The sequence below is a fragment of the Echeneis naucrates genome, chromosome 22 (assembly GCF_900963305.1).
Source record: "Echeneis naucrates chromosome 22, fEcheNa1.1, whole genome shotgun sequence".
Taxonomy (NCBI): Eukaryota; Metazoa; Chordata; class Actinopteri; order Carangiformes; family Echeneidae; genus Echeneis; species Echeneis naucrates.
In genome coordinates this window covers 14,345,553-14,489,731 of record NC_042532.1, presented here as the reverse complement: position 1 = coordinate 14,489,731, position 144,179 = coordinate 14,345,553, and the positions used below count along the sequence as shown (strand labels likewise).

Sequence of the window (144,179 nt, the reverse complement as noted above, 5' to 3'; positions counted from 1 at the left end):
TAGGTTTGTATGCCTGCTGGCTGTTTAAAAAGCTTCTACTGCGGTCCCAGTAATGCCTTGGCAAACTGCAAACCAGCGCTTGATATTCATGAGGAGATTCTATGGTTCTATATACCAACACGAGTACACAATGTTCTGTCCATGATGGCCTGGTGCCCGGTCACTATGCCTGTGAGTGTGCGTGTGGGTTTTTGCGTTAATGTAAGTTTGAGAGAGCAACTCTGGACACTGCTTTGTTTGCATCACGGCTTGCACAAGAGCAGAGCTTCTGCACAGAGGACATTCCCATTCTCCAGCGTGATGCGCTGCAGGGGAAGACTATGGGGGACAGCTGCTCGCTCTGTTTGGAGGGAGACCAGCTTGTCTCCAGTTGTGCCTCCTAAGGCCATGGGAGAGCTCCCAGACCAGTCTGAGCCAGCGCTGCTCTCACTGGAGACGCACCGCACCACGCAGTTCTTACGTGCCAGTGGACAGAAGACAAGGAAATAATAGAGAGAAAGAAACATCCCAACACAACTTAGACTTTTACGAGGCTTGCATGTTTGGTTGTCATATTAAATAAAAACACGCAATATGGTCGGGCTTTCATGCATTAAAATAAAGTGCAATCACACATACATCTACATGTATCGATACAAATGTACGAATAATGCATTATTTGTCATGATGAAATGAGAATTAACCGGGTACACTGAGCTCCCAGAAACACAGTCTAAAGCATCTTACCCTCATGAAGGTTATAATGTTTGTTTTTTTGGTGAGAGAAGCTGTAGGCGTTTCAATAAATGGTCATTTTACAGGTTGTGTAGCACAAAGGAACGTTTCTATTACTGAGCCGAATGTATCCATTAATATAAATAGATTCCAGATACACCTGTCACTACATCACATGCTGTTCATCAGCACTTCAAACTGCAGCCTCGCTTGGATCAACGCCTCTGTATGACAGTTTCAATCAAACCTGAGCATGATAACCTCCCTCTTGTTCGGCTTCGTTGCTGCAGTGTTGCATTGGGCTGCGTTAGTTTTGACGAATTAACTCGCCACTGAACGTACGGAGACATGATGCAGAAATAACAGCAGTACTACTAAATGAAGCTGGCGTTAGGTCATGTGATTGCCTAATGTTTATTGGATGATGGTGTCATACAGTCAGTGTGAATTAGCTGTGCAATTCAGTACGGATTGATTTAAATATATACCAGTTGCCACAAGTATCTTTATTTTATTAAATTTTTTTATGCTAGTGTGTCAGCATGAATGAATGTCTAAAGATTTCATATTCCTACATGCACCGAACTCTTTGATACTGGTCTTTGCGCTTTCACATCCATATTTACAAAGCAGCCCTAATTGAGTGTACGAAGACGACACAACTACAGAATGCATGAACGGGCATTTTGGGGAAATAGAATGTCAAGGCTGCAAGATGTCCATAAGAGGCAGTTGTGTGGGCAGAAACTGCTATATGAAAATGTTGCCCACACACACACACACAGAGTGGATACTGACATCATGCATACTTAAGTGGATGCATGATAACAATAAAAGAACATATCCATGTGTTGATGATTGCTCCTTAACATGGGCAAATCTCAGAGAAATAAAAATCAATCAGCTCCTTTTCAGGGTAAGCCATTTGTGTCATGAAGTGTATATATAGCAGATTTTTCTTCTTTGTTTTTCAGATTTTCAATGTAGAATTTCTAGAGAGGGCTGAACTGTGTTTTCTATCGTTCTCACATCAACTATCATACAGCTGCCCAGATTCAACTCTGAGTACCAAGGTGACCTGGTGACACCTAAACATTAAGAGTGACCTGTGTAATTCTGCCTTTGGTATTTTCTGATTGAAGTTGTTGTGGACAGAAATTTCCTTGTTTCGGCCCACTGACAGAGGTTTAAGACAGAATTACCAGTAAAGACAGGCAGACCGAGTGAAAAGAAATCAGCTGAGTCCATCCGTTTGCTGCTGGTGTATTGATCCCAGAATACCATTAAGCCATTTCTTTAAGGATTTTACTGCATCAGCACCCTGAATCTGCAGTACCTTCCTTGCCCTCCTTGGCCCCGTGGAGGTCCCCATTGGTCCTATGATCCCTGTAATGATTCTTGACCTGACTGTATCTTTGCAACTCCTCTAATGGTGGTCAAATTGGTGTGGTTTATTGTCATGTCAATTCAATGTTTCTTGGAACCAGTTGCTTAAAAGTGTTGACAAGAGTTATTATTATGTAATATTCACATCTTGTCTTTTTGATTTGACTCCCAATTAATTTTTTTTTTATCTTGCAACATGCAAATCCAGCTTGTGAACTATGATAGGAATTCGTGGCGGTGCTACCTTTGGCTCTAAAGGCAAGTTGGCATGAGAAAGCAGAGAATCATTAGCACAATCAACACTTGCTGCACGCCAAAGCCTGGCAGCTGTGCAACAACTGGCAAATTTACACCATCATCATCAGAGAAAATTATGACAGTCAGATTACGATTGATCTCTTCTGATCGACCGGAATTTCATGCACACATTTCAAGTGGCTTACAGCTAAGACATCTTCTGGCACACGCATTTACAATTTTTGGTGCGTGGGGGGAGGTTTTCTTTGTGTGTCTGTGTGTGTAACTGGACGGCTTGGAAGGAGGGTCTAACACGAGATTTCTCAGTCTAATTAACGCCTTAGCAACACCAAAAGCAGCATACGTTTCTACACAAATCTCCCAGCAGCCTTGTTTTCGTTTGAAACACTCAGCAGCAGCTTAGCATGTGCACATGAAGGCTTATGGGAAATGTGGGTGTAGCGTATGAGTTTGTGTTGATGTGCGTGCATCTTATCATAGGTTATCTTGGGCAAATGCCGAAATGTGACACACTATTGGGAGTATTTGTGGTTCTTAGCTGACAGGCAACTGCACTACCATTTGCATTATATCATCAAGACACACAGAGATCAGAGGCTTCAATTTAAAGTTTTAAGGGTAGCAGGCAGATGTAGGATGCTGATCTCTGTGAGTTTTTATGATGAGTATATGATGGGTTTAAACTTTTGAGTCATCCCTCAGCTGTCTCAAGAGCTGGCACACACGCCGAGTATAAGATGAAAGGCTTGTCTTGAATGATTTAAACAAATAAATTGCATATCTGTTTGGATGCTTCGGAGTCATATTGCCATGTTTTGGTCCTGAGATCGGTGAGATATTCTGTTCCAACTAAGAGAAGTGTCATTAATGACAGCACTCCTTAAATGACATACATTTAGGAACTGAACAAGAAGAAACATTTTTATTTAGGAATTTTACAGAAACCGGCTCTCAAACTCTTCTTCTACAAGACTTTTGAAATGGGATTCAAGAAGCGTGACGAACACAGTAAAACAGCTAAAAACATGTTAATGGGTGTATAGTTGGGCGACTGCATTTTGACCAGTGGTGATGTCATGATGCAGTAATAATTAGTCATGGAGCCGAGCATCGACATGTTGATCAGTGTTGCGCCTGCTGTGATCCAATCACCTGACTGTCTTTAGTTCAACTTTGTGGTAGTTTTTGTGTTCCGCTTTTTGATGTAAAACCAAAATGTCAAAACTGTACTTTCTATCAAAACAGTCACTAAATGTCTTAACTAAGTTTGACTCCAAAATAAATATGTAGATTAGAATGATTAGCATTTGATTTGTTGAAGAGAGCATGATGAAACAGGAATGCAGTGGGGACTGACTGCGTTGTGTCTGTCCTTCTGCCATTCTCCAAATACTGCCTGTAGTGTGTCGTTGACCAGATGAGGAGAATGAATAACATATTGAGTTTTCTCAGGTGGATCTGTTTTGTCATGGTTCACACACAAGTTATATCATTTCTCAGCTTCGCATCAACACCCAAGCGTTCCTTTAGTGAATGACTTTAAAGCTGTGATCTCATACCTTTCTTTGGAGCTCAGCAATATGACATCCATGTTATTCATGGCAAACTGGCATTACATTAGAGTGGGGGGATGGGTGAAGGAGTGGGAGAGCTAAGGAACGGAGAAAACAGAGGTGGAGAGAGAGCGGTAATGAAACTGACAGGACTGAAGAAGGGGGCAGGAAAAAGGGAGGTAGATTCAGTGGCGAGAGGCCAAGGAAAGAAGGGAGGGAAGGAAAGAAGGGGCTACAGACGTACACAGAGAAAATGTGACAGTAATGTGCGGTTCACACAGAGTGCAAAGGTACACCACAGTGAGGTCGGGCAAACCAAGCAGCGGCAGAATCAGTGAGGCCAAAACCACATTGTGTAATCTCACACTTCCAGTGGGATTAAGAAATATTTCAATTCATCTTCAAAATAGTGATAGAAATGCATTTCTTTCATTCTTTTTTTCTCATAGCAGCAGCTTCCTCATCAACTTAAAGGGTAATCTCACGAAATATGCGTTGTCTCCTATTCCCGTGTGCCAGCTGTACTGATTCATATTCATCTCTGTGTGATTGCATTGCAGTGTGGGTTGTTGTAAATGAAGATTTCTATACCACTGCCTCTTTCTTTCCCATCTTCCCAAGCACTCTGTTCTTCTATTCTGTGCCTCCGATATCAGTACAAACCCAGTTGGCTGGTGAACGCTTCTGTGTCCGATTAAGACTTGCCAGCCTCTGATTTTTATTGACTGTGTAATGGTGCAGAACCTAAACATTTATCAGGGTCGATGGGCTGTGTGTGGTACAAGCTATTAGGGAGTGTGGAGGAGGCGAGTGGGTGTGGAAAGTTAGAACAAGCAAATGCAGTCAGAATGAGCCGTCACCTGGAGGGAAATTACAGATGTCAAATGCAGGAAATAGTTTGTTTTCGCTGCAGTGTCTGCTTTGCATTTCTCACAAACTGCTTAACTGTTGATGCAATATGGCGAAAAGCTGGGGCATCTCATACTTCACAGCAGACGTGCATCTTGTAAACAAAAATGAAAGAAATGAAAACAAAGTGGGTGGAAAATGCTGACTTTAACGATAAATAACTGTGTTATCTGATCTATTTTTATTGCATTTTAATAACGTCATCTCGACTAGCGCGCCATCTTAAGCTCAGCTACCTGAATCAAGAGGGGAGAACTACATCCATTTTTTGGGTTTGGGTGCATTGTGTCCTCACACAGGTGCTGGCTGTCCCACAATGAACCTCTGGCTGACAAATCTATGTATAATCCGCTAATGTTCTTAATCCTGGGGTCACATTAAAAAATGGATGAGAATTTAATCTGCTGTCAGGTCTGTCAGGTATATTCTGTCAGTGCCAGCGGTGCTTATTTGCAACCAAATCCTTTTGTATGGACCAATATTGTCTCGCCACCAACCAAACCAGCCAGCCAAATCCCTCAGGGCAGACTGTGTCAAATTCTTTCTGTCCTTTTGTCCTTGTATTGTGAAGATTTCATCAACGTGGGGAAGTTGAAAGACGGAGCACCCGAAGCACAGGTCACAGAGCTTCTCTGAGCAGGAGAGTAGTCGGGTGAAGCTATCGTAGTTAGAGACGCACAGAAAGTTAGAAACTTGGTTACACTGTGAAATTGTGTTTGCTGCTTCCACCCTCACTGGGTGCAAACATCAAGTGGGTTTTGTTTCAATGTCTGCCATATCTGCCCATGCCATGTTAGGCCGTGCATGTCTGCTGCGGTAACCAGGCTAATTTCATTGCTTCTGGCTGAGTGCATCAAAAAGACCCGCATTCGCTGTTTTTCGACTGCTTGCTCTCCCTTTTTCATGCAGTAATCGGTGCAAAAGGCAGATTTAAAGCAGCGTGCCCCTGGAGCCAGACTTTTCTTCTTAGATCTGTAAAAGAGGAGAAATTCTGAGGATGTGCTTTTTTTGAGGGGTTTATTCTCAGGTGAAAGTTGGGGTGAAGTGTTTAATATTCCCTGAGAGACCACACAGCAGACACACTGCAAGAAGATAGAGTGGTGCATTGTGGGAATTTCCCCTTCTATTTGAACAATATCTACACACATATGATGTGTGGACGTGATCGACAAATCCATGAAGCGCTGCTATATCAGATTAAAAGTTTCAACATTTTTCTTTCAAAGTGATTGATTGGGTTGTGTTTTGGATTTCGTTTTTGGCGTCAACTGTCCTCATCCAACGTTTCATTCAAGGGAGTTGTCACTATGATGTAGCGTGGCTGCCATGACTTTTAATAAAAATGTCAGTGCTACAGCACCATCACTCACCATGTGCCAGTCTGGCCTTGTCCCTCAAATAAAAACAAACTCAGGGTATATCATATCTGCAAATCCAAACCACTAAACGCGGCCTTCTTTTTTGTCCGTCTCACGAGCGGTCCCCGTGAATTAATGGATCTTTTTCTGAACCTTTCTGAACTCAGGCCTCCAGCTTAATGATTGTGGAGGGAAATATGTGATACCATACTTCCTGATTTAAAGACATTACAGTATAAAATCTAAATAAAAATAAGTCTTTACTAAAAACCACAAAAAGCAAATGGCGTCATCAATTTGCCTGCTCTCATATCAACGTTTTTTTTTTTTTTTTAAAAAGAAAAATAGTTTAATCTACAGTTTTGCACATAAAATGGATTACATGGACCTTTCTGTGGTAGCGTTCCTCATTCCCTGCTACAACCTAACTTCGCAAAGGGTGAAATGTTTCCCAGATCTAGTATTTTCAGACAAACTCTTTCCAAACTGTGGCCTAAGAAAATGATTTTATGCAAAACACCATTTTAACTCAGCAATGTCGAGTCTGCACAAATTACATTTAGACCCATTATAAATGTCCTTAGCTGATACTGGTGACTTTAATAATCCATCAACTGGAGCAACCAAACCAAGATCATTATATTAGAATGGAATTAAAATCAAATTGAAGGCATTTGTCTTTACCTACATGAAAATCAGATTCATGTTCTCTCTCTGGGTTTATTGTGTAATATTGGTTTACAATCATTTTTCCACTTTTTTTTTTCTGGGTTTAAGGAAGTGGGGAGTTTCGTAAAAACATTTCAAACACTACCAGTGACTGTGTGCGGCGTAAGACTTCTCCACTGTGAATGACGGCGGATAGTGTTATGTTGAAGAGGCCCACAGAGTACACGCCCAGGGAGAAGACCTCTCCTTCAGTGTCAGGGCGTCTCTTTGTTGATTAGTTGCATTAAAGGGGTGGAATTATGGCCCTAAAATTCCTTGCCTTCACCCTGAGCACCTTGAATCACTTGAAATTGGAAGTGTTCCTGCAGTGTTTGCCTTGCAGTCTTAAAATAGCTTGCTTGCAGCCTTGGTGTGTTGTGCTGCAGTTGTCAGGAGGCCAGTTGATGAATGCACACGTCCTTGAGATTACTTAATCACTATAAAAGTAAATTTGCAATTCTGAAACCAAGTTGAATCGCCACTAGTATTTATCATTCTGCCAGCCAAATGCTCCCTATACAGCCTGTAACCTGGCCGTCACGACTACAAAAAATGCAGACACATAGGTGCAGAGTGCTGTCTGCTGAGCAACGCTCACACGATGTTGATGCATGACAGCATGCATAATTGCATTGGAACACACCCCAATAATTTTGCCATTTTGCTGCCGTTTGAAACCAGGTTAAAATAAAACTACCAACGCTGTACTGTAAATGTACAGTAGATACGTCAAAGGTTTCACTCCTTTTCTTTTTCTTATTTGGAAAAGTCGATTTCTACATTTCCCTAATTCCTGTGAGGCTTTGAAGAGAATATTGAACCACAATTATATTTTGGATTTGGAGCCACTGAATCCCCAAAAAAAGGAGGGAGACAAAGGTGCATGAAGGCATCCACTGCACTGCATCAGAGCCGGGTTATAAAACGGTCCTTCTTTAGACTTGGGGAGAAATCTTTGGTCCCCGCTGAGTTGGAGATGGACGTGCCAGTGCCTCTGCGAGTTCGATTCCTCCCGGCTTTGCAGAGTCATCCTGGCAGGGGAATCGCAAAGACACCAGCCATTTCTCCTGATCACCTGGTACAGTCAGCTGAAAATATCTCATCTTTAACTCTCTCTGTCTTTATTCCTTCCTCACTGGCTCACGCCTGTCTCTCTCTGCTCTCACTCTCTCCTTCATCTCCTCTCACCTTCTCTTTTTTTCCTCTCCCCATCTTTTGTTTTCATTTTGACCTTCAAGAGAAGTACACAGCCTTGCCCTCAATTGGAACTGCATTCTGTCATCATTTCTCAAATGCGCGAAGAAGGATGTGCAGGGCACGAGAAAGGGCAGCTGCCTTAGTATTCAGAACCGTGATCTGCTTTTTTTCCCTGCAGAAAGTCTGAGGAAAGTCTGAAGTGTGACCCTTCAGATGAATAACATGTCTGATTTAATGCAAGCCATATAAGCTGAAAGTTCCTTTAGACTGCTCTGTTTTAGAGCACAAGTACTGATGTGTCTTAAGGAAGCAGGATCAGTATTGCAGATTGCAGAGTGATGAGATCTCAAGGTGTGTTCTGCAGTAGGTTTTTTTAGAAGCCAGAGTGGGTGTGGCTAATGTCTTCACTGCACCAAGGCAAAACTTCCACTCAATCTATGCATATCTGTGCGATGGCTTGGTCAACACAAGCTGTAGTCGCAGACGCAAAGTACTGCACCTCACACATTTCTGGTGTACACGAATCCCACTTTTATTTTCCACAGAAAAAAAAAAGGATGTTTATTTTTTTTTCTGATCTGTTTCGGTTACATTTAAAACCATTCTATGAAAAACTGTAGCACCAGAGCAGATTTTCTATCGCCCATTCACTGATAAAAATGTCAATTTGTGCTATTTCTCAGTTTTGATCAGCTTTGATTGGGGACATTTCCTTCTTTGCTTATAAAAAAAAAAGACTAGCACTTCATTTCTTTTTTCAGTCATTTGCAAAATAAAACAGAAAACTGTATATCTTATTATTATTATTATTGTTTTTTTGTCATTTAAATCACAACAAATACATTTAAAGCAAATAAAAAAATTGGGTGGCATTTAGCATAATCCAAGCAGGGAGTCAGCTTCCATGATGATTATTATATATCTATATATTTATATGTATACATATATATTATGTTTATATACAAGTATGGCACTTGATTACACAAAAGCAAGAAAACACTTCACAAATAAAAGCAGTGGGCGCTTTGGTGTGTTAGAAATTAAGGAAGTCACAGACGTTAGCGTTTGCAGCAAATTCACCAGATACTGTTTTGCAAGTCAGCTATAAAGCAATGGAATGGTTACATATGTTAAGGTCAGTGGTGCAACACAGGCAACAAAAATACATAAAAGAAATGAATAGACGGAAGAAAAACATGAATTACGCTGATGTTTTTCCAACTAGGCTGAACCATAGTCGGCAGGGATTTATATATCTATGCATATATAAATCTGGATGGTAGCTTCTGTCCGTTTAATCGCTGTGTATGGTGCCAAAATAAGAAAAAATAAATAAAATAAAAACACAACAGGTGGAACATAAATGTCTTCCAAACACCGTCAGGCCAGTAGGACATTTCGGATATAAGGTCAGGCTCTCCAGTGTTCACCTCTTAGTGCAATTTTTTTTTTGTTGTTGTTGTTGTCGTTGTTGTTTGTTTTGTTTTGCATTTACTCTCTTCAAGTACAGCAGAACAGCCCACACAAAGAGTAAATATGTGAACACGTTAACATGGTCTCCATATAGCATCTTACAGAGTATAAACGTTACTAAAAAGTTGCATCAGTGCAATAATAAATAAGTAAACAAACGTGGAGTCCACGCTTGCCATGAAGTCCTTAAAAGACAAACAAACAAACAAACAAACAAACAAAAAAAAAAAAAATCTGCCCACTCTTTGAAGTCATGACGCGGATTCAGGCGTGCGGAGTTCTCCATCATGTCCATCGTAGTTTTTGATGTTTTGTTTTGTTTTTTGTTGTTGGTTTTTGTTGTTGTTGTTGTTGTTGTAGTTGCTGTTTTTTACACGTTTCCCCACCTTCCTCCTCCACCATCACCATCAACCATCGCGTGCTACACATAAGCAGAGTCACTTGACTGAGTGCGGCCGAAATTGGGCACACTCATCCTGGGTAAGTCCTTATTTCGGATCTCATAAATGGACTTCCGCCGAGCCTGCACGCCTCGCACGGCCGTTTTGATTTTCCTCCAGCCCAAGTGATTGAGTTCGGCCAGGTTCAGTACGACGCAAAAGCCGCTCACCGCGAACATGAAGACCAGGAACACGGTCTTCTCCGTCGGCCTGGAGACGTAGCACTCGACATCTTTGATGCAGGGGTAGCGGTCGCACTCGTACACCGACGGGACGTTGAATCCGTACAAGAAATACTGGCCCACCAAAAAGCCAATCTCCAGCGCGTTTCTGAAAACCACCTGGATGATGTAAAACCTGGAGATGCCCTCCTGCCGCCGCATTTTGGACTTTGTAGTTCTCATGGCCGAATTAGGGATCTCTTTGACTTCCAAACAGTCTGGCTCGGCTTCTTTGGTGGAGTTCTCCGTGTTTTGCAGTACTCCGTTCACAATGGTGTTCTTTATCTTTTTGCTCTCGTCTCGCTTCAGAGAATCTTGATCCTTGTCTAGTGTCAGATAGACGGTCGAGTAGCGCCGCTCCTTCTGCTTGGCCGACTGATGCACCGAGTATGTGATAAAACAGAGACTCGGGGTGCACACCATGATGATCTGAAAAACCCAATATCTAATGTGTGAAATGGGAAATGCCTTGTCGTAGCATGCCTGGTTGCAGCCCGGTTGTAAGGTGTTACAAACAAACATGGTCTGCTCGTCATCATAGACAGTCTCTCCAACTATTGCTACGATTAGAATCCGGAAGATGACCACCACTGTTAGTAGGATCCTAAAAAAAGCAAAGCACACAAAACAAACAATGTGAAAATAAGTGTAAATATGTGTGTGTTAAGTGACACCAGATGTGGTTGGGTTGTGGCTCCGGCGCTCAGGAGCCGATTGTGGTGTGTCGGGTTTTAGGGAGCTGTCCAGTCCTGAACCGAGACGCTCCTGTGGATGCTATGTGCTGCTGCTGCTGCTTACATGTGAGTGTGTGTTTAGAGGTTGGATGGTTGAAAATGGCATGTTGCTTTGGCTGTGTACCTGTGTGAGCATTGTTAATGGAAAGAGGTGATAAGCGCCGACTCTCACCGCCCAAATATGCACAACCACCACCACTCAAACTCACCAACGCACGTTAAAATGGATTAAGTGGATGAATGAATACATGAAATGACAAACGATGTTTCTGTGTTTAGTTTAGGGTGTTTGGACTTTGCAGAACCATCCCGGCTTCTGAAAAAGACAGCTGCCAATTGATTTTTTTTTTTCTTTTTCTTTTTTACTCAGACGTCTCGTTTAGGAAGAGGAAGACAAAAAAGAAGGATCTATGTTGGCACAAGACAGAAAAAATCCACAACACAGACACGAAGGACGAAGGACTGGGCACAATGCTAGAGAAGATCCTCGAGGCACAAGACAGAAACGGGGGACTGGGGACCATGCTAAAGACGATCCTGGAGGCTGCTGCGATTCTTCGGTTGTTCTTGGTTTTTGTTGATCATCTTACCTTCCTATCATAGTAGAGTGCTGCTGGACAGCAGCCTCCAGGAGCCTCTCTAGTATAGTCCATTCCCCCATTTCTGAGCATCCGGAGAAGACGAGGGCACAACAGCACTCTCAAATCCCTCCAAAAAAAAGAAAAAACCGCGTTATTCCCCTTCAAGCTTCTCTCGGTTTCTTGTTGGTTTCAGTCTCCACAGCTTCCGATTTTAGCTAAAAAAGAAAAATTGCATCCATCGGGGGGGATGCTGCTGCCGTCCCCGCTTCTCTCTGTCTCTCTGCGCGCTATCTGCCGGGTTATGTGCTGAGCGCGCAACGCCAGTGAACGTCCTGCTGTGTGTGCCGAGCGCTCCCACGACGTTTCCACACTTTTCCTTGTCATGGGAGTCTGCAGGGCTGATTGCTGTAAGCCCTCCTATTTTCGATCTTCAGATCAGGTTGATGGGCTGCGCGCTGCGTCTGGATGGAGGGAGGTTGGATTTAATGTCTTGCCAGCGTTAATCCGCCTTTAAGTAGTCTGCCCCCTCCCATGCGTCACGTAAGCGCAGACAGGTCGGTGGAGCGGGGCCAGGAGCACCAGAGCTTCTGGGTTCCAAAATGTCAGTTTTGTATGTAAGCATGCGCCATTCGTGTGGACACTCCTGTGGACAGTCGTGTCCACTTTCACTTTATACATGTTGACATGGTTGGCTCCACGTGAGAGACCCCCAGACCTTTGACTATGTTGAACTGCTGCTCAACTCACTGAGCTTGACGAGCACATGTGCACCTGGCCACCTGGGTCAGGGTGAAATGTGGAGATGTACACAGAGGTGTGTCTTCTGCAGCATTATTGTTGAACCAAACTCATTGTCCTGTGGCCTAATGCGGCTTTATAAAAGGAGCTGACCTCCCCTTTTTCTTGGATGCCCAGAGGTGTCCCTCACCACGCCGGGACTGCTGGCCCGGCTGGTGGAGCTGCTGTGTCCACTTGGAGCAAAGATGGTGCTCTGGACGCAGCGACAGAGTGAAAGTGCCATCCCAGTTGTTAATCGCTTTACAAGGCAGCCTGCTTGTCTGCCTGTCTGTCTGTCTGCCTTCCTGTCCCTCTCTCTGTCTGTCTGCCTACCTGTGTGCCTTCCTGTCTTTCCGTCTGTCTGTCTGTCTGTCTGTCTGTCTGTCTGTGTCTGTCTGCCTGCCTTCCTGTCTCTCTCTCTCTCTCTATCTCTCTGTCTGTCTGTCTTCCTGTCTCTCTCTCTCTCTCTCTCTTTGTCTGTGTGGAGGTTTAAAAATAGAAATGTGTGACCCCGCCCTACGTATTGCTGAGATTTGGTGAACTTGTTGCGTTGCATTGTGTGTAACACTAATTTTAGACTGTGTGGCTTTACACCCTTTGAAGTAGTAGTTATTTATGTGATTGTCCTTTTGAACTAAAATCTACCACATTATCATGAATCCACAGCGCATATGAACAAATATGCTCATGCTCCTCCAAATACTTCAGTCCAGCCAATCACAGTGAAGCACTATTATTGTGAACTGTTACTTGATTATCAACTTATAATCACTTGGCATTGTGTACTCTTCAGCATAAGGTGTGTGCTATTTTTATCAGTATCAGCTAAATTTATCCAATAGGTTTCCAGGTAGGCAGTGTCTATATTTGTGTCCAACCTGGGAAACGGGGGATTACCGATCACGTGACAGTGGTGTTTTCAGGCAGTGAAACTTGGCGAGGTTAATTTCTCATGAGGTGGCTTATCCTCCCGCTCACTGTAATCTTTTCTAATTCAAATCTTTAATAACCTTTACTTCTCCATCACGTGACAAGAGGACAGAGCCCCGCCGCTTTGAAAGACAGGGAGGGAAAAGTAGGGTGGGAGGGGAGTTTGTGTGTCTGTGAGGGGGCATGGTAATTCCTAAACCAGCTCCTTGTTATGTCTCCCCCAAAAAGGAAAGCAAAAGTATTCAGTTGAAAGTTCCGATTCTCATTTATTTATAAATCTATATATATATATATCCACATATAAATTGCACTTGAGTGTAAACAAAGAATTTGACAACATACGAATTCTTGCTTTGGAGCTACAAATGTGGTTTTTGTCAGAGAAGGAGTAAATAAGGGTGAAGAAGAGAGTGAGGGTGGGGTGTTGGGGGTGTCAGTCTGGTACTTAGAAGCACTTCCTGTGGACGATGGAGGGGCCGGCCTCATCATACTCCTGCTTGCTGATCCACATCTGCTGGAAGGTGGACAGAGAGGCCAGGATGGAGCCGCCGATCCACACAGAGTACTTCCTCTCAGGGGGGGCGATGATCTAAACACAAGCACAAATGTTGTAATGTGGCGCTCTGCTGCTGGACTGGCTCAGCAGTGAGCCAAAGTTACCTTGATCTTCATGGTGCTGGGGGCCAGAGCGGTGATCTCCTTCTGCATGCGGTCAGCGATGCCGGGGTACATGGTGGTGCCGCCGGACATGACGTTGTTGGCGTACAGGTCCTTGCGGATGTCGATGTCGCACTTCATGATGCTGTTGTATGTTGTTTCGTGAATGCCTGCTGATTCCATGCCTGTTCAGAGGAGAGCTGAAGTTAGTGTCGGCTGGCCAACAGGTGCTGAAGCGGACAGCTCCCCGGAATGGAAGTTGGATGAACTCTGACCTCTAGTTTATGATCCCAATCTCACAGCCGGCCGTGTAATATGAGCAATAGATGCTCCTTTTTCCAGAAAACAATCCACTCACTGTTTATTCTTTTGCCCTTACGCGTTGACCAACAATTCCAACACATACAAGCAGAGGGAGTTTCCAGAACACTTAAAAGCAACAACGCCAACACAAACAAAGAATGGCGCCTTCAAATGAAAGGTATCAAAAGCTTTTCAGAAATGAGGAATTGGGATTATCTAATTTCAAAGCATCTAACTGGTGCTGTGTATGCATTAAGTGGCACATCATGTTTGCAACATGCTTTGGATTTGAGCCTTCGGTGACTTAAGTTACTTTGAATGTGTGACATTTCACTGCGAGGTGCACTGAAATGGAACTAAAACAGTATCAGTGTGAGTAGCTGAGAACGTCTTTAAATTTGCACATGACTCCTGAGTGAGTACAGATATTTTCCACCGTGTCACCAAAAAACTAAACTGTGTACATTTAATGGGATTTGATTACATTGCGTGATTGTTTGGTGTACAGATACAAACACTAACAGAATAATAACAGAAACCTGAAGCCATTTTTAATAACTAAATGTTTAGGACATCTTACAGACGTGTAGTCGCTGTGTGACATTAGTCCCTGGATGTGTGTGCTCGTACTCACTCACCGATGAATGAGGGCTGGAAGAGAGTCTCGGGGCACCGGAAGCGCTCATTGCCGATGGTGATGACCTGACCGTCGGGCAGCTCGTAGCTCTTCTCCAGGGAGGAGGAGGAGGCCGCGGTGCCCATCTCGTTCTCAAAGTCCAGAGCAACGTAGCACAGCTTCTCCTTGATGTCGCGCACGATCTCACGCTCGGCTGGAGGGATTCAAATGCGGCGAAGCGAGTTAAGCGTAACGTGTACAGGCCCACTGTTAAGTATTGTGCGGAGGTGGTTTAACTTTCTGGGGAGGTGCTCACCGGTTGTGACAAAGGAGTATCCACGTTCAGTCAGGATCTTCATCAGGTAATCTGTGAGGTCACGGCCGGCCAAATCCAGACGCATGATGGCGTGAGGAAGAGCGTAGCCCTCATAGATGGGCACGTTGTGGGTCACACCGTCACCGGAGTCCAGGACGATACCTGCAGATCAGTCTGTGAGGAATCAATTCACAACACGAACAAAATGGTTTCCTAGTCTGGTGACTCCCTCTTACCGGTGGTACGGCCGGAGGCGTACAGCGACAGCACGGCCTGGATGGCCACGTACATTGCGGGGACGTTGAAGGTCTCGAACATGATCTGTGTCATCTTCTCCCTGTTGGCCTTTGGGTTCAGGGGGGCCTCTGTCAGCAGGGTGGGGTGCTCCTCCGGGGCCACTCTCAGCTCGTTGTAGAAGGTGTGGTGCCAGATCTTCTCCATGTCGTCCCAGTTGGTGATGATGCCGTGCTCGATGGGGTACTTCAGGGTCAGGATACCTCTTTTGCTCTGAGCCTCGTCGCCGACGTAGGAGTCCTTCTGGCCCATGCCAACCATGACGCCCTGATAACAGGAGGATGTAGTCATTAGTGATGTGTTGGAAGAGCAACAACTAATAATCACTTATCAGCATCGCGACAGTGACATGCAGAACTAAAGTGTTTTTGCTCCGACATTTAGATGCGTAATTTTGGTGCGTAATTACGCACGGGTGATTCCCCCTTCATCTCAAGCAGTAGGATGTTTGTTTGTTTGTTTGTTTGTTTGTTTGTTTGGAGTGAATCTCATCCTCTTAATCAATCTGTGTGTACTTGACCTTACCTGGTGACGGGGGCGACCAACGATGGAGGGGAACACGGCGCGAGGTGCATCGTCGCCGGCGAAGCCAGCCTTCACCAGGCCGGAGCCGTTATCGCACACCAGGGCTGTAGTCTCGTCGTCGTCGCACATGACGTCAGCTCTATAACACGCACGGCTAAATTAGATCCAGTAATGAAATCCCCCTGTCTGCCTTGAGCTGGGTGATGGAAGGGATGGTCTTTTCTTAGACAGACACAACTGTCTGTCCACGTTTGTGGACAAACAAGTCAGGAAACGGGTTAGTCCAAGTTCTGGTTTAAAGCTGAAGCTGAAGCTTCCAGTGATTGATGCCCTCCTACATCCTGGTGCTGTTATGCTTTGTTATGGGGCTGGTTTAGTATTTCAGACATTTTTTTTACGAGTTTCTGGATTTACTGTGCAAAATCCGCATCTTTTAAGTATTTCACAAAAAGCAACTATCCGTAAGCCTCAAAAAACTGATGTTGATGATGACATTGTGTTAGTCAAGATGGAACTGACTATCATTCCCGTTAAAAGCCTGTATCCATTGCCTCGTGATAAATCCACTGGTCGGCTTTATTTAGTTACTCCAGTCAGCCCCTGTAGATACTCACCAGATCAGCACCAGGCGCTGGATCTTGAGTGTGTAAACCAGGGGTGCCCGAGTGTCAAGCCGAGACAATTTATACCGGGAGAAGTGTTACTGAGATGGGGCTGAGCAGTGCGACCCCTTCTCCATGTATGGTAGCCCATTGCCCAATTGACAACAGCCACTCCATGAATGGCATGACAAGGAGAATGGACTCCCAGGCAGACATCTGTGCCTGCAGTCCATGTATGGGGGGCACTGGAGAGGGCAGATGGACAATGACAGGGGTCCTTTTGATCTTTCCCCTCCTCATAAAGCTCTGCAATATTACTGAGGAAGGATTATGCCAGATTTCCATCTATTCTAAAATGGACCTATTCCTTTATTGGTGTAGTATTAACTGCAGCCAACTGACCCAAGCTACATCTGCTGATTGATCAGGCAATATATTTGCACAGATTTTTATTTAACATTTATTATAAATAATTCAGTTTATTACATTTGTCTTGTGTGCGTTTTTCTGTAAATCTCTCAGATCAGACCGGACTGGCGGAGCACAAGTAGCCTGACAGCAACAAATGGAGGGACCACTTGTGTGGCACAGCTGGTATCAGCAGCTGTTTGACTCTAAAGCCCACATTTCAGATTGGTTTCAACAAAGAAGGGGGAAGCCACTGCTGCAGACCAAACATTCCCATTTTAGCTTGTTGTTAAGTGTGTCCTCCCGTCAAGACTACTGAAGTAAATATCATGCGAAGCATTTACACGGAGCGCCCTGCTGGACTCACCATATGGCAAAGTAGAGGATATTTTTGCAGATGCACTCATATATTTAATTTCCATAAAATCAATGAGTCCTCATTTTTATAATGAGCCTCTTTGATGTTATTGATGTGGTGACCATGCAACATGCTTATGCTGCATCCACATATGAAAAATGTTGAAATGTTTAAAATGCATGCTCTCTTGCTTCTGCATTTGCATATTTTACTTTTATTGATCTTAATACAAAATATACAGGAAACTAAAAAGCCTTCAGTAGATGGAAGTTAGACTTGAGCAAACAGGGAGAGAAATACTTTGGCTTAGGTATAATATCAAAGGTTATCCAGGGCAGAGATTTTATTCCCCTTGGCATATTTCTTGCCCACTGTCTGAACACATATTACTTCCTCAAACACCAACCACTGGATTAATGATTATCTCTTTATGTAATAAAAGTCAAAGTAATGCATTCCGTCGTGTAAGAAAGCTTTACAGACACATCAAAAGCAAGTTTGATATAATTTGTTGTTCCCAGCATCAAAACAATGAGGAAAAAGGAACATTTCTTGTTGTGACATGTGCCATATTCTTTCTTTATTCCTGCACTGAGGAAAGAACTAGACATAGAAAATGACATTGCCGGTTTGCTTGGAGCAGACAGCGAGCAAACTCTGAAGGCTGTAAAATAACATTGGCTAAGAGCAGTGGATGGTCCCACCACAAGGAGGACAAGACAAAAGGGCAGAGCAAGCCATGAATCATATGCTGCTGTCACCCGACCCCGAGCCATAACCCTTCACTGTGTGACTCGTTGTTTTGGTCTTATGTAATGAGTGGTAGGCTGTGGTCTGCTTTAAACATCTTTTTGCCCCGGTATTCAAATAATGCTAACATTTTATGACCCAAGTTTTTAGTTTGGTCCCTCTATGGAGAACAGAAAGGGGACAGGAGTTTGCCCTTGTGCCAAATTATTACATTCTTATAAAATGACGTATCCTTGGCTTTCTTTTTTTTTCCAAAGCTTGCTCAGGTATTATGACTGCTATGAGAAGAGCTCGGGATGTATCCGACGGCATTGTAAAACTGTAAAATATTTGTTGTGCTCATTCTCAGAGCACCCGCGGGTGTAATGTTTATGCCACTTCCTAGATTAGACATGGAGACACTATGAGGCTGCTCAAATAGTCCTGTAGTCTGACTTTCACTTTAGCAGTGGCTACTGAGATGAAATCATTGTGGCACGATCACTCCCCTCCTACTCACGACCCCCCAGGAGATCAGCCTCATTACTCAGCTGTGGAGACGAGATAGTAAGGCCAAAACTGTCCAGAACAAAAACATATTGATTTTCTATGGGAATTTCACATCATAAACCGAGTACAAGCCCTTTTAAAGAACCCTGAGGGGGAAGTCATTTGCCTGATGCAGGCAAGGTTTTGTACCTAAATCAATAACATGCACATATATAGGAATGTCCCGTATGCTGGATCATAGTATTTGAGCTGTTCATCAAAAGCTCGCTCAATACAAATGGTCTAAAAGCACTTTGTTCTTTCCAACATGGCGCTTTTATCTGCGCTAAGCGTCAAGGGCCATTTAAAGGTCAGAGCAGAAAGAAGCATATTGCTCAGTGAAAATTGGGTGTCCTTTTTTCTGGCCCATGCGCAGAATACTGAGCAACAAGCTGTTGGCTAATGTTAAAGTTTTCTGCTGAGTACCTCAAAGGAGCACAGAGCTCGGCTGCAGTTATACAACAAACATATGCTCACACTTTCCTAAAAATTACTGTTTTACGTGTGGTCAAGTAGCAAAAGCTCTTTGTTTTAGTTTGTTTTTTGCCACTTCTTAGCTTTCAGCCATCCATCCATTATCTGTACCGCTCGTCCGTGCAAGTTTACAGGCAGGCTGGAGTCAGTATCTGAAAATAGTGCTGCATGGATGCAGATCTCCATACTCAGTCTAGCTCCTCTGTTTCATCAGTATAGAGTCTAAACACGCTGAAATCAGATGGTAAAATACATATCTTCAGCTACAGCCCTGTCCAACACTTAACCTTATTAACCTGTAACTAAAAGCACTGAACTCTCCGGCCTCCAACGCTTACTGAATGTCGCCAGAAACTAAAAACCAGGAACAGCTCTTCCTCCCGAGAAGTGGCACACTGTCAGGCCTGGCAAACCAGCATTTCCTCACACAGACACTTACCAGCATTCTCACTTCACTATGTGTGTGCATGTTTGTGCAAGGGTGAAATTACAGAGCAGTATGTGGTTAATTGAAATGGGAGGGCGATACTTACCCCCACACACCACCACCACCCCCTCCTTCCTCCCAGGTCTGCTTGCAGCCAATAAGAGCAGGCTTTTTCCATAGCCAGTCTCAGACCCCACAGCAAAATTCACCAGCTTGCTCCTCTCTCTGTCACTTTTTTGTGGCCCCTCGGGAAAATATTGTCAGCTTGGCTTCAAGGCGCATCGTCTGTTGTATCCTCCGACAAGACTTTTAGGAGGAAAAACAGAAAGCTGAAATAAAATTGGGCAATTTCAAAACATTTTGGCAAGAACATATTATCTTCAGGATCTTTGGGAGAAGAACTGGGCAGACAAAAAAAGCAATCTAACTAGGTCCCATATGACACACATAAATATTGCAGTTCACATTTGGGCCCTGGCCACTTATTATTATTATTATAATTTTTTTCCAAAGACATTTTGTCTCAGATTAAACGCCATGTTTAAAAGAATGAGTGAAGTCTTTGTCACAGTCTACGTCAGTCAACCATGAGGGGCGGGAAACGGGGTTAAAAAGTTCTTTAGATTGAAAATGAAATATTCATGAATCAAATTTGAATAAGCTACAAAATAGACAGCTACCCAGATTTGTAGGTAGGCTGCTCAGCAAGAGTATTTTGGTAAGTCTTTAAAGGGGTCCCTCAGTATTGAATCCTGAGCTATTTTGGTGGGAGCTGAGAACGCACGGCGCCACTCAGAGCTGATAGGAAAGCACCCAAACGCTTTGCCGAGAAGAAGTTCAGCTAAATTGGCTTTTGCTTTCTGTTAGTGTTGCATTTCTTCAAACTGTTTAATTGAACTGCTACAGCCATAACACATTAGTAATATGGTGCTTCTTATTGCAATGTGCACTCGCCCTGTTATGAAGTTACATCTTCTCTGGCGTCAAAAGAGAAATTTCCCTAAGGGATCTATAAAGTATAGTTTTGCACTGATTAAATAGTGCACTTGTATACCAAAGATGTAGTCAGTTGCTTCTCTGCTGCATCTCCTCATGACCCAGCCTGCGCTTATTTTGAACCAAAACTGTGTTTCATGTTTTAGTGTTCATCTCACCACCAGTTTTAAAAGTGTGCCAAAAGATAAAAGTCAAAAAAGGTGCTTCACTTGGACTTTGCAGCCAAGAGAGACCTTTGCCAAGAACTTACTGTGAAGTTCACTCTCAACTTAGGCCGAAGCCAGCCTTCAGTATTTTTGAAATATTTAAAAGTCATCTAAGGCCACAAACTTTTTTCACCTTTAATGAGTTTTACCTGAGGATAAACATTACAGGCGCAGGGAGAAGCAGGTCATCTACTAGTAAGTAAAAGTATGCACCAAAAAGCGCTGCATTTGAAATCTTACCAAGTATGAAGGCTGAAGTGTGAAAAGCCAGGTACGATTATTATCTCCGACGCATTAATGTGCGCAGCATTCCTGTTGTACTTCATCGAGATGACGTTAAATGCTTTCTGACGCAATGGACAGTTTCATCTGCAAAAACCTCCACATTTATGCACACATTTCTGCTGATAGCTCTGCATATTTCAACCTGTTCTGAATTTAGATTTGCTTTCATCTTGAAGTAAGAATTAGAAATTTTCTGAATTTGTGGAGATATTCTGATATGAGATACCTAAATTACAGATTAAAACACAGTTACCATAAAACTGCATTTATGTGCATTACAGCCTGCTTCTAAATAGAATGTTTTACTTCAGGGCTGAGACAGCTTTCACTGAGACTAAAGGGAGCCTTCCCACTTAACCTTTGGTGCTGTTGCCACTTGACTTAAAGATTATTTTCCCTGCCACTGCACCAGTTACTGTCAAGTCCTATCACTTTTAGTTATATAGCACCAAATCAGAACAACAGAAGTTATCTCAGGACACTTTTAATATAGAGCAGGTCCAGACTCTACAATAGCCAGCGTTCCCCCATGAGCTCCTTAACATGTAAGCACCTGAAGCAGAACTGAGTTCAATGTGGGGAGTCAGTTGTGCAACATCATTTCACAATTAACAGGAAAAAAAAGGCTTCGATGGCAAATTTTTTTTTTCAAGCTCAACTCCCACGAGTAACCTGACTGCTGCCCTTAAAAACAAACTAATCTGTAGTGAGATAAACCAAAATGAGCCCAACAGCAGCAACGAAGCAAAAGGTGACTTAAGGTCAATAAATTAGTGTATGCCAGATGAAAATGGTAATTTACCATGATATTCTTCCAAAATGTTTGGCCGAGCACGGTGATCCTTCCCCGGTTTGTCACGGTAGCTCGGAGCTGGGTTGTACTGGGTTGAGTCAACAACTAGCCTTAAAGAAATGGAATGAAACACAGCATGATGTCCCCAACGGGCAATAAAAAGAAGATCTGTATCAGCACAGAAAACACTGAGGTTCATTTAGGTTGTAACCACTAAACTGCTCGTCGTCTTGTGCAACCTTGCATGAACAGAAACAAACTACACAAAGCTTCCAGCCAGTAGGCGGATTTATTTGAGCCATTAAGGGATATTCCACCTTCACCAGTTTTGAAAATGTGTGTTGTTTTTTAAGAGGTACATACGAATATTGAACATGTTAGTGAGGCATTAGCTGAGGGCATTTTTTGAAACATTTTATGACCCAAACAGTGTATTTGTGTTGTTCTGTAATGTTTACTGGATAATTTTCCTTTTGCATCCTTATGGCAATGAACCCGCTCTTGTCATTATGCATTAGCAATAGAGTGAATTTGACATTAGTACAAAGAAAAGCACCCCAAAAAAGTGCAAAAGGCACACAATCCAATAGTATGAATTATACATAGTACACAGACCCAGTTCCCCTTTATATTCAAAGCTCTTGGCCGAGAACTTTTCACCCTTTCCTCTGGGTGCTGCCTTTCAAAATTCAATAAGTTACTCAGGCATGAGTCCACAATGTCAAAACTTCAGTGCAGCATTCCAGCACTTTGAACCACAGGATCAGGCTTCTTCAGAGCATTTTTTGGTCCAAACTTTTCAGTCTCTGTGTTAGATGTTTGCTTTCAAAGTTCCAGTCTTGGACCTCAAACAAAACTTTAATAACTTAACTTGTAGTTTACTTGTTTAGCTCAAAGCCAGTTGTAGTCTCAAACGGCTTCATAAGAAACACATCATTAGGAAAAAAATAAGATAAAACAAGTGCGTTTGAAGGGTTTTGAGCCACTGGGCCACAGGACGGGAGACACCACCTCAAAGTTTTATAGTTTTTGACAAACCAAGTGCTTTTTGTCTGCCAGAGTTTCACACCCATTTTCTGACTGCTTTTAGATATTCAGTAAACTGCTGACAGAAACACTCAGCAACTTTGTTCAATTATTTTAGTTTGCTCAGTTTTGTTCTTAGTCTGGTGTTTCACAGTTTCTGTCAAAGGACAGCATCACTGGCCTCTGACCGCTCCCTTAAATGTAGCGATGCATAAACAGGGTGATTTTACAAGAGTTCCTCAGTTGGCTGTTTTCAAATCACCTAGCGCGCACATTTTTCATGGCTCGATTCAGGCTGTCCGATAAACTGGTGATATATGTGCTATTTTCTAGCACGTATATCTCCAGCAGAAATAGGTGACAAATAAACTGATCAAAATGCTTCTTCAAATCAACTAAAATAAGGTTATAAATCAATTTAACAATTAGAAGATGGCCACAAATTCGACCGTTGCTCCATTCCTGTCTTGTAAACTTGAACTCCTTCAGGGTGTTTGTTTTGTTTGAACTTTCAAAACATCCATATGGTGCACTGAGAAGATTTTTGGAAGTCAGAGGACAAGGACACATCCACAGCCCTCCACAAAGGCTTCGTTTGTAGTTTGGCACAAACATTTTCTTGGACTTAATGATAAACTGATTGAAGTTTTGTCATCACAAGTTGCTGGGACATTTTAATTCAACCCAATTCAATCCAAATCTGTATTGCAACAAAGTTTTAAACAAATGCTTAATAATTTATACGGATGTAACCTGAAGCTAGTCTGAGTATTGGAGTTGTGCGGCTGTGAGGCTGTGATTGTGTTTTTGTTTTTCGGTTTAAGGTTGTCTCCTTTTATTCCATCTACCTCATGTTGGGATAAGCTCCAAACACCTTGTGGCCCCTTGGGAGGAGAAAGAAAACGTTGAATAAAATTGAAATGCATCTGTTCATAGCTGCAGCTCGATACATTTATCCTTTTACCTCCACTGTTAAGTTTCACACCATGGATTTTCCATCAAATGCTGCACATAATAAATCTGTCAGCAAACAGAGGGCAATTTCAAAGCAGTTTTAATCGCATTATAACTTTCCATACAGTCATTTACAAGTCTGAGCATTTCCATTGTTAAATTGCCTTTTTCATTCTTATCTTCTCCATGCAGTGTCATGATGACTTCAACAGGAAACATAGCCCATGAGCACAAAGCCTATTGCTTTTCTGATGAAGTCCATGGTTGATTACATGTTAACAGAATGAGACATTCTGGACCTTTATATTGAATAAGCTGCTATAAAGTTTCCCACTGCACTGAGCACTGGTCATTTCAGGATGTCTGAAATAAAACCGAGCTGAACTGAACCTGTCTCACTCCTGCCTCTGACCTCTGAGTCGTCTGGTCCTGATCACTCAACACAAAGGCTTGCTGTTCCTCATGTTATTGGCACAGGTACGGCCCAGGTTGGCCCCCTCCAGGAGTAGATCAGAGAGCCTGTCCAGGCCCAGGCAGGTAGTGAGGGGGCTGATGAGGCCATAGAGGCCCCCTAGGGTGATGCCGAGGGGCCAGCCAATGGACAGCAGAACCACCAACCAAAAAATGCACCAGCAGCATGAACCGCAACTGGCCATTCTAGTCTAGAACAAGATCAGAGAAAGAAGATTTCAACATTCAACATTCAGAGGGAATATCAGAATGACTTGCAAAGCCAAATGCCTCGGCTTGAGTTAAGCAGACATGCAGCTGATACTGAAAACGATAAGGCACTGAGGAAATCTGGGGAAAGAGCCCTTCTAATCGTGAATACCAGCGTGTCAGTAACTACAATAGCATCAGTGTGCGACTGCCCTTCTTCAGTGATGGGATTATCAGATTGAAGCATGGCCTGTTGATGATCTGGATGTACTCATCGGGATTAAGCAGTGGCCTTGATGAAGCATGATAAGCTGCCAACCTCAAGCAATAACTACCCGGCCGTCCACTTAGAAGGTGTTGAATACCGGCACTGGCACCTTAGTCAGCCACTAATAGCAGATCAGCACAGATAAAGCATAACTTTGGTAATGAGCATTACTTTATCTGTCATCACTGATACAGAATCCAGCGCTATAATGTGCTACTATTTTCAGCTGTTTAAAAAAAAAAAAAAAAAAAAAAAAAAAAAAAAGGGCCTCCTGCATTATTCGTGATGAAAATTTGCAGATTGGAATAACATGCCATGTGTGAATCTTTTTCTTGTTCCCCGTTTGATATATGTGGAGACTTTTGGTTCCTTGACCTTGAATTTTTCCAAGATAGTCCAATATTGAGATGCACAAAAAGTTAAAATCCACAACCCCCCCCCCAAAAAAAAAAAAAAAAAAAAGGTTACCCTCTTTGTACAGCTGATGGTTTTAGGAGAGTGAAAGTGCTGAATGCTGTCAGACTGATTCCCTGAGCCTGTGCTAGCTTCAAGACGCAACAGTCAGATCCTTGTACCCTGCAGGCACTACTGTCTTTACTCTCATGTTTCTATCTCCTGTTGTGACATTACTGTCATCTAAGTTTGGGGATAAATTAGTCGTTAGTTAAACGTGTAGCATGGCGGATCTTGTGCTTTTGGGAAACACCCTTAATTTAAAAAAAAAAAAAAAAAAACATCATTCACTGGCTTACACCTAATTATTTTAAAGGCACAATAACATTTCACAACCAGGACTTGATTTCTGCCGTTGCCCCAGACCTCACATGCACCACATCCTTCCCTTACATTCTTCCTCTTGCAAATTGTATTTCTTGCTTTTTTTTGTCATTGAATTCGCTGCAAGCCTATTTAAATTATTAATGAGTATCCTTTGATTAGATAGCTTTAATATAGCTCATCTTTATGTGATTAGTCAGCACAAAGAAAACACTAACATCCTGTCTGTGCTAATATACGTTGCAGTTGTACAGATATTCTACACGCATTGATGCCGTTAGTCCCTGAGTTGCATCAGCCCTCAGCAAAGGTTAGAAGTGAGAGCTTTGTAAAGCTGCTATTGACTTAAAGAATACCTGTTTTGTGAGTATAAAAGACATTTTCACCTTCAGCAGAGGATAGGTTCTGATGTGAGGTATCTCCTGAGCTCCTTCTTGTCTGTAGCGTTTCCTTCTGGTGTCCAATTGAAGAGATGTGTCTGAGAAGCAGCTTCTTCCCACCAGTTAGCTCCAATTTACTACAACAATGCACCAGTGGTGATTGAATCATGAGTCCAGCACGAGGAAGACAGAACGTTAACAGGAAGGCTTCACAGAATGAGGGTATTGCACAATGCAGACATTCACGAGTCAAGAAAACATCTGCTTGGTGTCATGGGTTCTTAGAATGCTTAGATAATGTATTGCACGGTAGAAAACCATGCATGTTTGCAAAAAGTCCACATCTAGGTCTGTTCTAGGAACAGTCTTTTAAACAATACAAACCATCATGTGATACAGTGCGTTGGTCACAGATTTATGGGCCCTTAGCCAACTTTTGCTAGTAAACCATAGGTGCAGCCTCAGCTGACAGACGTAATCTCCCTCATCTGACCCCTCATTCTAATCCTTTCCTCAGCAGAAAGAAAGACATAGCCTACTACTCCAAAATACTCCGGTTAAGCTCGACCCAGAATGCCCTGCTCTCACAAGATAGAAAAATAGGCATTACGTGGCTCCACACTTGACTGAGTGGAGAAAATGTGTCTCTCCACATCCATCAACACATGGTTCTCCATCAGGTCTTTAGACCGGCCCAGGCGAGAGCAGATGTGCAGCTGACCTGTTCGCTCAGTTTGCCTGAGGTATGATGTAACAACCAACCTCTGGTGCATGATAATGAATGCATTTCCAGTCTGTGTTTTTGTCTTCAGGGCTCTGGACTGCGTTAACCTCTCCAGTTTGAGTGGATTTATATGAAAATTAACTAGTCTACTTCTAGTTGGAACGAGGAGCTTTTAAATGGCTTTTAATACTCTTAAATACGGTCGCCAAACCTCAACCCTGACTGACCCTGCTGATGTTAACTCTTTTATGGTGCTCTGTGTTGACTACTCCATGCAAAGTTGTGAATGAAAAAGGATTTAAAGCTTGCCATTTGAGTAACTGTGTACATGCAGAGGGCAAGTTGAAATCCCCTAGCATGCACACTGGCCCCTGGGTAAAGTGACTGACCTACAAATGCAGCTTAGTCGCAGCTTGTGGAGCTGGTATAGCCTGAGCCAATCAGATTTGAGTTGTGCTTAAAGCAGAGAAGGGTAACAGATGAATGGATGAAGTATCATGAGAGAGATTTTGACAAAGCTTAAACATGTTGACTATTCACTGTGTTTGTCTGTCAGCAGTTGCGTGTAAGATACCTACAGCGTTTAAGTCCTTAAGCTCCTGTGAATACAGATACCATAAAACGTGTCACAGACAATGAATGTTCCCATTTTTTAATATAAAAGTACTGATGGTTACAAAATCAAATGTTGTAGAAAATGATGTCTTATAATTGGGATCTCCTTTCAGTAGAAAACAAATTCACAATCACCGACTTGACATATTTTTCTCAACGGACAGTCCTCAGTCCCCTCAATAAGACCCTCATCCTGTCCGAAGAGGCTCTACTGCTCTTGATCATCTCCACTGTCCTCTCCATCGCTGTCGCTGTCTCTTCCTGGGTGCTCTGGCATCTTAGCATGGCCCACTTTGTCTTGATTTTCTTCTTTTGCACTGGTGTCCTTAGAGCTTGGCTCTGAGCTTTCCTCTCCTTCTGTGTTTTCTTGCTCCATGGAGGTTTCTTCCTGTGGGTCTTCAGATACAACTGGCTCGCTCTCAACCACAGCATCTGTCTTGGTTTGTTGTGGAGGCTGAGCCAGTTTCTGCTGCTGCTGCTGCTAAGGAGGCGGAAAAAGAAATTATTCGAAATGCTGAGTTTGTGCATGTCCTGATTAATTTTCAATTTTGTGGAGCAAAATATTAAGTGTAGGTGTGTTCTGCTGGGATATATTCCAGATTGAGGGCAATGTACTTTAGGTACTAGCAAAGCAAATGGGCCTCTCTTCCTAATAGTTTTTTGCCTCACTATCATGCCATAATCCTCTTTAAATGAACACAAAAGACAATATATGACACTGAATACACAATTGAGAAGTCACTCAAGCTCCATACTTGATGTACTCCGCTTATGGCATGTTAATTCTCTTCTCTAAATGCTACAGTTCTGCGTTTGACCCATTTATTGTCTCATGAAAGCATTAAAGACACTGAGATGAGCAAGGAGGGAGAGGACATGACAGCTTAATGTAACACAGCAAGGAAGTTACACAGACATTTGTTAGTGTGTCAGTAGAGCGGTACCCATTTTAAATTATCCAGGATCTGAAGACAAGTTGATTTTACCAGGTTAGAGTAGTATATATTATCATCTTTACCTGTCTGTACGCCTGGGAGGTCTGGATCATGTGCATGTACATATTATACACCAGGTTCGCCATCTCTGGCATGTTCTTGATGATTTGGTCTGGCTGTCCTAAAGCATCCCTCTGAAGAGAAGAAACCATTCACAACTGTATTAGTAAGAGAAACATTGTTTTGTATCTATTTTGTTATGTGGAAGGAATACTAATGGGGAAATGTTATCTGTCTTGTTAGCACTCCTTCTTTCAGGCACCACCTGGTAAACTATTGATCTGAGACAAAATGTTCAGGGAAATTACAATTCATCTGCCCACGGCAATCCGCTTGCTATCTGAAATCAAATTTCTCATTTTCTGCCTCCAGCGATCTCTACACACATACTATCAGTCGGAATAGAGGATGCAGAGATTGTAATTTGATCAAATTAGCATGCAGACAGAGTCTTCCTGCCTAAACTGAGCAGTTGGGTGAGCAGAATATTCAATCTGCTGGGCTGTTACCTCCTAAATACAGAGGTGATGCTAACAGAGGCCCTTTGGGCATCATGCCGAAATGAAAGCACTAAAATTCAGTCCTCTAAAGTTTAACGGTGCGATTTTACTGCGGCAAAATTGTCAGTGTATACATCACTGTGTTAATGTGTGCAGTAATTGATTGAATAGACTTCAAATGTTACACTCTGCCCTGCACTGTCTCAAACATCTCTATAGCCGCATGGAGCATGAAGCAATGGTGTACTTTTTTAATATATCAGTGTCAGCACTGTTAACTATCCTGTGACAGTTGTGGTTGAATGTTTGCCAAAAAGAAAAAAAGACTTTTACTCTGTGTCTGTGTGTTAACAGCAGGGATTTACTGACTCCAGATAGAGTTAGGGCTAAGCAGGGGCCACATGTGTGTGCCCAAAAGAGCTGTCCCTTGTGGGGATCAACACTCTAGAGTCAGAGGAAGTGTCACAGACTATGGGGTATTTTAGACACCCCTGTTGCCACACACGCCAGTCATTGAGACACAGTAACCAGACAATAGTTGGCCTGGCGGAATTTGGGAGAGTAGTTTTGCTTTCTGACCTTCGGGGTTTAATTATAGCCAAGCTGGTGTTTCCCATTCCTGCAGCTGGCCCCCACAGAATGCTGCTAATGGATTGGGGCCAAAAGGCAAAGGTGCTTTTAAGACTTGGGACCAGTGAGGATAAGGATGTCATTCAGAATATAGTGGCAGGATTAAACGGGGTCAGGGGACTGTGAGATGGCAACAGCCTTATGGAAATTGAATGTGTGAATGTAAGCATGGTTTATGACTACAAATCTGGAGCTTGGGAACCTTATGATCACCCCCATCCAATGGAATAAAAGTTTATTAGTCTTCAAGACGCAAGTGTGAGGATACATGCTTGTTTACATACTGGCTGTTCCTGGTTGTAGTACTCATGTGGTCTGATATGCAGCTGCAAAGGTCTGGCTGTGAGCTGGTTGAAGGCAGGAGTCAGTTCGAAGCAGTTTTGGAATAACGACACCCTGGCAAAGATGTACAGACCCAGTCTGGCTCGAGACATGGCCACTACCAGACGTCTCACATCCCTGTAGGGAAAAAAAAAAAGACAAAATAAATAAATAAAAATTAAAGAAGTGGCAGAGGTGGGAGAGGAATGTGTGAAATTTTAAGAGGAGAAGAAATTGTGTGTAGGGGAAAGACAAAAACTGAATAAAAAGGGATCAGAGTGGCTGGATCAGGTTAAGTTTGCATGGAAGGGAAACGGCAGCATTTAGTGGGAGGAGAGAGGTTTAGTGTACGATAAGCTGCAGTATGTGAGGGAGACTCTTTTGGAAGTAAAGGGAGAAATAAAGGCATGGGAGGCAAAGGGCAAACACAAAGAGGGAGAGTGCAGGAGAGGGCTGATACTGTTCTCTTGCAGTACAGCGGCATTAAGAGATTAGACACACAAGGAATTTCCTCAAGAATAGAGGAATGCTGCCTGGTCTACCCAAATATATATAAAATGTTTTAGGTATTTGTATGGGCAACCTAATGGAGTTCCGCAAAATATCACCAAATTGCCTATAAATCAACACTATGAGGCACTATGAGATGCATGAATGAATGAGCAAGTGTCATGCTTGTTCAGTCAGCTGTGATGATATTGAAAACAGTCTTAGGTTTGATGTACATGAATTTGGTACACAGCCATGCTTGTACCACTACACAAAAACACACTAGCACATACAGTACTCACTCCGACATGCATGTAATATGGAGTCCACACTAGCACTTCATGAGATTAAAAGCATTAATCCTTGCAATATACATGAGTTCCATGAGTTGTGGAAGAAAAAAGGCTTATGGAAGCCATTGTTAGATGTTATGAGTTTGACCTATGTGAAAATGACTGCAAACTTGAAGTGAGACAGGCTGCATGGTACAAAATTAAACTTGAAAGCACATCTCCACAGAGACTACAACAGTTTCCCACCAATGAGGACAGGGTTCAAATAGAGATTAACCAATCACGACGCATGATAGCCTGTGGACCTGGCACAACTGAGAGACGCCCACCTGGGCTGAGCTGTGACATGGCAGGGCAATGTGGAAGAGTACCGTGTGTGTGTGTGTGTGTGTGTGTGTGTGTACGTGTCAGAGCGTGTCTGGATCTTTGCTTCTCTGTCAAAGAGTGTGGTCCTACATGTGAGCGTGCCTGTGTGTATCAGCAGGGATGCCTCTCCTGTGAGAGGAAGGGTCAGCTCATCATATGGTCAGCTGGGTCCCCTGTGGTCGTCACGGCAGCAGATTGCCATGAGGAGAGATGTAAGAGTAGGATTGTGAGGTAAAAGTCAGTGGTATGCCACAGTGATTCCCAACCCTTACACAAGAATTTCCCATGAATGGTTGCTTTTCCAACCGTTCAACTGCCCATTCAAAAGAGTCAGATAGACCAAGATATGAATGAATATTTAGTAACAGCATAACTGTTAAAAGGTTGATTACCTACAGATTTTCTCATATTTTAACCATGAAGGATGAATGTATAAAATGTACAAAAAGGAATGCCTAAATATACTTGCTCAGTGAGGAGCAAGGGTACACATTCTGGCCACATCTGTAATCCCCTGCCCACCCTAAAAATATTTCAACTAGTCCTTGGGAAATAACAGTGGTTATTGTTCTAGCTTTGACAGAAAAAAATGAAATTCCTAAACCAATTGGTCCCTCGTCATTGAAGAGCAACAACTATAACACATATTGTTACAGGGAAGCATTTGACAGCCTGCCCACATGGTCTGGAGCCGAGGATGTGTGCAAGCCAGGGTGTAATATCCACTCAAGACAAGATCAGATCAGTGACGCGGAGGAGCGTGGGCGCTGCTTCCACGATAAGCTACCACTCTGTGGCCTGCTGCACTCAGCAACATCAAGCCATGGCTTTATCTACGAGATGAAGAAAGGAAAATCAAAAGTGTTTCAGTGTTTCAGGGATGGGGTGTCAAGGGCAGGGACATGTATTTGGCTACAAGTTGTTATTTGCATGGGAGTAGTTCCAATTTGCAGACTGTCCAATGTAAGCATGGATGAATGCACTGGCACTGGCAGTGCGGCAGTGATAAAGCTGTGGGCAGCACAATTCCAACAGTAGCCACTGTACATCACAACCAGAGACCAGTATGGCAGCTTTAAGAACTATGGAAGAGTTCAGTCTCAACTGTCTGGTATTAAAACACGCAGCATATTAAGTGTGAAGAGCTCATCAGGATCTCATGCCAGCTGAGCAGCCAAGGGCCATTTCACTACGAATCAATTCAAGGAAATGAGGTAAGAGGTGGCAGTGAGGAGAATAAGCAGAAGAGAGATAAGGAAAATGAGTTGAAGACTAAAAAGAGAGGCCAACATGAGACTATAGTTAAGCAGATAGCAATGAGACATGGAATGAAAAGCCATAAAACCAACCACTGCAGTTTGGTTAACCATCATGCCTCTTAATTACTGCTGTATGGTTTGTCTTTGATCGGCGTAAAGCTTTGTTTGATATTCTCAACCCAATCATCTGAGCACAATAGCTTCTTTTAACCAGGACAAAAAGTACAGTGAGCTCCTCTCCTGAAGCTCCCTGGATCTCAAATTAAGTTCATACATACATACATACATACTAAGTCAGGCAGTGGTTTTGCTTTTTGTCCTTTGGCAAACTGCAGTCAATAGTTAAACATCACATAGAGAGAACGCCTCCCGAGAGCAGTTGTCTCTGGAGAGTTACATGTACATTTCTGCTGTGTTGCTTCCCTAGAGGATGTGTATCTTAGGTGTATTTGTGTATAAGTGTATTGGTCCTATAATAGCTGCTGAAGGTGTCTACTTTGGGTCAGGTGAATTTTTCTGCTTGGTATGGATTGAAGTTATTACCTCAGGTGCCCCACGGCTTTAGTGCGGACCAGTGAGAGGATGATGTAGTCATTCTGCTGACCCTGAAACCTGTCCACTGTTGTCACCTGCGTGGACACACAAACATATTCATCAGTGAACAAAAAAGGCAGAAATTCACGTAAATATCAAAGATATGCTACCTAAGCAGTGACATTTATTTTGCAAAGTAAAGAAGCGTTTACATTTTAGGTAGGCGCCGGGACTTAGCTGAAATATTTAGAAACATGAGCGAGACCGCTTTCCAGCTTGAATTCCTTTTCTTTTAATCGAGGGGGAAAGATGAGCGACAGTGACCGTATTTTCTTGTTATTGCTGTTATCGCTGTTGGCCACATGGGCTGCCAATTCGCTAATACGGCTTAGAGGGCATTTGCCACAACTAGCCTCTTACCTGGGCGCATAAGACTTGGGGCCAGAATACCGGGGATCCACACTATTTGACTGGATCAGAGATTATTTCAGGAAGACAGAATAGAGGAGAAGCAGTTCTTTGAGGGATTTTTTTTTTCCAAAGGAAATGTGTGCCAGCAAATTTGCTTTCATGTCTTAGTAATCTTGTCTTGTTGAGAAACATACTTATTCTTGTTATGTTATGACAAACAGAACTGTGTTTTGACTTTGTAAGTGCTCTCACACCTCACATAACATGGTCAACATACGGCACATACTTGATTTAATACAGAAAACTGTAAAAACTGACACTACTAAAAACTAGTCACGATGCTCAGTATTACCATATTCCACCGAATACTAGTATCATTATTCCCACTCAGAGTTGGAACCTTTATTGGTTGGTTTGGCTCGAAATTCACCCAGGCAGATCATCAACACAGAAGATATATGAGTGTGTTTCATTTTAATTGAGCTCACTACAACTCCCAAGGTTCATTTCAGTGGGAAACATCCAATCACTTCTCCATAGCAACAGCAGCCAAGGTGTAATGGATATTTTAGAGCTGTCTAAACATCTTTTCAAAATTTCTCAGAAATAAAGCTCAAATTAATAAAAAAACAATGGTCATGTCATTATATTGTGACAAGTTTCAAATTGGGCATTGGGCATATCTTTTCAAGAAAAATTGTAAATACAGACCCAACATCTCCATCTAAATGCTAATGGCAGTGACAATCCTGAGAGCTTTAGCACACTTAAGGTGGGGCAATATGAGTAGAAAAAACAAAACTAGTCTGAAATCTTTTGCTCTTGTGTTGTAATATAGGCTACATCCAGAGAAAAACAAAGACCAGCAGAAAGGGGGTGGCTTTTCCTCTATAGCTCTGCACTCCTGAGGAGTGGATCAATAGGAGATCAGCTACAGTCGAGAAACCTCACAGGCCCACGTTGACAACAGCCGCCCATGAACCACTCATGTTAAATTAATCATCCCGCGGTCATACCCTTTAGGCTAGCATAGCTTTAAGACATCCTGAAACTCCCTTTGCACAAACTTTTGAAAAATCCCTTTTGGGTAATTGCAGAGCTGTGTGTGTGTGTGTGTGTGTGTGTGTGTGTGTGAGAGAGAGAATTTTTGAAAGCAAGTGCAATGGGGCCACTGAAGTAGTACTGATATTTATTTAGACCTCTCTGTTGCTATGTAGACCAGGTGCAGCACCAGGGGCAACAATATGTCAGGTTTACATTAGCATGAGGCGTCGAGGACTGTATGTTCACGTCAAATGTTTAATGTTCAAGTCACATGGTCGTAATAGGAACATGAGCATGAACATATCCACACAATTCTGGAGTGCGCAGTCAAACTCCAGAAAAACCTTTGCTGAAGCAGGCTGCAGCTATGGACTTAAGGGGCAACTTGTTTTGCTGAGGAGAGGGAGTTATTCTTAGTCCACAGACAGTGACAATGAATTCTGGATAGAGATTCTCCCCAAGGCATCGCCATTTGCATGGTGTTTAGTTATTTATTAGAAATCTTCCAGGGAGTGTATTACAGAGGTCATGTCATTGTGGCACAGGCATGTCTATGGACACAAAGAAGCACACACATTTTGTGCTGTGAAGTGCATATTTGTGCTTACACAACCAAACACACGCAGGCTGCTGCTAATAGGAAGTGTCTGTCTAACAACTATTTCCAAGACGACAATGACACCGTGTCTCTCAGCTAATGGTCTACTGTAGATTTCTCCTCACTGACTTACTTTGCTACTCCTTCGGCCCACTTTCCTTTGTCTTTTTCATGTCAATTACATGCTGGAATGAATGCAAGTCCTAAAGTCATATTATTAAGTTTTATATCACTCTAAAGGCCATATTTCAATGTATCCATCCGAAAACGGAGTTGAACACATGCTAGTTCTGGCCATTCAGTAGCATTTGCTTTTCTTCTGTTATGAAGGTTGTTGGACTCAAATGAAGAAGGAAGGCTTCCAGGAAAAAAAAAAAAAAAAAAAGAAAGGTTGTTAGTGTGTGTTCAAGTGTGGTTTTGTTTTATTGTATTTGTGGCGTCTGAAAACTGTGCATTATGGTTTAATAACTATGTAAACTCCATCTCTCTTGGGTTTCACTGCCTCCTATGTTTTAAGGACTGGGTGAGACTTCTAATGACACATGTAATGACTCTTAAAAGTCTTGATTTCAGGTTTTGGTTACTGGCCTGGTTCAATAAATACTATCATAGGGTATGGATTTTGTCCATAAAATTTATAGAGAATTTACTAGAGAACCAACAAGCGCACACACATACACACACACACAGCTGTGTTTGGGATTCATAGAAAGTCATGGCTAGTGTTTTAAGTCTGACTGGTGCTAAGTGCCCCCCTTTCCTTTTCTGTCTAATTAAAATCATGGCAGTAAAGAGTGCTGGCTGTTGACATTTGCTTGGTTTTGGACATGGTGACACATTGTCAGACACACTGTGGACCCAGCACTCAGCACTGTGACCTTTCTACTGCTCAGCATTTTCCCCACAAGAGCCCCTTTCTCTTTTTCACCCCCCACCCCACCTCTGGCTTTCTTTCTTCTCAGCAAATCTTAAGCCTGTCACCTCTGTCACTTTACTAGACATGCATACTGAGTAAGACCATGAGCACACAAAACAATGCTTTGTATCTTAACATTGCAGGACATTTAACATGACCAAGCACAGTTTCTGGATAGTTGTCAAAACAGGAGACATACTTGATGACAGAGCAACAAGGTTGGATTGCAGTGCAAAAATTCAGACAACAACAGAACATTATTAAACATTCCAACCCCGCAGCTGGTAGAATGTAACATTAATCTGCAAACAACTTGTCAAAAACAAGAAAAAAACTAAACAAACAAACAAAAAAGAAAAACTACTAAAACTGATGAGCAGCAGTTTAATTTGAGGAAATCAGACATACACTATCCCGCTGCTATAAAATACTCAGTATGTCACCAAATTCGCATTTATCAATGGCTGAGGTTAGTTGTCTAAAAATGTTAAATCAACTATTTTAGAAGATTCCTACCAATTTGTTGACATGAAGATGCAGTTTTGGTTTTGGATATTTTTCACAGCAAAGAAAATGTAGAAGAATTTCCAATAAAATTAATAAAACTGTATGTAAATGTAACATTGTGTTATTGGCAGGTAATACTACAATTTATTACTACTATTTATTGGCTAGTGTGGAGAACCACTTTGCTTTATGACTAACACTACAACAAGTGTCAAGTTGTGCAACCTTCCAAAATGCCTAAATAATCTATGACATTGTTAGATGTGTGAAAGGCCGGAAGAACATGGGCCAAGGAAAGGTGAGAATGTGAAGGGGAAAAGAAAAAAGAGTGAGGAGAGCATAACCGGAGGCTAGCTGGTAAAAGCATTTAGCAGTATAAACTGAACAAGGATGAGAAACTTTGCCAACGGGTTGCTGACTTAACGCAGTGTAAATGAAGGAAAGCACGAACAGAGATAAGAGTCCAGGAAAATAATGTGGGCTGGATGAAGACATCCCAAGATGGATCCCTAAAGGATGAACATTGAGAGTTTACACCCACTCTTTTAGCACCCAGTCATTTTATATTGTTTTTCCACACACACACACACACACACGCACGCCCAGTATGTACACTATTGTGGACAGAGCACACAGCAGTGTTCTGCTCTATTTGAGTCTTATGACCATGCAGCAGCCTATTGGTCTCATAATTTGATGTAGCTGGTATGAATGCACCCCCGCCCTTTTTTTCCTGCTTCGTCTAAAACTGTAAAAAGCAAAGCAACAATTCAAAACCCCTTATTAATCCTCAGCCCACAAAGAATCAGGTCGATTCAATAAATACGAAATATTATATCGCAGGTATAAAGAACAGCTGGGTTGGAAAATGTTTGGTCAGACATCCAATTCTACATAAATACAGAGAAAAAGGTGGAAGTGCATTTGTGTTAACTGCAGGCAGGAACGGCAAAAGCCTTGCGAGAATTGAGAGCTGTGAATGTTTCTCTCACTGTAAGAGGATAAAAGGTTGCCGATTGATAGCAGCTGACACATGGAGCTGTGAAAAAACTGTGCTTATGTACATGTCATGTGTATTAGGTTTGTCCCGACAAAACCAAGCCGACACATGTATATGAAGTGAAAACATGTCTGCTGGGAACGTGGATTGCTTCCTGACAGTAGAGAAGAACTATGTCACCCTCAAGTGATATGAGCATGTAGTGTTCATGCATGTGGAATCCATTGTGTGATTTGGTTCTAGACAAATACCGAAATGTGTGCATGTCCTTTTGATGCTTTTGGGTGTATTTAAGGCCTTCTTTTTTTTTTTTTTTTTTTTTTCAGACAATACACAAAGCAGTACTTGTAATGTAAAGTTATGCCCCTCAAAACCAAAAAAAACTATTTGACTTAGGTGGTTAGCAGTTAATCAATAAATTACTGTATATCAGCTTAAAAGGAACATAGATATGGCTCCTTTGAAAATAAGCTTCTATAGTATTTCATAAGAAGATACTTTGCTCTTTGAATGCACCTTTTTGGAATTTTTAAGTGCTACATGTGTGACCTTACTTTGTTAGGCTGTCCAAAGAAGGGATTGCCAGCGCAGCGTTGGTTGATGACATCTCTGATCAGGTGTTTTTGCCCATTGTAGGTGGTGAGGATGCTGATGCGATCAGCAGGGTAGCCCAGCAAACGCATGTACATGAAGAGTGCCACAGAGTACTCTGCTTCTGCCAGGTTCTTCATAGGAGAGAGAAAAACAAGAGGCCGAGATGAATATTATTCTAACGATACTATACTGTTCTTAAGTAATGAGACAAGGACAATAAATATATAAAAAAAAAGGCAACAAAGCATTTAATAAAAGCAATTCACCAAACTGATGGAAAAACTACTAATCGCCAAGACTTGAGTCTCTCTTTCCATCAGCACACTCAGGGCTGTCTGACAGCTTGCACTTCTCATTGTCCTCTAACATCTTGCTCAGGCCCTTTCTCCCCTGTCAAGTGTTTAACTTTCCAGCCAGATAAAAGCCCACTCACTCTTGCACGAGTAGCCATCTAATTTGGGCTAGAATCAACTGTCTCACACAGAGATCAACACCACCACCAGTGAGTCAGGGACAATGTTCCATTCTGGGATCTCCTGCATAGAAGCAAGAAGGTAATGGTACATTTTTACAGCGACTTTGATATTCATAAAATTGGGAACTGTGCCACTTGTGTTGTCAAAAAGCCTCTTCTTCCAAGTTTCATTATTCAATCTGGTAGCAAAACTATATAGTACTACCAGTATCACTGCAATTAGATCCTAAAATAATAAATAATAAATGGGGAGGGTTGTGACAGGATGAGCATCCGGCAATAAAAACTGCGGCCAAATCAATCATGTAAGTCACACAGCTGACTTGCTGTGGCAACCCCAAAAAATAATAAAAATAAGAGTTTGCCCTCCAAATGTGACTAAACGTAAAGGTCAATACTGCATACATACTTTCAGCTACTTTACAATTTACAAATTCCTCAGCATGTGCATGTACATTCTGCCTCTCAGGCTATACTCTGCCCTTCAAATGTGACCAAAAAAAAAGTAACACTATGCATTATTCATACAGTTTCAATTAAGCCTGGACTGCAGCCTTGCATCTTTGATAATTTATTCAGTTTCATCAACAGTTTCTGGTCCAGCTGCACTAGAGTCAACAGATCAAAAACAGCAACAGCCTTTGTTCTGCAACCTCTTCTACCTGTCTTCAAAAGGTGGAAATTCATATTTTCAATGACGAAACTATGCTTCTACCAATATTTTATTCAACTTTAGTGATTTCACTTGTCTCTGACATGTTTCATCTCCAGTTATAAGATTATAAATCGGCTGTACATCACAATTCAGCAGTTTTCAGTTGAGCATGTAGGCATTAAAAATAATAGAAGAGTCTGGTTTACATTTTGTAGAAACAAATATCACAAGAACTATTAAAATATGCATGAGTCACATACATAAACAGTAATATCTAAGTAGACATCTGTCTGCCATATCCAGCTTTCTCTACCTCATGTGCATGTTTAACATAAACATGATCAATACCCTGACACCTCAGAGAACTTGGTAACCATAACAACAAGGCAAGACCCAACCTCTGGATCGAGGCTGCATGAAGACAGTGGCTGTGCAGATAAGAAAGAAGAGGGCTGCAGATACAAACACATAAGGGATAATGAAAGGTATAAATCTAGATAACCTCTAAGTAGTCCACCATGCCATTTGCTCTTATTTAATTTAAAATGTAGCTTGTGAAGCACGAATACCTGAGTAAAGCCTTTTCAAAAAGCATCATCTTCTACTACTATGAGCCATTTGACAACTTGGAAAGTAATGCCATCAAGCTGAGAGTCAAAATGGAAAGTTCTTTACCAAATGAGCAAGAAAAGCAGAACAGAACTTTGGAGTATAGAAAGTCCCTGTGCACATACATGTTCGTGTGTAGGACGGGTGTATAGTTGCTGAGTAAATGTAAAAAGCAGCTGGGGGAGTGTTTGTTCAGCTGTGACAGGCATTCAGCCTGCACTGGATACAACTACTCTCCTGTGTCCAATTTATCCCTCCTTTATGAGGAAAGTGAGTGTGTGTACGTCTTTCTATGTTTGTGGGGATAAATTTTGGTTTGAAGCCCAACAACTTTATTTATTCTTTTTTAGGTTTAAGACTTGGTTTTAGGGATGAGGTGAGAATTAGGGTTAATTTAGGATAAGAGGCTGGGGAAATCATTATGTCAAGTGTCCTCCAAGCTAATATAAGGCAAGAATGTGTGTGTGTGTGTTTGTGGAAATTCCCTCAAGGAGCCAGAAAATGTCAAATAGAGTTGAGGCTCATGTGACCTGCTTCCTCGAGAATTGCGCATGGTCTGGATCTAAGAACAATAATTTATGGACATGACCATGCACAATTTTAAATGAATTACTGTCATTTATTCATTGATCATGCATTTTACAAACAAAGTGGCGGTGGTTTTATAAACGTTTTCTGTCACATATTTTAATAAAAAAAAAAAAAAAAAAAAAAAAAAAAACTTTTCTTGGAAACCAATTGGTTTTGGATTCTGGATTCAGTTTTTCAGATTACGGAATAATCAATTTACAGTGACTAGTTTTCTAATTCAAATATTTTGGGATTGTTTGCCAAAGTAAGCTTTTTTTTTCCCCCCAACACACCCCTAAATTACCCACCCCCAGCTCACGCATGTCTTGAGCGTCTCAGCAATGTCATTGTGAAACACAATCTGGTTCCTGGTGTGAAGGACAAACCCACCAGTCTGTGCTGGGTAGCCAGTGTTAGCTGCAGACCAGCCGGGGTTATGAATTTATCTTACGGACTGGTAGCTAAACCATTAAATTTAAATGAACTGCTGTGTAGAAACCAATACAGAGGAAATGGAGAAGAGGGAACTATATGGTTCTCTACTCTGACAGAACTAAGTGTGCATGAGTATGCATGTGTGTAAAGTGGAAACTGCCATACATTTTGTACCATTAACTACTTCTGTTTCAGTGTACAGTTATCCAAACTGAGACAATGCAGACCTGAACCCACACAGAAAACATTTTCACCAAGAGTTCAATTCTAGTTCTTTTTGGGGTTTTCACAATATTCTAATGGTTTCATTTTTCTTGTAATTATGTTCTCTGTGTTTAAATACTGGTTTTATATTCTGCGGTGAGTACAACTGACCTGGTAGAAGTAAGGGTTGGGCTCCGATTCTCCAACCCCATTGAAGTCCTCCACGTTAATTAGTTGGAAGTCAAAAGTCAGGCCAGGGTTGGGTACCTGGAATTCAGGCAGTTCCTGGACATGAGGTAGATTACCAAGGTGTTTGTAGCGCCAGTTGTATAGATTACACAGGCTGAGGGACAAGGACACACTGTTGTTACCACCCATTAAATGAGTCAATCTATGAAATTATCAGTCAAAACTGACTTAAGCGTTTCATTCTGTTTCGACGACCCACCTTGCACGTGCACGACCCTGTGCATCCAGATCTATGGTGGGCACTCCCAGTCGCACAAATCGGGTGAAGAGAGACTGCTCCATGTTGGAATACTTCTGGAATGCCATGTTTTTGATAACAGGGGGCAACTGGTGATGGTCTCCAATCATGATCCAACGCTTCAACCTGCTATAGCCATCCTCTGGGTTCTATAAAGAAGTAAGTGAATGATAAAAAGTGGCAGGAACAACTTAAAAAAACAAACCTTGCATGCTGCGTGAAAGAAGACTTGCTCTCAATGTACAAATGATCAGCTCATTCTCAGCTAACGGGAAAACTTTCCATATTTGCAGATGATCACAGCAATGAAAATGTGATGACTTTAGTCCTTTTTTGAAAACTGAGGTGCATAAATCAAAGGTAATTAAGCACATGAAGCCAGCCTGTACCTTACTCATGACTACGTTGTGGAACCGGATTTCGCTTATTTAATGTGCTTTATTAAGGCTTTGACCTCAGAAAAATGTGGTATACAAAGTTTCATAAGTTAATATGAGGTGAATGTGGGGTAATTAAATGAAAAGGGGAGGAGGAGGAATAAATATTTTAACTATGACTTATATCTGGCAGAGGGCTCTGCCTAAGGCTAACTAGTAAAGGGAGATAAAGCAAGTGGCTTTGGCAAAGCTGTTGGATAGACTGATGTGCTTAATGATCTCATCTGTAAACAGACATCAGCACGCTGATGGACCATTAGGCACAACTACCAAAGGCAAGCACCATTACTATGTTTGGTAATGATCAGCCAGGCCTTAATAGAGAGAGTCAGGTAGTAATCATAGTAAATGATTTCAAGAAGAAGCTAGGAGTTGATTTCAGTCTTCTTCATTAAGCATGCACACGTTAAACTTTTAGTTGGTAAGGAGATGTTTACCTGTAGCAATAGAGGGATGAAGGTCTCGATCTCCAGAATCTGAGCGGCTTCTTCCATCAGAATATTGTCGTACTAATTAAAAGAATCAGCAATTTAAATTAACTTAACTAAAAAAAAAAAAATTGTAAATACAAACTTAACCAGGTTGTCAAATGATTGTGTCAACTGAGATGAAGCTACCTTAAATCCAAGCTCGACCAGGTCATGACGTTTGAGTGCTGCATGTGTGCAGGTCATCGCAATGATTTTGGCTTCCTTCACTAGCAGGTACTTGGAGCGGTCCAGTCCACTCCTCAGCAGCTCAAAGGCCCTAAACTCCTTTCAGGGTAGACAAGACAAAAGGTGAGTGTTTTCTCTTCTCAGAGAAGACAAATCGGACATGTGATTGCACTACATATACTTGGGGTAATTTGCTGTTCAATAATTGCAGCTTGAGGTGCACTTTTGCACATATTTTCTTACATGGTGTATCCTGAAATGGAACATTTACAGCCCACCTTTTACCATACTACGAATTAATTTACTTCAGAAAACTGATATCATGGCAGCGTGAAAGCCATGCTGTAGTGGGGATGTGGGTAAACAGGCAAACTATTTTCAGCTTTGCTACACTAGCTGAGTAGGGGCAGCAAAATGAGAGAAGCAGGGAGGATGGGAGAAATAGACTTGGACAGCACTGGGATATTAATTTTTCATGTGTTACTATTTTAGCATTAATATTAAACCAATCAAAACATGCAATATTGATGGGGTCTATTTTTAACCCCCATGGTTCCAGAGTGGTTGAAGGGTGAAATCAAGATGGTAAGGATTCAGGGACACTGAGGGAAGATGGAAAGAAAGGAAAAGGAGTAATTAGTGGTAAAGATAGTGGGACTGCAGAGGAACAATACTGGATACTGGATATGTGTACAGAGATGAATTTCAGCAGGCACACTGTGTCCCTGTCTATCTGTCTATCGAGCAATAAATTCTTAGGATATTCCTATGACAGCTTAAGCCTAACTGCTCTTACATTTGAAAAGGCACACAGATAAGCAAATTCAGCAGGATGTTGCTTTCCCTTCCGTGCACCACAGACAGCAATACCTCTTAATGGGTGTACAGATTTCACTGCAGCATGGGTGAGGCTGAGGGAGGAGGGAGTGGTACTGTGATGCAGTGATACAGAGGCCTGCCAGATAAATCAAGGTCACCACGCATGTTGGGATATTACCTCCAGCCAATAACTTCTTTATTGCTTTTCAGAGACCTTCTTGGTGTTCCCATAAATCTTAAAAGTTATTGTTATCTCTATAGAAATACTTGATGGGCTGAGGAGGAATAACACATCTTCAGCTGCATGTTTGTGAGTGTGAAAAAGAGTAAAAAAGATAAGCAGTAGCATTCATCATTTTGTTGTGTTGCTTATCTATCCTACAGGGTAAACAAACATGTCTGCAGGTATGCAAGTGCTAATAAGTAGACTGCATAATGATTCTTTGTTTCAACTGAAGCAAGACAGGTGATGACTAAAAAAGTATATGGAAAAGTGGCAGACCTACTCAGAAGCAGATACACCCACAAAGAGAAAGCCAGTGTCTGTCCAATTACTGCTAATTTCACCAATCTATGGCCAGGAAGGCACAGATAACTGTGCAGGAGGGAATATTCAACACCTGGACATACAGCTGCTGGGCAGTCTGTGAGCACCATCAAGTACAGCTGTCTGTGTGTTTGTGTATACTTCTGTACATCTAAGTTTTACCTGTGCATTGTCATAAGTGCATTGAATTTACCTGTACTGACGTGTTCTATAAATAAATTTACCTTCCCTTCATGCACTTAGGTAACCCCTTTACATCCTCCGGTGTTGCTCCGCATTGTGGGAATGTTTACACTGTGTGTCTGTGTGCGACCTTCTTACTTCCAACTGAGTAAATATTTTCTTGATATGACGGTAGCAGCCCTCTGCGATGTCCATGTCCTCTTCATACGACCGGCCCTTGAAAACGGGCTGGGGGGCATTGGAGAAGTACTTATGGAAGGGAAAGCAGGCAGCCACAGCCTCCACCTCCACCTTCTTGCCATGCTTCGGTCTGACTTTGCTCATGTACTCTTCCCAGCGAGATATCACCTGTAATGGAACGAGAGAGCAGATTATTACATTACTATTATTATTATTACAACCTCTGGAGGTCATCTCAATTGTCATTTTGTGTTTAGTTTCAACTGTTGACTATCACACATCCATGTAGCGCTCATTTATTGAGGCTATTCAAATAATATTCATGGAAATGTGAGGACACATATGTTGTGTTAACAGGTGTGCTTGAACTAAACAGTCAACAAAAATGCACTTGGTTGATAGAGGTTTGTTGTTTAACAAAGTGCCTTATGATCAAAATTGGGATTTTGCATGGATCTCCATGCCCTAACGGCGCTTGATGTATTATATTTAGAATTATTTGACCATAGTCACAAATGAGAACAGAGAGCCTCACTCTTACAGAGGTGCCCCCCGCTGAGCACCTAATAAACCAGCTTCAACCAAGCTGCAGGGTACCCTGGCTGTTTTTTCATGCTTGTGGGGAAAAAAAAGAAAGAACAACATTAAGAATGAAATTAATGAGTCTACTAGAGGACTCAACTTAATTGTGTGTTAAGTATCTATCTGTATGGGTTATTAAGACCCATTATGTCTTCATACACTGTTATTGCTGATCACTGAAGTCTCTCAACATCATAAATTTACCATACGAACCACTACTTTGCATTCAAGTCTTTTCACAATTCTGAAGTGGTGGCCAGGTTCAAGTAATTGAAATTATTAAACTCCTCTCAAATAATGTATACGTTGAGAATCTAATCTCAGTGCAGAAACAAATGAATAAAGAACTTCTGCAGTGTGTGTGTGTGTGTGTGTGTGTGTGTGTGTGTGTGTGTGTGAGAAAGTGACAGACAGCACCTAGAGACCCCTGAGTGCAAAAATGGCACCAAGACCACTGTGATAAACTTTGACACTGCAGCTCATGTAACAGCCATGGTATTTGTTATGGCTTTGACCCACCAACCATTTACCGTACGATGTAGTTTAAGAAGTGACCACCTCTAAAACTATGTCACTGGCATCTTTGATCTGTTTATAAATGTCTCACATTACTGTTGTGATGTTATGTGATACTTGAAAGATATTTGTCCCTTTTGGATGAGTAAATGGTTAGAGAAGAAATTGAGCTCCTTGTGACAATGACTAGGACAGTTCTTGTTCCAAAGGTCTATATTGTCTATTTTAGAACTGTTCCAGTGATGCATGAGAATTCAACTAATTGTCTGCATTGGCATTTTCCTGCAGCCTGAGAGGACAGTGATAATTAGGTGACAGGAATATCCAATGAGGATTGAGACTGTTCCTAAGTATTTGCAGTATATGCAAAAACAACAACGAGCCTGGGAAATTGAAACTTCAATATTGTCTGAACTTGATTGGCATGAATATGTCTGAGGTACAGGACAGACTATACAAAAATCTATCCTAATTAATTCAGCAAAAATATCTCTTGGATCCCCTCAACCCCCCTCCCCCTCACTATCCAAAGATACATTTCTGTTCAGTGGATTTGCAGTAGGATGGAGTGGAGTGGATGACTGATAATAATGACTGATAATCTCATCTTGCATTTTATTAATTTATTTCTTCATTACAAAAAGTGTTCATACAAACCTGGTACAGTCTTACCTGGTAGAGGTAGAAGTGTCCAGCAGTCTCACAGGTATAAGAAACATCTCCTGGTACATCCAAGCTCTCCTGTAACCGTGCCACCTCTTTGAGGAGCTCCAGCCTTCTGGCTAGGACATAATTTACCCTGCCATATCTGGAGGCACAGCAAAGCAGAGGTCAACTATTGTTTTAATGTTTGACATTTTTTGTATTAGGGATAAACATAAGTGACAATGCCCATGTAATAATATAGATATTACATGGGCATTGTCATACTGTTGTTGCAAACCCAGATAGAGACTTCAGGCAAAATGTTGCATGTTACAGATAGATAATGCTTCACTATAGGTGCAGCCTCTGATCTCAGGAGCTCTTCTCATGATGGTATCAGATTGTTTACTGTACATCAATTCATTAAACATTGTGACTGTTGAGTTGATTCTATGGAATCATCTCAATAATTTATTTTATTTTGGTTTTGTCTTGAGCTCAAATGACCAGAATTTGATCACTTGAACAAATACAACATTTTATGAAGTAAAATATACAGTAAATGTTGCTCCTGATTAAAGAAGGGAATAACTGTCGCTGTATATACACAGGGTTTGTTTAGGTTCTATCTTGCTTGCTTTCATTGTGCAGCTAAAGGATTCTGCTTAAAAGTAATTAGCAGGTGGCAAAAGGAAAGCAGAAAACCCAGTAATGGGACAGGAAGTGGGAGGGGTCGCAGGATAATACTGGAGGTGAAATCTATTTTTAGACACTGTGATCCTCAGTCAGCAGATGACTCAAAAATGATCACAGGGATCTGCCTGTTTAGCCTGAGTAAAATTAAATGAAAATGAGGGTGACCTTGCCTACTACAATGACAAACCTGCAAGGCATCCATATACTCTTTGAGATTGAAACCCAAAATAGACACCAAGGTGTTAAAAACAGTTTGCTTTTTTTGACATGGTAGTGCTTTAATATGTTTATTATATTGTTTTTTTTTGTTTGTTTACAAAAACTGAAAGTGGAACTTACACACACTAGCAGCAATTATGTTTGAACCTGGAGGAAGACTGACTTTAATGAATCTAAGGCATGCATAGACTGTCATGAACGAAATGTGACCCCCTAGGTTCCACTCTCAAAATCTCATTAAAATAGCACAAAATTCATGGCATTGTTAATTGGTCTTGCTTCAGCTTTCCTTCTGTTTAGGCATTAAGAGGAGAACTGGCTTCCGTTTTTCATCTCATATACAGTGTTAATTAAAACACTCTAGCTCTCTCCTATTGCTAGTGTCAGTGGAGTGGAAGGAGTCTGGAATCTGCATGTTGCAGCCAGCAGGCAGGAAAATATTAAATGCTGGTAGCCAAAGCCTTTTCTTTTATATATATGTTGTTGCATAATTTAAGAAGGTAACTGTCTGCTTCCATGTGCAGACTGCTGTTCTGATACAACACTACTAAAGTCATTTTCTCTCTGAGCAATGGCCTCACACAGGGTGTAGTGAAAGAGTGACCTCTCTCCTCTGGAAGAATTGCTAAGAGATATAGGATGCAGTTTGCCCAGTACCACAGATTAGGTGGTAATTCATGTAGCAGGCAAAAAGCGAACCTGAAATAGTATCAGTAAAAAAACAAAATAATATTTAATAACACTGAGCTATTTAAATCTGAAAGAATTTCCAGTAAAAAAGAGAAAAGGTTCTTGTTGATTCATGTAATAATGATGTTAAATATAGCAGCAGTCATCTAGAACTGTAAATGTTTTGGGTATCGTGAGATAATCTCTTTTTCTCAAGTCTGTCAAGAGTGCTTCAAGTGCACTGCCCCCCTCCAACCTTTTCCCATCTTACTATGTCTCTGTAGTGAGGACTGAGTCATTATCCTTCAAGGCATTACACACATACACAAAGACAGAGCTTACAAAAAAACGTGGGTGAGAGAGTTGGGAACTACTGGAGCTTCCTTAACAGGACTCTAGTGGTTCTTGTCTGAGGCTATTTGTTCTGCACCCTACTGCCAGTGAAGTATAAAGAGCAGCACAATGTATTTTTTGTGCCCATTAGGGTCTAGACAAAGAAACTTCAACAACTAGTGCTAAACTACACGTTGACTTCATTAAAGTACACTCAGTTATTGTCAGCAGATTTAAGAGGGACTCTTCTCTGAACTCATGTCTATTGGTCTTGAAAACCTGAAATGAAATGCATTTATTAATTTAATTCTCTTTTTCATTCATGTATTTGTTAAACTAATTAACTCAACAAATTGTGGTAAATGACTTATTAACTAGATGGTTTCATGTATCCTAATTACTACAGATACTTCAGTCTTCAAGTTCCAGCAAAGTTTAACATTGAAAAATGTTTTGGTCAACATTTAATTATTCCTGCTTTACACTTTTTATGTTGATTTGTTGATGTTATAAATGTTTTTTCAGTTCAAGGCAGTACTTGTAGTCCAGAACAGCAATAAGAAGGTTCAAACATGACAATCAGACATGCATCTTCTCTGAGTGCAAGGCTGCAGGCAGGGATCCTTTACACTGGGGGAAGGACCTAAGGGGCCAACAATACCTAATGAAATGATAAAGTAGGTTCCTGGCCTGGCATATGGGAGTATCGTGTAGCCCTGTCACTGAGTTGGCTCGGACTAATTGTGTATCTGGACAGCTGGGCTATTTTAATGTGCATGCAGTTGTTGTTGGCTAGTATGAAACCATGCTGGGTGTCCTTTGTGGTGCATATATACCGTAAAGCTGTAGCAATGAGTTGAATGCACTTTCTCACGTGGATTTGTGAATCCAAATTGTCTCAATGTTCACGAGTGCTTCCATTTGTTTAGATGCATCTATCTGTGTGTGAGGGTTTTCTCTCCACCTGCCCCTTGCTGTCCTCACCTGCTGAAGTCTTTCTCAGTCTCCAACTCCTCCTCTCCATGGCCCAGACGCAGGAGGTGGCGCTCATCAATGTCTAGAGCCATGATCTTTTCAAACAGCTGGTTCAGAGCCTGGAGGAGAATTAACCATGGTAAACATGATCAAACAAGTTAACCCTTTCTTTGATGTGTGTGTATTGCCATCTATCAACAGTAACTGAAGATAAATTTGTTGTGACTCTCTTTTCAAATAAGTGATTTTAGTTTAATTAAAATGTTATCAATACATAATAACATAATACATATAATTGAAAAGGGGACCTATTGCATAAAAAAAATATTGTGATACTATATCCATTTATACCTCATGTGGATGAGGTTCCTTCTGGCATGCTTCCACTGGTGTAAAACAACAGCCGATTACTTTATGATTAGAATGCAGAAGGGGAAAGACCGGGACACAAGGGAGCTCAGATTTAAATTTTTCCTCCAATGTTTGAATATGACTTCCTCTTGATTAATGGGCAGATCTGAGCACAAGCTGTAAATCTCTAGACAGCGACATAGTTTTTGGACAAAGTGCGAAGAAAACTTTTCAGAGCTCAGAGCTAGTTTGTATATATATGTGTGTGTGTGTGTGTGTGTGTGTGTGTGTGTGTGTGTGTGTTAACCTGATTTGAATGTGTGACTATGAGGGTCCTTTGCTCAGGAAAGTTGTGATAGAGATTTGAGATGATCTGAACAGCAACATCTGTCTTTCCGGTACCCGGTGGTCCTACAACCTGAAGTCACAGAACGAAGTGAAGAATGAATGCCAATAATGAAATTAAAAACACAAAAAGGAAAGAGAGAAGTAGCACAACCAGAAGTGAGGTTAAAGCGCAAAAGGTGCTCCCCCTCCAGACAATCTAGTGGTTGTGACAGCATGGCCATGGGCATGTCAGAACAGGCTAGGCTAGTGCCCCTTCATTAGCCATGCTCAGACGGACCCAACGCAATGTGGTGTTGCCTGGCATGCTAAAACGACCCTGATGACTGCACAGATGGGCAAGGAAAACAGAGGGCTACTAAAAAAGGAAAAGAGCTACAGGAAACACAGACAAATCAAGCTTATCTTTATTCTTATTATTTAAATGCTATTAGTAGTTGAGCACTGTATACAAGTTACTATGTTAATAAGCTTTATATTTACTTAACTGTAGGGAACAGCACATCTAATTTATTAAATAAAAATTCATATTCATGAAACAACTCTCAGGTGAGTAATTTCTGCTAAAAATAGTAAGCACAATTAGATATTCCTGCATAAATGAGTACATAATCAGCTCCTTGCTTTCCCTACATTAAAGCCAAGCTAGGCTGACTGGAAGGTAGTATCTGTGCTAAGGCTGCTAATGACTATGACATATGCTAAGAAGGAAGGTTAGAGGGAGTGAGGAGAGGTGCTAAAGAAGGTATCCATGTGGAGTTGCCTTATGACTCTGCTGATAGTCTGTGTACCCTTTCACTTCAGCTGGCTACATAATAAATAACTCGTGGCCCTGTTGCCAGCTAACAATCAACACAGTGGAACATCACTTTTGTCAAAACAGAGTGTGTTACACCACTCTAGAGATGCATTAGATGGCTGAATGACATAGCTATGGATGTGCATTGGATTTGGATGTATCAATAGCTGTAATCCTATGTCATTTTATGTGAGGTTGAACATCATACTGCAACTGACAATATTTCAGGTATGGACTTTAAATATCAGCAAATATTCTGCTGAAGGAATGCCCCTTGGTATACATCACTAAGATTAATGACTTCAAATCTTTGGCTTTATAACAGGAAGCTGGAACAGTATGCACCAGCAATATCAGCACTCAGCGTTAAGATTCTGTCTTGACTTAAAATACAGCTTGTTCTTTTTACCAACGCCATGATGTTTTGGGCATCACTTATCATTTTGAAGTCACACATCCACAATAACTAGTTGTTAGAGGTTGTTGAATTGTTGTGATTTTTGTCGGATGTATGATCCAAATCTTGCAGATGTTCTTCTGAAAGTTTCAGTTCAACCATAAACCCCATGTGAGTCACTAATTCCAAATTCCAAGTCCTTACCATGGTGAGTCCTGGCTGCATTCCAGCTCGAATGGCTTCAATCTGAGTCGGTGTGAACTGAATTGTATTCCTGTAAGCAATTTACAATGCTGATTAGTCAAAACATCAAATGGCCTTGACAGCAAAAACAGATGCTTTAATACTTTTTTTTTTTTTTTTTTTTTTTTTAAAGAGCCTTCATGCTGCAAGTTTTGTTGTGACATTTTTTAAGTTTTGTATCAGAGTGTCCCTATGGGTATGTCTTTAAATATCAAATTGCAAAATGTAAACACCAACAGATAAAGTTTGATGAAGGGCAATACTTTGTGGTGTTATAATGCAAAAATTAAGATTATATCCTTTTCTATCCACCTTTAATTGCATAAAAAATTTAATCTACTGATGCAGGCTCAACAACCAAAACAGCACCAGAGCATAACACGGTGAGCAAGCCAGAGGAGGTACCATGGAGACGAGCATAGACAAACAAATCAAAATAACCTGGTTCAAAATAGGGTACCTATGATAAGCATTTAACTTTAATCTCTATTTTATATGTCCCGTTTGACACTGGAAAGATGCTTTGGATAGAGGACATTTACTTATGGTGTGCTTCATGTGGGCCTGGGCCTAAAGCCTGGACATTTATACCTAATGATCTGGACAGAGTTATAGTACAGTCATAAGGTGTAAGGTATGATGATTTCATAGTTAAGTATAAACAAACACTGAAAACTTTTAGATCCAAAATCAAATGAGGCTTGTAATGAAAGGACCAGAGAAATGGCCTTGACCTCTCACCTTTTGGGCTGGTTGTACGGATATGGTCCACGGTTGAGGGTGACATATGGCTCAATGACCAGAGTCATATCTTGTCCTTGTTCTTTCACATCTTCATCTGCCTTTCTCTTCTTCCCTTTGTCTGTTTTGCTTGATATTGGAAACTTGATTCTGTGAAAGCAAAAAGAGTGGTTATTAGGAAATAACGCAATATATTCAAGTGGCAAGAAAAATAGCTATGAACACTCAATTTTCACTTGATTAGAGGATTTTGGGCTTTCACCTGAAAGGCGGGACTTGCAGTTCAGGATTCTCCTCTGTGATTTTTATGGTGTGGTCAGGGAAACACGAGCGTAAATGGTCCAAGGACAGGAAGGTGTCATTGAAGTCCAATGCAGAGATCTGATTGGGCATTTTTGAATAGTGAGCACTTCCTGGGTCTCCGTAGCCTAGAATAATGTCATGAAGCCAGTCTGGGACAACACACTCTGTGTTCATCAGGTTTCTGATGGTCTCGAGCACTGCCTGAAAAACATATGTGAGATATCAAACCAAAAGATTCCTTAAAATACCCACAAAACCCCTTTAAAAAAAAAACAAAACAAAAACTGAGTTTTCAGGTGAAATATCTCGCTGGATGAGGCATGTAAGACAACAGACAACCATCCCACAAGAGGTGGTTCAGTGGGAGAAGAATAGATTTGTGGTTGGCTGACAGGACAGCAGGTAATTTGTATGTCTGTCAATTACATTTTAATGAGACTCAAACTGTCTAATACCCTGTGCATCAAACGTTATGTTTGGAAACATGTTTACTTTTATCTGTGTCACACATCAAAGTCAGCAGAGAATGTTTCATGAATATCTTGAATATTAGCTCTTGCACTTTTCAGATTTAACACAAAAGAAAACTTCAAAAACATCGTTCTTTCACTGACAGATACCTCTGTATCTATCTATCTGTATCTATATATATATATATATATATATATATATATATATATATATATATATATATATAAAATAAAAAAAGGATGAGTAAAAAGACTTTTGTTTGACTGAAGAAAATACTGACCAAAATGGAGAAAACTGAAAACACAAGAGAGACAGATTCAGGGAAATCTGGAAAATTTTATGCAATAGAATATGAATAGAATAACGAGCTTACCATATAAACTACAAGAAAGCAAGTTCACCAGTATACTGCACAGTATTGGCTTCAGAATAAGCTAGGGAATTCTTAAATGCTGAAACAGGTAGCAGTGCATTTGAAATGAATATCCACTGAGAAGTGTCTCTAATTGGTATCACTGGGAGAGCCTTGAGTGGGTGGTAATCTCAGAGTTGCCCTGGCCCCAACCTTACAGCTACAATTCCCAAGAGTATAATACGTGCAATACATCACTCAAAGGAGGTGTTGGCGGGACCGGAGCTCAAGGTCTGAAGATAAGGCACTCAAATATATTGTGCAGTGAGGGGTGATCTGTGTGCTTTGGCATGCAGTCCAAACCTTGAAATTATTCTCCTTCGGTTTGCGTCTCATGATGACGTTGAAAGTCTCATATGGGTCTTCAGTGCCACTCTGAATACTGCTGGTCATGTCCTGTTGATACTGGTTCGGGTCAAGCCAAACTCGGAATGTTCGGGCATCTCCTCGCAACTTGGGCTTTGGTTCAGGTCCTGCAACCGAGAGGAGGGGGATACTTATTATAGCAATCAGCTAATTCCAAACTTTAGCTATAAATATAAAAGCAATAAATCTAATATGAAACCAATGCTCCCTTTTAATCACTGCTCTGTAATAAAATTTTTTAAACTGATTTTATTGTCTTTATTTTATTTTTATTGCTATTATTATTATTATTATTAATGTCATGTTTTTAATGCTTTCAAGGTTTTTAATATTACATGTCTTTTGTTTTAACTCTGTAAAGCACTCTGAATTGCTGAATGTATGAGTAGTGATATACAAATAAAGTTGCTTTCCTTTGCCATACCTAATGGAAATTTTCAAAACACTGTCAGAAAGTTTAAAATAAAAAAAACAAAACAAACATAACTGTACGCGAGGACTGTTAAACATAAAATGCTTTGAAAGTAAAACTGTATATAAATTAGCTAATTCGCAATTTCTATTCAATTTTCATTCTATCCTTACATTGCAAAGCAAAATCGTTTAAATAGAGGTCACCTTTGTGTTGCTTGCTATGGTGCTATGATTACTCAAGAATAGGAGTCATGTTTGACTGACAGGCTATGGCTTAAGGCTTGCTCCCATTGGGAGCCTGTGTGGTGTAGCAAGTACAGCTCTCACAGATGTCTAAAAGATTCTTGTATGGAGTTGCAAGGCACAGAGCCGGAGAGTGAAACACAATCTATCTGGCCTGTGATGTCTGTGCCCATGCATGTGTACATATGTCTGAGTTCATATGTCGTGCATGTAGCTATGTAGACATCTTCACGCTGCCTCCTTGCTAAGATAAGTGTGGTGACAGCTTAAGGGTGAAAGCTACACCCTCCACAATGTGGACAGCTGGTATTAAGTGTGTGGGTGGTTAAAACAAGCATGTGCTTTTCCTATTCTACTGTGAGGTATTAAAGGTGGGATTGCATCTATTCATGATTTAAAGGGAGATGCGTTGCATGGTTCCTTTACATCATGTAGACATTGATAACCTATTTTACAGAAATGTTCTGTCTTTGAGAAATACAGATTATATAAGACTCTATCTGACTCTGCTATTAGTTTCTTAATAGTGCACCTCTCAGTTTTTGCCTCTCCACACCTTCACCAAGTGCCCAGAAATTTGTGTTACATCGACCCAGCACCCAGTTAGCCAAAGTACCACTTATCCCAGTTGAGGATTTAAAAGTTTAACCAAGCCAACACCACTAGTGCATGTTCCCTGGAAGGATGTCCATTTAGAAAGCCCTGGTCTCTGCATATTTAATCCAGACAGATGATAGAGGATAGGGGAAAGGGTGCTTCAGTGCATGGACACATGTTCTGGCAGGGGGGACAGGAAAACACTTAGAATAGCAGGGCTGCAGGCGAACTTGGGTAAACCAACCACTCAGAGGGACTACTTTAGGCTTTAGGGAAGAAAACATCACTTTACACAGACATCATGCTACTGCTAAACATATTTTACTTTGCAGAAATATTTAGTTTGTATGAATTCCTTTCATCTGGACAAGCGCAAAACAGATACCCTGAGTCTTAAATTTGATGACAGCATATTTTAAGGCTCTATATACAATAGCCCAAAGACAGTGTTCATGGTGTGCTTAAAACTGTTTTCAAATGGTAGCTCGCGCTGCTGCTGGCAATACCAGGTTTTAGAGATAAGGGTAAATGTCTCCTCTATGACACAAACACTATTGTGCAGTTTTTCAACTGCACATTAGTTTGAGTTTCTGGTTACACAAGCACATGCAGCTCCTCAGTTCCCCTAAAATCCAATAAATGAAGCAGGGGGCAAGGCCTGAAGATCTCAAGTGTTGTTGTCAACCTCAGGTTAATAGAATTATAATGTGAAGGTCTCACCGTGGCTGTCACCATGACAACACCAGCATGACCCTTTCTTGAGGTCCAGTTGGTGAATGATTGTGTATAGGAGATCTGATGGGCGGATCGATGTGACGTGTCATTAATGTGTGTGTGTGTGTGTGTGTGTGTCTGTGTGTCTGTGTGTGTAGGAAGGAGTAAGTAAAACACACCTTCCTCAATGACACGTCCCTTGTCATCCAGCATGCCTTGCACCTCGCAGCCTCTCACATAAACCAGACCAGTCTGTTCCACAAAGGACTGGCGCCGGTCGAAGCGTGTGCCATAGAGCAGCATGGGCCGCACCGTGATCAGAAAGCAAACGTCGTGTTTCCGCAGTCCTACAGGGAAAGAGGATGAAAGAGTGTTTAGATAGAATGAAATAACAAAAAAAGCTTTAGAGAGAGTGAAGGGAAAAAAGAGACAGATAGTTTGAAAGAGAGAGAAAGAGGTGATGGAGAAGTGTTAATAAGACAGAGTAGTAGTGTGGTGGTGTTTGGAGATGCAAGAAAAACTGCCCCGTCAGCATTCGCCTGATCTTTAAAACATGAGGCTCTAATTATACGATAGGGATAGTGCTATGTGATAGAAGAAAGTAATACTTCATACTTCCACTGAATTACAACAAAAAGTAAAAGCATAAAAGTGGGTATAAAAAAGGAGAAAGACATCAATCTGGCATAAACAGACTGACTTTTTAAAGCCAGTGATCACTTCATTATTTCTACAGCATTTGCCACCACTTGGCACTTGAACATATTCTATATCTTTCTCTGGAGAGCTCCAGACAGCCTGCTGAAGGCATTCATTCTCTGTTCCCAGTGAATCAATATCTTTCAAAGTTGACAAGCTCCTTCTGACATTATCTACATCATGCCCATCAGACACAAGGAGAGACAAAGAGGGAAATGATTAGGAAGTAAAACAAAGAGGCTCAGTGGAAGAGGCTTCACAGAAATAGCATGTCTTTGTACAGACATAAGGTGGGCAGAGGTCATGAGTCAAGGCCTCATGGGACGGAACAGAGTGGTGAGAGTAAACTTTATGTTGGCTATTAACTGCTTACTAGGATGGCTGGGGTTAGGCTTAGGGAGAGGTGGATGCAATAATGCAAGTCTTAAAATGTGAGGTTGATGAGTTGGTTTTTTTTTTTTTTTTTGGGGGGGGGGGGTCTGTTGGTGTGACATGTAAAAAATGAGAGACAAATATGAAACGTCCTGAAACCAGTTACAAAGCACTGACAGGGTAAACAACAGATGGACAAATTTTATATTATTACCTTCCCACTCTTGCTTGATGTGACCTTGTATGTTGAGGTTAACGGTGACATCAGCTCGGACACGAGCAGGCCAGCTTTCCCCAATGTTGGGCTTGGCAACCTCAACTATGGAAAAGGAGGTGATCGGCTGAGCCATCCTGGCCCAGCCCCCAAACACCACTCCACCATACTCTGATTGCCTGTGCAGAGGGACAGAAGACGCAATACAAAGTTAGACAAGCATTATGAGTTGGTCTCAACATTGAAAATCACTTGAATTTAGGGCAGCACATGGCACTACTGTTTACTTATTTAGTTTTTCAGGAACAACAGGCAAATGACTACATCACTTGACATAATGGGAACACTTATTATGCAAAGCAATGGCTTTTCAAATGTGGTGTACTAAATGTCAAAGTATTTTAATACGATATTATTAATGTGTCATGCCACAGTCTGAGAGATAGATGGAGGATAAGAATCTTCGCTCACTGAAATAAAGAGTAACTGCTATATCTGAGCCATTAGTGGAAATTTGTTCAACTAAGAAAGTACAGATGCTTATCATTATCAGTGTGCTTGTAACAATCTCATTTCAAACACACACACAAGAATGTGTTCCTTCTATATGATAATATGAGTAAGTGAGCACAAAACTATTATTATTGCCGTAAGCCTTTTAGCACATCCTACTAAGCATGTCACCCCACAAGAAAACATATGTATCGGGCAAATAAATTTCGATTCTGTAGTCAAAGTCTGGATAAAGTTTACAGTAATTTATGCAGACTTACCATGGTTTCATACGCCACACCACATCCTCTATATCCTGTCTGATCTCATAGGTAGACTCTAGACGAAAGAGGTTAAAATTCCTCAACAGGTAATCATGAAGAGTCAAGAACTGGAGGTTTAGCTTTGGCAGTGCCAGGCAGCCTGAGAAGAGAGACACAAACACACAGAGGGAATAATACAAAAATAAGTTATTGTGCACACACAGATATATTTTCTTTGTATTAAGTAAAATGACTAGCCAGTTATGCATAGCTATCTTACACTGGTTGTGCAAGTCTTTGCTGGTAAACTAAGTATTTCTTCAATTTGGGAAAAATAAGAATATTGCATGAATTGTGAGTAGTACGTGAGTCACTGAAGGTGTCCTTGCCTAATAAAGAGGATTCCCTTAGAGAGCTGCCAGTTCAGTCAATTGAGTGCCCTTAGGATAAGGGATAACACAATGTGTGGGTACTTACTTGGGACTCTGAGGGAGCAACCAGACATTCAACCACAATCCACACATGCAACACCCACCTTCGCCTGAGTAGTACTCTGTAGGGACAATGTTCTCATCCCAGATTATCTTCTCTGTAGGATAAAGGGGCATCTGGTTAAGTTGCTCAATCTGAGATATTCGGCGCTCATGACGTGATACCTGGGGGTTGGCGTAAAAGACACAAGAGAGACAATTGGTTTAATGAACGTGGACCCTAGCACCTGCATAACTGACATTTTGTATATTTTCCATTTTTATCTTTCCTGTTCTGGAAAAAGACATACATTCCGTGAATTACTTACTTTGTCAAGGAGGGTGATATCTGCTGCTGAATACAAACCAGCTCATCTGATCCAGAGGAGAAAAAAACCTGAAACTAGCCTAACACTGGCAGCGCTACCTCTCAGAAAGAGCAGGTGTTCCACCTCAAGTATTTATGACTGTGTTCTCTGCAGCATGCATGATTGTTTTGTTACTGTGTGGCAGAGTTGTAGTCCTGTGACCCCTTCCTGATTAACCTACCTAGTCAAAGGTGGTTGTTGGTTGTTTGGGGCAACCTCAGGCACACTTAAATGAGTCCTCTGACATTGTCTCCTACAACAATCTAATCAAATAATTATGAAACAGCTCTTCTACATCCCTATTCAGAGAGGACCTGCGGAGGGTCTGAGTGGGTAATTATGAATAACCACAGGAAAAACCTTCAAAGACCCACTCTGATGAAGAGGTCTTCAGCATATGTGAGTGTGTGTTGGTGAGACTAACTGGACAAGGGACCTACAGATTCCTGGAGGGGTTTTAAAATTGAAAATGGGGAGTACAAGGGATGGGGAGCAGAGAGCACAATCACACCTGCTCCAGCCTTTCATGATATTTAAAAAAGAGAGAGAAGAAAGAAAAAAGGCCCTCTATCTCATCAGCACTGCCTTCAATACATTCTATGTGACACAAATTTTCACAGAGTGCAGTAATTCGATTATAAGGCAGATTCAAGAGGGACAGCAGTGAAGAGGGAATACTATATGCATTCCAAGGTCAAGAGCTTAAATTAATGATTTAAAAATGAAAAACATGAAACCTATTATGCTGTAGCATTGACTGATCAGCTATTGCTTTGAAAAATAACTGCTTGCCAACATTAAAGTATGCTATTACCAAATATACATATTTCCCACTGCCAGTTGACAGCAGTTAATTCCTTTATGCAATGGAGCACTCTCTTTAAAGTCAGTTTAGAAGATCAAGAGCATTAAAGATTGCCAAAATACATATTTTAATTTTGCTTAAGAGAACAACAGCTATATTCAGAACAACTTTTTGTTGTTTGTTATTAAAGTTCACAGTTGCACTGCCTGAACTAGACCACTGTCAATTTTTTTGACCAACAGGATTGCCATTTCAATTTTAAATTCAAGTGCCTGTATAGACAATACAACAAAAGGCCTAACACTGCACTTACCAACAGCTCAAGAAGAACCTCCCTCTCATAGGTGGTGTCTTGCCCTTCAGGCAGCTCTGGCAACAGACATAGGTATGAGGCCACCTGGTGGAGCATATTGGGACTGTTGAGAAAGGTGAGATGAACAAATTGTGAGTCAGCTAGAAAAGTAGCAGTTACACATTCAGCTGCCATAACTCTCCACAACAGGAATGAAAATATCTCAGATCGTGTGTGTGTGTGTGTGTGTGTGTGTGTGTGTGTGTGTATATATATATATCTCACACACACACCTGCATCACCCTCTAAGAAAGTGAATTACCAAATGAGGGTGGCACTAACCCTGTGTGTGTGAAGACTGACAAACCTATCAAATTATTTGTGCCTCGAAGCACTGCAACAGAAAGTAATTCCTCTGTTTGCTTTGACTCTACACTCCTGCTCTGTCAGCATGTGTGTTAAGAGATCGGGGCTCACTGATACGACAGGATTATGAAAATCAAAGCTGAGGTGTGGCTCTCAGCATATAGACCTGTTTTAATCAGGTGGACAAACTGTGACACGGGCAGGGTCTGGTAGACAGTGAAGAAAAGGGCTTGGACAAATTGTGGCAGGACCTGATAGTCACACGTGACACTGACTATATCCGTGCATCTGCATGCATTCTGCTTGTTGTGATGCCACGCTTGGCCAGCCGAGCGGCAATTCTGCCAGTGTTGCAGTTTGGTGGCCGAGTGGATGACCTGGCATAGGTCATGTGGACATTCCTTCCCTTAGCAACAAAATAACAGCAGCAAAACAACTAACTCTGAGTAATGGAGATGACTGGACCAGGCCATGACTGACGGCTGGGCCACTGAGAGGGTAAGATAATGATGTAGACCTAATAAGACTGGTCCAAACTAAGTTTATTCCATAGCCTTACAGCCCTCCCAAGCCTTGTTTAGTTTTTAGCCAATAAACCCATAAAGTCAATTTTGGCATGCGATTTAATAATGTCAAATACCAAAGATATTACCTACTAAGATGAGGGCACCAATATTCAACAAGGTAAACACTTGTGTAAATATAACCACAATGTGTGACAATATCACAGGCCTCACAGGTCTCTTTTTCAAAGTAAACACAAGAAAAGCATACAACTATAACAAATCACTTGGAAAGTACAAGGTTTCAGCTTTCACCTTATTTTTTATTTTCATATCTGGGTAAAAATCCTCAGAATTAGGGACCAAGCTGCATTAAAAAATATATTTGTTAAAACACTTTTTCCAAACAGAGGCTCATTCTGAAGAACTTAATTACACCAGTTACATGATCATTTCCTGTAGCGATTACTCTCTTCAATTGTTTCCTTTCACAAAGAGTTATCATTCAGTCAGGTGTTTGTTTTTGGCCTTAAATGACACTCAGTGTGTTTTATGTAACTGGAAGAAGTAACTGCGTATATAGGACAGACAGGGTTTGTATATGTGTGGGCAGGCTATGCAATAATGCTGCGTTTGTGTGTTTAGGGGACTTAGCGGATAAATTCAGAGCGGCGGGTGACACGCAGCTAAGCCCATGGGTATCGCAGCTGGAATAAACTGGCATTAGCATGAGTTGTTTGGATGAAAAGTGCCTTGTTAAATCTGATTGGCATATTTGGAGTTACCCAGGAGCTTCTTTGGTGACAGTTGTGGAACAGGGAACAATGCAGCTCCTGCAATATTCAAAACCCTAATTCTGGGAAAAAGGAGCAGTGCTTCTAGATATACATGAAATGGTTCAGCTCTGTCTTTACCTGACTCAACTCAGCTCAGCTCGGCTCATAATGCTCTGCCTGACTCAAAGAAACTTAGTATTGGGTTTAAACATCTATAATCCATTACAGAAGTTTAAAAGGGCTGATAGATATGGAACCACTGACTGCAAAGAGGAAATTCATGCTGCTTCAACATAGTACCTCAGGGCAATCATGGCATATGAAGACATTAGATACCGTCCAAACAAACAAGTAATCAGTCACCTAGTATACTTATGATGACTTGCAGACTCTCTAAAAGCTTGCCTAAATTGACCATGATAAGAAATGCCTAGAAAGGTTAGAAACCCTGGCGTAATAAAGTTATAAGAAATAGTAAAATTTCTAATAAATCCATGTCTTTTTATTCTTCTTTAAGCATGGGCACAAGTAAAAAAACAAAAAACAAAAAACAAAACAAAAAAAAAACTAAACCAAACACGGTGGCCAATACATCAAAGTGAGGGTGCTTTATGGCTCTTTGGCAAGCTAATATGATCTGACAAACACAGCTGTTCAAAGGGTTTATTCTCAAGCCACTGCAAATCGATTAAATTAATGAGCCGTGCCTCTCTCTCTGGCTGGTACCAGCTGCCTGTTCAAGATCTTACTAGCTGCCATTTAGCAGTGAAGTCAGGCAGCAACGCTATACGGAAACAATGAACTAATGTTTGTGTGTATACCTGTGCCTTTACTGAGGCTTGGGCAGAAGAACATCCAAACATGGCCCATTTGTTTTCATGAAACTCTTAAAATCTATGCTTTGGGAAAAAAAACTGAAATAATTTTTGTCTTTACACCATGCAGAACACTAACCTCCTGTAGAAGAGTAGAGTAGAAAACAGATTGCTGACATTTGTGTCATTAAATGTGAAGTTAAGTCAAATATGCAGTATAAGCTGACAGCACTCTTGCTAAAGCAGTTTCATTCTTAACGGGTCACTGTAGTTTTACCGACTCCAATCATGCATAACCTCCCAACACCTCCTTCCATTTGTGCACTGATTAACTGCAAGTTCATTTCATGATTCATTTGGGATGTTTTCATTTACCTGAGATGCCCAAAGTGTTTGGTCAAGGATTCTCGTGTGTCCACCGCGGCTACATTTGCCAGAGCAAAGTCGAGCAACTCCGGGAAATGGGAAAAGGCTGCCCTCTGCAAAACAGAAATCAGAGAGTAAAATCATGATGTATGAACACACTGCAAAATATTACCATTGGGCAACTGCTAAGCTTTTTCGACATATCTTAGCGCATCAATATTAAATATCACTGCGAGAGCAGAGCCCTGAAACAGTATAGTAGGTAATATATAAGTCCATACCTGCCCGAACCAGCTAAAATACACCACTACATATTAGGGCTGGGTAGCATGGCTTAAAAATAAAATCTAAAAGCATTTTTAGACCAAACTTGATTTTTAATTTTTTAGATTCATTTCCTTCAAATTCAAATTAATCGATAAAAAAATGATGCATCACCCAGCCCTACTGGCCGTCCCTCTGTACTCTTTTACACATATTTACCTGCAGTGAGGTGATTCTGTCGTAGTGCAGAGTCGTCATCTCTTTCTGCGTCAGGGCGTTTCCTGTCTGGTCATTGATCTCAAAGCCTGCATAAAACTTCAGCATGTCCAGCAGCTGCAGAGGTGACAGCGCAACAGCAACTTACTTCCTAACCTAACCCTTCCACATGAAAATGAAAGCAGGGGCAATCACACCATGCATACGCATACATTTTCTTGTGTTTATGTGTCGCATACCTGGCAGAAAAGGTGTCCCTCCTTTTCTCTGCTAGTGAGGCTGGAGAGGTGGCAGCTGACCACCAAATGAGAGTCATCCAGCACTGTGTTAAACCAACGTCTTGTGGGCAGCAGGGCCTCGACAGACAGAACATGATGATTAAGCACTGGGTTAAATGCTTACAGTTGTGGTTAACTGACCTGAAAGTGAACTCAGCTGATGTAACTAGGAAGCATATTGTAAAAAGCAGGGGAGAAGGAAATGCTGCTTTTGTGCACAGCAGCAAAATAATTAATAATTAAGACGGACAGGATTTGTTAGATTTGAAGCAAAAGTCATCTGATAACTTTCCACCACAGAGAAGAGAATGGAATATACCGACACCTCTCAGGGGTCAAAAGAATCAATTCATCCAACAACAACAACCACAGTTCCGAGAATATGGACCACAATTATCCCTATATCTTATCGATCCATGGTCTTTTCTTGTCTCGAGGTTGTTTTGAAGCATATGATAGAGAGAAGCCCTAAGAAAAACCGGCAGTGAGATGTGAAGACAAAAGGGAAAAACTGGCTCAGTTACCACTATAACCATTCTTTATTATCTTCTTTTAGCCAAAAACAGAGAAACACTGTCAATTACATAACAGGTGCTTTCGTAGGAATATGTCAAAGAAACACTGAACCTATAGAGGATGACTTGTGTCTATTAAAGTGTAAAGGCTTTAAGAGAAGAACAGCCCAGAGAAAGAAATCAGGATCATAAAATAAAACGCAATCTGGAACATTGAAATGCAAACGACATGCAAACCATCCAAACGAAGTATCCATTTTCCTATTCATTTAAAACTGATCTTCAAAAGGCAGCAGGTGCAGCACATGGCAGAGCAGATACCTTTATATCCAACAGCCATCTTTGATCTCAACACAGTCCTGACAGCTAGCATAAAACAGGCATTAAAACAGGGATCCTTTTTCCTGCATTCATTTTCAGGTCGTCATCAGAGACGGGTAAGTATGGATTTCAGGCAACTAAGGCTTTGTAAAAGGATAGTGCTAAAGGACAGGAGATGTCTCAGGAGACAGTCAGCTGGCTGGCCACTAGCCACTGCCAGAAACAGCAAGGCTGGTCTGTAAGCAGAAAATTCCATTATGAAATCTACTGAGCTCCCTTGCAAGTAACAGGAGATCTGCAAAGGCAACAGGAGCAACAATCTTATGTGACATTGTGTCCTTACTTCACATAGCCAGCCACATTGGCAAGGTTTTCTTGAATGAATATATCAAAATATATTTTCAAATATTTCTTTTAATTTAGCAAGTAGATTATTTTTATGAACTATTTGATCAGCCAAAGTTTGATGCAGTAACAATGCAACTTGCATGCAAACCCACAAAATCCTTAACAAACGGCATGCACTTAGTCCCAGACCATGTGGTAAAAAGAGCATTAGTCTTGAAATCCAAACCACTTTCAGCCCAGCGGCACAGGTCAAGCCTGTTTGTGACCGATCTATATATGGGCAAAAAGAAAATGTTTGCACTTTTGGGTAGAGCTGCTCAGTATGCTGCGGTACAAGCACTAAAAGGAAAAACAGCAAAGTGATACAGTAAAATAGTAGAATCTTTATTCTCAATTCATGTTTTTTTTTTTTTTAGATTTAAAAAAACACAAATCACAACACAAAAAACTAAATGTCATTGTGTAGATGCAGTTCTACTTTAAAGCAATTGAAAAACTGCATTACTTGGAGTTCATTCTACAAGGCATTCTTCAAAGTTGTCAGAACGTAAATGAAGAATCGATGATGAAACATCGGTTATTGAATTTAGACCTACATGTTAATGAAAAAGTGTGCAGAAAAAAGCTGAACTGTTGTTCCCTTGAACACAGTGATTATACTTTGATCAAAACGACATACACTACACATTGCCTTACACATTATACCACATGTCAGAACCCATCATGCGGAAAATAACCTTTCCTCCTACTCAAAAACTAATCAAATCCTGCATAGCTTTGCAGACAGCTAAGACAGAGACGCATTGGAAGAAGCTGAGACTGGACATAAATATGAAGGACAAAAGGCAAATGAGTGCTGCAGAAATGGGTGTTTACACCATCAGTACACTGTGATTAAGCAAATATAGTGAAGGCCAACACCCTGCATTCAAATACTTCAATTTTATTTTCACCAAATAAGGTGGTGGAATAGAAAGCTATGTCTTACCTCCAAATCAATCATGAGTTCAAGGAATCGCTCACAATAATGTACTTTGTCCATGGATACAGTCTCTGTGGAAAAAAGATGGAGGAGCATGTGCTGTCAGTGACAAATGTAATATGACAGACCAGCAGATCTGAAAATATGAACATACAAGGCCAAAACAAAATAGACAGGGGTGAGATGTAGCAGTAGAAAGGAGGTTGTGTAGTTATCAACAAGGAAATGAGGACAGCAAACGCATGTGGACAACACTAAGGTGCCATGCTGAGTGTGTGAGTCTCACTGAGAGATACTGCTTTGCCAGCACAGCAGCATGCTGGGACCTCAGTCCTCATTAAGCATGTTGGTGTGCTTGTTTGTGTGTAAATGTGTATGCACTTAAAGTTGAGGAATGTAGCAAGTATTAGAGTGATTTGACTCCTGCTGGTCTTTATACTATAATCTGTCCTGTCAGGTTTGAATTCTATCTAAACACAAAAACAAACATGGTCTGTTTTTAGCATTCAGGTGGAGGGGGGGGGCTCTGTGTCTGCCTGCATTACAACATAATAGACAGCGCCAGTGGCTCCATGACAGCTGGAGCAGATGCTTCTTCGGCAGCTGCACAAGTCAGAAAGAAAGAAAAGGACTGAAATACTGATCAAAATGGGCAATATTGTGTTTCACTCAGTCGATATCTCTACATAAGAGATGTGCTCTCTGACTCTTAGCATTATTTATTAAAAGTAATTTAGCAAAATCCAATGGCCATTGTTTTGGTTGAAGAAATTCCATGTTAATCAGTTGCAAACAAGAACACCATGAGATCCCCAAAGGAAATAAAAGCATTTTTGTTGTTTACCTGAGGGTGGGATTGACACGAGAACTGCAAGAAATTTTTTAATCAGAGCCGAGAGGAAGGTCCTCTCTTTTTTTGCCCTGAGGAGGACACACACAAAAAAGAAAAATCAGGAAGAGCTTAGAAACCCATAGATTACAGCACATGATTATCTAGTCTGTATAAAACTTAACAGGCTAGCAAAGAAAATAAAATTACTGCTCAGCTGCGTCAGCATCCATCTTATCGTATTTCTTCTTTATTAGATTCCAAAACTTCTGCAGCTTTGGAACTTTCTTCAGTTCATGTTGAAGTCTAGACTGCAAACATGACAGAAACAAATTAATGGATTTTATCACAGAATTTGTGTCACAGTGAGGAAGAAATTCTTTTCAATGAAAGTATCACACAAAGTAATTACTTTGTGTGCACTTATAACCACACAAAAAATGTATTAGGGTATTTGGTTGAAGTCTTACTGGTAAGATGCACATCCACATAGGCAGAGATATGAGCTGCTGCACCTGTTCTCTGATCAAATCTACCTCCTGGCAGGAATGTGCACAGAACGAGGGGACAGAGAGAGTGAGAGGGAGGGAGATGTCAAAATATATTGCACATGACAGATTTTTATTACACTTCAGCCCATGATAAAAGTCTGCAACTAAAATATTTAGAGGGCTTTATACGATATCCTCAAAATGCACCAGGTGATCACAGCAGATTTTAAAGTGAGACATCTGCAGTGCTTCCCAGCGGTTTAATGCGGCTGCAGATGGGTGGGTTTTCACCCAAGTTATATTTCCTGGTACACTACCGCCACCTAGTGGATTTTAGAAACACTAGCTTTTTCTCCACTAATGTTATGGTATCCTTCAATTTCTATTCAGTCACAACAACAGATAAAAGCTAGTTTCAATGTTTAAATGTTATTATCAGAATACAAGATGAAACCTTCCATTTAAGTACTAGCATGAATGCCAATATGCTAATTTATTTCAAATGCAGAAGACCAACCCTCCCAGAAATTAGGGAATAATTTCTTTACTCGGTAAGTACAGCTAAAGTAGACATTCAGTAGACGTCAGAATTACAATAAGTTAATTGGTTGTACCAACCAGACTGTTGAAGCAGTGATCCAGGAAGACCAGCAGCACAGTTTGCTCCCTCAGAGTGAGGCCAGCCTCCTCGCCTGCCAACACAGCTTCCATCGCACATTTGAAGAAGAAAGGGAAGTGGGTGGGCTCTTTCTTGAACACCTGATATACACCACACAACACAAATGCAACATTGTTGTAGAAAACACTCAGTTTGAAGGTGATGGTAGAAATCGGGTCTCGCAAGTTTGGTCACCACGTAATCACAAGCGTCATTTGATAAATACTGCATTGTTTTTTGTTTTGTTTTTTTTTACCTCCCAAGCTGGAACATTCTCTCTGAACTTCTCGTTGACAATGCAACAAATGGACATGAGGAAGGCATTGCTAGACACCTCAGGAGTGTAGTTCACCCATAGGTAGTTCTCAAGGTACTGACTGGAGGATAGGAAAATAAATGAGTATACATTCTTTCAAGTCATTACAAATACTAGGAATGAGAGGAAGTGTAAACGTTTTACCTGAACTCAAGCAGCATAATTTTTCTGATGGCAAATCTGAAAACATACACATTAAAAAATATGTGTAAAATAGATAGAGAAATTAGGTGGGGAGCACTTCAAGTTGAAAATGCTACATATTCACTTACTTGGACTGAAGAATCTCTTTTTCATAAACATCTTCCATCACCTAAACAAACAGCAGAGAACTTTACAATTTGAAGGATTTAGACAAACACAGATGATCCCTATCACAATGCTAAGAGCATAATGTGTGGTTGTCCAAGTTTAAGTCACCGAATGGTAAAAACAGCACTTTACAATTTAGTTTTAAGACTAAATGATAAAAAGTTTACAGTTAACAAGTAAACTAACACTGTAATAAACACAGTGCACATAACAGAAACGTTCTCATTAAAGTAGTTCAAACACAGAAATAACTCTAAGACACAGAAACGCATATATCTCACCTTTGGGTCAAATGGCAGTTTATTCTTTGCATGAGGAGCCCAATATTTATTAGCCAACTGAAACAAGACAGAAGTAAGTAAATAGAAGTGGGCATGGCAGCACATACACAGAGACTGAAGATCGTGTGATCCACAGCACACAAACAATTCTAGTTTAAAACAAACAAACAAAAAACTGAAAAACTTGAACTACCTGTGTGACATATTCCGCATTGATTTGCGACACAGAAGGAGCTGCTGCCTTTTTAGCGGGGGTTTCTTTCTCCATCTTGGCCTTTTCGACTGAGAAAAGGAAAGGGAGAGTAACTCAATATTTGGAAAACACTAAATCCGTTCACTGAAACAAAATAAACTACGTGTATGGCTATTTGTACAGAATTTCCGGATTTAAGGGGGAAAAAAAGTCGGGTAAAGAAGCTACAACTAAGTGTTGAACACAGAAAGCAGGCACGTAGGTTGAAAAGTAAAACATTTAATTCACTGAGCTTTATAATACAGAGTAATATAGAGAGTATGATTGTAAATACTGTAAATAATCGTACCCATAAAACATAAACAGTTAAATGTACAGATTAAGTATGTAACGTGTTAGTGACGTTCGCTGTATCACCACATCAGACGAGGAGCTAAGCTAACTAGCTAGTGATACAAAGAGTTGACCGAAATATACATTGATGATATGATTACACACGGTCCCATAACGCATACAAATATATTACAAAATAAATCCACTGACCTTAATTTATTTCATAGCATGAGTGAGGCGCCTTAAGAAAGCTCGTTACGCATGTACACAATCAAAACGCGCTATGTGCGGCTTACTTCCTGACAAAGTGCGTCTCTTTAAGTCTTCCCTTGGTACATGTTACATGTCTTCAGTTCCGGGCCCGTGCCATACTGGAACGAATACGACGAATGTTGTAATTACATAAAACAAGATCAAATGAATTAGATTTGTGAATAGCGGGGACCAAACCAAGAACTGATCGTCGCTGAAAGTTTTTCTTTTTTGAGGATTGTTTTATTTTTCAGCCAGAATGAACTGAGCACAAGTCACAGCAAAGCACCAAATAAAAGATTAATAACAATGTATTATTGTACTTTACATACTTGTACATACAGAACCCTTCAAAGTTTTGGACACAAGCTCCCGTTCAAATGAATAAGAAAGTGTCCAAACTTTTGACAGGTACTGTACATGCACAGACATAATGAAAAAAGAAAAAGAAAATCAATAGTATAACTTGATAATAAATACATTTCATGGTAACATTTGATTATCGGTGAGTGAGCAGTCTGTGTGTTCTGACATGTGATGATTGTGTGAAAGCTTTTCCACAGATGTCACACGTAAATGGCCTCTGACCGGTATGGACCAGATAATGCCTCTTCAGTTTAGAAGGAGAGACAAAAGTTTTACAGCAAACATCACATTGATTCTTTTGGGCTGACCCTGACATCGTAGGCTGGACGTTGATTGAGCAAAGATGTTGCTTTAGATCACCTCTGCTTTCAAAATTTGCAAAGCACTTGTCACACTGAAACACAGTTCGTGGTTCACACCAGTAGCCATCTGTGAAGTCAACCCGGATTCGATCCCCATCCAAAGAACTCGCAGGTTCATCATTGAGCATCTTGTTGCCTTCAAAAATTGCTATAACTCCTCCATGCTGATACGGCATTTCTCCATTTTCTGCATTACCCTCATAATGATGTGACAAAGGTAGAGCTGCCATGTTTTGACTTTCAACAAGCCTATTTATTTCAAAAGCAAGCTCAGAGGGAAACGAATAGCTATGATGGTCTTCATCCCTGTTTATAGTTTGATTGTAATTTTCTTTTTGTTTTTTATCTGATTTGTTATTTTCCTCTGTTAGGCCTACTTCTTGTACTGTCAGCCACTCAGTATCTGTTGCCTCTTTGCAATAAGATAAACCTCCATTGGTGAATGCGTAATAACCAACATTGTCATAATGTGACTCTGCCTGTGCTCTCATTGCATCCACACTGAAATCTGTGCAGTCAGCTAGGATTTCAATGCATTCATCCCGGAGATGGTTGGGATCCCGCCTTTCTCTCTGGCTATCATCTGAGGTCCTAGTGTGTTGTCTGCAACTCTGCTCGTGGATTTTTAGATGACCACGCTGTGTGAAGGTTTTGCCACACAAAGTGCATTTATACGGCCTTATCCCAGAGTGAGTGACCAAGTGCCTTGACAGCTTATATGGAGAAACAAAGTTCTTAGAGCATATTCTGCAAACATGACGTTTCTTTTTCTCACAAGTATTACTTTTTGGCTTTGATTTAAAGACACTGTTCATTTCTGTTATAGGTTTTTCATGGCTGGTACAGATTAATGCTCTTTGTCCTCTACTTCCAGTACCGACCAAAACTGAATGTGTAGTGTCTCTGTTCACAGACATTTGTTGTTGTGGGATGCAAATGGTGATTCTTGGGTAAAGCTGGTGTTGACTATTGATTTTCAGTTTTCTGATGTCCACTTGTTGATTGACTGGTTTGGACGGTTTCCTCTTGCAGTGTGTCCTTCCATGGGTTTTCAGATGTGAGGCCTGCCTAAAAGCTTTCCCACACACAGGACAGTGAAATGGTTTCACGCCTGTGTGTACCATTTCATGCCTTTGTAACTTAGATGCACTTGGAAAAGCCTTTAAACAGTGCAAGCACTTGTGTTTTCCATAGCTTGGATTCTGCATTGGTTTATAAGTCTGTGTCTTTTTAACATTCACTTTGAAAACCTCATTTTTCTTTGAGATAAACGTCAACAATTTGTTCTCCAATTGTCTCTGGTCATTATTCGGAAAGATTTCTTTAGAAGGGTGTTTCACAGACACTACATCTCTACCATTGGGTGTCACAACACCCTGTTTTTGTGATAACATTTCCTGGATCTGGACGTCTGCTGAGGACTTCATATTAAACCAGCTTGTGCGTGAAGGTGGCCGATTGATATACAGAGATCGCTGTTTTTGATATCTTGACCACAGGTGAGTGCGACAATGAACCCTCAAGTGTGTTTTCTGCCGAAATCTCTTTCCACACACTTCACATCCAAAAGGCCTTTGTCCAGTATGAGTCATCATGTGCCTCTGAAGTTTTGATCCAGATGGGAAATATTTTGAACATGTTTGGCACTGATGCATAGAGTTCATTCTCTGCTGTTTAGCAGTTGAATGGCAGGTTTCCTTCTGTTGGGACAGAATCTCTTGAGAGGAAGAGTCATTCAAATTTTCACTCCATGTTTTTGGTTGAACATTGTTCAGTTCCACCGGGTGTGCTGGGTTAATTGTTTCAGAATCGCGCATATTGTCTTGCATGGGAGCAGGACCTCCCAATCCTTTTTGGTTCAGATGAATTGTATGATGGCGTATTAAATTAACTTCCAACCGAAATGATCTGTGACAGATCATACACTGGAATGGTTTAACATCTTTTTGTGTTGCATACCGGAACTCTTCATCTGACATATGACAAATACCCTGACGCTGACTTTCTGCATTGAATGGTTCCGGTTTTACAACTGCATCCAACTTGATTTCAGCCTTATTCAAGGCCTGCACAGTATCTACGCTTATTTTACACTGAAGCTTAAATTCCATGGATGAATCCACAGGATTGTGACAGCTGGTGGATTGTTGAGGTGGTGACTGAGGTTGTTGAATTGAAGTTTGATCGTCAGAACAAAGTCTCTGTCTATTCATTCCATGGCTTGCAGAAACTGAACACTTATTTGCTGTGCTCAGGTGGGATTTCAAGTGTGACTTTTGTCTAAAGGTTTTGCGGCAGATTGTACACAAGTAGGGTTTCTGGCCTGTATGGATAAGAAAATGTCTTTCCAGTTTGGATGGTGAACAAAAGGTTTTGAGACATTTAGGACACTGGTGTTTCAGAGCCAGTTTTCTTGTATTGGAACTGAGTTCTTGTGAGTGAATATCCATCTTTGAACTGGCCTCCTTTGAAAAAGGCTGGCCCCTCTGAATGTGTTTTGGTTTGTAATGCGTCGGTTGATGATTCCAAAGTTGAAGCGGGGTAGTAAATGACTTCAAGCAGATCCTGCAGGTGTGTCCACTGTGGGCTTTGGATACAGATGCGTCCACATTTGCCAAATGAGCTTGATGTGTTTGATCCATACCAACCGAGGTACTGCTTTGGGTCACTGAGCTATTACTTACACATGACTTATTTTTGGGTGAACTTCCAGCATCAGAGAAAGCAAGAACAATATCATGAGGCACTGATTTGCTTTTCCATTCTGGCTGGGCAGCCAACGATGACATCAGAGTGTAATTACCACTGGCACAAGTGCTCATTCCTGCAGCTGGTGTATCGGGTTTTGATTGTTGGATGTTTGTTAAAATGTCATCCAGCTGGGCGCCAGCTGAAGGCTCTGAACGGTGGACCTGCTGCAAGTGTGTTTTTAAATGCCCAGACTGCGTGAAGGCTTTCCCACAGATTTTACAGATGAAGGGCTTCTGGCCGGTATGGATGACATGATGCCTCTGAAGTTTATAGGGCGATGGGAAAGATTTTGGACAAGCAGGGCACTGGTGCATTTTCCAATCATCCGGTAGTCTTCTTATTCGGCCTAAAGCAAAAACACAAGTCATAACGAGTCAAAGAAAAGGACCAAGTCTTATTAATGCAACTGACAAATGAACACAGGACATTATTGCAATAATACGACTATTTAGTTTAACGAACATCTAAATGCTGTGATGTCTTATGCATCTAAAATTTCTTTCTCATTACTGCAATCAGATGGAGCACATTTCACACATTATGAAATTTTTAGTGTCTCATATAAATGACATTACACGCTAATAATACTTGACAAAGGCGTTAACAACATCGCAAAACAATCACACTGAGCATCGAAACTAGCTAACAACTCCTGCTCTGCTGGTGTACAACAAAACAAAACAAAACACTTACTCTGTGCGTTTAGAGCCCCTTTATAACTACCACAGTTATTAACAGCTGACTGTGGACCGTGTTTAGCTTTCTCGCTAACGGAGCGACAATCTCTGACGTCATCCCAGCAACAGGAATGTACGTCCCTCAAAATGTTCGGCGGGAGACAAAGATACTTGGTTCCTATCCGGGGCAGACGTGAGACAGTTATCTATAGGGATCGTTTTGGTGGAGGTTATTCTCATTTGTCGGTCAGAAGGTACACTGGACAAAAGTATCACCAAGAAAACTCATGCTCTAGAATGGGTTTATAGTCCTATAAACTCCTTTTTCTATGGAAACGGTGACTTTGTCGCGACACCTCTGAAGATTTGCCTTTTAGTAGAACATATTAAAGTTGGTATAAGTACCACAGTATACGCATGATTTTAGTTTCCAAATATTCCAAACAACTTAAAATGAACTGTACTCAACCAAATAGTCAATAGCATTGAACATTAAAAGAGTTGGGTCTTTCAAGGTCACAGTCACGCATAGCAAATCAAATTGCATTCGTTCTTTGAATTTATGTTCAAATCCATTCAATTTTATTAATGGAAAAAAGATGGCCAGAAGATTTCTACTTTGACATGTATGGCCCACTCATGTAAGCCATCTGTTTTCCAATTTATTATTTCTTATTCTGTAAATAGATACTATGTACTTCAAAGCACAACAACTTCTGGTCAGGTAGATGTTAAATTTACATGGCAGTCATAGAATTATTATTATTATATAGTTGTTAAAACAGAAGATTAGTTTATTTTGATTACATCCATCTATAAATCCACTGGTCTCTCTCTTCAGCATATTTAAACCAGCTTTATTTTCCTTCAGATAACTTGTCCTGTGAGCTGGTGTTATATAAATAAAATGTACCTGACATAACTCAGTTTATAGTAAGTTCTTTACTGTCATTCAGACCATATTTTATCAGTGCACAGCAAAATGAAATGGAGAGAAAGCATTTTGCTCTGCTGTGCACTTCAAACTATATACTCTCACTGAATGGAGAGCATTGGTCAAATTAATTTTTTTTTATCTGATCAGTTCAAGGAGAGCCAAATGTGGAGTAATTCTAGCTATAAGAAGGCTTGGCTTAACAGATTAATGACTCAGGGTACAAATAAAAATACTGTACAAACTGAATTGAAATCTCAGGTGGTTTCATCACACTGCTTATATTGACCACAAGATGGAGGCAGACACCACTCAATAGCATGAGATTGCTTCTGAGTTGTCAGCTTTACTAAGTTAAGACGGTGTTGGCACCATGAAGACATTTTTTTTTTCGCAATATGTCAGCAGAATCAAACAATACATTACGAAACAAAAGTGTTTTAAAACCAAAAAAATAAACACAGTCATTGGGACAAACCAACCACAGCGTCACAAGGCGTCTTGTGCTGCAAGGTTACTCCTGAGCTAAGCTCCCCTACTGTAGCCCACTGCTATGGGAAAAGAGCTCACACACATCAGCCTGGTTAGCCTAGAGGAGGAAACACAGAGTTAAAGTCCATGTGCAAGGCCACAATGACAAGAGCCGCAGGCTGGTACACTGCACACAAAGGACAATGTTAGCCACAACAGCTAGTTTGTTTGCAGAGTGGTTGCAGGTCAGCTTTGTACAAAAAAAAAAAAAAAAAAAAGTACATTTGACAAAACACATGAGAAAACCAAATGTCACCCTGTCTTTTTTCATTTTGTGAGGAAACACAGTGGAAAGGACACAAAGAAATGTGTCTGCCATGGGCCATCACACTGAGTAATGATGAGGGTGTGCCCATGTTTGGATAAAAACAAGCCTGCTTGAAGACAGCACTAAATGTTTACAGTGTGATCGACAAGTGGTTGTTAGACACAAAATTTCAGCGGAAGAGCTTGTGTGTGTGCGTTACTGAAATGTTGTCTCTTTCTGCTTGTATTTGTATGTATTGTTGCAGTTGAATGCACAGAGAAAAATGCACATGGCATCAAAAGTCAATGAAGAAATTTTTCATGATGAAAATAAATTTGGCACATGCATGAAATTAAAACATAATTCCCCAGGATTTTATGTGTGTCTTCAAAACCACTCCTCAATCTCAGTTGTTTATCTGGGAAGACAGCCAAACATGCACATTCGCTCATCACAGTCAAGTGTACATTACTTTGGATTTGATCTCCTACACAGATTCTCATATTAAATTAACCATGATAATTGACAAATAAAACATTTTCAGAGGATTTTCTTGTTTAGATTTGCATCTTTGTCAAATCTGCAACAGTTAAAGAGCTACATTTATTGAAATTACTGCAATCTAAACATGCGTGAAGTGTAGGTAGATGATAAAAGTTCTTTATGTAGAAAAATGCCCATCTTTTGGTGCTAATTTGACAACTACATCATTAAAAAAAAATCTGAATCTCCCCTCATGGTGGCTATTAAAAAAAAAAAAAAAAAAACAGATAAACATTAACACACTATATTTATGGGGCAATGACTTGCTTGCTCTCATAAATAATTGCTTGTTTGTGTTTTCAACCCACAATGAAAATCCGTAGGCTCCACTGGCTATATCTATTGTTAAATTTTTGATACAACAATCAAAACACTATTGAGGTGGGTGAAGATCAATAACACAGTCCACCCTCCCGCCATCACAAGTGCAAAGATGAGAATAGCGAGAAGTGAAGATGCATTCCAACTCAGATCATCAATACGGTTCATGATCTTTGAGAAAAGAAATGTTCCAGGAGCAATGGTTAATGGTGTTATTTTCTTCCCACGTCGTCACACTGACACCCACCCACCACCAGCACCACCACCGACACACACACTCACAGAACACACACCTGCCCTGCAGCTGTGTGTGGTAGTGTCCCCCTCCTCTATTAACCAGGCTGCCTAAGAATCAATAGAAAACATAAAGAGGCTTAATCTTTTCAGGTGCTTGGTGCTGATTGCCTGTGACACAATAATAACACACCTTGAAACCCATGGACCATGAGCAGGAGAAACTCAGTCACCTCATCCGCACACATTACACACAGCCACAATCCAGTTACACAGTAAATCTATAGGTTTACAACTGAACAGATGGTGGCAGTGGTTGCGCTGGGCCTTTATGAGGGGTCGTAGCTAGCGTGCTAAGAGAAATTCCAACAGAAACAGTGTGATCCAGGAAATATAATTTATTGCCTCATGGAATGAGACACTGCTACTGTCTCCTTTTGTAGACTCGGGTCTCTAGTCTCCTGGTATGCAGCCTTAGGTTACCAAAGTGCTATAAGACTCCTCTCCAAGGCAGAGTAACAGCTGCTGCTGTCTACAATGACAGTGGAGGACACCATGGATTAGTGGCCTAGGTTCTGGGGATACAAAGTAGAATAAAGAAATCCTCAAAACCACAAACAGAGACAGATGTAGCTTTGCATTTCAACAATCAGTCATGATAAACATGTAACATTATTGAGCAGTTACGCAGTGTTTCTTCTCCACATTCCCTGACACCTCGTTGTAAGTCATTATGTGTTGGGCTGTCAGTTGCTCTTCCATGAATGCCCCCCTGAATTCCAGTGCTGTGGATGAATCTGGGTTTCTATAGACTGAGCCAGCAGGACAGGTGGACGATCTGAGAGTCGGGCAAGTCCAGAACTGGAACAAGGGCCACAGAGGGACTGAGCTCTTCTGGTGATCTTCGTAAACTTTCTTCAAGTCCTGACAGGTAAAGATTGGGAAAGGGATGAGGGCAAAAAAGTCGTTAGTTAGGTCAGAACTTTACCTGGAGTTGGACACTAGGTTATCATATAGCTGTCTAGTAGGACTGCCAGAGGAAAGAGGCTGCACTTGACTCTTTCACCAGGGAACTTGGGCCAATTTACAAATTATTGGCATTCTTAAATCCTTGGCAGATTCCAAACCCCCATTCAACTCCCTGAAGTGTAAACATATGGTCAGCAAAGACTGAACAAAAAGCTACAGCTAGCGAGGGGGGGGCTAACCCTGACATGCCCTTTTGGACGACTGAGCAGCTTGTTGGAGGGATCTAGTGGAATGGATCCTTCCCTGGCTCCTGCTGTGCTGTAATGTCAAGAAGCAGCATTGGGACTGCTGCTCAGCTTTACTGGTGCTGAGAGATGTTCTTCAGTGTGTGTGTGTGTGGCTGGACTACAGAGAGTCGTGGACATGTGAGAATTCATTGACTGTCTCAGAGCCTGGTCTTGATGACAGGCTGTCTATTTAGCAGTAGCCTGCTGGGACGTTGGCTCTTCCCTCTTCTTCTCTGTGCACTAATAGGTCACAAGTGTTCCTGCCTTATGGTTTGCTGTCCTCCCTTATTTCTTCGGATTTAACAGCATGTTGGATGGGATTTGGGTGTGGTCCGTGTGATTTTGCATGGTCACTACACACACTACACACAGATCTGGGAAAGCATTTTTTTTTTTTTAAACAATTACTTCAGTTTCTCTAATTTCACAATGACGTCTTCCTAATATAATGTATACCAACAAAATGCAATTGCTAACCAAGTTATCTTGTGTCTCTGTGGACAAATGCAATCTAGTCCTCTTATGATAGCATCCTCTAGTTCTGCAGCAGTACTGTTTGACATCTATGTGAACTTGTAGAGAGAGAGAAATCAGGACATAGAGGTTTCAAGAGCAGTTCAGCACAATTTAATAAGCCTCGCTCCCTTTCATTTTAAGTACACGCAGCATGCCAAACATCCTTACAAAGAGCCCACACACCCTAATTAGCTAATATGTGCTTCAGCTTAAAATGCCCCCACTGAACATAGGCCTTTTTTAGAGGGCATTAAAAGCCTAAATATGTGTTATCAGAGCATGTGGTGCACCCTGGGAAGCAGGATCCTCTGGAGATGGCTAGCTGACAGCTGAATGAGCTAGGGAGATCACAGACAGGATGGTTTTTATTAAGAGAAGAAGCACACCCTTCATCACACCTTGTGCACTGAGCCTTTTTATGTCAGGATGTTTTAATCTTTGTACTTACAGATAGGAAATAATTGTGCTCTCTCTTTGAGTCTCTCTCAGTGCCTGTGTACACAGACATGCCTGCTTATGCATGGATGAGAGACACAAGGGGGGGGTGAAGGTGACTTGAGTGACCAGGCAATTTTATGTGTGTGTTTTTGTTTCGGCTTTTTGAGTTAAAAGCAAGTAATTACGCAGACTGCTTTTCTCAAAACCCCAATAAATTCTTCTAGAAAATCCGACAGAATACCATGAACACTTCCCACCCAATACCCACCCCGCTCTCTGTCTCTGAACCCCCCTTTGGGCTACACAGGGAGCCCCACTGAGAGGCCCAGTGGACAGAGGCTGCGAGATTCAAAAGCCATCGCATTAGCAATGGGATGGAACTAAACCATCTACCCAAGAGGACCAGCCATTATTCTGCTTCACAGCAAACACACAGGGAGCTGAATATGCTGCGGTTAAATCTCTGTGTTTTCAAAACCAAACCATTACTAACGCCCAGCACACCCTTTTATGTTAAACATCAACAGCCATTTATTTTTTGAACTTATTAATATATAAATGCTGTAAACCTAAGTGAATAGAAGAAGGGGTTCCCAGTAAGGCTTGTGGTAAAAAGGAAAGAAAAAAAGAGGATTCCTGTGTGGCATGGTTGATGCCTGCTGGGCTTACAGGGCTTTTAAGCAGTGGCCAAGGCCCAGAGCCAGTGGTTTTTAGTTGTGCTACACTGACTTCCAAACTGGTCAAATTAACCGGTAAACGAGGTGGCAATTAGCAAGTGCTTGCTCATGAAAATTGTTCATTTAGTCCAAAGAGAATGAACAAAGAGGCTGAGGGGCTGTGTGCAGTTCAGCGGAGCCACAAAGAAACAGAAAACGTCTGTAAAGCAGCTATGATCAATACATTCATATTATTATATTAAGCCACATGACTACTTGCATGTGAAAGTCAGTCGTAATGAAGAACTTGGAGAATTGCCTCAGGACCGCAGCTTTCCTCAGCCCAACAGAACTTCATATTGTCTTTTCGCATCCTGCTCTGGTTTTTCCAGCTCACACCTTTATTGCTTTTGTTTACTTTCACTCAAGGCACACATTTCAGGCGCCGCATCCAGCGGGTTTCAGCGCAAATATTTTGAAAAACAGCATTACACTGTTGCCAGATATTTCGCTCACTGATGCGAATGTTGCACCATATCATGTCTATGTATGAAGGTGCAACTGTTGCTGCGACAAAGTTTAGTGTCTAATTTGATTTCATTATGATGAAACATTACAGTTCCCAAGCCTGTCTCTGTTGCCTTCAAGTGACCAAAATCAGCCTATTTCAAATTTAAGTATTGGGGCTAATCTTGTGTGTCATGTCATGGGCATTTATAAGGAAAGAGGTCAAAACGTATTCCATATTCATACTTGCTATGTAAATAATTGATTCTACATAAGACTATGTGAGGATTTGGGTGAGCGAATCCTTCTGTCGTAAGTAACAAGTTGAGACAAGATGTTTAAAGGTTTCATTTTGAACATATGTCATGTCTTTCAGCTATGAATCCTAACGCAAGAAAGTTGAAGGGGGGGGGGGGGGGGGGGTGTTGCAGGGTCACATTTTGCTCCGGTGTCTGTCTGCTCACTGACAGCAGCAGTTGCAAGGTTGTGACTGCTAACGCCAGAGGTGTTACTTTTCTTCCTTAGACTTTTTGGATTCATCACCCAATGAGCAAAGGCTGTGACCCATGAAAACGCCCATGGGCGAGCTTCCAGGCCATGGCTGTGCATGCAGTGTAAGGTAACAGATTTCAGCTCAATGAGTCAGTAAATGGTTTCAGGGAGGCATAATCAAAGACACATACATGTCAAGGGTAAAGATCTCAGTTGATTTTGCTCCAATTAACCAGTGACCCATTAACAATTAATGTTTTCTGTTTAAAAAAAAAAAAAATCATCCTAAGTCATCTAACTCTTCTATTGTGGATAATGACACAATGGATGAATTACAAGCATCATATATCATGAAACAATGCAGAATAACATTTATATAAATAGCTTACAAAACAAATAGCACTGTTTATCTGTCATGCATAACGCATATTCTCAACTGATCAACCTTTTTCTCATTCATCACTGGTAGTAGCCATAATTTTATGTCCTCCAGATGATGAGTTATGTCAAAGCTAAAAATGACAGTAAGATGGCTGGTTTGGCAGGGATTCAAAAATGTTAATTGACTGCTTCAGCGATGACTTGACAACTGAGCCTGTGTGATCGATGTGCTCATCGCCCTTTTCCCTCAGAGAGAACATCTCTCAGGATAAAACAATACCGCTCCACATTTGCCTTGACGAGAACCTAGAATGCTGGGAGCAGTGGATGGCGGCGAATAAAAGTGTAATGATGACAAAAGACTGTGCCAGCTGCTTGGGTTACTGTACACAGTGCAGACACAACAAATGACTTACAATAATTAAACACAGGAAGGAGTGGAGATCCTCTGGAGAGACTGCTTCCGAGAATACTTTATGGAGTTTACTTAACCAGTGTCAGCTCAAACTTTCTTTGAAAAGAGAGCGTAGAACGAGACAGGTTGTCACTTTGTTTTCATTAATACTGTGATGAGAAGCTCAACTTGTGAAAGCGGCATATCTCAGAAGTGTTACCTATAACAAAACAGCTTATTTGGGATAGGTCCTCTTAATGAGTGTAAACATTCAATCATTTTAAAGCCTCGGTGGAGTGTCTTGAGTGTCTTAATATTATGACATACCTTTAATAACCTCCTGTGCCAATGAGTAGCCACACTTGTAAAACACCCGGGCACACAGTGGCACCAGCTCATGATCCATCCTCTTCATGGCTTTCTTGAATGTAACAGCCACTGCTTCTGTGGCATCCTTCACATCGGTATCTTCCAGGTTATCGATGGCACAGCCAGGCACAGCCAAGGAAAGGGAAAGTGAAGCACTACATTGGTCAGCTGACATGACAGTGTGGCACTCTAAGGATCCCCACGCCAACTTTGTAGTTGTGTGAGAGGAAGTCCTTTTGGTGAAATCATCCTGAATTGCAGTTACATGAAGCTCAACAGCTGCACCCCTTGGTAAGGCAGGCACTACAACCACTAATAATGGAGCAGGATTGCTCTCGGGCTCCCACAACAGGTCCTGCAATGCAAACAGATGGTATTCAAATGAAGTGGATGGAAAATTATATACTGTGTTGTGCCACACACTACAATCAAATGTATGGTCCTCCTGCTGAGATGTATGCTGTGCTCTCTGACCTCTCTACCACTCCATCTACATTAAACCTTATTGTAAAGAAAATGCTCAAAATTCGATCACATTGCACTAAGGCAGGCCTTTTTACTTGACAGGCTGACAGGCTATCAATTAACGTGAGATTGTGAGGTGACCTTTGTAATAGTAGTGCACGAACAATTCACAATTCAAGAATCCTTGATACTTAGAGCCACCACAAACACAAATGCATTCATTGTGAGCAACATTTGCTAACATGACAGGTCCTATCTAAGATGACTTCTCACCTCTCTGAAAAGATCATTCACTGCATGTTATGGCAGTTTCTTCATATACATTTAGTGGAAAACTGCCTCAATCTTATCTCTGGAGCCAAAATCTCTTTATTATTTCTCCTCTGGTCTGAGGGCCATTAGCAGTAACAAAATGTCTTGGAGCAGTGCTACAATGTGGCCCTCTAATAATACTTGGCTGTGGCTTGATCTGCTAATGGGAGAGAAATGAGTGTTTTATATAACCATCGTTTCAGTTGGAGTCGATAGGGCAAAAACACTTAACCCCCTTTTCAATTTACTGGATCAATTTTCATCCACTTACACACCACTTTCTAAGTGCAAAATAATAACAGGTTACTTACATTTTATGCTGAAATTCACTCAAAAAAAGAGAGAAATCATTGACAAGAGCAGACGACTGCCTCTTTGTTCTTTCAACAGACGGCCCGCCATGACCCAGTCTGCCAGATTCACCGAAACAGCACTTACCTTCAGATTAAACTTGAGCAAATGCTTAATTGTGTATCAACAGCTAACCTCTTGCATTGGAGTTTGAAAAAAAAATTGAGAAAGGCAAGTGTCCCAAATGAGCACGTGTGCAGGGGTTACGTTAAGATTTCTTTACTCTGCTGATTTTGAAGAGAGCCGAGCATTGCAGTGATCAACAATAACAATCAGAGAGCTCAGAACAATAGCCATGTCAGCACAGACCTCTTAGCATGGCAGACAAAATGACAGCACACATACGTGCCTCATGCTTTGATAAATGTTATATTAGCACTTCTGGCAGAGGGAAGGTATTCTCCTAGAGGGGGGCTGCTCATGCACTTGTCAATAGTGATTGAACATAGAACAGAGAGGGGGAACTGGTAAGAGAAGTGACAGGACAGAGAGTCTTGCTCAGCCAGGCTTAAAGGCCACCCTGCAGGCCCTGGATGCTGAGGTACTGTACCCAACCTACTGTCTACAAGGAGATCAGGGGACCCGCCTCCTAGAGAGGGGATTGCAGGAATACGGTACAGTCCTACCTGACCAGAGATCATTTATTAAATGAATCCTATAAAACACAAACTTTGATATATGGTGGAGCTGAGTGCTCGAGTGGCAAATTAGAAGGCCAGGCAGGTGGCTATGTGTGTGTGGGTAGAAGGCTTCATAATGCTCCTCGCCAAGCACTTAACACGATCCATCTCATGGCATCTCACATCGTTTCAAGGGCATGCAACCATTCCCCCATTGCTTTCTCACTCTCTAAGCAGCAGGTAAATGTATGAAGTTTAGATCTGCTGGTCTCAGCTCTCTGCGCTTATGAGGTGTGACCTGCCTTATGTTTGTTTTCTTTCTCCCCACTTTCATCTCTCTGGCTCGTGTCCGTGCGCCTGGAGAGTGCAGCGGGCTGGAGGGCCGAGAGGCGTGAAAGCTGAACGGTAAACACGGTAATAAGGAAGTGGTGTAAAGGCGGGGAACAGCAGGGAGCTGATGGGACTGCGCTGCTTAGCCAGTTCCCCTACATTTCCTGCCCAGCGGGACGCCTTCAGCATGTGGCTCCATGTCTCAGCACTTACTGTAGTGCTGTCAGTCTGCTACAATATCCCTCCGTCATTCACTATCTTTTCTTAAGATTCCACTCTGAAGCTCATCAGACTGAGTTTGTGTAAATGAAACATACAAGGTCATGTCGGGGGTAGCAAGGTAAAGAAATTCTAAGGATGAGGCCATTATAAAACCATGCCACTGGCCAGTTTTGCTTCAAAAGTCCCAAGTAAGCAGAAGAGGAATAATGCTCAAGGGTTTAAGAAACTTTCCACACTGCTATTACTATTAATTTGACTTTATTAAAATGTCAACAAACGCAATTGTTTAAAAAAAAAAAATCCCAAAAATGACTAGATTTAACCGTAAAAACTAAATATTTTATCTGGTTTAGTAATCATTTTTGGATGTGTTTGTAAAACCTGTTATTGTGACACAAAGGGATATCTGTTTAACATTTATTGACTTATCACATCAGGGTCTCTGTTCATCAAACTCTTTGCACAGCAACTTGCATGCACAAAGACAAGCGGGCTCTTTGTGGTTTAATGCACCGTAAATACAATTTCACACTTGTAGAGACTCTAGTATGCTCCCAATTAACCCTGCACGCTTCTTCATCCACCTGATTAGATAAATTATCAACGCACGACAACAACATGGCGTTCTGGCCTCACACACATGGTGTTTCCATCATAAACACACACTTCACAGGTCTGATGTTTGAAAATAAACTGAAAGGACCACCACTTATATCGATATGAGAGTACGAGGGCTACACAAAGCAGCATTTGAATTTCATTTGTTGACCATAACGACTCATTTCATTTTTAAGCATGTTGAAAATATACGTTTTTTGTTAACTTTCATACGGCAGACTGCAGTAACTAACACCCATAAGAGTATATTGTATAATGCATCATATGTTGGTACACATGTAACATCACATTCTTTTTTTTTTTGCACATTAAATTTTAGTGTGTCTACGTATTGTACGTACGTATTGTTTTGTCTAGTTAACAGCAGTCCACAGCCACAGCTGCTCTTCCCTATCTATCTTCTACTCAGCATATGCATCTGCCGTTTAGGTTGTGGAGAGGGGCAAGCTGAGAGGTCTTACCAAGACGATTTGTCTCACAGGCAAATACAGTGAGAAGTTGTGAGTGAAGAGCTCACCTCTTTAAATAGTTTAAATAAATAAATGAATAACCTCAAGCTGTCCATTAGAGCTTCTTTATCTGGGAGTTAATTGAAAATAAAACACAGTCTTTGGGTAGAAATCCTGCATCATGAGTCAGTTTTGATACTTCTGACATACCACATTGGAACGGCGATGGGTGATATTGTCTGTCTTCAGTGACCTCTGACGCAGGCCTCAAACTGTCACGCCGCCCCAAAAAAAGCTTACCAAGTTATCTGAACAACAAAATTGGCATTCTAAGTCTATATAATACTGCTAGTGCTTTAAAGATTTCGACTTCACTGTGTGCTACAAGAGGGCAAAATGTGTCAACAAGAGCAGATACCATCTTGGCAAAGCTTTAAGAATATGACTTCTGGCATTAATACTGCACATTTAGAATTTCATTCACTGCTATACTGTTTGAGGAATCGACACAAAGTTGACATCCACTCTTCAGTGTTTAACACCACTCACCACCACAGAGCCACATGTTGGAGGTAGGCTTCTGCCTCTTTCCCTTAGGCCCTATTCCCATGGTGAGACAGATTACTGTGGGAGGAGAAAGGCTGCCAGGGGAGACTGTGCCCCTGTTAGACATAGGGAAGCAGGGGTTGGAAGCTGGGGCGGTGGAATGGAGAGAAGGATGGAGGGAGGTGGCAGGAAAGAGGGGTGGAGAGGGGGATAAGCTGCTCTGAGAGTTGAATGGCGCTCCAAAATGGTGTGTGGGGGCAAAGGATTAGGCAGGCTCTGAGGAAGACATCTGCTTCTGTGCCAAGCTCCACATTATCAAAGACACCAGCGTTCCCCACATCATCAACTTTTCATGAGCACACTCACTGATAAATATCAGTCGAAACGGCTTGGGCCTCAAGGGGGAAGAGAGGGGCAAGGAACTTTTCCTTATTTCACGACAACACAAATCTGAAAGGCCTCTGAAAAACTTGGATACCATAAAAAGGGTCTCTTCGTTCACTTATTCATTGAAGCATGGATATCAGTGTGTTTTAATTCATTAAACATGTGTTAACCCTATGTGGGCCTCGCATTGTATTTTAAATATGATCAATATTTCCTCTGCATCTATAATAAAACAGCCAGACACAGCATTATGATTTAACCACTGACATATATCTCTTAATTAGAAATCTCCCTCCACACCAACTGACCTCGCCTTTCTCTGTAGCCTTCAGCATCTTCTCCCAGACAGCTCTGATGATAGGGATGTCTTGATATCTTGTGGTGTAGCAGTGAGCCTGGACAACATGAGCCAGAGTCAAGCTGTTGATCACAGCCGCCAGAACCTTCTCCACGTGGCTGAAGGACATCTGGGCTTGAACTCCTGTGCTGGCCTTCACCAGCTGCATGGTACATGGAACCAAAGCAATTTGGCCGGCACAGAAAACTGACTCATCCACCTGGAGAAACAAATGCAGAAGGAAAACTGTTTGTAATGGTAAAACCAATGGCAGTGGATTTAGCAATTCATTGTAGCTGAGACATTTCACCTAAAACCACAAATGTCAACTTTGTGGTGGTGCTAGATGGCTGGGGGGATTCCCAAAAGTCATTAAGCTACATTTTCTGTAAACACTTGATGCAATAAATCTGTAACACATTTTGTCCACCATTTCTGTCCTTTAGTGGTGCTATACAAACATTAAAATCCCCAAAACTCGTGGAAGTCATCATTTGGGGATTATCAATCACAAAGTAATCTATTTCCGTTTAACTATTTTAGTCTGGGACAAAGTGGTATACAGAGCAACAATGCCTGCAGTTTTCAATAAGGTAAAGGCATGAACCAGTTTACCAACTTAATCTATGGCTGGATACTCCATTCTAGCATTTAAGTATTTGGAGTTGACATTGAACCAAAGTTGAAAAAAAAAAAAGAAAAAACTTATGACAACTACAAAATTCTCCTTCAAGTCCAAAGAACAAAGAAAATCATAATTACCTTTAAGGAATATTCATATAAATATTCACAGATACATCAAAAATGAAAAATTATCACAAGGACAAAAATTGCCCACTGTCAATTTTTCATTTATTCATTTTCAAACTTAATCTCCAGAACTGTCTGAACATAAATGTAAATTGGTTGAATAAAAAACAAAACAAAACAAAAAAATGTTTAATTAGGCAATTATAGACTTGAAAACTGATTTGCTATTCAATCAAGAGAATAGGTGTAAGAAACAAGTAATCAAACTCCTAAATGAGTTCCAATTATTAAAAGAGAAAAGTAGAATATTAGTCATATATTTGAGGAGCAGTGCATTAATTAACAAGTTCCACCTCTCCCATTTTTCAGCATCTTATCACCAACAATTTTCATTTCACAGTTCCAAAAAGAGTGGTACTGCAAGAAAGCCTGCCAATGTATCTCTGTGACACCAGTGTTATTTATGAGCGTAATTAACCATGTGATAATAAGCTCAGTTCTCTGTTAAATACTTCAAGCATTTTGTACAATGGAAGCAGAAGAAAATCTATCTGCTTAATGCAGAGAAACGAGTCGGCATGAGGAGTGGGATTAAGGAGGTCAGGTCTTCGGAGAGAATGTTTGAGGTTGGATGGCATTAGTGCCGGACACTATCTGCTGGTCAATGCAAATAGGAGCTGGTGACATGCTGACAATTGCTGGCCTGCGCAGGGATCCTAGAGCACATGCAAAGATGTCCAGGGAGGATCAAAGTGGCCTAAATTAACCAATACATGACCCGAGAGCAGATATGTTATTGATTGGGAGCAGACATAATGAGGGGCATTGTATTTCACGGTGAGACTACCAAGATTGAAGTGGACCAGAGGTAGCAGCCCCCTTATTGAAACTTCTTCTCCAACTCAATTTAAAGGAACCCTTTATTTCATTGGCTTGCCTGCAAAGACACAGCTTATTCAAAAGAGGAACTGAGGACAGAAAATTCACAATTTTTCAAGTGTATTAAATCTGTCTTTGATGGGACAGTAGCAAAACAAAACGCTAACCACACAATAGTGTAGCTAGAGGGTGGACATGGTGTTGGTTATTTCCATAATCAGATGGGTTTGCCATGATCCCCAGCTCCTGGGTTCACTTGTCATCTGTAATAAATCTTCAGCTTCCATCTCTGCTGCTCCAAATTACTGGCACAGTGTGGGAGACAAGAGACGTAGTGAAGACGAAAAAGAGGAAAACGAGTGAAGGGGGTGGGGGGGGTAAGGGAGGAGATAAGGCCCCCGTTGATTTCAACCAGTCGGATCAATCACCAGATCATTTACCTGCAAGCATGATCTGCCCGCGAGCCCACGCGTCACTATGTCTCCCTCACATAAAAGCCAGATTCCCACACATCAACAACAAATTGTCATTGGCATTCCATTTATGAGCCATCAAATGCCATCATATTAACTCAGACAAAGAAGAGCTCCATCAGGTTGGACGGACGGCTAGAATCTTTTAACAAGCTTGTCCCCATGAAAAGAGCTGGTTCCATTTTGAATTCATAAAGGCTGGCTACCATTTGTCAATTTGAATATCAAAAGGGACTAGCGTGGGGCCCCTTGACTGTTAAAGGGAGACTCCCAGAGCTTCAACCAAGCAGGTGTGTGATGATCAATTATTAAGGATCCCACTCTGGTTACTCTTAGTGGGAGGTGGAATTGGGGATTTGGGGGTTTGCGACTGTGGGGGCACATCTTTCTGTAGTGAACCTGGATGGCGGGGGGAAGACAGTGTAAAAAGGAGAGCGAATACTATTTACATAAAATTAACAGTTCAAAAGAATGAGTTCACACACCAATCAAACTTGTTAATTGACTGTCAATGGTGTGTCCCTGAATATACAACACAACTACATTATTCATCTTAGGCCTTGACAGGGACGACAGTCCAATTTGCATGGGCGTTCTAAACGTGATCAACAACCACAATGCCACATGCATTTTTAATAGCCCGGAGATGGGAACCTTCAATATTCATAAGGGTCAAACAATTGCATATGACATTAAACTTTCTATAACAAGGTAAGTATTTTTCCAATGCTAGCCTTTGCAGCCTAAATAGCCCACAGAGAAAAGGAAAGATTTGCTGTCTTTCAGAGCTCTCAGTGAATCAATACTACATGTCCACGCTGGTTTGTTTCTGCTCTTTTGTTTCTTAATAATATTTGTTGTTCACTGGCATAATCCAAAAAGGTTTTAAGATATTTTGACTTTCATAAACTGACTTTTAAGACTATTTATTTTATCTTTATGTTCTTGATGGGTTTTTGTCAGGAAACAATGGTGTGTAATCACAACAACTATTACAGCTACTGTATATCTCAACATCAATACTTCATATTTCATACTCAATAATAAATCTTATTATTACTTTAGACTTTGAGCACAGCATTTCATTCTAAGAAAAGCTTAAAAAAAAAAAGACTCAGACCGACACTTCAGAGTCAGAATACTTTCTTTGTACACTATCGCTGCCAAACAAGTTTCCAATTAGCTCAACAACAGAAAAGTTGACAATGAACCCTTCTTATTTTTATATCAGCTAAGCTATGTTTTGCCTTGGTGCTTTATTAACCTTTACTTCATGGCCAAGACAACTTAATTTTTCAAATAAATCCAATTGCATGCTAAAAGGTCACTAACCTCAAAAGACATTCTCTCTCCCCCTCTGTGAACTACTGACAGTTACATGTATGTAAATGCACTCAGGAAGCGCCTGTCTATGTCTGGTGCAAAGCATCTAACGGTGTCTCATTTCAGGCTGGTGTGTCTGAGTTGTTTTCTAATTGCAGTTTTTGTCAAAGAGCTCCCAGAGATGACCCGACAGTGCTAGACTATATTCACGTTGGTGTTGGCCCTCTGGGCGCCCATCGTGTTGAGGACGTCTCCAAGTGTCATTAGCGGAGCCTTGGAATGGTACAGATGAGCTGGGCTGAGCCTGGATAAAATGACCTGGTATTGACGAACAGTCAGGTTTTCCTGCATGGTTCCAAGGACAGAGAGAGGTGGAGAACTGCTCCACCGCTCCTATCAGATATGCTAATGGTCACATTTCTCCCCATTGAGCCCTCATGCATAATTTAACCAGGAAAATGATGATACAAAATGTGTAAAATAGGTTAAATTAATATGGTGTAACTTTTCCTTCATGAAAAGGACACATGTAACCAAGCTAAAGGGATAATGGCAGCTCAATATCAGCTACAGGGTGATGGAATTTTATATTTTTATATGTCCAATCATATTAAGCAAATTACCAATTGCCGTTTTACATCAAAATGACATGTAACATATGGTACTGCTCAAATTATTTATGTAGTGCAAAATGGATTGAGACAAAATGTAGAGATTGAAGTCAGCTTTAGATCAGAGCCTGAACTGCCACCTACCACGTAAAGAAGGGGTCAAGGTAGACCAGGTCGCTCCGTCTGTACAGTAGTTGTTGTAAACTTTGTGCCTGAAATCTCACAAAGCCAACTACACAAACAGCCCAGCGGGGGGAAAATTATATTAGAAACTGAAACTATAGTGGAATGCTAACAAGTCAACAGGAGAGACAGCGGAGTGGAGGTGGAGCTCTGATTCTGATCCTCCTGGTGACAGCGTGACTGTTCGTCGCCCGAGTTGTACTGTATATGCAGCATGTCCTACAGTAGACCTAACCGATCTAACTGTCAAACGCTAGATCCAAAGAACACGAACAACAGAACTCAGCTTTTCTGTCTAGTGGCAGTGTAGACTTATCTACTTGCTACACCTTCAATATTAAGTACCAAAATAATGCTGCGTTACCCTGGAATTCATTCAAATTGTAGCTGCTATTGTGCGCTCACAGCAACTTTGTGTACTGCTTGGACCCTGTGTTCTTTTAGTTATACTACATCTCACAGCTCACATACAAGCTGCTTGCAATGTTTGATTTTTGCAGCTTGTTAAGGAATCTCTTCTGACAGTTATCTGGGCAAAGAAAACTACTTCTTCCTCTGTGCTGTGTTTTTGGGTAATGCATCACTGAATTTATATACTGTACAGATTTATCGCTAACAATGTGCAACTCCCAAGAATATCCTACAATTTATCCTCAACACTAAAGCTATTTAAGGACATTGCTATTGATGCAGGAACACACCACAGCAACTCTGAACAAACACAACTTGTTTTTCAGTTAGCTCAGAAGCCCCGAGACAAAATGAGACAAAGTCCTGTCATAAAGTCATCCAAATAAAGATGGCACCAGTCAACAGTTGTGTCTACAGTATCTCAAAGAAAATAATGGATGTTGAGAGAGACCTTGTATAAGGCAATTAACCCAGACATTTTCTCTCTCTCACAAACACACACACAATTAGTCTCTGCAGATACTTCCCAAATCATTCATTCACTCAGTCACTCTCTCTCTCTCTGTCATTTTCCCAGTAAGTCTTAATCACTGACTGAATCACTCTGTCTAAGTCTTCCACTGGTAATTTCTTGGTTCATATGATTGTTCTTTAGGTCATTCACTACATCACTAATTCATTAACTTAGTGAGTTAGATTTTTGTCATTATTTCAGGAAACTCACACAAGCACCGGGACAACATGCAAACGCCACACAGAAAGGCCCCAGGTCCGGGTTTGGGAACTGAACCCGCACCCTTCTGGATGTGGGGCAGCAGCACTAACCACTATGCCGCCGCACTGCCATTTTGTTATTTTATGTTTATATTTATGTTCAGAGATTCCATGGCATCTCAAAGTATCAATTTTTAAGTGCCTGATATTTTAATAAAATGTGCCTCAGGCTATTTTTTCTTAAAAACCTAAAAGGTTTGAAAAGCTTAATAAATAGAGATATAGTTTGAGAGGATGCTTTGAAGCTCTATTAAATGTGTTAAAAAAATAAATTAAATCAGAATTTCAAAGAGTTGATTTGCTGTTAAAACTTTGTGTTTCAGAGTAAAACTGCCAACCACCAATTTATCAAATCACAAAGTTCTACAAAATCACTCAAAAAATGTCAAAAGCATATAAAGCAGTAAAGAGCAAGTGGAGCTGTTTGAGGAAGACACAGTACAACTGGTCAGGACAATATTTTACCATGTACATATTTGGAGAACTGTCTACATTGCCACCAACTTACTAGTGAATATATACTTACATGCTGCTTTTACAGTGCATGTGCAATCTAAAACTTAATTTGATGCATGCACTACCAAATGGGACAAACTTCTTTGACATTTAAGCCCTTGTGGAACATTCTTAATGTATGTGACAAATTTCTGTCCTCAGTCTTTTGGCTCTTTGGTAATGCTTCTCTTTTCTTGACTATTTTGCAAATTGCGCAAGATTGTTTAAAATGTGACGATAAAAAAAAAGAAAAGAAACTGAGGCAGAAGTTTTGTTGAATGTATTTAAGTGCATATATTATTTCTGCATTTTGTTGGGGATTTTATATGCAGCGACTGTTTAATCCTTGTGTGGTGGATGGCAGTTTGTCAGGGATGTGTGCTGTGATTTCATCTTGAACTGGCTTCAAGTCTGTGGGGCTCTTTCAGCATTAGTGCATTCAAAGCAGATCACGTCTGGGAGTGGGAAATGATAAGAGATGGGCTCATGTTGTGCAGCGCCCTGAGGAAATCCTGCCTCTTCTGACACCTCATTTCTACAAATACAAACCTTCCAGGAGAACCACAACCTCTCCCCGCTACAGAATCTCTCCCCATATTAGGCTTCTCATTTAAGGCTTCGTGGGAAGGAGGAGGGAGATATTTGCCTTTTCTATTACTTCCTATTTTTTCCTACTATCTCTATTTTTCTCTTTCTTCCTGTTTGTGCTCCAGTTTGAGCCTAACCCCTGTATGCTCAACTGTCACACAAAATCAGTGTTACTTAAACGGCGACATAAATAGCCGTATGAAGTGCACAAAGAAAGGCAAGTATAGACCATTTTTGAATGCATTCTCTTCGGTCTAAAACTGCACATTTATTCAGAAAACAAAACCATAAGCATATGCTGAAAACAAATGGTTATTATTGAAGACAAATTTAGAAGAATACTCAAGATTACACAACTACAGTGAAGCATAGTCGAGGCAACGTGTGGTCAGTCTGAGCTGGGGACACTTGCCTTTCCCCAACCCCCACCTTCTGTAAGCTTATGTGTATTTTTCTATTGTGCCTGTATGTCTGCCCTCAACATGCCAATTCCCGAGACACTAAACTGCATGGAAGAGTAACACTGCCATGTCAGCTCTGGTCAACTTTATGCTGGACAGGAGCTGCCGCTCAGTACTCTAACCAAGGTCAGGATAGCCTGACTGCTGCATGCTCAGGGACATATCTGAATGCCAAGAGGCATGAGAAATGAAGAAATGCCTTCCTAACACAGTTATTACAATTATTTTTTACAACATCATAACACTAGTATTGATAAAATATGGTATGGTTGTTTGTTCTTGCGTAAATTTGCTCTTACCATGATAATGTAAAAATTAAGAAATAATAATAAAAAAAATACAACAAATACTCAAAGCTGGAGCACTGTGCCACACCAGAGCTGGGCAGTGGATGAAGAGTGATGGAGGGGCATGGTTTTTCATTGCGCTCGGCAAAATGCCCTGCTGCCTTCAACTGTCCCGACCTCATAATTTTTGACAAATTGGTTGTGAGGCTTTTACGACTGATGCACATATCGCAAAAATCATTTCTGCCAAGCTTCCTCTATGACCTGCCCGTGGGACATGACAAGCCCCTCCACGCATCGCTCTATCAAACTGAATCTTTCCAGGACAATGCAAATTATGACAAATTCCATCATCCTGCATTATGCGCTTTCCTGCTAATCTCCCTAATTCGAGACAATCGGGGAGGGTCTCGCTGTTTCAGCTGAGGGGCATGTTGTCTGATTGAATGATGCTGAAACCGCAACATTCAACCCCTGTTCTCTCTCTCTCTTCCCAGCTGTGACCATGTCATCTCTTTTGTCTTTTCATATTTTTCTTTTATTTGAAGCTACATCGCTCAGTCTGGCTGGTAATAGAAGCACTAGCTTAACCTGGGCAAAAAAAAAAATAATAATAATTCAATTTAAATTCAAATTCAAATGCATAAATACAAATTCAACAAAAAGGGCCTTGGTACAGCCATTACAGTGCAACTGTCAGTTGTGGTAGAGTTGAGTCAGTCTGTGGGTGATATGACAGATAGGACTACTGTTTAAAATGTCTACTCTGGGAAAGGCAAAGTGATTGTCTAGTGCAAATCAGCCTGTGACCCAGCAGTATGAAGTTGCAGGTCCACAGACAAGATTATTGCACATCCACATTGAAAACTTCCAGTTAAACGCACTCACCCACACACTCCCACTCACCCTCTCTCTTCATTGCTTGTAACACATAGTTTAGTATTCCCAAATAAAAAATTAATAACAAATAGGAAAAGACAGAATGAGCATGACAGTGAAGAAAATGCAAAGGAGAGCAGAAAGGACATGTAGTTCCGTCTTCTCTCAATAGATGGCAGTATGACTGCATTAAAAGGGCAGCCTACAGTGTCAGCAATCCTGAGGTACCAAGTCCATCCAATCCATGCTAGACAGCATTGAAGTCTCCTTGGATTTAATTTTTCCTTTTTTTGGCAAGTCAAAATGCTTGTATAAAAATCTCAGCACTGAAATTCAGAAGTATGGCTGAGAAAGTAGGAATAAATTATACAAACAATGGAAGAAACTGTTTGGGGATTTTATTTCAAAATCTACTCAAGTGTTGCTCCGTATTCATTTTTATAAATAAACAGACACACACAAGCACACGAGCACACACACAAAAACCCCACTTCATCTGTAGAAAGGGATAATAAAAGACTGATAGTTAAAAAAAGTAAAAATCTTAAAAGAAATATTACCTATCTCAGAGATACTTGCTTATATCTACTTTGGAATTATTGAAAGTGTTATTTTACTGAAAATATCCACCAGGGGTAATAATATTCTCACAATAGCAAACTGGTAAAATACAATATGCTACAAATGTACTGAATCCCAACTGAAAAATATAGCAAATATTAACATTTTTTGTCAGTGCATCAAATTCAACTCAATAAATTTTGACATGTGGAAAATATTGTGTACTCTATATTATATTGCATGAACTCTTACCATGAACATCTCAGTTTCATTACATTACCTGACTCGTGGGGCCTGACATTCCCTACATAATAAATCAATAATATCAATAATAAATATATATTAAAAGTGAACATGCTTATATGTCCTCAGAAAAAAAACAGGAGCCTGTATATTATTCATCTGCAGCAGTTTTTACCTCGGTAAAGTCTGCTTTGATGACAATGGCATTTGAAAAATGAATGACCCAGGATAAAAGTTACTACTCAGAAGAATTGCTTCATGGGAAATTTATGATGGAGCAAGTGGCCAAAAGTAAATGGGACTTAAAAGCTAACTCCTTTCTGATGCATCTGTAGTCAAGTTGGGGAGAAAGATCTCCTCCATAAATGAAGTTCAAATTGGCCTTTTTTCAGTACACACTGTGTAACTCAGAGAAATATAGGCCAACATAATTATTATAGAAACAATCCTTAATAGCTGCTTCTTAAAATACACTATCTGCAGCACAGTGCTGTACATAATGGTTCGTAGGCAAATCTGCTATTACTAACAGCCTCACCATCTGGATTGGTGACAATTACTTCCAAAGCTTTTGCTCACAGATATAATATTATTTACGTGGAATTTTATGCAAACAAAATATCCTGTTTAAGTTGAAAATATGTAAACGTGTTGTTGTTTTTTTTATTTTTGTGTCTATTTTCATAAGTTAAATTCAAATCTTTTGCAACTTTTTTAATTGTTCATGTTTGTCTCCTATTTTGGATTTTTTTTTTTAATATATACTTTTGTGTATTATTTTTTCTGTGACACAACACAACCATGTGCTGGCCCCTGTATTGTTCTGTCTGTATTTGCCACATGTGTATATTTCACAGGGAGCATCTTCCAGACCCTGCTTATCTGTGTGCGCATGTGTGTGTATCGTGTGTGCGTGAGCGTATGTGTAGGCTCTGTCAGCTATGCCCTCTAGTCACTGCAGGGGGAAGCAACACACCCGGGCAGCTCTGAATATAGTGGCTAGTTACCATAGTAATGGGACGGTCATACGTCTCTCCTCTCAGACAGTGATGGGAGTGGACAGGACACGCTGCTATGCTTTTTATCTATGCATTTGCTATTCAGTTATTTCATTCTGCAAATAAAAAGCCAAGCCTACCCACCTCTCCCTTTTTCAGAATTCAAATAGAGGGGTGAAATGGGAAGTAAATAGTTGGATATGGGGTAATAATTCACACATGGGACTACAAATAATTGATGTGTTTTGACTGAGTGTTTGTGATTGCAATTGTAATAGCACAAGAGTCTTGGCAGATATCTGCGGCAGTGGGATCTTTACATGATGCTTTTCAGATGCCTTCTTGATGTCTCTGAACCATTCACCCCTCCACTACCCATCAGCAGTGACAAAGTGAGAAGCAAACAAACACAGTCTCACACACACACACACACACACACACACACTTATTTAGAACGTGGTTAACCAAATTAAAGACCAGTGTCTACCATTTATCAAATAAAATCTTACACATAATCAACAGTCGTTACTGATTACATCAATCTGATCTATCCATAAATTCACAACATAAGACCTGTGTCTCTTGAAGCTTCCCATGTACTTTAACACAGTTAAATGGTAGATGTCCACCATTATGTCACCATTATGTACATGTTCGAACAAAATAATAAAAATATATCTATATGTTTAGCTCCATATCATCTAGTATCTTTGTCTGTACATTTTGTGTACACTTGAATGAGGAAGTAGGATGATGGCTGTGGCGTTCCTGTCTGTGCTACCCATGGCTTGTTGACATGAACCAAGGCAGTCAGGCACCAATAATACATGAAGAGCTGTTCAAAGGCAATTAGGATCAGTTGTCAAGGCCGGGCCCATTAATGAGTGGGAGTGTGGCAGGGGCCGGGGCAGAGGCACAGCGCTTGCATAGGTGACCGCCTGAGAGCCAATGCACTCTGACAGATCCAGTTCTTCCCCTGTCCTCGCCTGGTACAAGCTGATACCAGCCCTTGCCCATGCGGAGCAGCGGCAGCGGCACAGGCTAATGTAACAAAGAATGCACTGACTCTTGAAAATGACTACTGCCATGGCAGGTCAGCCTCTATGCGGTCACAACAGGAGATAAAGGGGGGAAGTGGGGCATGTGGGGAAGGGTTTGAAAGAATATAATTACCTCTGGTGCCATCTACCACTCCCCATAAAACTGCCCCATCATTAGATCAAAAAGTGATCTTATTTGACCTTTAACAAACACAACGTAAAAGTGCCCAGACCAACAGCTCAACCCCTGTCTCTAGATGGAGCTATGACTATGTGTCAATGCAGATATATGTCTTGGTATGTGGAGCTGTACAAGAAGCGGGGGGAGGATTTACCGTTCCCATTTTTGCATACAAGAGTAAGCATATATGTCATGGGTATATACAGGCCAACACTCAGCTGACTCTATTGATGGTATGAAATAATGAGTACACTCAGTTGTCTGCTTTGTTCGTCTTTGTATGCATCTTAATCTATTTGCATGACACTGAATGTGCTTTGAATGCCGTGCATCTGTCCTATCAGTCATGAGAGTGTTACAGTGAGTCACCTGTGACTCATTTTAACAAGCCAACCAGTTTACTCTGTCATACAGCCAATAAGGGTACACAGGTGTGTGTCAGTATTTTCAAGACCTGGCTTCGGGGCATACAGCCAACGTGCCACTTTGGTGAGGTCTTACTGGGTTTAATCAGTGTGTTTTGTGCATGTGCGGTTCAAGTGAAGATATATGACCTCAATGTTTGGGTAGGATGAGGCAGACTGTGGTGATCTTCGGAGACAGGAACAAAATCAATGCTCACAGGAGAAAGAGATTTAAGACTGGCTGTCAGTCAAAACATTTCTGACCATCTCCAGACAAAACCGTACAACTCATTGCAAACAATTCAGGCGTTCAGAAAGAAACCAGCCAGAAAACTCTTTGTGTGCCGTCATCTAAATAAAAGGGAAAAAACCAAATCCATGTTAACATCCTTCGCTGCAGCTAGGAGCAAGTAACTACACGTGTTGAGGAGCACGGTAGTTTTAAGTAGCCTTCAATCTCATGACTGCTCAAACTGCTGAGCCTTCAAGACCTCATTTTTCACCAACTCAATTACTCAACAACTGGTCTCCTCCTGGCCCCTCCCCTTCCACTGTGCCTCATCTCCCCTCCTCCTCGGTTGGAAGTGATCATTTGTTCTTTTATTAAAGTTGATAACATCCCATGCATTGTCTGAGTGTGCATGCAAAAGAGCCGCCCCTACTATTCTAGCCTCCAGCATTTCGTATTATTGGTGCATTATTTCACGCATGCCCTCCTCTTTTATCAAGCGCTTTTGAAGTAATGTTAATAGACTACAAAATTGAGACATTTATGAAGTATGGGCCGTGTTTATGAAAAAATCCATAAAGTATGACAGCAGAGAGGTGAGATAAAAGCAAGGTTTTAATAGATTATGGCAAACAGGGGAGAGGCGTCAGATGCTGACAGGCACCTCCTCCGAGATCCCTCATATTATATGGGATTAATTTTGTTGTATTTGAAATGAAGTTAAATGTCCTAATTAATCTGTTCGTGCTGCATGAATACCTCCCTGAACGCAGATGCACGCACACACACTGTTTTTGGGCTAATTACTCTTCTGTGGTAATTGAGGTAGATATATTCTCTAGATGAGGGCTGAAGAAGTTTGGGAGGTGGGGAGGGAGGTGACGTATTGAAGGGGGTGGGGGAAGAGCCGAATTGTGCAAGTTGGCTCTTTTACAGTAGTGAAACATTCTGGGTGAGAACAACACACCATAAAACTGAAGCACTTAGCTTTATTCCAGCTATTCATCATGAAAAAATTTTGCTTTCTCACTCGCCACACTAGCTCATGTTTAGCTGCCCTGTCAGCCCTTTGAATATTCACCATTAAGGGCTGCACTGGTGGGCCTGCAATCTTCACAAAACATATCATGAACCATTTGTGCTCCCACCATATTTCTAACAGAAAACACTGTTGAGCATTTGTATGTTAATTCTGAAAAACCAAAGGACAACGATGCCTTTAAGCAGTGAGTGTGACCACAATTTCTTTTCTTCAATTAAATTGAGGGATTTTTTATATCTAATCATTCCCGTCTCTACCCTAAGCTGCATTAAAGGTTATCTTTGACACATTGTTGGCTTGTTGGTTAGTTGGTCTTTTTTATGCTTCATGGGTGGGCCAACCACACTATGCCATGTCTGACCTCTGAACTCATCCTGAAGAGGGTCAAACAAAGCTTGGTTTATTGCATTTAGACATTTTGACTCCTATGAGAAGATTATTCAAATTCTTGCACCCGCCTTAGTATGTTCCTCCTGTTGATGTTAATTGACAACGCCACATGCACTTCCCTCTCAGTGCCTCACAGTCCACTTTGACAATTTTCAAAATCCATTGCAAATCCTATTGCGGGCTTGTGCGAGACAGCCTTCCACAATATTGACTGTCACTCACAATTAGGCGAATGAGGCAAGGGGTTAGTGTCACTAGCAACCAGAGGCTAGCACAGTCAGCTCCCCAAACACGGCCTGCAGAATTTGATCAGTGAGTATAATTTCCCAGTAAATATCCCAGGGGTGAGCCACTTACCTTAACATGAAAGAGGAGATGTTTAACAGCCATTCAACTGATAGTCTTTCTGTTCAAAGCTGGTTTGGCTATTGTATTCTTGTCGGAAAATGTGATGGAATGGGCAGCGTTCATTTAAATAGATGCGGAAATTAATCCTTCAATTTGTGACTTGAGTTGCTAACTCTGACTTTAGGAAATGATAGGTCAATGTTTTCCATCTGGCAACTCAAAAGCCTAATTGGTTGTTGAAGTACAAATGGAATATTGCTGGCTAAAGCAACAGACCAATGCTTTTTTCCCCCCGCTGCTTTTATACTAATGCATCAGAATTGTTTAAAAGCTCCTTCGAACAAATAACATACAGGAAATGCAGTAATAACTTTCCTTTCTTTTAAAAGCACCATTACTTGGCTTTTGTTGTAATGAGAGTATTTGTTTCGATATCTTGCAACAAAAACTGGATGTTTGAGGTCATCTCTCATTTTTAATGAGTTGACTGATGCAACAACAGAGTGACATTTCTCATATCTTAATTAGATTATGCAAATTGTGTATAAAACAATGAAAGCTACATTTGCATTAGATCTCTGAGAAATATGACAGCAAAACAAAGCAATTAGTGGCAAGACCTTTGATGTTACCAGACTCATAAATAACATTACTCTACCAAGTAAAACACACCATGGTGAAACACAACCTCCAAAACAAACGTCAATCACGGGATGGAGCAAAACGAAACCGTGTAGAAACAAAGAATAAATTAAATCATTGTTTGTGCCTTTATAGCTTGAGGCTTTTACCTAAACTGGCGGCGTATTATACATTAACATAAAATATACCATAGCCCCACCTGCTTTGACATCATAAAGGTTAACTAATACTTTAAATCAAGGCAAATCTGAATCTGTCAGTCAGCCAGGCCAAGTCGACATTCAGTCAGCTTGCAGTTACAGAGAGCTGAGGTTCAGCAACATGTCAACCCAGAGAAGATAGACGAATGTGTGGATGGAGTTTGATGATCCAGCATCCATCACTTGCCAATCCCTAATGCCATTCTCTTTACCTCCACCACTACCACAATTCATGGTGGAGACACAATGCGGTCTAATCCTAAAGGGCGATAGTGCCACATTCTGTCTGTAACTGTGTGCTTTCTCTCAAACCACTAGACACCTTAAAATTAATACAAGGGTCATTACTGATGGCCATACCAGCAATATGTGCGCTCCACAAAAACTAGGTCTTGACTGATGAACAAAAAAGAAAGTGAACAATTAACCAGAATAAGTTGTCACAAAAACATCTCTGCAACACAAAAATAATTGCATCATATGGACATAATTAAGAATGGAAATTCATCTGCTTTAATCATTAAGATTTAAACACCCCTTCCACATTTACAGCGAGTTCCTGCCTCTAATTACAAATTCTTTTCCAAACACAGCGAAGGCTCAGAGCTCCAGGTTGTTTTGCTTCAGACAGTTGCTGTTCAGTGTCTGCTGTTGCCTGAGCACTATCGCCATGGTGTCACACGGCAGCAGTCACCAAGGAAAATTGTCATCAAGATCATGTCAGCATGGTACTGGTGAGAAGAGGGCTGGTACTGCTTGCTCACAACACGGGGTCATTTTATAAATATGTATTGAAATGAAATTTCTGGCTGTATCAAAGAACTGTCAGTAAATTTCTGATCAAATTAGTTGATGGTAGCTTGGAGGAGGAGCAGATGCACAGCTTTAAGCAGGTGAACTCCTCTTGTTGTTTTCTCACTCTACTTTGGATATGAATGATCATTAGAAGGATTAGAGATTAAACTGTTTTTTACAGATGCAATAGCAAATGCCCACAGCTGACTTCAATTTCATGTCTCAATGAGACTCCATTGGGGAAATCAAACACTGCTGGCATGTTAAAAGCAAACCTGTGCAGTAGGTTACAGCTCAGGAATTCAAATGGCACAAGATCCTCTGAGCTTCAGTGACACACTGGTGAGATATGTCGTCAAGCTCAAAACGAATGGCTAATCCACACATGTTCTCACTCATAGACAGATTTGGCTGGAGGATCAAGGACAGTGTGGAGGAGATGGACACTATCCTTGTTGACAGTACCTTGACAAGTGTAATCCCATACAATACACACTGGATAAACAAAACACCAAGCCAAGCGTGCAACCACGGCCCACACTTCCTCTGCTCTGCCTTTGAATTCCACATTCCTTCTGGTTTTTAAACAATATGAAAGAAGTTCAATTCTTTGCTTTACAAACAAGTGCAAAACTAGAACATACTATCCGCTATAATGAGGCTACATATTTAGATTTACACACACAAGTAGTACTGGAGAACAAACTATCACACAAAACAACCAATCAAAAAGTAAAAACCAGAGAAAACTGCATGTACTGTATGAAATCTGAGACAATATCTTTGTACTAGTCCAGCAAAACCATGTGTCGAACCAGAGATGTCATGTTCCTTGAGTTTTGCTCAGGTGTTTGCTGTAAGCAAAAATCTAGGGACTCACAGGGAGATGTATGAACTAAAAATGCTATTGTCTGATTGCGGATTTACAAGATTCTCAGCTTCATATTGCCTTTTTTTTTTTACTACTAATAATAAGCAAAAATAAGCAATTTGGAGATGTCACCTCAGGCTCTGATAACAATGCAATGTAAATACATGTAGACCACCAAAACCCTAATTGATGAAGACACTCCGATATAGATATTGTGCTATATGGAAAAATATGCTTCTTTTAAACATATACTTTCCTTTCTTTGTGCCATTAATTTCCACCCGTCGGCACCGAAGCTAGCCCCTCTCCCTTTTAGAACCTTAGAGTCTTACCCTGAACGCCTGGCTGTAGGGGCCAATGTTGGCTGGGGCCCAGTGGGACATGCTCTGCACATGCAGGGCCTCTCTCTGGTGGAAGCAGTCTTCCAACAAGGGCTCAGCCCAGTCATGCAGCAGGCAGTCCATCAGCAGCAGGTGACCAGCAGGTAGAGGAGCCTGAACACACACTCTACAAAAAAAAAACAAAAAAACAACAAGGGGACAGAGGGCTATACTAATCACGCAAATTAAAAGTAAAACAACAAAGACTGATACAAACATATGTCCTTGTGTGTGTTTGTATTACCTGGAAGGAGGGTTTATGCCAAAATATTTCTTATAAACTGAGTTGAGTGATCCAAAGTCTTCCATACTGCTCACATACAGGTGAACCAGGACTATGTCCTTAATATTCCAACCTCTGCTGTCCAATTCACCTGGAAGAAGCAACACATTGTAAATGAATACAATGTAAGATATTGTACATTTGACAAACATGGCCTTTCTGTACACTACCAGCCAAAAGTTTGGACTCATTCAATTTCTCATTCAAATGAATAGGAAAGAGTGTCCACACATTTATATTTACTGTATAAACTCATTGTAGTTTAAAACTTCAGGCTTTGCCGACAAATAATAGCTATCTAATAAGCTCACACTGTGATTTGTACACTACTACAGTGGTTTTTAAGAGGTGGATGGATAAATGAACGCTTCATCTGACACCAAAACACAATAAGATTGCTTTAAAGTGGTAATGATGTTTGTCCCCTCTTATAAAACACAGTCAAACAGAGCACATGTTCACATCGCAGGCATTGGATGCAAATGCAGGCTCAAAGCAAAGCCGTTCTCCCTACAATCATTTGAAAGAGCTTCAAGTTTGTTTTTCCTTTGCCAACACCAGCGTCTCAGACTACTTCACCCTCATACAAAGAGGTTGTTCATTAAATATTAACTTGTTTAATATTGTCTCAGCACTGTGAAGACTGTTCAGCCTAGCACCACGATAAACATTAAATATGCTTTTCATCTTTTGCTCCTCTTTCTCCATCAAAAAGGAGAAAGGGGAAAAAAGAAGACAGAGATGCACTGTAAAAGTGTGCACTTTTAAACTTCTGCAGGGCAAACGCGCTAAACCCACCCAATATTTCAATGTGTGTAGAAGAGTGAGTGTGTGTGTGTGTTTGTGTTTAAAAAAGAGGCCTGGTTTGGGTTAAATTAAAATGCTTGTCCTTGTTTGGTGGCCAACTCACTATCGTACTCTTCGAATAGAGGAATAGAAAAGAGGCCTCTGACGCACAGGATTTTGCCTGATGGGTTGACATGCACTTTTAAATAAGGGACGACTTCTCAGGCTCTGTGCGTTCAGCTAAGAAGTTTCCCCCATATGATTCTCTCCATTGGTTTTTGTCATGGCTGAAGTAGAGAATGTAGTAGAGTGAGCCCTGCAGAATCTGTTTCACTTAAATCACCTCTGGACAAAGGAATTCTATATCATCTTCCCTCGATCATATCAAAGATGTAATTTTATTTGGTCTAAGAAAACATGGCATATTAACGGTTGGTTTTCTTGTGTGTGTGTGTGTTGTGCTGTGCTTCAGCAATTTCATAGAGGCAAAAAAAGAATTCTCTCGTAGACTCTTGTGTTTTGGGGTGTAGAGATATTTAAAAGCATGTTGCTTTTAAATACCAATTGTTTTACACCATCATAGGTTTTCACTGCCTTATACTTTATCCTTACTTTGAAGCTGTATGAAAGCTGCTGATGTCTGTCCCTCAATCCCAGAGTCTTGGCTCTGAAAGCCGTGGATGCCAGAGATCCACTGAAAGCCTTTGGAGCTCCTCGGTGAGCAGGATGGCGCCAGATCTGAAGGAAGAGGTGAAATCAAATGATGAAGAAGGGGGTTAACTTATTGCATTCATCCCAACAAATGGTTAGTCTGATGATAATGACTTTCAGGACATGCAAAATAAACACGTATATTTGTCCTCATTTATAACCAAGACAGATACTGTAAGAGAAGCCCCTCGTAGATGGTAGTTGATGTCAAAGGAGAAATGAATTCAGAGAGCGTCACAGATGCACTTCTAAAATGACAGTGCTTGTCAAACAGTCACTCAAAAACACTAGTATCATGATGCTGGCCGTATGACACAGATTCAGTGAGCGTGCACCGTACACAGATATTGGCTGACACACCCAAACGTGAACGCACACAGAGGCACACAAAATACACACTCGCACACGCATGTCTCACAATAAATGAATCTCACCGTGGCCCTGTTGACAACTAAGGTCACATTTTGATGTAAATTCTTGCTGGTTGTCTTCAGCTTGATCAGCATATTCCACCTCCTCAGTCATCTTGTCAATGGCATTCTGGCAAGGACAACTACCATGGGGCAAAGCTCTCGCCACCACATCCTGCAATAAAGCACCACAGGGAATACATCAGGCCAAACGCCCACCAAAGAGCGCACAGCCTTTTGCAAAGACAGACAAAACGCTGTATAATTAGCCAACCTTTTCAAATACCCCACCAAGCGGGCTGTGTTTGTCAGTCTTTCATGACAAGGGCCAAGGCGCACATAACTTCAAGGTGAATGAATATGAAAACAACATGCTAACATATTCGTGGCTCAGGCGAATAGGGAGTGGTGTTTTCTGATACTGTAGATTCAATCACGCTGGCTGTCATTCAAAACACATGACTGGATGGATGAGACACGTTTTGGATTTCACCACTTTTTTTTCTCTCTTTCTTTTTACTTATACCACACTCTGCTTATTCTTTAAATAACAAATCATTACCATTCTCTAAGGCACGCATATTACCTGCCAAATCCTGCTGGGGTGTCACACATTTAAATACATATTTCATGTTTCCTCACCACCCCCCCTCCACCTCACCAAGATTCATTCACCCCCCTCATCTGCTGTCAACTGCATTACACCATATGATAATCAAATTAATTATACTTCAGCCCCTCTCTCCTGGCCAGCATGAAAAATAGCTTGACTAGCATTAACGGAGGGCAAATGATGGTGGTCCATCCCCACCCCCTGAGCCCGGTGCAGTTTCCTCTAGTGCTGGTGTCACCACAGATCTGTCACCCTGACGAGAAGAGCTTCAGAAGGCTGAACCAGGGCAGGTTCTTCCCTGGTTGCCTGCATCCCTCCTCCCTTCCCCACCCCTAGACCCTAGATCTCCCTGCTCTTCCCCCAGAAACCTAGGAGGGGCTGTGGGAGCGTGTGTGTTTGTGCGATGGGGGCGCGAGCAGCAGTGTGGGGAGAGAAAAAAAAATTATTGCTGTAGGGAGTGAAGCTGTAGGGTCATGGAGGTTGTGGGATGGGGGTATGTTTTTTGTCCATTACAGTCCCAGCCCCCACCTAACAGACAGATATATACACACGCACACACAGAAGGCTGCAAACAAATACACACTCTCTTGCACGCATACAAATACAAAAGACATTACTGTGTGATGTGAAAAAAAAAAAAAAAACAAAACAAACACACAGGTCATACTTTTATCTCCAAGACATGTCGATCTACTTATGCTCTCAAGTTGATGCATCAAAAAATGTAAACACTTCTTGTCATCAGAAACACTTCGCTGGTGTCTTATTAATGTAACTAAATTTTCTGCTCATGTCAGGAACCTCACATGTTTCTAAGTGGCATCCTTCCAGTCTGTGAGGCCTCATTCAGCTCCTTCTAATAGACCAAAAGCCATTTCATAATGCCTCTCTACCACCCCTGCCTGTGTCCGCTAAGCCAGCTACCTGAATGCAAAGCGCCTTAATGTGAACAGACATGTTTATTAAGCTGGGCCTAGTTTCAGGCTGCAGTGAATATTGCAGACGTCAAAGTAGGCCATGTGAGGCTAGAGGAGAGAGTACAAGGGATAAAGGGAGAGGCTGAAAGCAAGAGAGTGTGAGGGAGAGATTGGCCCTCCGGAGGGTGAGCTGAACCCTGCCCTACAGTGCTGTGTTTCTCTCCTCGACAAAGTTGTCAGAGACCAAAGGGGTTTTGTTTTTGTATTTGTTTTTCCCTCAGAGTGGTTTTAAAGTATTCAACCCCTCAGCAACTCAAACTTTTGTTGTAAAATTATTGATTCAGCATTGAACAGCATTGATCACTTATTTGTGAAACAAGTTGTGCTCATGGATTCTTTCAGAAGTTTGACTCACACTGTCTTTGTTCTCAGTGTGCATCTTGGTGAAGCGCAAGTAGCCAACCGGAGCAAAGGCATCTGCTGCATGGATCACTGTCTCTGTTGCATCACTGCACAAACACACAAAAATGTCCATATTATCTTGGCAAAGAACAACTTACTAAAATTAATGCAGCCATATGATGTTCAAATACTTCATTTACTCACATAACAATCTTCTTTTTGAAGAGAGGACAATCAAGGGTGAAAGTTTCATATTCACCTCCTTCTCCACAAATATGGACACCATATTTCTGGGAGAGCTAATCAGTAAATAAAACAACTTCAGTTCACTTGGACTCCTGCATTTTGTTTCGATACAATAAAACAGATTGCATTTTTTCATTTTCACATTTTTATATTCTTATTATTAAGTTTATCTTACATATTTTGACATCAGTTTAAGAGGAAAATAGCAAAACCAATCACAGCACTGTGGTAAAATCATTAATCGTACATGAATGTGACAGGTGTGACTGTGGTTGTCTACGAGTAAATCACTGAAAGTGGTGCAATAAGAATATAATCAATCCGAAAGTAAAAGTTCAAGTAAAAGAAACAATAAGGTTTAATCAGGTTTTTGCTCCGAATTCTCGTCTTTCTGTATAATTAACTGCAGTATAAAGCTTTGAATTCAGGTGATGCTCTCTAACACTTTAGACAGCTTTGAACAGGTATCCTGCCTGTATTCAAATGATGCATTGAGAGTTTCAAAAGATGACAGAATATCCACCAGTCTGTGACCTGTTTCAGATAGGACTCCACGTCAGCCAGAGGTTTTCCTAAGTGCTTCTCTGGATCCAGGCCTGGTGTCCACATGGGAAGTATGTACGAAGACGGGAACACACCGTTCCACACAGATGCACGGATGGAAAGGAAGAGAGAAAGAGGTCTGATCAGCAACAGAGACCAGGGATTGAAGATGACAGGCCCTGGGTTTACGGGCAGTCGCACAAACACACACGTAAACCTGCACCCTGGATCTATTTGTTTGACTTTGCAAGTAGTGTACACAGATCTCTCTGGGTAAGGGCAACAGTTTTCAGTTGCTGGCCACAGACCCCCCACACCCCTCACCCATCGTCTCCCCATCTAGTTCCCTTTGAGAACATAAACTCTGGAAAGAGATCTTGTTTATTTACCTTTTCCCTCCCCTTCCCTTGAAATGGTGCATGGAAGTGAGTCACAGGCATGGGAGAGAAAAGAAGGAGGGGAAGAGAATGGTTGAGGAGAGCTTTGTATGCATAGCTAGTAGTGGTACACTCCTATAATACAAGCTGGCCCTCACTTCAAGGAGTCGTTTTTTGGATTTTCTTCATATAAGCAGGAGTAAAGGGTGTACTTAAATTGTGAACATGTTTTTCAGCATGTTGAGCTTAGGAGGGGTTTACTCCTTTGTGACACTAAATCTTGATTTTGTCTGCCAGACGCCTGGTCCTGATGGCACCGCAATGAACTCCATCTCACCCTGTAAACAATTCCTTTCACAAAGAGAGTGGAGCCAACATTTTCCTATTTTACATTCTTCTCTGTTCCAATAAAAAAAAAAAAAAAAAAACAACCAAGAGTGCCAGGTGCTTTCTACAAAGAACGGAACATTAATAACATTACAGGACACGATTGCAAAATGCTAATTTTTTGGCAATGCCAAACCATGTACTTATACAAGTGTCATTGAAGAGATCACTGGCCGTGGACCGCCTGATTCTTCAACATTTTCCATTTTCTCTTTCTGGCCGTGCCTTGTAGTTGATTGACATAATCACTAACAAGTTGCTGATGACCTAGAAAGAGTGATGTACAGTTTTGACAGTAATGCCATCACAATAAGATTTTTTTTTTTTTTTTTGCTGAATCGTCCCTAATAATTTCACAGAAATTCTAATTTAGCTCCTCTATTCTAGGACATCACATGGCCCTGTTCATCAGCACGTTCATGTGTTTAATTAAAGGAACGAAGTTAATCGTAATGTGTGAATCTCTCTTTTCTCATGGCCTGACAGCCTCAAAGGTTAATGTGTCATCGGTGGGCCCCCATGGGGTGCTGCGGAAGGGAGACGAGAGGGAAGAGCAGAGAAGACGGAAAGGAGAGACGTCGCTTCCCATCCCAAATTCATCTTAATCCCAGCTGTGTCTCTCCTCCAGGGCCCCAGCAGTCCAGCACTACAGGGGAGCGGCGAAGGGCCACAGTCGAGGCAGGGAGGGTGGAGGGAGTGAGGAGGGAGAGAATGAGCAGACCCTTATTCTCTTCCCAGGGGATCTGTGGTCTTAATTAGTGTGAGAATATCTAATCTCAACATCCTCTCATCTTAACCCTGCCACAAAGGTAATAAGGAGGGAGGAAAAAAAGCATTAAAATTCAATCCCATTTAAATATCCTCTTTAATTAGTCATGCCTTTTAACAAATTTTAATAATTGGCTCCAAATTGCTAAGGGGGTGCCACGTTTTTTAATATGTTCATTAACTTCCCTGCTCTTAAATTATATATGATACATGATTTCATATTTACAAGGAGGGAAGAGGGTGATGGAAATTCGGGAGGACAGGAGTGAGTGATAATATGACACAAAGATCGCATTAATGTGGAGGCATTTCTCCCAAGACCACTTGTATGAGTGTTTTCTTAATTGATGTTCCAGACTGACTTAAGGTTACTGGAACCATTTGGAAATGAGGATAGGTGGAATGAGCTTTCACTTGTACAATACATGGTTTGAGAAGTCTTTGAGTAGCCACTGGTGTGAGCCTTCAGCAATATAACACCACTCATTTACATGATCTTCACATCTCTGTCTCCTCTGAACCTGTTTTACAACTTGACCTAAACCCAATTACCTAACCTCATTATGCCACATTAAACCCAAATAAGCCAACTAGAAGCCGCCATTAGTCTGCCACCAGAGACAGCAAGACCGCTCTTTGGAGAGAGAGGAGCTTCCCTAAGAGAGACTGAGAGGAATGGCTCTCCTTTAAAAGGGCTTTTTACCTCGTATTATCCCATAAAACTCCAATTAAATTCACTGAACTTTAAAACCAGGGAGTCCAGTAATGAGAGAAAGCATTTTTTAAAAAACCATGTCGACATTACAGAGTTAAAATTAGAGAGGAATAAAAAGTTTACCACGAAACCAGAAGCCATTTAGTCAATTGCATTAGTTTTTATACAAAGGTTTGAAAATCAAGAAATACAGACCTGAATTGAATTTTAGCCACAACATCACATTAAAAGACACAATACATGTAAAACATATAGCAGAGTTTTCAATAGCAAATGAAGTCTGGAAAAAGGCTTTGATTATGCTTAAAAGTCACTTTTTAAATTTCATTCTTGGAGCAAACGGTAAAGCTCTCAGAGAAAACAATACATATTCTCCCAGTGAACTCGACAGAAAATACCACTCTCATGTTAACCCTTAAAGAGGTCAATAGCAATTATTTAGAGGGCAAACTTGTGCACTAATTCTTCATAAAAAAAAAAAGGAATTGACAGGAAGCATGGCCGCATATTAATAGCACTGTTGCCTCACAACAAGAAGGTTGCGGGTTCAGTTCCCGGGCCCTTTCTGTACAGTTTGCATGTTCTCCCCGTGCTTGCATGGGTTTCTTCCGTGTACTCTGGTTTCCTCCCACCATCAAAAAACTACCATGCTCAAGTTAATCTAAATTGTCCGTAGCTCTGAGTGTGAGTGGTTGTTCCTCTCTGTCTCTGTGTTGGCCCTGTGATGGACTGGTGACCTGTCCAGGGTGTATTGCCCTCGCCCAATGTCGGCTGGGATTGGTTCCAGCACCCCTTGCGACCCAGAAACGGATGAGCAGTAGAAGATGAACGAATGAATGAATCATGATTGCCCTCTTCCCACCTTGAACACCTTGATTATTGTAAACCCAAAGCAGTGAGTTACCCATTTAATCGAAACTACTTGTGATTTTGCTTACTGAGTCTAATGCTAAATTAAAAGCCACGAGATTGTAGATACTGTCTGATCCGAGCTGAGTGCAGTATCGCAGACATCCGCAGGTTGTCTTAAAATCTGGCGTGCCGGCTGACAGCTCAGCTTTAATCCCTGCCTTCAGAGAGAAAAGGCAGAGAAAATTGGATTCATGATGTGTAACATTCTAGCCTTAAATGGATGAAATAAGCATCTCCTCCCTCGTAGGTGAGCTGCATCAGCCTTGAAACAACGCTCTCAAAGATTCCTGCCAAAAGAATGGCTGTTCACTATCACCTAATCTTCACGAGAGCGAGAGAGAGAGAGAGATACAGAGCAGAGAGGAAAAAAGAACGGGAAGGAGGCGGTACCGTACATTGGACGATAAGATTAAGGTTATATGTGAAATTTGTCAGGTTCTTATCTGAATTTCAGTGTCTGTGAACAGAATAATAGGCTGCATGAATCGTGCAGCGATCACATCAAGATGAATCTTTTCAGTCTAACAAATCAAATGGGAGAAACTTGCATCCATGTTGGGCTGGACAAGATTAACATTTATTTATTTATTTATCAAAAAAAACTAACTGGGAAACTACAAATAAAAAAGCCTAATGTGTTGTGTTTTAGAACAATTGTTAACTATCATGCTTAAACTACTGATGGCTACCTCATCAAATACATCAGTTTTAATGGATTCAGCAAGAAAAGGATGAGTGGTTAACAGGGCTAAATGTCCAGGGACTTTATGAGGTCTCATTTTGTGGACATTTTATTGTTGTAGGATAGAAAAACATTAATTTAAATATTTAACATTAGGGTTAGGAGCAATGAATGATTTAAAATGCTAACCCTGTAATGGCCTCCATGTTGCATGATTTCTTCCCCCATCTCTCAGTCCTCCCCCAACTCTCATTCAAATGCCTACAAATATTTAAAATTCGAAGGACAATCAGGGACAGCAGACCTCCACCAAGGCCAATGTCAAAACAACACAGACCAGACTTCAGAGAGAAAAATTCAAATTCATAGCAAATGACTGAGCCCTGCCACAGAATGCAAAGGCTGTAGTGCCATTTGTGCAACCGTTCTGACATATAAAGTGACCCAGGTGAAAATATTTTTACCTCTAATGGGGATGTGAAAAATATATAAACTATGGTAAAGGGACATTTTCTCAAAGATAGCAATTAATGGTTTCATTCACATTCAAGTTGAAATCACCACTCTATTAATCAATTCTTTGACAGGCATAAATTTAATTGGCCTTTTTTAAATTACCCTGTAATCTTTTAAATCATTTTTAAAGTGACAGCTTTGCCACCATGAAGACTGACTTCTATCTGTATGCTATGTGAAAGTAATCTAACTATATCTTGGTTTGGAGAAAAAAAAAAAAATCAAGAAAATCTGATCATTAAAAATGTAATCTGGCTATTTTTATAAAGCAAAACATTTGTTATAAATCCATTTGACTGAAAAGCTGAATTGAGATTTTCTTTACTAACCTTGCTGTACCATGCCTACATTTCTTTTCTACAAGTTTCTGAACTGACTGAGCAGAAAATAGGTGAGCTTCACCATTGGGAGCAGGCTAAACATAATGACCTTACTGATGCGTAAAAGGTCATTTGGCCTTGACGATTCCTACATTCATTGCCTTCCACAATAAAACAGTGGTCATTAAAAATTCTATAATATTTTTAAATTTTAATTGTCCTTATATAAATATATATGCTATGTTCTTAAGTGGGTGAGGTGACACAAATTTGCCTCTTCAAAGAACAGAGGCTATGTTAGTGTGCGGGGTGAAAGATCATGCAGTGATAAAAGGTTTTCTGGCAGACAGAACCTTGATTTCACATATGCCAATTATCTCTGGAGCTGAGGACCAATTAACTGCTGAACCTGTGCTCCAAAATACACCCTCCCTAATCAATCAATTAGCTAATTACATTAATATTTCATTTTAGCTTGTGGAATTGCCAATTATCACAGTTAGTTCAAGAGATATTGCATTATAAGGTGACAGCTCTTCAACAAAATATGCATTTCCTCTTTCAGAGAAATGTTTTTTTGCTAATTAGAAGCTTTTTGTGACATTCATAGGCTTAGATTTAGACGGTTCAACTTATTTCATGCAATTTGGCAACTTCAAAGACTAAAATCTTCTTTCTTTGGTGGTTTTAGTCTGCCATCAGCACGCAAATGAACACTTCCAGGGAATTCACTTAGAGGATCATCCTGCATTTGGACAGCTGTCTTTTCACTACAGGGATTTGTCTTCAAGGAATATATCCTCCCTTAAGAAGGAAAGTTTTTTTTTATCTCCTTATCCATTCACAGCTAATTTCCACCTGTCGTTCTGAGCACCTCATGAAGGAATATTAATCTTGAATGACCTTCTATTCACAGCTCACCAAAGCCCATTTCATATTACCACAGAATATCATAAGCTGTTTGACTGTCAGTTCAGATGCCGACTTAACCTTTGCCCTGTGAAAGTTGTATTTTTTTCCTCCTCATGAGGTCTGCGCAAGTAAATCCCTCCAAATCTCTTTCTTATGCACACAAACACCAAGGGCCACCAGGTATGTCCTGCTGTCACCCAATCTCCCATAAACAGCACACCTCACTGCTCAGAACTGATTCCACCAAAGCTGCAATTATATGAGTGCTGCCTAAAACGCCTTGGGCACTTGCACTGCTATTCAATTCTCTCCTTTCTAATTACCACTGCCTTGGGACAGGTGAGGAGTCATGGCTGATAAGATCTTTTCTTTTTACCTGTAGCCAAAACACCCATGCACACATACTCACACAAACATCTACAGAGAGGAGGCAAAGATATACACTCAAAGACACCCGAGGTGATTTTCCTTTCTAATTATAATCTTCAAAAAAATGCTGAGAATTTGCTTTTAGTCAAGGTTGTATTAAGACTAGAAATCTTGACATAGGTGTCTGAGCTACAGGGTGACTGAGGTCATAAAAGATATGGCCTTTTCTCGACAAATGCATGATTGGCATTATAATTGATAAATAAATATTAAATTTAGCCTCAGATCTTACCTGCTTACAGGTGGAAATAAAAATTGATTTATCCTAGTAAAAAATAATTATTGCGCCACATAAGACAAAAAAAAAAAATCCTGGCAAATACGGATTCTGTCATAATTTCTGCTCTGATGGGCATGTGACATGTTATACTGTTTATTACCAAAAAAGTACTTAAACGTGAAGCCATTAAAAATGACTGATGGACTCAGAAAATAAAGTAGCTAAGATAAATGGCTTGCCAAGTGCATTTCACGACAGGTTATTTGAGCAGTGTTGAGAGAGATGCAGAATATCCTGAACGCACTGTTCAGCTCTGCCGGTCATCAGTCAGGCGTGGACCCCTTTTCAATTGATCGCTACCAAAGGTGACAACAAGCACTTAACACCGCATAAACAATGTCTACATGATGATCTATTGGCATGAGTGGTTCAAGAGTAAAAAGAGCCATTTGTTGCCGTAATTATCATTTTTCACTGGCACCGTCAAAGGAGATCTGGCTGCACTGTCAAGTAGATACAGGTAGGGATCTTAACATCATGTACCAAAGAAAAGAAAAAGAAAACTTTTTTTTTTTACTCTCTCCTGTTATGCAGTAATCTGATCTTCCTGTCCTCAGGCTCCAAAACAGGCAGACAGAGAGCAGGCGACACCACATTAACCTCTTTTCTCAGTGATGAAGCAGTAGAAAAACGTAAATGAGAGATACCAGATTTTAATCTTCGCTTCATGGACCATGGATTCTGAGCTATGCATAAGTAGAGAATGCAGCATTTCTCACACACAATGGCGACATGTGTCGCTTATTGACAGGTTGCATTAATGTGCAGGGTAATCACCTGTGATTATTTCTCAACTGCCAACCCTCCCTCCTCCCTCCCACCCACCTACCCAATATCACTGTGCACCCTCACACCGCCTCCCTCTGTGCTTCTTATCTTTTCATATTGTTCTCTACTTCAAAACCTTTGCCGCTGGCACAAGTCTCAACACCGCTGCTAAGCCACAGATTAATGATTAGGGCATTACTCTGCTTGTCTCTCTTTTTTCTCTCTAGTTCCACCTCCCTCTTGCCTCCTCCTGTCCCCCACTTATCCAAAGTCTGTCCCTTCAATCTAAGCAACAGAAACAAGTTAAACAACATAGCGCTTTCATGAGAAAGTGAAAGAGAGTAAAAAGTTTCAATAGAAAGATGGGGACATCAGACTCATTACCAGCTGCCTGATACACAAAAGAGGGACACACAAACTCACCAAAGGCAGCTACTTTGATGAGGATAGCATGGAGGTCAGATGATATCATCTCAGAGAGCAGGGACTCTTGGTCTCGCCGCCACAAGTAGGCCAGGGGCTGCAAACCTAGCCGCAAACATCTGGGGAACCCAGTGTAAAAAAAAAAAAAAAAGAAAAAGAGAGCAATAGGTTGTAGAAACAGAAGGAGAGGCAAAGTGGTTCATATTGAATATTCCACAAACTCCACAAGAACTTCAAAGCCAAAAAGGTTGGGCATTTGCAGGAAGGCTGCCAACCTGATAGGCCCACAGCACATGTTCCCACCTGCCACCACTACCAGTGGCTTCATTCAAGAAACAGACAGAAAAAAAACAAAAACAAAACTTGTCTGTCTCAGAGACTCACATGAAACTCACACACAACCACAGCAGGTAAATGGAGCCAAAATGTCTGTACACAAATGTCTACTTCTCAAGAAATGTCTAAGATGTTTATGTGTATGCATCTTGTGTGCATAAGAGGAAACAATAGCTGACTGAGAGGAGGATTTGCTAATAAGAAGAGAGCTTTTGTGCTGCAAAGTGTCCAGTCGATGCAAGTTTATGGGGAGACATGAGAACAAAAAGACATGAGCAGAAAAAGAAAAACAATTATGGAAGAAAATAAAACAATAGAAAGTCCAAAAAAAAACGTGTGTATCTGTGCCACAAGGGAACCATACAAAAAATACACTTTTCCTTAGGGGGTTAAAAAAAAAAAAAAAAAAAAACGCGTGCCAATTACAAAACAGTAATCAATTTCATTCCTTTTCTGGAAATCATTGTTCCATAAAAACAGAGCCACACCATAAAAATCAAAGCTAGTCTAAATAAAATGGCATAAACAAAACTCAGTGTGTATGCATGTGTGTGTGCACTATGTGTTTAAACAAAACTTAGTCCAAGTTTGGAACACACAGCAACTGCAGAGGATGCACTCTTTTCCTTCAGCAGACCACAGAGCGTGCGAGTTCAGAGGCCTGTGCACGGCGGGTGTGTGCACACTGTGGATAGAAAGTACCTTGTCGAGCATGAATGCACGTGTTTGACTTACACATTTTCCACACGGACCCTCTGGTAATCGGAGAGAATGGCCCCTACAGACACTGCATCGACACCCTCCTTTTCCTGTCGGGACAAAAACACGGAGCAAAGATTTTTGGCCTGTTCCATTATACAGTATGTGCAGTGTGATGTCACTGTCCCACTGGGCCAAATACTCCTTTCTCAACCTACAATGCTAACCCAAAGTGTTATCTGAACAAAACCACACAAACACATGCTAAAATATACACAGACAAACTGAAACAGACGAAGAAAGCAGATTCCTGGCAGTTCTTCCTTTCACTGAACCGCAGTCCTGTGGGGATGTTTACACTCTGGTCATATCAAGGCCTTTATGGTCCAGCCCATATCCCCTGGAGGTTTGTGTACATGGCTTTGTGAGTGACTGAGAGTGTTTATGTGAGTGTGTGACTGGAGGCCCCAGCACCACCAAATGCAGTTCCTGGACCTTATCGGCAGTCTTGTGTGATTCAGGGATGAGTGCGTCTGGCCTAGCTTCCATCCTCCCCACTCCCAGCTGGAAGATGGAATGCAGTGACAACTTGAAGTATCAGTGGAGATTTGTGTCTGTGAGTGGCATATATCTTTAATAATGCTGAGGGGTAATCTAATTACTTTTCATATCATATTCATGTTTCAGAAATGGTGAGACTACTATGCACTCGAGAGATACTGACACAGCCTTGAGATGTGCTCAATCTTCTCTCACCAACACAGACTTGATCAAGAGTGACACGCACAAACAAACATATGTGTGCAAGCAAGAAGTGCATGCTCACCCACATACCCCTTCTTCTCAATGTCTGTGGCCCTCCCCTACAGACACACACCTGCAGATTCATTAGAACATTACATGGGCTGTAATTACAATGAGAGTCAAGGGTAGAAGCAGTGGAGGGATGCACAAGTCTCCAGTAAATTACCTTGTAGCCATTATCAATTTCCCTGGCTACTGGTCCTTAAGATAACCCCCACCCCTCCTTCTCCCTGTGGTCCCTTCCTGCAATTTTTCTCTGCCTGATAAACATGCTGATTAAAGCGAACAGCGTGTAAACCTTTGATACTTTCCTAAATGAAATCCATGCCCGGCCTGGGGCCTGATGCCGAGATGCGACTCACAGTGCTAAGCACACACACAGGCGCACATGCGCTCACAACACCACATAGGCGTGCCAGCTAATCAGATAAAGGGTGTGATCACTGTGTGTACGACTGGGTGCATGTATGTGTGTGGTGTTTACTCTGCAGCACAGGATGTGAGGTATAAAGGCGAAGCTGAACACGCTGAGGAAAATACCCAGCTGGAATTTAACTCTTTGACCTAAAGTTAAACACCAAGAGATCTTATGAACTTGGGATTGAGTACTCAAATTTAAATATCTTTCTCACATGCCCAAAACTGGAATATATACTATAGTCAATTCTGCTGCCCAATGACAGTAATTAAGTCAGACTGATAACATTTCAGCCCAGCACAGACCCAAGGGGGCTGCAGGCAGTGTCATGTAATTCTAGGTAAGCCTCGGGGCCAGCACTCTATTCTAATACAATGATAACCTTTTCCCTAAATACAGTTGTCACATCCTAAAGAGGCAAATTAGGAGGTACAGTGTGGGATAAGCAGAGACAGAGAGAAAAGAAGTGAGATAGAAATGAGAGCGTTGAAGGAGTGCACTATATCAACACCAATTTGGTCCCTTGCCTTTAAACTTGACAGGACTAAACTTAGCCTGACAAAATCAGAGGGCATCAGAGTAATGGCAGGAAAACCTTCCTCCTCTTGTGTTTTTGTCTCTGTCTCCCTCAGTCTGGTTTCTCTTTGGAGGTACTTGGGCATGTGAGGTTCATTTCAGTCTCAGCCAATTAAAGAGCTTCTCCTCTCGCCGACTCTGATTACATGACACGATGCAGCTTTAAAATACCCAGTCACGCTCCACATTCATGATAACGCAAGACAAATTTCTCACACATCCTTTTGTTTTCAGTAGAGGCTCTAGCTAAGAGACTTTTTGGCAACAACCTTTAGAAAATGGTTATTTTTGGATACAGCAGCCAATTCTAGAGATTTTACAACTTCTAGACATACTTTCTAATCCTCTGTTAGGAAAGATAGAATAAATTACTGAGAAGCAGGCATATATGTATATATAAATCTGAATTGACAGACATTATGGGAATTCTTCCATGTGTATTCATGATGCCATAAAAAATACAAACTTTGATTTTATGGTAGCTGAAAAATTTATCAAAATGGTTTATAGTGGGAACACCTGACAAAGCGACAAGGTAGCTTATGAAGCACAGTATAATAATAAATAATAATAAAATCTTTATGAGCGCTATCTGGCTAAACGATGTTTTCATGACATTAGATGTGGGATGTGAGTAAGAAGCTAATATAATGATAAATTAAGGTAGAGGTCACCAGGACTCCTGCGACCCACAAACCACTTTTCTTTCTTCATGACTGCTGGCACAAGATCCGAGGAAAAAGCTCCCTTTCTGCCCTGATTCCATGTCGCTTTCCTTTTTTTCAACCTTTAATGACCCTAGTTCATTAAAGGAAGCTTCACCTGATCCAGCACCTGAGGCCCTGTATTAACTCATGCCCAGAGCAGGGACTAATTCTAACGTGGTGTTGTGCAACAGTGCAACTCCATTGTAGCCCCACATGAGGCAGACTAAACAAAGGCCTGCCCTGGCTTCCCCTTGTCCTCTCCGGCGGGCAGAAAAGCTATTAATGAGGATCTATGGCCCAGAGCAATGGAAGCCTCAGTCCCTCCAGCCATGTCCATCAGGGTACTTAGCCCCATGCAGTCATTAACTTCTGTTACTAATTGTCAAATTCATTAAACTAATCCTTCCCCCACATCCGGATGTCTCCCGTGGAAATGGATGGAGAGGGCTGAGTTATTAAGATGTCAGCTGTGGGGAAGATTAAGGCCAGCAGACACGCTCTACAAAGAAACGATACGGCCATTAAACTCTATATCAAGGTAGTGTGCATGATATACTTTGTAATTATATATGAATTCATCTTAGTAACAGAGTTAAAGAGTGGTTCAAATATATTCACAGTCACAGACATGCCTTTGGTCAGGATATGTGTCTGCCCAAAAGACACACACAACAGTTATAAAGCAAAGAATTGGGCTTGAAAATGCAGCTCTTTTATCAGCTCTCAGGCTGAAAAGATACTTACGCATGCCACACATTCAGTCTGGGTAATATTCAACAGTCAAAGCCATTAACAGCATTCAAGGCAATTAGAAAGCCATAAAATATTAAAAATTAAATATTCATATTCATATGGAATACATCAGAACAGTCATTAGCTCTCTCTCAATGGCTGTCACAATGAGATCTTAATTATACACCCTAACAACACAAAGCACCATTTTTGCAAAATGGTGGGTTTCCAAAATGCCTGCTTCAACCTTTTCTGACAACAGAGCTGGCAGATCTTGACTATTACAGACACAAGGCCACATATTTCCATTAAAAATTCCCCTTTTTATTGAGTGCAAAGTGGTTGGCATGTATTTTCTCTTCTGCTGCAGCCTCCTGTACGTTTTGTGCTTGTGTGTTATGGCAGGGAGGTGAGAAAGATGACATGGTCGAGAAATTAATTTAAGTGGTTTGAATGACAGTTCGCTCAAGGACATGGAGGTTGTACCGTCATGTCAACAACACTTCTTACCCCACAACCTCCTAACCCTTCCTCCTTCTCTCCTCATCATCCCTCCTTTCCAGGATCCATCAAATAAGGGACTTGACACGACATGGTTTTAATGTTCCCTCCATTAGATCAGCTCTGGGCCTGTTGTAATGTAATGGGATTGTTCTCCCCTGTTTCTTTACGTGGCAGGAACATGGAGGCGGCGTTGGACCTTGTTGTAACAGCAAAAGTAGATGTGGTTCAGAGGACGGGGGCTGGCTAGGGTCAAGTGATTGTGTTTAATGTAATGCGAACATAGTCCTGGGGCATGTTGGGCTGTCCTGACAACTCACACATGCCAAACTGACAGGAAGCTTAGCGTGAGCTTAGTAGGAGGAGACACTTCTTATTTGTTTTAAATCAGCATTCTCATTATCATTCAGTATAGACAGTTGTACTCCAAGGTGACTCCCGGAGATGGTGAAGGAGTAACAGGATATGGAATCAGTGTATACAAGGTACAAGATACAAACCAATGATACAGTTAGAGCTTTGTATATATATACTGAGATTAAAATACAATGTACAATGTCAGAGCCATAAAAAAATTTAAGCATCAAATGGACACAGGTTTAGCGAACATCTTTGTAAAACAAACACTGGTCAAAACCTTTTCATAAAGGCTTTCAGAGGCATTCCCCTCAGTAGATTGGTGGGGCTGTCTGTTTGAAGCAGCTGTTGAAAGACTGGCTCTTCCTTTGTGCTTGGGGATGAGCAGGCGGGATGACTCACCACGTGTCAGTCTTCAACCATGCAGAGTGGTGGAAAAAGAAAAACAAACTACTCACAAAGCCATCTGCTCATAAGCCTAAATGTCCTGACCAGTTCCAGAGATGATGCAGCTCAGAGTTACAATAAGGGAAGGAGAGGAAGCAGACTATGGAGGAAAGTATTGTCCTCCACTGAGACCACAATGCAGGTGTGACCAGTCAACAGAGGATGTGACATTGGACATTGTCTCATCGACATGATGAGTGAACAACACTCATCAAGCCAGAGAAATGTGACAAGTGACGGGCTCATCTGCAAAGAATGAAAAAGATGCTGGAGATTTTATCCATAAAGGTACTAGTGTAGCTTTTCATGCCTGAGCTTTTATTTGTACAGTTTCCTTGCCTGAAGTTTGCACACCCACACACGCACACACTCTTTAGTCTTGGATAGTGATTCATTTACAATGACAGAGCTGTTTTCAGCGATAGAGCCTGAGCATAAATATGCCATGCTGCACAGCTGGAAAATGTAGAAATTCATCAGGGTTAAAATGTAGAGAGATTAACGTTTCACGAGTTTCCTCTCAGATATATATGGTTACGTAAACACAGGCCCAGCCAGTCGTCAGGCAGGGAGGGAGAGGGCCTTGGCCAAAGCAAGCACAAAGCCCTAGTTTCAGCAGCCCAAGGACAAGGAGGCTTTCCATATCAACATGCATGGAAAACTAAATGTTGGGAAGAAGCGGGGAGAAATAAGGTCATTTATCGATGCACTGTGTGTCCATGAATACTTACAATTCAAGCAGGTCAGGTTATTACAGGTGCTTAAAAATGCTATGTTTTAATGGCTGTTTATACATTCAACAAATTGTCACTTCATGCTTCTAACCTCATAAACTGTTTTGAGAGTTGTTTTGTTTTTTTTTTTTATTTTATTTATTTAAATAAAGGGGAGTAGAAAATCATATACCTTCAAACATTCAAGATCTCTCTTCTCACCATTAAGAGTGGACAGTGTTCATATGGGGGGGGGCACCAGCAACAGTTTTCTGTAGGGTATAAATCCAACTCTGTCACAGCCCCATTCCCACTTGGTTAAGTTAAGAGCGTTTGAGCATCTCAGACAGGAAACTGCTTCGAAAAAAGTGAAAAGGATAAAAATCAAAGAACGACTCTCATGCCACAGAGAGGTAAACCATGTCAATTGCTTTTCATGGTCCGTAACAACCACCTAGTCCACAGGGTGCATATGCGCGCACATGCACCAACACAAATATAGCCATGCAGCGGCCTACAAGCACATACACCCACTCCAAAATGTAAGTGTTTTTCTGGTGAGGTCAAGTTCCAGGCTCTTGGCATCTTGGTTTGCCTGTCCTCTATCCCCCATCGCTCCAACAGACATCACGGACCCTCGCTCCCCCTCGTTTCTCCCTCCTTCCTCCCTTGAGAGAGACTAGAAGAAAATATAGCAGTGATGCTGGTTTAAGCCACTCTCCAGACTCCAGACAGTGTTTTTCTACAGCTAGTTATGACTTTAGCTGCGGGAGGTGATGGGGCCTGCCACAAATATTTCTTGTGGGGAATGGTTCACAAAACAAAACATAAAAGCCCTCTTAATTTTGGAGTAGATGAATGGGGGTGAGTTGAAAGACTGAGTACTATTCCTTGGCTGTCTGCTCTGAGACAGACAGTATCGGGTCTGACTGACTGTTGACACTGGTGAGTTTAAAAGCTTTTATTACACGTCCAACCTCCTCTTTCTCTTCTGTTTTTCTTACATGGCTGGCTCGTTGTTCATACATTTAAATGGCTGCAGAGTGAAAGTATGTGGAAAAAATACAAATGCATTTGAAAACAAGTGAAATAAATTCAAATTTTAAGATTAACTTGAAATAGGATTTTTACAAAAGAGGTTTTCAATGAGGGTGACAGTGAAGGTAATAATTTCTCTCTAATGGTCAGAAGTAATGACAAAAATGAGAAAAAAAACCCAATAGTAATCTCCCCTTTTTATTTTCAATTGTTAACATGATGAACCAAATAAAACAGGGACATTATAACAACACTTCCCACAGTGGCTGATTTACATCAGTGCATAGAACATATAACCTGAATGCTCAACTGAAAACAACCTCTCGACACATCCAGCATCAAAATATAATCGGCAAAAAACAGACCATAAACACATACATGTTCTTCAATGAAACAATGTTCAACCAAGCAGTAGCAGTGGCTTCATGCCCTTGGCAAGGCAAGATAAGGCTATCAGCTTCCATCATCGCTAAACAAGATTGAGCAAAGTACATTAAGCAGAAAAATACAAACAAATTACAAAGGCTTGAGGCTAGGCTCTTTATCTAATGTTTGTGGGGACTGTTAGAGTCAGTTGGAGGGAAATGGGCCTGCATGTAATAGATCCTGTCCCACCACTTCCACACGGCCAGCGAACAATACACAGCGCCATTATCTCAGCACTAATGCTATCCTTCCTCATGTGCAAAACAAGCCTGCAATCTCAACCCCACTGCCACTGTCAACTAACTTAAATACAAGCAGCCTTAGACCAAAGGAAAAGATAACAATGGCTATCACTTAGAGAGGCAACACACAGAGAGGGACAGCTGTTTGGGGAATCTATATTGAAATATGTACACCAGTAAATCACTCTGAACTACTGCTGAGATTGTAGTAAGACAAACTTTCTTCAAAGTGATTATCTACTGGTCTTATACTGCTTGTAAGCTACATCCAATAACACTATTTCGAGGTTTCAATGCACCACAAACCAGCTACAACATGCTTGCATTAGCTTTGTTATTGATTGGATCTCCTAAACCCTCACTGTGACCCCAGAGGTCATGATTTATGTATTAAGCAGCTTTTTAAAGAAATCCATTTTCCTGTTGAGCCCCCAACGTAAGCCTAATGCGGCACCATGCCGGTAATCAGAGACGGGCTGGGTGATTTTGAACCCCCACCCTTCTTTCATAGTTCACACCCCTCCTCAACAACGACTTGTCTCACAACACCTCAGCTCCCTAATCAATACCAAAGAGCTCCTGGTTCAACTGGAGATTCCTCTGCCTGCCTGCCAGCCAGCCAGCCAGGCAGTCTACCGTCCTCCTCTTCCTTTCTGCGCCTTTCTTTCCTCCTCTCCCTCAATCCTTCTCTCTCCTTTCCTCACAGCAGGATACACCTCCATCAGGGCACTCAGAAACAACCCAGCGTCAGGCTTTTTAAGGGTCTGGATGAAAGTGTTAGGACAAGACAATACAGACAAAGATGCCAGTTGAGGAAAGATAGAAGGAGTGAGAGAGTGGGAGAGGGCAGAATGAAAATGAATGTTTGGACTTGTGGACAAAATGTCTCTGCGATATTACACTCTTGTCTGCTGATGTCGATAATGCAGAGGCCATAGAGACTAAGGATGGGGGTGGAGGGTGTGATAAAGGTCAGGAAAATAGAGAATGGGGTGTGCGCATTTAAGAAGGATTATCTCACCAAAAAGAGGGCGTTTTAACACGCATCAACAGAAGGGAATGTTTCATCTACAAAGGCCAAAGATCTCATTGTGTTTTGTCAAGCCTTTTCACAAATACCTTGAAAAATATTGCTTACTTGATCAAATAAGAAAGAAATGGGGTATAAACTGAATCAAAATATCAGCTCTTAAAAAAAAAAAAAAAGAAAAACTTAAAAAAACAAACCAAAACTGTCGCTCAGACAAGTCGCATGCATTAAAAGACAGGAAATTAGATTTGAAAGTAACATTTCCATCATTCTCAAAGCTGGGTCTTAATATGACAGAGATGTCACGGTCTTTCTAATTAGGGTTAGCAGAAAAGAACGTGTGTGTAGATATCATCTATTGTTCCTCATCACTCTAATGAGTTTAAATGTCTTCGTCTTTATTCATCAGCTCAAAGGTTGCAGAGTTGCTGCTATAGAGTCACTATCTTTTTTATATAGTATCTCTTAGTACTCAAGTGATTGAAGCTCCCAAGGCATTTTTCTAAAATTCACTACCATTCATGCCATAAAGATTGTGCTGCCTGTGTGGTTTGTGCTGTAAAATGTTGCGTCTCCTGCAGTCGATCTTGAGAAGAGTAGTGTAAAGTGTGTTTGTCAAGCTGACAGTACATATGCATGAAAGCAGTGAGACGTTTTCCTTCCGTAGAGTGCTGAAAGACAGCAAACTTGGGCAAAAAGGAGAAGAAGAGGTGGGCACTGAGAACAGAGATAGACCTGTTACCAGGCCTCTGAAACAGAGGCCCAGTTTGACCTGACCTTGAACACACAAGCGTGCACGCACCCACCCACCGACACACACACAAGGAGGGTCACTGGGCATAAAGAGCCACTGTGTCAGGTCACAGAGCACAGAGAGAAGGATAAAGGACTTGAGGGATGTGATATGACTAATATGAGGAGTTTTGTGGGCCTTTGGGGGGACTGGCGTTACAGCCAGGGGTGACTGACACTGCTGATCTGTATCACACATCAGAGCAGATAACAGCAGAGGAGAGCAGACCAACCACACACATGAAGTGTGGACACAAAACATACATTATGTGCAGAACACGGGAAAATCTTTCTTGAAAGAGAGAATATTTATTAATCCTAAATTACATCATTCAAATTAAGCGTTTTCTAAAATACCCGTGTGGTCTAGCAGAAGACACAAGGCATGATCTATTGTATGAAAATATATCCTGAGAGCCATAGATGTCCAAAACTGAAAGATTCTCCCTGGCCACTGACAAAACTGTTATTTCTCCCCCTCAAAGAGCAGGTTCAAAGATCAGCACCTAGCCGGATGGGATGTTGTGGTTTGAATGTCGATCAAGTTACACACTTCAAAGAGACACTGCCATTCACAACCAGTGATGAGAGGAGAGGGGCCACGGATAAGGCCACATTGTCATTCTGCCATTATCATGACTACCAGGAGGATGAATGGCTCATTTTTTTCTATTAAAATAGTTTTTTTTTCCCCCTCTATCAACAATGGTTCTGAAGAATATGATCTCTCCCTTTGAATCTGTTGAATGGCTCCAAACATTCTCCAAGAAGCCAAAGAACAGACAGTGTCTTTGATTTTAAAAGCTTCTGGGAACGGGCTGTAGATGGCACTGTTGGCTCATGCTGTGCGTCTGCTGCCAACGTTGCAAAGGAGGAGGAGGAAGAGGAAGAAAGGATATCCACTTAAAACTCATCAGCTCCAGATCTGAGAAAAAAAATTCTTTCATCTATGCTCAAGTGTCATTTGCCAAATATAATCTTGTAACTTCTAATTAATTCAAACTACTAGAAGGAATCTTTCAAAATATCACACTTTCCAAACAGAACACATTTTTTCATGCTAAAACTATTCTTTTTCAGTATGAGTGACTTAACAGCTCATTATCAAAAGAAGCCCCCCCCCCATCATTTCCTTCTCTAATCAACAACACCACAAACTTTATGGTGGGAAAAATATTTCTTATAGATAAACTAAAATAAACTAAGCATATTCAATAAACATAATTGAAAGTGACCATGATCTGTGACATTTTAAGGAGAGATGTAACAGAACTGTGAATGTCTAAATACTTGGAATGTATTTATTAAGTTTAGTACCCTTCACAATGCAGAACAAATAGTACAAGTTAGTAAAGTTACACACGAGAGAGAAAAAATAAACTACAGAGAGCAGTAACTTGTAATGTGAGACAAGAAAGTTGTACTCTTAAGGTTTGGCATCACTCAGTGATCGAGAAAGGAAGCCTGTTGTTTATGGTGAAAGTTTGTTGATGACGGTGAGAGGGCTAAACGGAGAGACGACTGGAGGTCTGCTAGCCCACGAAGGCCTCATGGGAGTCCAACTACCATGATCTATGGCCTGTCTGACTGGCGAGGTCAAACCTGAGAAGCCCTGGAAATGGGAAATTAGCAGCCCTTTGCAATTAGAGCCCTGACCACAGGCAGAGATGGCATATTGCATGATGTACCGGAGACACATCTGCTTTTTGACTCTGCATAGTTATGAGAGCCTCGGATTGTGTGAATGCACATACTCCCGAGAAAACCCATGAGCAAGAGCTGTCTCATGTAGCTGCATGTGTAAAGCTGGCGATTTATAAAGAAAACAACAAAGAAAGTCAGGCAGCAGGCACATTATGCCCTGAGGCAGGCTGACTGACCCTTGCCACTGAAGCAGTGTGTGGACATGCAGGGACCCTGGATCAACCCCCTGCTCCAAATGAACATGTCTTCATACAGACCTACAGGAAGAACCACAAATCCCCAACTTCTCTCATTTATACCACATCAAGTCAACTCCCATCTCAACAACAAACTCCTATTCACCACCCCCATATGAAGCTCTTAAATTTTGTTGCTGCAAGCAAAAAATGGGAGATTGTAAGGGGGCGTGGGGGGGGTTGTAAAGGTGAAAAAGTCTTGCACAGGATCAATCCCCTTAGCGTTTTTGCACTGACAGCAGGGAGAGCTGTTGCTGCAGTTGAGGTGTGCAGCCAGGTAGCTTCTTCATGGCTGCAGGCGGTCAGGTAGGCAGGCAGTGCCAGTGATGTGGTAAACATGCACGCAGTTGGTCTCAAACCTGTCAGTCAGCCGCCCTGCATCACATCGGACCACCAAAGTCTCATACATAAATTGGCATCAAATGAATCTATGCTCGGTGTGCTAGCAAAAGTGGTATTTGATTAAATATTTATTCAGTGATTAATTTTTGCATCAAGCGAAATAGAGAAAGAGGAAAAGAATTTTTCCTGTGAAGCCCCTTGTTGGAGGACACCTCTTTTAAACTTCGCACATGAAACTTGATAAATTGATAGACAGTACGGCAACATAATAGTTAGCACTGTTGCCTCACAACAAGAAGGTCATGGGTTCGATTCCCAGACCTGGGGCCTTTCAGTGTGGAGTTTACATGTGCCAAATATGAGCTGGGATTGGCTCCAGCAACCCCCAGGAACGGATAAGCAGAGTGAATGAATGAATGAAATAGTTTTATATATGGTATATAGATTTATTTATTTATTTATTTACTATTTTTAAGAAGTAAGATAAAAAAAAAAAAAACACTTACTCTCTTTGAAAAAGAAATCAAGACATACTAAATAAGACAGACTAAAAGCACAAACATGTCTTTTTAATCTCACAAGCGACTTGCTTGTACTTCAAAATAGAAGCTAAGGGCCGTTAGTGTACAGCTGGCCAGATGAAACCCGACAAGGAGAGCTTCTTTGATACAGTGCTGATGGGCTACTAAGTGGCTCTGAATCCACAGAGAATGACTTGTAAAACATCTCAGCAGTGTGACATATGTCATGAACCTTAGCCGAGATGAGAAGTTTAGCAGTGCTCTGAGAGCTTGTTCACCAAAAAGCAGTCAAGCATGTGTCATTGGTGGTCAGTCAAAATGATGACTATATTTGTATATACGCTCAGTGAAGCATTAAAATGGAAAGAAACTAAATTATGGTGTATTACCTGACTATACTATTATACATTACACAGAAAAGTAAAAATATGATGTTTCAAAATTTTGGATTTATGCTCATGTTTTTCTAACTGATATAATTTGTTCATTTTCAGGGTTTTTCTGAGAGCTCTGGTATAATCTCTCTTGCTTTTGGAAACTCCTATAACTTTTATAACTGTGTGTATGTGTATTTGTGTGGGCTTTCATATATGTGATTGAATATCTGTTTGCACATATATATGTATGTTTGAAATTTCTCTGTGCACACAGAAAATATGCATACAAATAGAAAATACAATAACATAAAATGGCATAAAATGCAAATAGGGGTTGAGAGGTTAAGATGTTCTCACAAAATATCCAAATGGCAATTTAACAAGTGTGTTACTTTTTTTTATTAATGTTTTTCTTGTTTTGATAGATAATTTAGAGATGCATTATTCATATTCAGCCTGACTGTACTGTACTAAGATGAAAATGATGAGAACACTTCAACACAGTCATTGATTAATCTTAAGTCATTAATCTTAAGAGATCAATTTTGATAGGTCTGTTGTTTTTTTGTTTTTACACAGCCCGATATTTCTCCAAAGAGCCATTAAAACTACAGCACAGTTAGATATTGGGCTTCAGTTTACCAAGTGAGGAATGGGAATAGCAGTGATATGCCCGTGCTGCTACTCTTCCGTTACAAAGATAATGTTCGTGAAATGCAGAAAAACTGAACTACGTTTTTCTGTCAGACATACTCCTATGATGGTACCACCCTTTACAGTGACTCCTGCTAATGGTGGAGGCAGAGAGGCCTACCTTGACAAGGTGCAGCAGCTCATACAGGTCCTCCACCTCATCCCCCTCTGTCTGACTGTAGTTTCTGCTGGTGTCCAGGCTGGAGCCCTGGATGGTCCGTCTGTATAAAGGCAGATCCATGGCTTCACTGTACAGCTCTATTGCCTGATGGCCCACTGTCTGGTACATGTAGCTGTCCAACTCATCTGCCATTGAAGAAAATATATTGGGTGACTAACAATTTTTCATGTGTATGGAAAAAAAAGATAAGTTTACTGAAATCCAAACATTTTATGTTGCAATTCTTTGTTTGGTTTTGGTTTAAAAAAAAAAAAAAAAAACACCAACTGCAGTCAGAGTTCTTCCAGAACAATTTGTCTTAAAGAATTTTGCTAATTAATTATTAGTTAATTATCAAAATAGTTCAAGTCAATCAGCCAATCAATTAAACTCTATTTTAGTATTTTAAAATGTTATGATATTGAATAGACTAGTGCCGTTAATGAACCAGAGGAGCACCCAGGATATAGTTGTTGGACAGGGTGATTCTCTCTGCTAAATTATCAGATTAAACGTGGATAGGTGAGGTGAAAGGAAGGTGTTTGCCTGTTTTTCATTACCACCACTGTGACGCCCTTGAGTGAGACCCCTAAACCCCTAAATGCTTCAGTGGAGCTGCTCACTGTCAATAGATGGCATTGGGTCTGTAAAGGGCGGCTTCGGGGCATGAATGTGAACAGTCTGCAGTGTTTCTCAGTATGCATATAGAGGCTTATAATATCTAGTAAAACAGATGAAGCCTCTTGGCATACCTGCATATTTAGCATTGCTACGTTTAATAGGCTGCATCCATTTTTGCAGTGCTTTGGATTACGCCGGTGCCTTGGAGTGTAAAAGTGCAGCTGGCCGGCCCACATAGGCCATCCTGCCCCTGTGGATCACAGCTAAACCCCTGCAGAGCATCATCCTCACCTGTGTGGGCAGGACGCAGATTGGCCAGGGCGACGATCCTGTGGCCGGCAGCAGCGCACTGCATCATGTTATAGCAGCTGTCTTTGCCCCCACTGGAACAGAGGTAAAGCTGTGTTTTCAATCAATAAGAAGCATACTTCTTCGTTTTTGCTGCTGCACCGCATTCCCAGTTGTGGTGTAGCAGCAATAATATTCAAGGATGAAGGTCAAGTATGTAGCTCTGCAAGTGGCTAAACAGGTTCTATACCAACAGGTTATTTAGCGTTTGCTCACAGAAAAAACACAGAGCCAGTTGCTGCTAAGCTAACAAAAACACAGGTGATGCATCTATAAGGCAGTTAGAGCAAAAAAAGCACGACTACCTTATCAAAGCGACCACTCTCATCTTGTTATTTTTGGCTCAAGAGTGTAATGTCAGATGTACAGATGTAAAATGGCACACAATGTGGTGACTGCTTAGCAGCCGGTGCATGTACACAACTACATGTGAGAGCTGCGTTTCCTGGTTTCTGAAGGACCCTTTCTCTCCAACAGGATGCCCGGCGAAATGCCTGACAGAAAATCAACACTCGAGTCTTTCTTTCAATCAAATTGGAGTTTAATTTCACATGAGAAGTACAGCACAGGAAAAAAACGTTTTATATATATTAAAAACGTATTTATAATTCAAAATATGTTTTTAGAAATTGATACATGGTGCTCTCATTGACAATAATTTGTCCACATCATTTTGTTATATGCTGTGAGAGTGTTATTGTAAATTATTGATACATACATACATCGAAATAACGATAAGAATAAAAAAGTAAGAAATGTTTTGTTTATTTTTATTTATATTAAAGCATTTTAATGAGTCACATGAAACAGATTTCACGTATTTATAATTAAAGGGGGCGTTTTATCGTGTCAGCATTTGGTTTTAAAAACATCACATGTTACATATTCAATTTCATAATTCGAATCGCATGAAATACATTCCACATGTGAGACATGCTAGGGGGAAGCGGTTTTCGGACTTTCCCTATGTGAAAGGTCTTAAACAGGAATACAAATTTATTTCTGTCTGTTGTCATAAACTCATAAACCACGTTTGCTGGAAATTTGGAAAAAATCTGCGTAAAGGTCTGCCAGTATATTATACTGTAATGTAATCAAAGAAGCACCGCACAGTAACTCTAATACTGACAATGACACACATCCTTTGCCTCTTGTGTCTCAAGAGAAAACCAAAAGTCCATACACTGGTATTCACACACAGGCTGCGCTTTTCCTCTGAGGGAGCCCTATTTTGCTCAGAGGAAAGCCTTTGATGCTCTTTTTGCTCTCTGTTGTTGTGCCAGAGCAGAATAATTGCACTACTTTTGTGTGCTTCCCTCACCTTCTAGCCCTAAGCAGGCCAAAGGCAACCGATTTTGTTTGAGTGTACAAAATTGAGAGAGACGTCTCTTCATCCCATCGCTTTTAACTAGGTTCCTATTTTTGTTTGTGTTTTGTTTATGCTCTATTCTTCCTGAATGTGTAACAAAATATACACCCGACAGATGAGCATTATTTGTGTTGTGGTACAGGCAGCACAGACTGTGAGCATAGATAACTTCTCTATGCTGTTGATTTAATGCAGATTAGTGGTTCTATAGGATCGACTTTTTTATCAATCACTTTTTTAGTGATTGAAGTGATCATAAATACAATCTAGTTTATTGTCTTTCTTTCTGTGTTCCTTTTATTTATTTATTTTTTTCCCTACTCTAATCATTTGCTCTTAAATATAAATTTGCATGAAGGCTAATGTTTTTCATGAAGATATAACTAGATATAAAAGATATAATAAGGTAATATTCATTCTCAGTCCATGGGCAGTTGAACCAAAAGTACAAAACAAATTCCATGACAAAAAACATTACAAATAAATTTGTAAAATGAATATTTCATCAGAAATTTCATTTGACAGGATGAGTGATATAGATTTCAAAGTGTTTCTTTGACACACTGGAGTGAAAAATGGCCTTGTCTTGGGGAGAGCAGGACACATCCCCTTGGGTCTGGTTGTCCTTCAGTTTTGTAAACTCATTAATATATCACCTATGTTTTTCATGTTTGTAGGTAACACTTTATAAAACAGCTTCACTGCCTCTGGTCATTACAGCCCAACCCATAGGAGGTGACTAATGCAAATTTTTGTCACTTATCAGTTTTAATTTATGTAGTTTATTACCCCGACAAATAAAGAGGTGTGTTGTTCCCTTTTTATTTGTGGCAGCATTTTGCTGACGTAAAAGAGCATTTTATGTCCGTATTGTTGGTGCGATGGGGATAAAAAGTGTTGATGGATAGCCCAACTGAGACACAGCCAATGGACGTGAATATGAGACGCATAAATATGAACGCAAGGCAGCAAGAATCAAATGACACCCTTGGCCTTTTCTTAAAGGAGCATGTGCATATGACAGGTGATTTACACAGACACACAAACTAATTTTTGTCGCACAAGGACACAAAAACTTTGGTTGTAATGAGAAACTAGGCCTCAAATCACAAGACGATAAATTGAGTGTCAGAACAGGCAAGCCAAGGTTGCACGCTGAGTGGCCAGAATACAAACACACATATACACTTCTGGCCCCTTCACAAACATGACAAAGCAGGTACACATGAGGCACTGAAATACAGTGCCTCATCTGTACCTCCTTGGGAATAGACGGTTGTGTGTTTTGCTAAATGTTCACTGGTAATATGCCCAAAAAAGATAAAAAAAAAAATAGTTTAATAATAATAAAAACTTGACTTTTATGTATTGATTGGAAATGTAGTCATAAGCAGGCACAATTGAATAGTTTGTTGTTTTTAAGTGTTCTAATGTTTTATAGTATAATGACTGTGACACAGATTGTATAGTTAATAACCTCCAAACCGTCACCGTATTAAGGTGACGGTTTGAAGTTCTGGGTATAATAAATGGATGTTTTAATACGTTATTAGTCATCAAAACCACAAATTATTCTGTTGTATTATGCTGAAGTTAGCTTGAACCTAAAACTTTTTGCAACAATCAACAATGAATTGCCAGGTAGTTTAACATTATTCTGCAGCAGTATATACAATTTTTTATAATCAAGGTGAAGTTTCACAGCCCTGCACCTGGTTTAAAGTTATCCAAAACCTTATAATCATAACTGCTCCGATTCAGTTTAAATATACTCGGGATTGATTTTCCATTAAAGAGATGGTGAATATTATTCATTTAGGCACACATGTGCTGAGCTTTAAAAAAAAAATCAATATTATAAGATTTAATTCTATAAAAGACTTTTAACGAGAATGTGAGCAGCAAACCTTGTCACACAATAACCCCAATTTCCTCCCATTTAATTAAACATTAGTAGCTGCTGTCAAAAGAAAATTTCTGCTCCAACCCAAGGCAATATACAGGTCTTATTGTGACTTAACACAGGGCACAAACTGATTTGAATCTTACTGTACATTGGATTTAAGTTTCAATAAAGCCACAAACATAAAGCAGAGGACACGGAGGATAGGATGGCAAGTGCCTAGTCTCCTATAGTTCAGTTTCCAAAATTTCTTTTTTCCCTTCAAATCTTACATCCTGAGTAAATCAATGTCTGAGGTTTCGGTAAAAAAAAAAAAAAAAAACCTTCCCTCACTATAGGGCAGTGAGCAAAACTGAAAATGCTAATTATAGATGAAGTTTAATGAGGACCGATGACAACCAAATGTTATCTTAAGGTAGTGATAAATTTGCACTCAAGTGAGCAGCAGTTTAAAGTAGTCTTGTGTATTCTTAAATCTACTCCACTCTGGTGCTGTCTCCATCAGGGGCTCATTTTCCAAAGAACTATCAACATAATGATACCTCTTTAGGGCCTAACCACATCCAAATCAGTTAGTAAACAACCCAAACGGGGATCTGTACACATTTTTACAGACAATTAACTGTTATCACGAGGGGCCCAAATGGATTAGTAGGCTCATTAATGTCTGAGGCTAATCGGTCCTTGATTGGAAATGTGAGAGAATGTGAAATAAAGTCGTGGTTTGATCCAAATTGTGTTTGATCATGGCACCATCCTTAACAACAGTCCCAGTCTGCAAACAGTAATTGAGTTCTTTTCCTCTAAATCCCCCAATGAAATCTGGCTTTTACCCTGTTTCCATTTGGCTTGTAAACTACATAAACCATTAAAAAGGATGAAAAATGTTTTGCCTCATAAGCTGCTGCACTTCTGTGAAAGCCCCAACATCATTTTGTTGATAGCTATTATTTGGCCTTCAAAATATTAAATATCTCAACTCAGAAAACTGCTTTTCAGATATATATCAGTATTTACATTTCATATTTTCATCCAACCTTCCTAAATTGATTTGGCATCATATTAATGAAGCTTCATAGTATTTTACAACTTTAATATATGATGAATGAATAAAAATAATATGTAATAAAGAAATTAGCATATTATCAGCATAATAAAATAACATAAAAAATAAAAAAATAAAAAATATTGGATTTTGGGGCCAACTGGTGCAATCAAGATCAGTCATTTTGGTCCATTTGACTTAAGACCAAAAGCTGTCAAAACATTTTACTAAAAGCTAAAAATTGTAGTGGATCTCTAGGAAAAGTCAAGAGCCTGTGTGAGTATGCTCAGCTTAGTCATCTAATCAATGTTAATTTCCCTTGGAGGATGAATCAGGATTTCAGAATGAATCAAAGAAAATCAATCTATGGCATTTCAAGCACTACCGGTAAAAAAGCAGAGAAAAAAAAAATTCTGTCGTACAAACCAGCAAACCTTCCCTAAGTAAAAATGCAATTTCCTGAATATTTCTCCTTGATTTCAAATTGTCTTGCCCTCCCTCTAGTATCCTCGAATCAAATTATGGCTTCGGTGGTTGAGCCCTGTGAAGCACCGGCCAAAAGGATGTGGTCCATTACAGTACGCCACCATTCCACTAATTATGCAGGAGCCAAAGCAAACTGCACGCACTGCTATCACCTGAACCATCTGCCAAACGTTGCTTTATATACAAGATCTTTAGCTTAATGGTTTACAGAAACACTTTACTCTTAGTGATCCAAACCACCAGACATTTAGCTCTGTTGCTACGCAACCGGCATCCAATATTAAATACCAAACACTTCAAAGAAAATCACCCATATACCAATTGTTATTGCCAAATGCCCGTCATAAATGTTTCGAAAGGAAACGCATACAATGCAAGGCAAGGTAAGTTTATTTATCTAGCGCATTTTATACACAAAGGCAATTCAATGTGCTTTACATGCATAACAGCGACGTGCATAAAATCAATACAATAAAATTCTTAGACCAATATGTGAACTATACATTATAACTGTATTATTTTTTTCTCCTCATTCTGATATAGCAACGTAACAAGAATACATTCTGGCCTCACTCTAAGTTATTGTTAAATAAATGTTGCAACCGAGCTGACAAAGTATTACAATGGCCAGTATCTGTAATCTGTAAATTGTCTGACGGGATGTTGTAATTAGCTCATCTGCTCTCTGATATACAATCCTCAGACAGTTTCCCTCTCAGCCGACAAACACAATCCTAATCCAGGAAATAGCCTGCAATCAGAATATTGGAGTTGACATCAGAGGTAGCCACAGAGGCGATTCCCACACACCCCTCCCATAGCTTCAAAGGTCTTCCTGGGCCTGTTATGGGTTTCCCTCATGATGAAGTGTGACACTCCACAAACACAAAAGCCCCAGCCCTCTCGTGGGTCTGCTTTGCTTTTCTTGGATCACTCCAGTCCGACCAATGCCAAGTCAACTTGGCGGTTGTCAAAATGGGCCCCATATCTCTGAAGAGAGAGAGAGCGAGTGTGTGTGGTGCGGTGTGCTGTCTGCGAGTGTGCGTGCGGTTATGTGTTGAGTGTGTGTGGATGGCTTGTCACAGTCACAGGGCCATATCTACGTGTGAGTGCTGTCTGTGTGTGGGTATATGTGTTTGTTTCCACCTTGAAATGATGTAACATGCACCCATAATCAAAGCCACCACCTGGTTGTCTGTGGGAGTTGCTGATTTTCCAAAATCCTCCATGTATAGTCTCTGGAGACAAATCATTTATTTTTTCCCTTCTATTTGAAGATCATATTTAATCATTACACAATTATTTGAGCCACAGACAAATTACCAACCCCTGTACATTCAACTTTTTCATTATTATATGATAATGTCGTTTGAAAACAATTATTGTGCTGGTTTTGACTTTTTCCCTTCTTTTTTCTTCCCATTTTCAACATAAATCAAATCACATCTTTAATTCTTCCCTTCCATTTTCTATCCATCTCTTTTTTTCCTCTGCCCCCACATTTTCTTTCATCTGTCCACCTACCCTCCTTAGCGGTCAGTTTTGTTTTTTTTTTTTTTCTTGCAGTAAGACGTCACCTGGGCTGAATAGCTGGCCACAGCTAAGCCAGACTTGCAAACTCACTGCCAGAACACAGCGAGCTCGGGTCTGCCATTTGTCTTGTGGTTTTGAGTCAGGGATATTTGTCTAACATGCTGTCCAATGTCAACACTGGCTCTAAATACCCTCGCTGCTGCATGAAGTGGGTTTCCTTTGGGAGGATAAGGATTAATGCTAGGTTGGAGATGAAATACAGGGAGAGGAGGAGGAGAAGAAGGAGGACAGTGGAGGGATGAGCCTTGAGAAAAAAGGGCTTGATCAAAGCAGATATTGTATAGTGTGTAGGTGACAAGCAGAGAAGGAGCAGAACGAACCAGAATTCAAGGCTGGATCAATTCAAATGTTAAGAAATGTTTCTTGTTAAGTTTCTGAAAAGAAAAGATTTTCCCTTCCATGACACGAGCTTGTATTATCTCTGCTTCCCAGCCCCAGTACGTACACAGAGGGTTAACAGTTTTAAAGTGCTGACAAGCCCCGTGTGAAAGATGGTCTCCGATCATTCCAAACCATTTCTAAACCGGTGACTAACCATAAATAACAAACAACACCCAAGGCCTCCCACCAGCTTTAACACTGGCTTCACCAGATGAGAAACTGTCGGCTAGGAAGGAGATGACCTCAAGTTTACAGCCTAAAACCTGTTGTTCCTGAGCGATTGATCGTCACCCGTAAGAAAGAGCCCCTGCCTCCATCAATTCCTCACCAGCGGCTCAGCAAGACGGAGATGAATTCTAGCAGCGATTCTGCCATGAGAAGCACATCAGTGGCCTCTTCCTTTTCTTTTATGAGGAGAATGCCATACACTAGGCCCAATATTCCTGGTTACTGGAGTCTGGTGATTAAAGTGTATAAAAAAGGGGGCAGAACCACTAAAAGCCAGTGATTTAGTGAGCTGTCACCCCAGTTCAGGCGGGGCGACAAGTTCAAGTCCCTGCAGGAGAGCTGTAATGAAAATGAAACAAGGACTGGGAACGATGTTAGGCAGGAGAGGTTGGAGGGGCTGGAGGGTCGAAGGGTTGTGACGGGGTAGAAGGTGTCAGTGGGACAGGGTCACCTGGAGGGTGATGATGATGATGATGAGGATGATGATGCATGATTCACACTTCCAGCTGTACAGGATGCGAGCTTGTGGTCATAGGTTACCTCTATCAAGATGTTTATTTTTGAATCAACTTTTTGAGATGGTTTGTTCAATGACAACTTTCTTTTTTGAAACTTGTTTTTTGCCTTATTTCACACAAATGTTCATCTTGCATCTTATGTTGCGCAAAAAAAAAAAAGAAGAAGTGCTTCTAGATGCAGTTGAGGAAGTTTGCACAGAGCCAGGTTAGCAGTCAGATTTTGTAATGCAAATGTGGCTTTATCTTTACCACACAGATCAGCAAAAATATAAGTAATATTCACAATACAATATTCTCATGTATCATCGAGGCCTTGAGTCACGTTACAAACATCCAGTGCTGTAGACAGAAAAGAAAGGAGGGATTACCATGTCCCCAACCTTCCACTAACCTCAACCTGACCTTGTAAAAACCCTGACCCAATCGTTTCCAGCCTTACAGGATTCATCTGCTAGCCTGCCTCTCATCTGTGGGAGTGGGGTTTGATGCCTTCAAGTACCAGCCAGCTATAAAAGACACATCCTGATGGGCCTTCCTCTGTTGTGTTTAATAGCTGTCTCTGCTGCCCCCCCCCTCCTCGTCCTGACCTCCACCACCACACCCACCCTCAGCCTCAGTGCTGGCCCTTGGCTAACCCCTCATATTCAGGGTTCAGGGTCAGGGCAGCAGACTCCCAGCCAATTGGGCGGTTGCCCAGAGGAGCTGATGCAGCTGTGAGCAGCGGGAGAGACGTAAGAGACGCAGGGACCCAAAAGAGGAGAGACTCTGTGGTGTGTTTACAACATCTTAAATTCAGGGAGAGTAGGAGTGCCGCACAGACTTACACAGAGCATGACGAAAGAGAGGAATAGTGTATAAATAAGCGTCACATGAAAAGAAGTATGCAATTCTTTCATTGAAGTCAAACAGCTGAATGAAGACAGATAGAAATGCACATTAATTCTTTCTTTGATGTTGTTCAGAGGCTCAAACCCCACATTCAAATAAATAAATAAATAAATAAAAAGCAAAGGTCTTTTCAGATGCTAACTTGCATTGCAGTATCATAGGATCTTTCTTTATATCTAAACAGCTGGAGATGAATACTCATAATAAAAGACAGAGACAGTGAGATGCTGTTTTGCAGAAAACATTTAATTTGTACATCTCTGTCTATGAATACACACTACCAGTCAGAAGTTTGGACATACTTTCTCATTCAAATGAATAGGAAAGTGTGTCCAAACGTTTGACTAGTAGTATATGTGTGAAAATATTTCCATTAAATACTATGAATATGCACTTAGCAGAAAAAAGAAATTGATTTCCACACATATGTTGAACATCCACATACTAACACAAGCAAGCACGCACACACACACACACACACAAGAACACACTTGTCACATTGCGTGTGAATCTTTGACATTATCAACTTATGTCTGTAGTTCTTTTGTTTCCTGGGGATGTGGAATACGATGCAGCTGTTGTTTCGACTTCTCGCCCACTTATGTACCACACAATAGATGCAAATCTGTTTAGGAATAGATTTCACAGTAAAGACAATGACAGTACAAACAACAGCATCCACACATTCCTGAAATGAATTCTTTGGAATAACAAATGTTGGCTGCTTATGGCTCTCTGATGGCTTCATTTTTCACTCGGTATAACTTGCTAATTTTTACAGCTCAATGTCCTCCACTCAGCCTGTATCACTAAGTTATAAGCATGCTGTTCCTGGCTGATATATGAGTCTGCAAGATGATGTCAGCGAAAAACACTTTCAATAATTGCTATGATTAATATTCTCAACCTTCCAGCACCTTCCCTTCTCCATCCAGCCACATATCTCCAGTAAGGTTCATCCATCAGTCTGCTCTCAAACTGTTTTAAGTCCTCTGAGTGATGCATGGCACACTGCCAGCCCTGTGTTCTAATGCATTTTTTTATTATTATTATTATTATTTTTTTACATTCATTCAAAGTATGAGTCAATGAGTCTCCATAGCATAAAATTACAGGCAGTCAAATCAACAGAAACAGAGAGAAGATCAAAGTATTCACTAATTCATTATTTTAACTTGATGTTCAAAAGAGCAGTTTTCGCTCTTCATTTTCTTGGTGAGTAGGTAGAAAAGTATTTACCCTGTGCATGTCTGTGTCCATAACGGTGGACACGCTGGCTGGAATGTGAAGCTCTCACAGGACGGGTTTCCTCTTTGCTTGCACACTAATTGTTTAGGAGGAAAAAGGTGAAACAGATATGTATAAACAGCGGAGATCCTCCAGAGCACCAGGAGAGGCTTAGAGGGCCTGGGACAGTAGCTGACCTGTCATATTCACCATTCACACTGAAGAGTCAGGTCTGCTATATTCTGTCGAGTGGCGTCAGAAAAACTAAACTCTCACTTCCTTAACGTTGATGGACAAATTTCAGCTCCGGTGGGAAACACTTCTCATACACACTTGCTTTGAGCACGTCCGCCTGTCCACAGAACAGTAACAGAACAGATACTATAGCAGAGTTGCAGTCAATTGATACAGTAAATAAAACCTTTCAGCCCTATTTATACATACATGAACTAAACAAACTAAAAGCTTCTAACTACACAATGTTTGTACATTATATAAAAATGTTTTTGTATTTGTATGTTCCTTTCTTTATGGATGCACGTTTTGTACAACATCTCAATACTGCATGTGTTGTTTTTTTATGCCCATGGTAAACTATCATTGACAGAATATACAGCATAATGAATGGGAGTGGTACAAAAAAAATGAAATAAAATAAAACAAGGAATACGCTATCAAAGATTTTACACACAAATATGAATCTTATATTTGTTTACATATTGTATTATTGATTTTGAGTTCATTGAGTTCATGTCTTAATCCATCTGCCCTCCTGTTCTCTGTGCACGTAGCCACACATGGAAAAATAATTCCATGTAAGTACTATATTACTTATAGCATGAAAAAAGCCCTCTCCCGATATGCATGCTTATATGTATTCTTTTTTAATATGTGTATTGTTTGCATTGCACCTTTTGAACCTATTTTCAGTTGATTCATCTTGTACAGTCTTCCACTGTTCTTGTTCACACGGCACTTCTTTGTATTTGTGTATCCCAAAAGTGCTGATCATAAAAAGGAAATATGGCCATTGCTGGGAATATGCCTGCTCTCTGGATGAATGAGATCTTTAGACAGCGATGTTCAGTGTAACAAATTGATAGGAGTCAATTAAGCATCTATTATTAACCTCCTATGGTTCACTGTCAATTATCTGTCCCATTAACTCTGTAATACTGTACTCAGTATGTGTTTAACACAGAGGAGATCCTGCATGGCTCATATCTAATCTGCACTTATGAAAAAAAAAAAGAGCCAGAAATGATGACTTTTAATGTCAGTTCAATTTAATTAAATTTAATGAAATGGTTAAGGTCATTTATACCTCAGTTTCATGGCTCTTAAATGATTTATAGTAATAATAAGGCATACTTATAAAGATTAGTCATAAATTCCCCACACTTGTTCTACAATCTTATAGTCGATGCACAAAGATGGTTTTTCTGCAATCATTACCATATAAAAGATAATGTTACTGTCCACTTCAGTGATCTTGGGAATTACTTATATCTATTTAAAGGCATGGGAAAATTTGTAGAAAGACATTTCTTTAAAGTAAACGATCTTTTCCTCTTCAGAGAATGACACGTTGAAAAGCACCAAGGAGAAGACAACACTACCATGTGGGAATAATGCTAATTTGTTGTGTGTGGCGTGCGCAAAAATTCTCAGCAAGTTCTTCCATGTTGCCTCCATGTCTGTATTGCATGATGCCAATTCTTGCCATGTCGCTCTTGATGCTCATCAGCAAACCACAGCAGTCATGATGGGAAATTGTCTGACTTTTGCACTGACTGAGTCCTATTTAGACAAGCTCCTCAAACACACTTAAAACGGGACATTTGATTGTTAGAATTCTTTTCCATGTTGTCTTCCCAGCACTGATCGTCACCACGGATTTAGCCATATGCACATCAAACGCACAACTTGCGGCACTGCTTACATGGCGAAAGCAAAATAAAGACCTGCTAGTCATCAGACACTTTGTTTTTCCTGAAGTCAACAGGTCTGATTTAGTTGGACAGTGTTTGATGCTATTGTTGTTTCCTTCAGTGTGCTGTCTCAGTTATGTGTTATACCTACTGTGCTGTGACACGCTGTGTCAAACAAATGAGCTCAGAAAACAGATCACATCATAAACTATATGCAGAAGTTAGCATACAGCACCAAACACGATGACATTCAGGGAGCACATGATGTGAAAATTCAATTCTTCTGTGAGTTGGGAAGGAAACCATTCCGACCGCAGAATTCCCAAACACCGGCTGGCCGGTTGCTGACATGAAAAGCTGAGTTGCCAAGCCAGACATGCTGTCATCTGACCCTGGTGAACGGACTGCAACTGAATACGCTTGGGTCTTGAGTGAGTATCTGGACATACTCTCAGTCTGAGTAGACCGGCAATGTCCCAGTGGCCTGAGTCCCTGCCAGCCTTTTTTGCTAATGGCTCTTCCCTGAGAGATTTACGATCCAGAGACACAGGACAATTAGACAAGGGGAAAACACAAAAGCCTGGAGCCCTCCAGAGAAAGATTTATAATTTACAGTGTTGTTTTTTTTTCTTCTTTTTTAAATTGAAAGTCTGATTAGAAAGTGCTGATGGTCTGCTCCAGTGGAGGTTGTACATGCAATGTCAGATTCACTCAGGTGCCACTTCGGTGGTGGCCCCATTATATCCCCTCTGTGTCCATGGCCCTGTGGTGTGACTGACACGTCCTCTTTGTTTGTTCACTCTCTGCTATTTAACATAATCGGATCTGATGAATGAGTAACAGGGAGATATATAACGGGATTGCAGAGCTTGGTCAGCACAGAATGCCTTTTAATCGTTTACTTTAATATTTATAGTGCTCGATGCATCCGCTCCCTTTATCCAATACGATTTTCTCCCATGGGAGATAATAAAGTAATATTCGCCTTAACTTTAAATTACTAACCGCTTCACCACCACCACCAACGACCAGCAACTCTCCAGTCGGGAAATAAACAGGAAACACTTGTAGTCATGGTCCAAGACTGCAGGAACATGGACTCTTGTAACACGCAGGAAGGATGTCAGACCGGAAGATAGGGAGAGAAAGAGCGAGAGCTAAAGGAAAGCCAGATGGAGGCACAGATAGACAAAGAAAGAGAAACTAAAAAAAACAAAAAAGGAGTGATAGAAATGCTCATTGTACTATTACATAGTTAGCTGTAGTTAGCTGTATATTTTCATTTTTGCATCACATGGCTGCCCCACTTGCCATATGTTGCTGAGATGGTATCTTCCTCCACATCTATGCAGATGATCTTTTTTATCTTTTATTAGCTGCTTCACCAGATTGGCTGGCTCACTTTGTCAAAAATCACTTTGTTAAACCATTTTTTGTACTTCCAATTCTTTTCAAATGCAGTTTAGAATCAAGCAGGTTTCTATAATGGCACTAAACCTAAGCCTTTGCATTTCTGATTGTCTTCTGCTCTGTGCACAACATATTGCTCAGCGATTGTGTTCTCTGATTGTCCATGTTTAATGGCAGCCTCCATCTGCCAGCCCTGTGTGTCTGCAGGCTAGCGGCCCGCGGCGCCCCACATTAGGGCCTGTTGGCGTGGGCTCCAGGCACATTCTGCTTCTGGAAGTGTGATTATTGAGGCCTGATTACAATGCCTGTGACCACAATAACAAATCAACCCTCGCTGAGTGCTTGGCAATCTCACTGCAAAACAAAACGGCTGGAGAATTAATGATGCTTCAAAGTCGGACAGGTTTTTTAGTGCTGATAATCTGGATCTAGGCTAATTTGCGGCAATTGGTGGCATATGGTTTGGTTTTACTCTGTGTCCAGCAACAGATATAAAATCTGTTGGAATGGGAAGTGATATGGCACCACATCAGCAAATCCATTCGAGTTAATTGAGAATAAAAGACAAACTGAGAACAGTAAGAAAAAATGACAACAGATTAAGAAGGAACACGAGAAAAGTAACTGGGAGACTAGAATAAAAATTTAAATTAAGATCAAAACAAAGAGGAGCTTTCAGAATCAAACAGTCCTGAAAACAACAGTTCAGCTGTCTGGTTTTCATTTTCCAGAGGATGTCCACAGGGCGGCTAAAGCATGTCACTGTTGTGTGGAACCAGAGAACAGAGAGCATGCTGCTTAGTGTTTGACACACAACTGAAAGCCCCATGTTCTCCCTCTGTAGAAGTGCCTGTGGTGGTCTCCAACTGCCTGCTTGTTTTTGAGGGGTACTCATTGCCTCATCCCTGCCTCCAGGCAAAACTCCATCCCTATTCCTACCTCCTATCTTTCCTCTTTTCCCATTCTCCTCCTCCCATCACTCATCAACTCCCTCTTTTAGTCTCACTCGCTCTCTCTTCCTCTCTCTGTTTCTCCATTTCTCCCCTCAGGGCAGCAGGTTTGAGTAGAAGTCTATTGCGGTGATCAGAGCTCATAACCTGTATTCTGGACAGGCGTGCCACATGGGGCCACACCTTGCCCGAGGATAGGTCCATCCATGCCAGGGGCAACAGAGGCACAGGGGCCGGGGGCTAGGTCTAGAGTTGGGGCTGAGAGCTTGAACTGCAGAAGGAGGAGGGAGGAGACGGGTGAGATGCCAGGTCAGCGGCTGCATGAGTCTCAAGGCCAGGGCCGGCAAGAGTGTGCGCACAGAGGGGTGAGGGGTATGTAGAGGGAAGGGTCAGGGTTAGTGACAGGAGTCTGCATGGTCCAGCTGAAGCTCTACTGATCCATGGTCGAATGGATCTGACAGGTGAGAGAGCAGCACCACCCCTAATGATGGCAGCCAAGGCAGGGGTTGGGGGAAATATTGTTGCTGGTTGGTATGCGCTCTTGCGCTGTGAGACAAATTTGATGGGGCTGTAGAAGGGTGAGGTGTGAGAAGAGGAAATGAGAGGTGGACACAGAGCTGTGAAGAGTGATGGAAACAACTGTTATAGCCTGCTGTCTTAAATTTCTGTATATACCTGCGTTTCAAACCAAAGATCAACTGAAGGCTTAGGCCAAGCTGTGTTTGGAAAGCAACTATTGTGCCATAGCAGAGCCACCACATATGAAATTATCCATCTTGAATTCTCTCTCAAAACCTTAGGAGGCAGAGTGTTTGTAATTTCTTTTATTTTGCATCGTTTTGTGATTTTAGCTCATTTTGTCGCTCTGTAATTTGATATTGTTTTGAATTCGCTGCTATGTGTGAAACAATTTGTAACTTGAAGCTTCAGAAGTGCGCTGTAAATGAAAGGTGTTATTATTTTCACCATCCACACGAAGATAATGTTGGTTTTATTCGCTCAGCTGACTCTACAGTGTGTGACAACAGGGCATGTGTTCTGCCTCCACCGCAGTCTTGAAAGCAGGACTTGCTGTCGCTTTAATAGGAGACCGCATAGCTGAAATTAGAGGCACTGTGAAGAAGATGCTGTGTGCAATCATATTTGTGCATTTGTGCATATATTTAAATATGTATTTGTTAGTGTTTGTTTGAGGCCTTTGGTTGTTGCAGAGCCGGGAATGTGCGGCAACGCTCCATCTGCTTATCTGCCTGGCTTGTCCTGCCTGTGCCGTCCCGATTCCATCACCTTCCACAAGTATGGGGGGTGAAGGAGGTCGATCGGGGGTGAAGGAGTGCCGGTGGTTGGGAGTGTACACAAAAAGTCACCCTGAATCTGCCAGCTGATTAATCAAGGGTGATTTGGCGGCAAGCGCAGCCTACCCGCTCTTTCCTGGCTAGTCTGTGTGTATTTATTTAGAGTAACCCGTGGCCAGTCACGCCTGACCTCAAACCATCAGGAGCAGCCACGGTTGCGCCCAAGCATAAACAAAAAATGCGTAATGAAGGTAAGAGGACGGAGGACGGGGTGTTGTGGGGTGGGGTAGGGAGGAAGAGGGAGAGGAGAAGGCAAGGGGGCGGGGGGTGCGCTCTTTTCTTTCTTTTTTTTTCTCAGAGATAGGGATC

The 144,179-nt window shown here is 41.0% G+C and overlaps 5 protein-coding genes across 7 annotated transcripts; all 5 read right to left on the bottom strand.

Annotated features, from left to right (window-relative positions):
• Nucleotides 1–9,661: 9,661 nt before the first annotated feature.
• gjd2b (gap junction protein delta 2b) lies at nucleotides 9,662–11,658 on the bottom strand. Its single transcript, XM_029494190.1, has 2 exons — nucleotides 11,542–11,658; nucleotides 9,662–10,821 (listed from the first exon to the last, which is right to left on the bottom strand). Exons 1-2 carry the CDS (start codon nucleotides 11,610–11,612, stop codon nucleotides 9,978–9,980), a joined length of 915 nt encoding a protein of 304 aa, XP_029350050.1. The 5' UTR covers nucleotides 11,613–11,658; the 3' UTR covers nucleotides 9,662–9,977.
• A 1,841-nt stretch (nucleotides 11,659–13,499) lies between these two features.
• On the bottom strand, nucleotides 13,500–16,605 carry LOC115035556 (actin, alpha skeletal muscle B). The gene is made up of 7 exons (XM_029493437.1): nucleotides 16,565–16,605; nucleotides 15,951–16,089; nucleotides 15,368–15,692; nucleotides 15,132–15,293; nucleotides 14,838–15,029; nucleotides 13,900–14,081; nucleotides 13,500–13,828 (listed from the first exon to the last, which is right to left on the bottom strand). The coding sequence occupies exons 2-7, from the start codon at nucleotides 16,077–16,079 to the stop codon at nucleotides 13,685–13,687; spliced, it is 1,134 nt and encodes a 377-aa protein (XP_029349297.1). The 5' UTR covers nucleotides 16,080–16,089; nucleotides 16,565–16,605; the 3' UTR covers nucleotides 13,500–13,684.
• A 10,597-nt stretch (nucleotides 16,606–27,202) lies between these two features.
• On the bottom strand, nucleotides 27,203–68,390 carry aqr (aquarius intron-binding spliceosomal factor). Of its 3 annotated transcripts, none has more exons than XM_029493672.1 (36): nucleotides 68,275–68,390; nucleotides 67,732–67,820; nucleotides 67,539–67,595; nucleotides 67,218–67,258; nucleotides 67,090–67,125; nucleotides 66,886–67,006; nucleotides 66,590–66,730; nucleotides 65,951–66,019; nucleotides 65,691–65,791; nucleotides 65,496–65,572; nucleotides 64,658–64,722; nucleotides 62,447–62,563; nucleotides 62,211–62,324; nucleotides 61,737–61,840; nucleotides 58,923–59,025; nucleotides 57,502–57,622; nucleotides 56,985–57,126; nucleotides 56,212–56,390; nucleotides 55,106–55,273; nucleotides 52,896–53,065; nucleotides 51,669–51,910; nucleotides 51,407–51,556; nucleotides 50,627–50,696; nucleotides 49,189–49,299; nucleotides 48,540–48,649; nucleotides 45,666–45,801; nucleotides 43,854–44,063; nucleotides 42,128–42,265; nucleotides 41,948–42,019; nucleotides 41,035–41,222; nucleotides 40,758–40,929; nucleotides 37,599–37,769; nucleotides 32,578–32,663; nucleotides 29,591–29,765; nucleotides 28,200–28,310; nucleotides 27,203–27,662 (listed from the first exon to the last, which is right to left on the bottom strand). In XM_029493672.1, exons 2-36 carry the CDS (start codon nucleotides 67,804–67,806, stop codon nucleotides 27,390–27,392), a joined length of 4,416 nt encoding a protein of 1,471 aa, XP_029349532.1. In that variant the 5' UTR covers nucleotides 67,807–67,820; nucleotides 68,275–68,390; the 3' UTR covers nucleotides 27,203–27,389. The 3 variants fall into 3 exon arrangements, with proteins under 3 accessions (XP_029349532.1, XP_029349533.1, XP_029349534.1); XM_029493673.1 differs by having other exon boundaries at nucleotides 27,203–27,659; XM_029493674.1 differs by having other exon boundaries at nucleotides 27,203–27,656.
• A 62-nt stretch (nucleotides 68,391–68,452) lies between these two features.
• LOC115035712 (zinc finger protein 770-like) lies at nucleotides 68,453–72,579 on the bottom strand. The gene is made up of 2 exons (XM_029493675.1): nucleotides 72,489–72,579; nucleotides 68,453–72,141 (listed from the first exon to the last, which is right to left on the bottom strand). The coding sequence occupies exon 2, from the start codon at nucleotides 72,107–72,109 to the stop codon at nucleotides 68,816–68,818; it is 3,294 nt and encodes a 1,097-aa protein (XP_029349535.1). The 5' UTR covers nucleotides 72,110–72,141; nucleotides 72,489–72,579; the 3' UTR covers nucleotides 68,453–68,815.
• A 2,439-nt stretch (nucleotides 72,580–75,018) lies between these two features.
• On the bottom strand, nucleotides 75,019–129,033 carry dph6 (diphthamine biosynthesis 6). The gene is made up of 15 exons (XM_029494007.1): nucleotides 128,892–129,033; nucleotides 128,530–128,621; nucleotides 127,579–127,763; nucleotides 114,838–114,911; nucleotides 113,767–113,885; nucleotides 106,269–106,330; nucleotides 105,693–105,787; nucleotides 105,502–105,595; nucleotides 103,581–103,731; nucleotides 103,048–103,173; nucleotides 101,611–101,740; nucleotides 101,319–101,493; nucleotides 84,900–85,148; nucleotides 80,250–80,646; nucleotides 75,019–76,206 (listed from the first exon to the last, which is right to left on the bottom strand). The coding sequence occupies exons 1-15, from the start codon at nucleotides 128,912–128,914 to the stop codon at nucleotides 76,088–76,090; spliced, it is 2,091 nt and encodes a 696-aa protein (XP_029349867.1). The 5' UTR covers nucleotides 128,915–129,033; the 3' UTR covers nucleotides 75,019–76,087.
• Between the last annotated feature and the right edge of the window lie 15,146 nt (nucleotides 129,034–144,179).

Excerpts from the sequence above, each read along its gene's own strand:
- LOC115035556 (XM_029493437.1), bottom strand. The coding sequence starts at position 16,079 with ATGTGCGACGACGACGAGACTACAGCCCTGGTGTGCGATAACGGCTCC. Across the intron at positions 15,294-15,367 it reads CGCCTCCGGCCGTACCACCG|GTATCGTCCTGGACTCCGGT; the intron begins GTAAGAGGGAGT and ends ACTGATCTGCAG. Across the intron at positions 14,082-14,837 it reads CTTCCAGCCCTCATTCATCG|GCATGGAATCAGCAGGCATT; the intron begins GTGAGTGAGTAC and ends TCCTCTGAACAG.
- aqr (XM_029493672.1), bottom strand. The coding sequence starts at position 67,806 with ATGGAGAAAGAAACCCCCGCTAAAAAGGCAGCAGCTCCTTCTGTGTCG. Across the intron at positions 65,792-65,950 it reads TGTGGATGTGCATCTTACCA|TCTAGACTTCAACATGAACT; the intron begins GTAAGACTTCAA and ends TCATGTTTGCAG. Across the intron at positions 51,557-51,668 it reads CTGCAAGTCCCGCCTTTCAG|AATCAAGTTTCCAATATCAA; the intron begins GTGAAAGCCCAA and ends TTGCTTTCACAG.
- dph6 (XM_029494007.1), bottom strand. The coding sequence starts at position 128,914 with ATGAGAGTGGTCGCTTTGATAAG. Across the intron at positions 127,764-128,529 it reads TCTGCGTCCTGCCCACACAG|ATGAGTTGGACAGCTACATG; the intron begins GTGAGGATGATG and ends CTTCAATGGCAG. Across the intron at positions 85,149-101,318 it reads CCTACAGCCAGGCGTTCAGG|GTGGATGAGTCAGTTTTCTG; the intron begins GTAAGACTCTAA and ends TTGTTTCTCCAG.
- LOC115035712 (XM_029493675.1), bottom strand. The coding sequence starts at position 72,109 with ATGCACCAGTGCCCTGCTTGTCCAAAATCTTTCCCATCGCCCTATAAA.
- gjd2b (XM_029494190.1), bottom strand. The coding sequence starts at position 11,612 with ATGGGGGAATGGACTATACTAGAGAGGCTCCTGGAGGCTGCTGTCCAG. Across the intron at positions 10,822-11,541 it reads CACTCTACTATGATAGGAAG|GATCCTACTAACAGTGGTGG; the intron begins GTAAGATGATCA and ends TGCTTTTTTTAG.